The 137,452-nt window shown below is 38.2% G+C and overlaps 19 protein-coding genes, 1 long non-coding RNA gene, 1 other non-coding gene and 2 pseudogenes across 26 annotated transcripts in view; 13 read left to right on the top strand and 10 right to left on the bottom strand.

Moving 5' to 3' along the window:
• LOC114741497 (uncharacterized GPI-anchored protein At1g61900-like) overlaps window positions 1-2,794 on the bottom strand; it is a 3,921-nt gene extending 1,127 nt beyond the window's left edge. The window contains exons 1-5 of one of the 2 annotated variants that reach the window (XM_028929776.1): window positions 2,700-2,794; window positions 1,715-1,894; window positions 881-1,480; window positions 501-746; window positions 358-369 (exon numbers count right to left, since the gene is read on the bottom strand). In XM_028929776.1, the coding sequence (XP_028785609.1) occupies window positions 358-369; window positions 501-746; window positions 881-1,480; window positions 1,715-1,894; window positions 2,700-2,757 (1,096 nt within the window). In that variant the 5' untranslated portion in view covers window positions 2,758-2,794. The remainder of the gene's footprint in view (window positions 1-357; window positions 370-500; window positions 747-880; window positions 1,481-1,714; window positions 1,895-2,699) is intronic. The other variant, XM_028929777.1, reaches the window with a different exon arrangement.
• A 1,519-nt stretch (window positions 2,795-4,313) lies between these two features.
• On the bottom strand, window positions 4,314-11,601 carry LOC114741495 (aconitate hydratase, cytoplasmic-like). The gene is given in 21 exon segments (XM_028929773.1): window positions 4,314-4,708; window positions 4,884-5,126; window positions 5,222-5,320; window positions 5,784-5,920; window positions 5,923-6,262; window positions 6,353-6,451; window positions 6,973-7,094; window positions 7,202-7,320; window positions 7,435-7,502; window positions 7,629-7,814; window positions 8,284-8,359; window positions 8,452-8,531; window positions 8,647-8,703; window positions 8,805-8,947; window positions 9,055-9,199; window positions 9,340-9,501; window positions 9,599-9,784; window positions 10,149-10,241; window positions 10,337-10,497; window positions 10,730-10,834; window positions 11,136-11,601. Coding segments are annotated over 21 exon segments (2,970 nt in total). The 5' UTR covers window positions 11,416-11,601; the 3' UTR covers window positions 4,314-4,639.
• A 4,716-nt stretch (window positions 11,602-16,317) lies between these two features.
• On the bottom strand, window positions 16,318-20,582 carry LOC114741498 (uncharacterized). The gene is made up of 3 exons (XR_003739780.1): window positions 20,510-20,582; window positions 18,663-18,665; window positions 16,318-16,330 (listed from the first exon to the last, which is right to left on the bottom strand). It is a non-coding gene; the product is annotated as an uncharacterized LOC114741498 (long non-coding RNA).
• Window positions 20,088-25,793, top strand: LOC114741496 (NEDD8-activating enzyme E1 regulatory subunit AXR1-like). Of its 2 annotated transcripts, none has more exons than XM_028929774.1 (15): window positions 20,088-20,251; window positions 20,969-21,141; window positions 21,214-21,377; window positions 21,484-21,594; window positions 21,978-22,057; window positions 22,214-22,364; window positions 22,449-22,542; window positions 23,247-23,335; window positions 23,625-23,698; window positions 23,784-23,946; window positions 24,454-24,539; window positions 24,648-24,731; window positions 24,830-25,010; window positions 25,290-25,387; window positions 25,474-25,793. In XM_028929774.1, exons 1-14 carry the CDS (start codon window positions 20,214-20,216, stop codon window positions 25,371-25,373), a joined length of 1,572 nt encoding a protein of 523 aa, XP_028785607.1. In that variant the 5' UTR covers window positions 20,088-20,213; the 3' UTR covers window positions 25,374-25,387; window positions 25,474-25,793. The 2 variants fall into 2 exon arrangements, with proteins under 2 accessions (XP_028785607.1, XP_028785608.1); XM_028929775.1 differs by lacking the exon at window positions 20,088-20,251 and adding an exon at window positions 20,313-20,580.
• A 5,906-nt stretch (window positions 25,794-31,699) lies between these two features.
• On the top strand, window positions 31,700-36,329 carry LOC114741494 (probable beta-1,3-galactosyltransferase 2). Its single transcript, XM_028929772.1, has 11 exons — window positions 31,700-32,158; window positions 33,272-33,368; window positions 33,580-33,653; window positions 33,742-33,953; window positions 34,088-34,151; window positions 34,458-34,530; window positions 34,705-34,825; window positions 35,111-35,198; window positions 35,286-35,411; window positions 35,513-35,622; window positions 35,752-36,329. The coding sequence occupies exons 1-11, from the start codon at window positions 32,049-32,051 to the stop codon at window positions 35,898-35,900; spliced, it is 1,224 nt and encodes a 407-aa protein (XP_028785605.1). The 5' UTR covers window positions 31,700-32,048; the 3' UTR covers window positions 35,901-36,329.
• A 6,619-nt stretch (window positions 36,330-42,948) lies between these two features.
• Window positions 42,949-45,022, top strand: LOC114741503 (autophagy-related protein 8d). Its single transcript, XM_028929781.1, has 6 exons — window positions 42,949-43,047; window positions 43,180-43,224; window positions 43,829-43,884; window positions 43,966-44,018; window positions 44,508-44,626; window positions 44,724-45,022. Exons 2-6 carry the CDS (start codon window positions 43,188-43,190, stop codon window positions 44,819-44,821), a joined length of 363 nt encoding a protein of 120 aa, XP_028785614.1. The 5' UTR covers window positions 42,949-43,047; window positions 43,180-43,187; the 3' UTR covers window positions 44,822-45,022.
• Window positions 45,023-45,394: 372 nt separating this feature from the next.
• On the bottom strand, window positions 45,395-46,434 carry LOC114741525 (uncharacterized). Its single transcript, XM_028929809.1, has 2 exons — window positions 46,392-46,434; window positions 45,395-45,873 (listed from the first exon to the last, which is right to left on the bottom strand). The coding sequence occupies exon 2, from the start codon at window positions 45,862-45,864 to the stop codon at window positions 45,580-45,582; it is 285 nt and encodes a 94-aa protein (XP_028785642.1). The 5' UTR covers window positions 45,865-45,873; window positions 46,392-46,434; the 3' UTR covers window positions 45,395-45,579.
• A 2,061-nt stretch (window positions 46,435-48,495) lies between these two features.
• TRNAN-GUU (transfer RNA asparagine (anticodon GUU)) lies at window positions 48,496-48,569 on the top strand. Its single transcript has one exon. It is a non-coding gene; the product is annotated as a tRNA-Asn (tRNA).
• A 5,217-nt stretch (window positions 48,570-53,786) lies between these two features.
• Window positions 53,787-56,494, top strand: LOC114741526 (2-alkenal reductase (NADP(+)-dependent)-like). Its single transcript, XM_028929810.1, has 6 exons — window positions 53,787-54,081; window positions 54,205-54,385; window positions 54,529-54,695; window positions 55,778-55,860; window positions 55,956-56,082; window positions 56,171-56,494. The coding sequence occupies exons 1-6, from the start codon at window positions 53,839-53,841 to the stop codon at window positions 56,429-56,431; spliced, it is 1,062 nt and encodes a 353-aa protein (XP_028785643.1). The 5' UTR covers window positions 53,787-53,838; the 3' UTR covers window positions 56,432-56,494.
• A 1,292-nt stretch (window positions 56,495-57,786) lies between these two features.
• On the top strand, window positions 57,787-59,754 carry LOC114741524 (2-alkenal reductase (NADP(+)-dependent)-like). Its single transcript, XM_028929808.1, has 6 exons — window positions 57,787-58,142; window positions 58,246-58,426; window positions 58,514-58,680; window positions 58,870-58,952; window positions 59,047-59,173; window positions 59,295-59,754. The coding sequence occupies exons 1-6, from the start codon at window positions 57,894-57,896 to the stop codon at window positions 59,547-59,549; spliced, it is 1,062 nt and encodes a 353-aa protein (XP_028785641.1). The 5' UTR covers window positions 57,787-57,893; the 3' UTR covers window positions 59,550-59,754.
• Window positions 59,755-70,108: 10,354 nt separating this feature from the next.
• Window positions 70,109-72,080, bottom strand: LOC114741527 (membrane metalloprotease ARASP, chloroplastic-like). The gene has a single exon (XM_028929811.1). The coding sequence runs from the start codon at window positions 71,851-71,853 to the stop codon at window positions 70,480-70,482; it is 1,374 nt and encodes a 457-aa protein (XP_028785644.1). The 5' UTR covers window positions 71,854-72,080; the 3' UTR covers window positions 70,109-70,479.
• A 6,844-nt stretch (window positions 72,081-78,924) lies between these two features.
• Window positions 78,925-79,808, top strand: LOC114741533 (glycine-rich cell wall structural protein 1-like). Its single transcript, XM_028929815.1, has 2 exons — window positions 78,925-79,330; window positions 79,402-79,808. Exons 1-2 carry the CDS (start codon window positions 78,925-78,927, stop codon window positions 79,806-79,808), a joined length of 813 nt encoding a protein of 270 aa, XP_028785648.1.
• Window positions 79,809-80,462: 654 nt separating this feature from the next.
• Window positions 80,463-82,029, top strand: LOC114741504 (B-cell receptor-associated protein 31-like). The gene is made up of 2 exons (XM_028929782.1): window positions 80,463-80,748; window positions 81,689-82,029. Exons 1-2 carry the CDS (start codon window positions 80,463-80,465, stop codon window positions 82,027-82,029), a joined length of 627 nt encoding a protein of 208 aa, XP_028785615.1.
• Window positions 82,030-82,480: 451 nt separating this feature from the next.
• Window positions 82,481-83,032, top strand: LOC114741532 (dirigent protein 23-like). Its single transcript, XM_028929814.1, has one exon. The coding sequence runs from the start codon at window positions 82,481-82,483 to the stop codon at window positions 83,030-83,032; it is 552 nt and encodes a 183-aa protein (XP_028785647.1).
• Window positions 83,033-85,116: 2,084 nt separating this feature from the next.
• LOC114741529 (S-type anion channel SLAH4-like) lies at window positions 85,117-86,727 on the top strand (annotated as a pseudogene).
• A 4,540-nt stretch (window positions 86,728-91,267) lies between these two features.
• LOC114741521 (mitogen-activated protein kinase kinase kinase 18-like) lies at window positions 91,268-92,507 on the bottom strand. The gene has a single exon (XM_028929805.1). The coding sequence runs from the start codon at window positions 92,477-92,479 to the stop codon at window positions 91,292-91,294; it is 1,188 nt and encodes a 395-aa protein (XP_028785638.1). The 5' UTR covers window positions 92,480-92,507; the 3' UTR covers window positions 91,268-91,291.
• Window positions 92,508-100,658: 8,151 nt separating this feature from the next.
• Window positions 100,659-102,777, bottom strand: LOC114741531 (probable WRKY transcription factor 31; annotated as a pseudogene).
• Window positions 102,778-104,484: 1,707 nt separating this feature from the next.
• Window positions 104,485-109,453, bottom strand: LOC114741508 (protein usf-like). Of its 2 annotated transcripts, XM_028929786.1 has the most exons (6): window positions 109,449-109,453; window positions 108,370-108,482; window positions 107,411-107,553; window positions 107,174-107,303; window positions 106,525-106,716; window positions 104,485-105,114 (listed from the first exon to the last, which is right to left on the bottom strand). In XM_028929786.1, the coding sequence occupies exons 2-6, from the start codon at window positions 108,424-108,426 to the stop codon at window positions 104,905-104,907; spliced, it is 732 nt and encodes a 243-aa protein (XP_028785619.1). In that variant the 5' UTR covers window positions 108,427-108,482; window positions 109,449-109,453; the 3' UTR covers window positions 104,485-104,904. The 2 variants fall into 2 exon arrangements, with proteins under 2 accessions (XP_028785619.1, XP_028785618.1); XM_028929785.1 differs by lacking the exon at window positions 109,449-109,453 and having other exon boundaries at window positions 108,370-108,515.
• An 862-nt stretch (window positions 109,454-110,315) lies between these two features.
• LOC114741507 (uncharacterized) lies at window positions 110,316-113,255 on the bottom strand. The gene is made up of 3 exons (XM_028929784.1): window positions 112,778-113,255; window positions 111,010-112,493; window positions 110,316-110,618 (listed from the first exon to the last, which is right to left on the bottom strand). The coding sequence occupies exons 1-3, from the start codon at window positions 113,105-113,107 to the stop codon at window positions 110,468-110,470; spliced, it is 1,965 nt and encodes a 654-aa protein (XP_028785617.1). The 5' UTR covers window positions 113,108-113,255; the 3' UTR covers window positions 110,316-110,467.
• A 1,121-nt stretch (window positions 113,256-114,376) lies between these two features.
• LOC114741509 (uncharacterized membrane protein YuiD-like) lies at window positions 114,377-116,816 on the bottom strand. Of its 3 annotated transcripts, none has more exons than XM_028929787.1 (5): window positions 116,616-116,816; window positions 115,562-115,718; window positions 115,280-115,330; window positions 115,104-115,196; window positions 114,377-114,804 (listed from the first exon to the last, which is right to left on the bottom strand). In XM_028929787.1, exons 1-5 carry the CDS (start codon window positions 116,768-116,770, stop codon window positions 114,745-114,747), a joined length of 516 nt encoding a protein of 171 aa, XP_028785620.1. In that variant the 5' UTR covers window positions 116,771-116,816; the 3' UTR covers window positions 114,377-114,744. The 3 variants fall into 3 exon arrangements, with proteins under 3 accessions (XP_028785620.1, XP_028785621.1, XP_028785622.1); XM_028929788.1 differs by having other exon boundaries at window positions 115,562-115,726; window positions 116,161-116,699; XM_028929789.1 differs by having other exon boundaries at window positions 115,562-115,726; window positions 116,616-116,670.
• Window positions 116,817-118,628: 1,812 nt separating this feature from the next.
• On the top strand, window positions 118,629-127,599 carry LOC114741506 (kinesin-like protein KIN-12E). The gene is made up of 22 exons (XM_028929783.1): window positions 118,629-119,005; window positions 119,393-119,548; window positions 119,644-119,727; window positions 120,016-120,135; window positions 120,238-120,351; window positions 120,639-120,731; window positions 120,837-120,926; window positions 121,037-121,107; window positions 121,239-121,313; window positions 121,433-121,520; window positions 122,325-122,383; window positions 122,560-122,623; window positions 122,891-122,956; window positions 123,229-123,384; window positions 123,482-123,586; window positions 123,860-124,095; window positions 124,345-124,414; window positions 124,507-124,551; window positions 124,640-124,702; window positions 124,965-125,030; window positions 125,130-125,209; window positions 125,413-127,599. The coding sequence occupies exons 1-22, from the start codon at window positions 118,745-118,747 to the stop codon at window positions 127,424-127,426; spliced, it is 4,176 nt and encodes a 1,391-aa protein (XP_028785616.1). The 5' UTR covers window positions 118,629-118,744; the 3' UTR covers window positions 127,427-127,599.
• Window positions 127,600-129,399: 1,800 nt separating this feature from the next.
• On the top strand, window positions 129,400-129,810 carry LOC114741513 (uncharacterized). Its single transcript, XM_028929792.1, has one exon. The coding sequence runs from the start codon at window positions 129,400-129,402 to the stop codon at window positions 129,808-129,810; it is 411 nt and encodes a 136-aa protein (XP_028785625.1).
• A 3,798-nt stretch (window positions 129,811-133,608) lies between these two features.
• Window positions 133,609-137,452, top strand: part of LOC114741516 (E3 ubiquitin-protein ligase RHF2A) — a 4,477-nt gene continuing 633 nt past the window's right edge. The window contains exons 1-8 of the mRNA XM_028929799.1: window positions 133,609-133,771; window positions 134,380-134,520; window positions 134,610-134,656; window positions 136,085-136,147; window positions 136,243-136,351; window positions 136,435-136,817; window positions 137,030-137,137; window positions 137,244-137,452. The exon at window positions 137,244-137,452 is cut by the window's right edge and continues 152 nt beyond it. Coding sequence (XP_028785632.1) covers window positions 133,766-133,771; window positions 134,380-134,520; window positions 134,610-134,656; window positions 136,085-136,147; window positions 136,243-136,351; window positions 136,435-136,817; window positions 137,030-137,137; window positions 137,244-137,452 — 1,066 coding nt within the window. The 5' untranslated portion in view covers window positions 133,609-133,765. The remainder of the gene's footprint in view (window positions 133,772-134,379; window positions 134,521-134,609; window positions 134,657-136,084; window positions 136,148-136,242; window positions 136,352-136,434; window positions 136,818-137,029; window positions 137,138-137,243) is intronic.

Below are 137,452 nucleotides of genomic sequence, written 5' to 3'. Positions count from 1 at the left end.
AATTGATCCACATTAGACGCTACAAACACCAAGTTAAAAGAAATGTCTATAAAAACTTCATATATAAACTTAGTTCAATGCTGTATATCCACTCACAATATCTAAGCTAGAACTGAAACAAGTGTGCAGCTGTTTCATTGCAATAGATATTACAATTAGCTTACGGCATGTCACATATTTGACCCCAACGAAATGGATCTGGGATCCGTTGGTAAAATTAATAATAATAAGACGGAAATTGATCAGGAAAACATGATGAGAAGGCGGTGCTAGGATATACTAGACTTTGTTATCATTTCAGTGACATGCTGAGAAATAAAATATCTATTAACAAAAATTTCTTGCTATAAATGATACCTCGAGGTGTTACTGATCCATCCAAGAGAAAATCGAACGAGTCATTAACGGTAAATTGCAGAAAAGGACAGATATCAGTGACGGTATTTACAGAAGGGGTAGCACAACTGTCTGCATTACAATGGAAATATAAAAATGCTAACCTTGAAGAGAAAAGTCCTTTAGGCTTATATGACAAAGTTTATATATATTGGTGGAGACGCCAGCTTTCTGCAACTTCTTGCCAAGTGATGCAGCACATTTCAAGGCTTGGAGGTTGGTTATGAAACTCTGGTTTTGCATGTATGACACCTGACTCTTGACGGTTTTGCAGCAAACTGTTCGGTTCCTTATTACATTTCCACATGCCTCCCCAACCTTGGTTATGTTGGGAAAGACCAGAGGACAGACTGACCAAAATAACATTGAACATCAACAAGTCAGATGTTGTCTTTATGTCCCAATAAAATGGCCGGAGTTGTAAATAATAAACCGAAATCTATAAGGCATAATCTTTTGTTTTTCATTCCTTTTCGTTTCTCACCTTTATTAAGGTTGCAATTTGAAAGTCCTCTAAAAAGACCATTTGCAACAGCAGGGTCAAGCTTACTAGCCAGCCAATGAAGGACAATATGCTTGCAGTCATTGATCCTAGCCATCTGCTCAGGCAAGTTTTTATCCCCATCTATATTTGACATATCATTTAAGGCAATTTTTTTAGCAGCGTAATTTATGGCATTTTGGCAAACTTGGTCACAACACTCATGTAAAGGATCAATATCTCTACAAGCAGTTAGTAGTCTTGAAGTGTCTACTATACTCTCAAATTCATCAACAGCTACAATGGGACAAGATGCTTCAATGAGATTTGCTGGATGGACTGAACATGTGTTTTTCAAGTCCTCATCCGCTCCTTGACTGGCCAGAATCTTCTGAATATCTGAGAGGCAGTGGCTAGCATGAGTTATGTTCAAAGCCAGCTGCCCGGAGTATTTACCTGACAGCCCAATAAGTGTCCGCAGCATGGCATTATATTGAGGACAACATACTACATTTGCCAAATATTTAGCAAAAGAATTGAAACAATCAGTGGCAGTTGTGCTCAATATGTGTCCCGCATCTGAGAAATTTAACGAACATAGACCTGGAAAGCAAAATGGTATTTCAGGTCATCTCAGAAGTTGTTCCAGGTACAAAATGAAATAGCTTGTCCAGTGAAAATAACATGTTTTCATAATTCAAAACCAACCAAAACCCCCCTGGGGGACGCCAAAGGCCTTCTCTCTTTCTTAGTGTGTCAAAGCGTTGTTAGTAAATGTGCCAAAATTCATATCATATGGTCTCACACAAAAGTTGAAAAATAAGAAGTAAATCGCACCTGATAATTTTGGCAGAGTATAATTTGTGAATGGTTTCAGTGGGGAAGGAGCTAGAAGAGGAAGAAGGGGTTGAGACTCTATGCTTGGTGAGATATCAGGAGGCAGCACATCAACCTTAGTTGTGACAGAAGAGGAAACTTTTGCACCACTTGATGAAGAGCACTGAGACGCGTGAATACCTGTACGTAGGTAGATTTCAGTTTAATCAACTCATTTTCAGAAATATGCTCTCACTGATATCAAGTTTGTGATAATTTGCAATAAAAAAGACAACGTTATGCAGCATGTGTATCCGAATGACACAGAGAGCTGCAAATGAGTTATATAGTATTTTGATCAACATCGGAAAGTTTTGATCTATAAATTAGTAGACCCTTTTTGCACCATAATCTCTAAAGTGAACTTAAAGAATTTTCCATATCTTCGAGTTTTTGGTTATGACTGCAGGTTGCTCATGAAACTCAACAATGCGCACAAGATAGCTAAAATATCTTGGAAAATTCGGTGAAGCTCGCCGTTTTTCACCACGGTTCGTATCAAAGATGATGACACCAATCAAACTTCAATCATAAATTGTTGTACTTCGATATTTATACCTTCAAAGCTCGTTGTAAACAATGTTTTCTTGCCCAAAATAAAGAACCTGCAGTTTCAGCTTCTTTTTTCTCCAGGATAAACGCCAAGACAGCTTCCTCAGATTTGAAAAATATAGAATTTATTATACTGAATTAACCTCAAACAATAATCCTTATATTCATCACAATTCCTTGGTTCATCAGAATGCCATTGCGCTTGACTTACTCATCTAATACGAATTTCAGGAAAGCATGTGCTAGTTTTATCGGTGAACGAAACAAATCTCAAAGATGGATGCACTGTACAAATAATACCAAATTAGATTCCAAAAAGATTGAAACTTGTAGTGTTAATTTATAATTTGAATGAATCCGAAACGAAAACAAAGAGTAATGAGTGGAGACTTACACAAGAGAAGAAGCAGAGTAATGTGTAAGACATGAGTGCGAGAGAGAGCTCCCTTCATATTTGCAGCTTGACAAAGAATGCCATAAAAAGCATTTAGATAATTAGCGTACCCTTTGCAGCACTCCACTCACCTCGGACTTCAGAGTCTTCGCTCTTCTTCATTCAGACATGGGCGAGAGGAGGGAACGAGGGAGAGGGACATGCTACAATATCTCGGGGGGTGATCACGTGAAAGCCACGTGACTCATTCCATGCATGTGGAGAAGGCACGTGAGAGGTTGCTTGGTTGGTTAGTCATGTGTGAGCGCGGATGCTGGCATGGACACACCTGTGCCTTTTAACTCGTTCGATGATTTTTATAGGATGGATCAACGGCTGGGTGCTACCCGATAACGTAACGGGCAGCTTTTCTGAATATCTAAGAACACACACACACACACATATGAAACTTTGACCTCTCGAGATATTAATTATTCTATTATGTATTAACATATCGTATGACGAACGCATTATTATAAAATGTTACTCCTCCGGTCCTTAATATAAGACCCATTTAACTAATTTGATTATATTAAGGAAGTTAAGTAAATTAGTTAATTATAAGAAAAGTGACACATTTTTCCTAAAACACCATAATCATCTTTCTTAATACCCCTCTCCCTTTTCTACTTGATTATGGTTAAGGGAGTATCCATAGAGGTAATTTAGAGAAAATTAAAAAATATGAGAAATGGGTCTTATATTTAGGACCAAAACCAACTTAAGAATGGGGTCCTATATTAAGGACCAGAGGAGTATTTATTATATACTTTGAGACGATTATTTATATCTTAAATTAAATCTAACCATAGGGGGATAGATCTCTCCCAGGAAAGGTCTATTTAAAAAAATGGATAGAATAAGTTAAATGTCATAGTACAGAACTAAAGATATCCTGTAGCCCTTTTCACCACCGCTGTACGGTAAAGACTGAAGAACATAAAACTGAAAGTTGAAGTGAAGAATATTTGCGTGTAATGAATAATGATAGAGATAATTTAGTTATCCGCAAAATTTTTGGGGAAAAGGTCGTCCCCAAATTGACTTCATTAAAGGAATATGACTTACATGAAGAATATTACGACTAAGTGCTTTTAAACTCATATTATACATTGTGACAAGACTTGGCATTTCAATAGATGACTTCATACGTAAATATTTACCCTTGATTTGGATGGAAAAAACAGATAAAAAAATACTACGAGAAAAAAAAATCCTAAAATCCTAAAATTTCTATTTCTACTATTTCTTAGAGTTTTCTTTCTTCTCTATTTTCTTCTTATTTTTCTCTCCATCCAAATTAAGCCTTGAGCATGTACAATTGCAATTAATAGATTCTGTCAGCCTCTCTTTCGGATGTGGAGTCTGGATGCAGCCAAGGCGTTCGCTGAAATACATCATTCTTCACTAGTTTCGTGGCTATCTTGACACGCGTTCAAATTACAGGATGATAATGTAGTAATGAACCTTTACGAATTAGAGTTGTGGTAGGCGCGCATCCAGTCTCTCAAGTTGGTCTTTTGATGCGTCAGGATTATTCTCTGCTAGGACTAGGATATTACCGGGGAGGAGGGGTTGGCCTTGAAAATCATAGGTAGAGATTACTCTTTACCACGACATGGGAGCCCACATAATGCCACATGCGATATGCAGTTCTACAAGGGCTTATACATACAGTTCCCATTATCCAATGGGGGCACAATGGTATATCAGCAAGAATGGGTGATCTAGAATCAAGATGCCGACTGTTTACAGTCCTAAAAAACATTAAAATGTGTCCCAAAAAATGCTCTCTCCCTCAAAGGAGATATATTCATAATTATTGAAAATTTATTCTCTCACATTTTACAATTCAAGAAGTGTAGACTTGAGTAGAGCCTCTGACAATCCCATCAGTGACTTCACTGCTGAATGAGGTTCCTTATAACATAAGGAAGAATGCCTCCGTGATTGAAGTAAGCAAGTTCCACCTGAAAATATGATAATGTTAATGGCATCAAATCAAGTGGAAATTCTACGGCAACCAGCAGGCTTTTGAAACGCACATAAATAGTTCAACAAAAGGCAAATCCTGACAGGTGCTACATCTGAGTCCGAAACAATGATTCTTGGAAGAGAGAGCATGAAATGAAATCTTAAATTTACCTCAGTGTCAAAGCGTACTGTGCAGGTGAAAGATTTTCCAGAATCAGTCATGACAGTGACATCTTGGCCGGGCCTTATGTCACTAATTTTACTTGGGAGATCAATTGTGTATCGTTCATGACCAGTCAGTCCAAGTGTGTCAGCATCCTCGCCAGCTTTGAAGCAAAGAGGAATAATGCCCATTCCTACCAAATTACTACGATGAATTCTCTCGAAACTTTTAGCAATCACTGCTTTGACTCCCTGTCGGGATTATTAAAATCGTTAGTACATGTTAAGGAACCAAAAAATGTAGAAAACACAACTCCATGGTAGGTTCACAGTATATAGTGACTAACCAATAGCATCGGACCCTTGGCAGCCCAATCTCTTGAACTTCCACTACCATATTCAGCACCAGCCAGCACAATGGTGTCCTGCCCCGCAGCTTTGTATTTCTGACATAAAACAATCCTAGCAGATTAGAAAATTGACGGTGCTGTAATAACAACACAATAGTAAGATTATACCCTAGACCATGCCCTAAAAGGTTGAGACCCTGCCAATCCCGAAAGTAATGGTTCATGTGTTCTTACCAAGAAAGAGAACTTTAAATTGATAGCAACACAAAAGGTTGCTATAATCAGTTTAAATAAAAAAGGCTTGACAGTTGATAAATGCAACCCAAAAAAAAATACTAGCAAAACTAATGTAGACTGTCCATCAAGGAAAAGATTAATCTGTCATAGAATATGTCTGCTAGATAATTCGAAAAGCATAATAAGATAATTTCACACCCAAAAAAAAAAAAAACTATAGAACACGTCATGCTTTGCTCCTAGAAAATGTCAAATGCCATAATAAAACAATATTCCATATTTATCCCAGAAAAATGCCACGTTTGGGTGGACCATAACTCACCATTGCTGCATCAAATACAGAAAGTTTCTCCCCCGACGGAATGTGAATGGTTTTGGGGCCAACGTCTCCCTTCAAGAGCTTGTTAACAAGACGGATGTTAGCAAAAGTTCCCCTTGCCATTATTTCATCATTGCCCGACGACTTCCATAAGAATTGAAGTCCTTGCGGTCCACTCCACGTTCAAGCAAATATTTTGCAGCAGGACTGTCCTTATGAATGCTTCCAGCTGGAGAAATGTGATCAGTAGTGATACTGTCACCAAAATTCAGCAGGCAATACGCATCCTTCACACCATGAGCTCCAGGAGGATCCATGGTCATGCCCTTAAAGTATGGAGGTTCATGAATATATGTTGAGTTGGGGTCCCATGAGTAAAGGGTCTCCACAGGAACTTGTAGTTGATTCCACATAGGATTGCCCTTGGTAATAGCCTCATAGGTACTTCGGAACATGTTAGGCAACACGCTAGATTGGACAGCCTAGATATCAAGTCATCCAAATTAAATATGTCATGCACACCTATGAAGCTTCAGATTATTTAATACAAGGATAAGCTAGACATCATTTACCTCAACAATTTCTTCAGTGGATGGCCAAATATCCCTCAAGAAGACACTCTTACCATCCTTCCCTGTCCCAATTGGCTCCTTTTCAAAATCAATGTCAACCTGGAAAGTCAACGAAAAGATATCTAATGAAGGTCCCATCATGTAGAAACTGAAATGTTACCTTGATTAATTTCAATGTTGTATAAAATTCAAATTAACATGCACCCTATCAAATGAAATAAAGGTTTTTAATAAAGCTTGTAGATACTCTCGTTGTAACATTAGTACATAATAAGAGGTTCCAGGACAATGAAAATATAATTATTTGACTTCAAAAACGATACCTTTCATTCCATTTACTATTAATTTTGCAGAGACACCCATCACTCTAGTCTCGAGTGAATCTCACACCTTCAAATGGAAACCCCCACTAAAACGAGCCAACATATTCTGTATCTTTCTCTGGAATTGATAAGAAACGGAAAGGATCCTAACTCATTCACTCCATAGTTCCAGGTTCAAACCGAAGTCTAAGGACTTGATACCTTTCTTAAGATGACTAAGGTGATTAGATGACCTGATTTTTAATAAACACTAAAAACAATACGCACGGCCATAACAACAAAACTAGACGTGCATACCGTGCCAGCAAGAGCATATGCAACAACTAGAGGAGGTGAGGCAAGATAGTTAGCTCTGGTTAAGGGATGCACACGACCCTCAAAATTACGGTTTCCAGATAGCACAGCAGCTGCTACAATGTCTGCAAAAGACCGCATGAGGATTGCATGAGGAAGGTATATATGAAGCAGAATAGTCTATGAAATAGGAGTGTATCTGGAAGTTGTAACAATAAGATTTTAATATAACCATTTTCCGAAATGGCAGCAGAAACAGATTCATCCAAATCCCCTGAATTGCCGATACATGTTGTGCAGCCAAATCCAACGATATTGAAACCCTGCTCATTTAGAAATTTCTGCAGTCCACTGCCAAAAAAATCCAAATTTAGTGAATATTTCATTCAACTTGTGCAGATAGAAAGTAACACCATCACAATGCAGATTATGATATTATAACGACTCATGAGTAAAATATAATACCTTTGAAGCAGATACTTTGTAACCACTCCAGAGCCTGGAGCAAGACTTGTTTTTACCCAAGGTTTGACCTGGCAAAGAAAGTCAAAACAGCTGCCATTAAAATCTAAAAAAGCTATAGCATAACATTATACATAATCATCCACATCAAGTAAGGACATCAGGTAGCAAAGCATTAAAATATTGTAGAGCCCAACCTGCAAACCAAGCTCATAAGCCTTTTTCGCGACAAGTCCAGCCCCAAGCATAACACTTGGGTTTGATGTGTTAGTACAGCTTGTGATTGCAGCAATGACAACACTTCCATGCTTGAGCTCTGCTGGCTGGCCGTGAAATTGAAATTTTGCAACTTTACCTTGGGCATCTTTTGGAATAGCAAAACCCTGAATTAAAGTAAAACAACCAAGTTATTTGATATTTTCTATTTATCACGGAACATTAATTGCAACATGAATGACTTTACTACAGCAAATTAAAATAGAAGTAGGGTGAGAGAAGGATCATATGCCGATATAGAATCCCAGATGCCATTCAGTTCGCACTAAAGGATATGGAGGCATTTACTCACAAGCTAATGCCGTACATACAAGTAACAGAATAGACTCCATAGAATATACTAGAATAGGCTCAATGCATCTACATGGAGCCCAAGTTAAGCTACCTTGTTCATGACTTGTGAATAGTACAGCTTTTTAAAACTTCTACAAATCTATAATATACCAATATTGATATTGATACTATAATTGAAGACCTTAATTCTAAAGCACAAATTTGCAACAATAGGGCATAAGTGACAACGATGACAAAACTGAAGTGGTTTTTGCGCTATTACTGTAACACACCATCACTAACCTTAAACCCAACTTTGTTATCAAGACAAGCATGCCAATCAGCCTTCATTTCTCTCAAAAGCACCCGATCATGAGGCCTGAAAATGTTCAGCCAATATAAATCAATCACAGAATAATGATATTAGATAGAAATCGAGAGGGAAAAATTCAAAAAGGATGCATAAGTTACCTCTTCGGTCCCGAGATACAGGGCTCAACATCAGCAAGGTTTAGCTCAAGATAGGATGAATAAGCTCTTTCTTGTTGAGGCTGAATTGAAGAAAAGCATGTTAACATGCGATGCCTCAAATATATATGCACACTTCTAAGAAAAGATGAAGAATTTAGATGGAGACCAGAACAGAGGATATTCTAGTAACGTTACCTCATTATAGTCAACAAACATTTTGTTTGCCCTGAGATATGCCTCTATCATGGCCACCTATATTTAAGCAAAAATGAAGGTCAATAAATGTCATAAGCATTTCACATCCTATGCAAAAATAAACAAGTTGACAAAAAGTTATAGTGCTCAGTACTCACAGTCTCGTCACTTCTTCCAGTTAACTTGAGGTATTGTAAAGTAACATGATCTACAGGGAAGAAACCCATGGTGGCACCATACTCAGGAGACATGTTAGCAATAGTGGCCCTGTCAGCTAATGATAGCTCTCCCATGCCATCCCCTATGAAACAAAAATCAAGAGCGCTCTAATTAGCTGGGACAAACAAAAATACGTTAAAAAATAAAGATAATTAAAATCAACAATATGCCTTATGATAACTTAATTACCATAAAATTCAACAAATTTCCCAACAACGCCATGCTTCCTCAGCATTTGGGTAACAGTTAAAACCAAATCAGTTGCTGTAACACCATTGCGCAGTCTCCCAGATAACTTGAATCCAACAACACCAGGCAAAACCATACTCATAGGCTGTCAATATTACAAGCACATGGCATTAGTGCAATCACAATAGCTAGATTACTCCATATGTACATCTCAAGAAAAAGCAAATGGACACCCAGTTCAAAAAGGTTAAATATTCCATGCACACAAGATCAGATATTATTTACCTGACCAAGCATTGCTGCCTCTGCTTCGATGCCTCCAACACCCCAACCAGCCACCCCAAGCCCGTCTATCATAGTAGTGTGGGAATCAGTACCAACCACACTGTCAGGATAGAGTAAGCCGTCATGGTTAAAAACAACACGTCCAAGGTACTCAAGATTCACCTGGAAACCAAAGATGTTACAAGCTCACATTATCAACAAATGGAAGCAGTGTCTTAAATCCAATTGAGTCATTTAGTTTATCTGCTTCTAAATGTACCTGATGTACAATACCAGAACCAGGAGGAACAACAAGCATGTTGTGGAAAGCATTTGACCCCCATTTAAGAAATGCAAATCTTTCCTTGTTTCTTTGGAACTCAAGCTCCATATTGGCCTGCACTGCATTCTCTGACCTTGTTACATCCACTTGAACTGAGTGATCGATAACAAGATCAACAGGTACCTGCCACCAAATATTTCCAAAAATTACTAGTAGTTATAAGAAACACAATACATAGAAAATTTATGCGGAAAATCAAAACATGAAACCAGAGCAGGCAAATATATTTGCAAATTATGATCCTACACATCATGTATGACCATCTTACTCTATATAAGTCTCGAAACTCTTTGCTGTTACGAGTAAACAAGGTGAAAAAGATTACATGATTGACATCTCTATCAAAGAAAACTGCAGAAGCAGAGCTAACTTTACCAAATATAGCATAAGACGCTCCAAGATGTACGTTTAGAAATTTGAAACCTTTTGCGTACCATCAGTAAATAATAGATGAAAAGCACATGCATGTGATAACTAAAATGTTTACCAGAGGATTTATCTTGTTAGAATCGCTGCCAAGCTTGTTCATTGCATCACGCATACAAGCCAGGTCAACAACGGCCGGCACTCCTGTAAAGTCCTGGGGAAGAGAGGTTACAAGGAGGATTACTCACTACTTGCAATCACCCAGATAGAAATAATAAATCACACTCTGTACAAAAGTCGATGCAGAACCTGCAGGAGAACACGAGCAGGCTTGAAAGGAATTTCAACTTGCTTAGCAGAACTATTTTCCCAGTCAATTATCTTCTCAATATCTTCTTTCTTCACTTGGAAATTGTCGCAATTACGAATGGCAGATTCGAGGAGAATTCGGATGGAATAAGGTAACCTATCTGCAATGCACACATTAAGATGATAGCATTAGTAATTGAACTAGCTGAAGGTGAAAGAAAAATCTGCTACACTGGAGATGAAGAGAACAGTACTTCGTTAGACAAGTAACGTACTGAAATGAGAGGATCAATTTTTTTATATTCCAACCGATATTCTGGTGCATTGAGAAAATTTGCATTTAAAAAATCAAATGGCGAGAAGGAATCGCGGCAAGTGAAAATAGTGAATTACCAATTCTAGGATCGTTCAGAGAAGGAAGGCTGTAGAACTTTCCGAACTCGCCACCCCCGGCCTTAGGGAGACTCGTCAAGTTCCCCTTGAAAGGATTTTCACCAGCTGGAATGCCATAAGAACAATCAATACAAAAACTTCAACGGCCGATACTTGACAATTAGTAAGTTGATATCAAGTCAAAGGAAAACGTAAAATTTATGTTTAAAAGCATGCAAGGTTCCAGGTTTCAAGATACCAAAGTAGGATTTATGTTATTACCAAAAAATGGTAAGATTTATGTTTAGCAAGGTGAAAATCATAGTGGAGATATAGCATCTCCGCTGCCCCAGTAGAACAAGAAAAATATCCACCGGATTACAGAATGAAAGAAAAGTCCAAAATTCTCGGAGTGAAGGGAACGCACCCATGGAAGCGATCTTGCGCTGAAACTGTTCAATCATAGGAGCAACGGCTCTGATCTGAGCCCTTAGACTGACCGGAGACCTCCAGTCGACGCCGTGGCTCCACCGGGGAGCGAAGCTGCGAAATGATCGGGGCGTGGAAAAGAAGCTGAGAGATCGGTGGCCAGCCAAAGGAGGTCTGGCAGGAGGATGTGCGAGGGTTCTAGGAAGAGAGGGGTACAAAAGCTTAGTTCTGGCAGCTCTGAGGAGTGAAGAAGCTGAGGAAGAGGACGGCACATACATGGTGACGATCACGCATCCAAAGACAGGATGAGCTTAGTCAGGATCAGGATGGATGCAGCGAGGGAAGGGGATTGGTGTGGAAAGGAGGAATGGAGCAACTCTAATGGCTTGTGGCCTCTTCTGCAACTATAAAAGGGGAAGCCAAGTTTAGGGGCGTGTGGCGAGCAGCTGTGAACTAGGGCTCCGTGCCTTGTTCGACAATTCCACTGTGGTTTCGGCATATATTATTATTTTTATTTTTTATTAAAAAAAGCCTAAAATTATAAAATTTAAAGTAAATAAAGAAAAACAAACGAGGAAGAAGGACATCAATTCTCCGTGCTTTGTCTTGGACTCCGCAAATGCTCCTGGCCAATCAGCTTTTACTTAGTGTTTTTACTGAGTTTTTATTATTTTGGACAGGTTGCAGTATTGAATTTCTAATTCTAATTCAAGTCAAACCTCCCACTTTTTGGACTGAATCATTGGCAATGACAAAGAATAACGAGAACATGACTTGTTTGGAATTGCAAGGCGTGAGGAAAAGGAAAATTGAGTATGAAGGTATGATTATAGTTGAGGATGCTGAGAGGTTTACAACCCCTGAATTTGGTTTTCTCCCTCTGGATAATACATTTATTGCTCTTAGTATGCCAGTAATGTGGCTTTAAAGGGTTAAAAAAAGATATGGCTTTAAAGGGGGCACACAATAATGGGGATGAAGTAGCGTAGCAGGAGATCTGATGCCCCCTTGCAAGTGGCAGATTTTCCGAAGTTGTCGGCCTGTGGCGTGGGGTCAAGTTGTTTCGTTCAACCATCCCTTCAATGCTGCGGGAAGCTATTCTGTGATGGAGCTACAATTGCTCCCTCTCTCACTCCCATCTCATCCAATGTGTATTGGTAATTGATTATTTTTAATATAAATTTAATATTCCTAATCGGTAATTAGTCAGTAATCAATCACTCAGTGGGGGAAAAAAACTCAAGCTCCTATTTTCATTACTCGTATTTTACTGTTTTTCATCAAATTCCAGTGACAATTTTATTTGATCGATCCATTTATTGATTGCCATGTGGCTACAAACTGTGATGGAGTTTTTTTTTTTCCCATCTCCTTTTTTGAAAAACCATCCACTGCTCTCCGGTCCCAGAATGTGAGAGTGATCGATGATTGGAATTTCAATATTCAGATCAGATCAGTCATGAACAGTATGTGCTTCAGATACTTTTCCCCGCACGTTTAATAAATTACTGCCTCGTATTTTTAATATAAAAGCTTTTTTAATTTTTATTTTTAATCTTAAATATAAGATCCCAATTCATTTTGTCTCTCGTGTTTATTTTTTTCAAGATAATCCTTATAATGATAGTAATTCTAACCAATACATTTGATTACCAAAGATATTTTAAGAAAGACAATACCTATTTATTACAAATAACTAGCTTAATTGGTTTTGCTAATCTAGTTAAATTAGTCAATTGGGTTGCCAATTGACTAATTTGGAGAGATTAAGAAAATTAGTTTAAGATTTAGGGTTTAGGGTTTAGGTAATTTTAGTTACTGCCTCCGCTCGTTAGTATAAGGATTAGTTGACTAATTTAACTATATTAAGAAACTAGTTAAGTTAGTTATTTGTAATAAATAGGTGTTGTCTTTCATATAATATCCTTATTAACCGTGTGTATTAGTTAAGATTACCATTTGATGAAATATTTAAAATGAGATAACTACTGTAAAGATTATTTTAGAAAAAACAAATAAATATAAAAGATAATGAACTTAGATTTTATGGTTATGACCAAATTAAAAGTCAGACTGACTATTATATTAATAGGAGAATTACAATAAGGATCCAAGAAAGAAAAATAATTACTAAAAAATTCTAATAACAACTTAAACAACTTTTAATAACAAATTTATAAAAAAAATAATATTTATTATAAATAATTAATTTAACTAAGTAGTTATTTTCTCTTCTTAAAATCTCATTATAATTCTCTCTGCAAAATTTGGGGGACTCGAAGCACCGTAACAGTGGGAGGTGCAGGAGGGGTGATATAGTCATATAGGTGCGATACAGGGGATGAGAATCACCCACACGTTGACGATTCCCTGCATACGATTCTTCTTTTTCTCTCTCCTTGTGGCCTGTTCGAAACTTGTTGGAACTTTCCGACCTAGAATTCAATTTAGGGTGTGTTTGGATGAAACCAAACCGTGGTTTGGAAAAGTGATTCTGGAGAATAGATTCTGGGGAGAATAGATTCTGTGAAGAATAGATTTTGTAAAAAAATGATTCTGAGAAGTGATAGTGTTTGGATAGTTGTTATCAGAAGCACTTTTTATATATACAAATTACTAAAAAAAAGACATAAGTTATTATGATAATTACAGAAAAAATAGATTTTATGATATATTTTAATTTGAAGGAATAAAATTATTAATAATATATTTTTTACCAACATAATTAATAATACATAAGATAATATAATTAATAAATAATTAATGTGTATATATTTATAAAATATAAGATTAATGTGTATATATATTTATAAAATATAAGATTAAATATGTTTATCAAAAAATATGTTTATAAAAAAAATAACAAGATACATATCATATAGGCTCTCACACTCTCCCTTTTTTCTCCAAAAGCAAAAAAATTTTGCTTTTCCAAAACCATGGTTTTGGAGTCAAAACCATGGTTTTGACCCAAAACCATGGTTTTGGTTTTTAGAGGGGGTGTTTGGGTGATTGACACCCCAAACCATGGTTTGGGTCCCCAAACCATGGTTTGGGGTGTCACCCAAACACACCCTTATTCTTTGCTTCGTCTTTTGACGATATGCACTGCATATAAATAAAAGTCAGTCTATCCATCCAGATTTTTAATAAAATATCTTCACTTAATTAACTCTCTTGATCATCACATCCTGACGTTGCCATGTAAAAATGACACTATTATTATCACAATGACACGTCAACGGTTCTACGCAACAGGTTTAAAAATTTTACCCGGCACGGCGAACGCTTTTGAATTTTCAGAATTACTTTCAAAAGAGTAAACACGATGTTGTTTCTACCTGAGATTGTTTCTTATTATAATAATGAGCCCATTTAAAACAGTTTATAAGCAGCTTATAAATAGTTTTTTAATAATAATTTGTAGAATACGAGACAAATATGTGATAAGAGTTTTGTTCTGACTTATGTGAAACGTGTTTATAGAGAATTTCCTAAGCCCTCCCAGACAGGTCTAATGTTTGTCTAGTTAAACTTGTCTGCGTCAAAGTAAACGTGGGAGTATTTGGATGGAATCAAAATCATAGTTTTAAAAGTATTTTTACAATATATGAAGTAAATATGTGAAGAAGGCTGTTTGGCTTTATGGAAGAAGCATATTTGAGTGCTTCCAAACACTCCCCCTAAGAGAAGCAGTGTATTGGTGTTTTAAATAACTCACACAATGCGATTATTAAATGACTTGTAAAGAGAACCAAGAAAAAATAATCTCATGATAGTTGAAGAAGCGATTAATAAGTAACACTTTGTCAGGAGAGAGGCACTAAAAAATACTACCTTTGGTGCTTATTATAAAAATCGGTTTGACTTTTAATTTGATCCTGAATATGAAATCTCAATCTATTTTGTCTTTCGTATTTATTTATTTTTTTCTAAGTAGTCATTATAGTAGTTACATGTGTTAAATGTTTCATCAAATGATAGTTACTGCTAATATACATAATTAGTAAGTGTATTATAGAGAAGGCAACACCTATTTATGACAAATAACTAACTTAACTAATTTTTTTAATTTTTCAAATTAATCAACTAGATTTCATATTAAGAATCAGAAGTAGTATTTGGCACATACTCCTGACAAGTGAAGGAGACTGGGGCTAGTTCAAGGGTCTTCAATTAGTCGCGTAAAGCCATGCGTATTCAGTATAGTTGGAAGTAAATTTCTAATTGAGGGGTTCAAAAGAAAGAAGACTGCGTCATAAACCTCACGAGCGAGCCCAAGCCAAGCGCCCCCGTTAAAGTTTTTTTTTTTTTAGGCACAAAGACGTGAGTTTGAACTATGTTATAGGGTGTGTTTAGATGAAACTAAATCATGGTTTGGAGAATAGATCATGGAAAGAATAGATTTTGTAAAAAAATGATTCTGAGAAGTAAGAGTGTTTGGATAGTTGTTATCAGAAGTACTTTTTATATATACAAATTACTAAAAAAACATAAATTAATATGATAATTATATAAAAGATAAATTTTATGATATATTTTAATGTGAAAGAATAAAATTGTTAATAATATATTTTTTACCAATATAAATAATAATACATAAGATAATGTAATTAATAAATAATTAATATGTGTATATATGTTTATAAGATATAATGTTAAATATGTTTATAAAAAATATTTGAGAAATTTTAAAGTCATATTATTGTTGAGATCTACTCTGACAGGCACAATCATCTCTCCAATTTGGGCCAAAAGCAGAATGAATTCACTTCTCCTGAAACCATGGTTTTGGATTTCAAAACTATGGTTTTGACCCAAACTATGATTTCATATTATTGACCTAAAATTAATGCTGTTTGGGTGACATCTCACCAAAGCCATGATTTTGCCTCCCAAACCATAGTTTTGAGGGTCACCCAAACAGGCCCATAGGTAGAAATGGCATGGGGTGACTAAAGACGGAGAAGAACACGCTACATAATGCAACTATTGCATGGCAGGGTATGCAACACATCATATAAACGACTGTGATTATGTTGGGAGAGATGGTTAGATCAATTTATTAGGAGAAAATCTAGATAACATGAGATATGTAGAGAAAATTAATCGAAGCCCACTAAGTGCTTGGTAACTGGAGAGTAGCATATTTCTCCATGAAATTTTATACTACTGCTTTACATGTTAAATTTCCTTAACAAGGGAAATGCTATAAAATTATTTATTGCAAAATTTATTACTTAAAAGCTACCTAAAATCTATTTATTAAAGATCCAAATATAGCCTGTCTTTAGCAGATGCAGCTCTTTAAATGTCTGTAATTTATCTTATGCCATGTGCAAAACCAAGACATTTAGATATAATTGTGAATATATCACATACAGTTGAATAAGAGTTCCAGTACATCTGTTAAAATAATATTGGATAATAAACTTTGCCGCAGAAATTTTTTTTAACAATTTTTAGTGACGGACAATAATATAAAAATATATAGCCATGATGATGCTGCAGCACAAGTCGCATCATCCTGTCTTCAAATGTTAGGTGCAGAAAAAATTATGCAAACTTTCATTTTAAATATTCACGAGCATATATTTTTTTGTTTTGATTTTTATACGCATTCATATGGCGCTTTTTTTTTTTTTTTTGCGCCAACGCGGTAGTAGTACTATAAGGCTATAAGCAAACCGGCCGATGCTGTAATGCCGTGACACGCGTCGGCTGCAGGTGAAAGCCGGGCTGGGAGCCCAAAAGGTCTCAAATGTCAACTCAGGAAGTCACCAGTCAGTATGTTTTTTGAAAATTTCCCCCAACCCGCTCTTTATTTCTCATCCTTCCCTCCTCCTTCCTTCCCGCCTCTTTTTGTCACCACTCTCGCAATCCCTAATTTCTATCCCGCTCAATCCACATCTCCATTATCGATCCCCAATATCTCTCTCTCAGCTTGACCCTCGCTTCACCATGAACCGTAGAACCAGAGCCCTCACCAAGTCGCCCTCAGCCAGAGCTGAGCAGTTTCACAAGTACCTTAAACCCGGTGCGCTGGCCCGAATCAGAGATTCGCGGATTAGCGCTAAATCGCACCGGCTCAACTCGCAGTGCCAGATCTCTCCACACCGCGCCACACCTCCGCCTTCTCCTCACTCAACCGATGGTCAACCTCAGATTGTCGTCGGTGATGGTTTTCCTTGCTTCGTCGGGAGGATCTTTGGTCCTCGGTGTCCGCAAAGGAAGAAACTCTTGGCGGTCAAGTCCGTCTTGTATATAAGTACTAGCCCTTCGAATCCGGCTCCGGACTCACCTGATCTGATTATTGATTCATTTGGCAATGACATTCTTGTCGCTAATTGAATGTAGTTTACATTCTGTTGAAAATTCTGGGATTATTCTGTTGTAGAATGTAAAGCAGTTTAGATGTGCAGATGGCCATACCCTTTTTGGCACTTTGTTCATTGACGCGAGTAAAATTTCCCTGATGAAACTTCAATTAATAAAAAGAACCTTCAATTTCATGTCAAGTATTGCTTTTTGAGTTGTGGCATTATTCATAGTTCATTTACGAGTATTGGCGTTTGGAATTAAATTCTCATATGGTTGGGTGATTATACTCCAGATGGGAAAGGAAAGAACTTGGGTATGGTTTTCAGTTTAGATCCTTGTAGAGTTCTTGAAAATTATAAATGCAACGATGATATTGTTTATTAACCTTTTCACTACTTTAATTGCACGCCCAAAATTTGGCCTGAATGTCCAATTTAGAGCATTTACATGTTATATACCAGCTACTTATCGTTGTTATGTGTTGAAACGGGTGATCTCTCGAAGTTGTAAAGCGTGTGCCCTGTGCTTGTAATGCTGACAACGAAATCCTTTGCTTGACTTTGTTTTTGCCTCATTTTTCATCGTATAATTGGTTTTGCTCAGGCTGGTGATAAGAAGAGAGGCTGAAATAAAATTAAGCCTTATTTTGATGTAGTCGCATCAAGGTTGCCGGGGAGTCACAGCTGACATGTTTAAAATAGCTTCGCTCAATGAACTAACTCCAGACCCATCTGGGGCTCATTCGGTTCTTTATTGGGGAGGTCTCAACTGTTTACTTTTGAAAGCGCAGGGAAGTTAATTCTTGTTCGGATGGTTTAACATGGCACTCTGATGTCTAAGAATCAGGAATTTAGTAAACGCATAACTTGATAAATGAAAGGATCTTTGTGCTTCATTGACACACTAGAGGTTCAAAATTGCATCTTATTCTTTCAGCATGTCTCGTTTAGTTTTCTTCTTCATAAATAATTTTTATCAGGACCACATCTTACCATATTTTGCAACTGTGTTAGTTGTGGCATGCAAATAATTTTGTTTTGCAAAATCTTCTGTGGTCAATGTTTACTCTGAACATACACAGTAACAAGTTAGCTGGTTTTGCTTCTAAATTATTATGTTATGTTCTTGGCATGTTTTAGACTAATATGAAATAGCTTTTTTTTTTTTTTTTTTTTGTGGTGGCTCATGCACGTATCATTTGAACTTCCTGTTTTACTGGTTTACAAGGTAAACAATGGCTACTAGTGTTAGATGTGACCTGAGTGACATTTTGTTGGGATCATTCTCATAGCAACAGATACTTATGACCAAAGATTTGTTTCAAGGGTTGTTTTTAATCAGTTTACCTTGTGGAAGAAGTTTTGGTAAACATGTACGGTTTTGCCTGGCATCTTGCTTGAAAGTTTTAAACCTATAAATATTTTACGCAACCATACACTAGCATGCATTCTCTTGCAGGACGAACAACAGTAACTTGGTAGCCTGCTTGTGCTCGGTATTCAGTCCTTTCGCACATATTTCATGTCAGCTGTAGCAGTGTTCCTCTCCTGATCTTGGTATTGGCTAATTTGTTTCATAAGCATGAAGTTCTTAATATAATTGATTTCATGATCCGTTTGGAAAGCGGCTATAAGGAGCGTTTTGACCAGATTTAAGCATCATGCCGCAACCAATAAACCATAGTTTATTTTAGGCTTACTATAGGCTGTAGTGTTTCTAGTGCATGCTAAATGCTTGATAGAACTTGCCAGGACGAGCGCAAGACTGCAAGAGGAATGAGAAGGAAGAGACCCTATTGCACTCATCGGGTCTCAAGGTTGACGTGCCTTGTACTTCTAAGTAACAAGAGAAAAAGAACAAAATTTTTCTAAACAAATAATCAAAATATCAATATATCTATATATAACAAAATTTATATGAGGTCATATAAATCATGAACATTGATTATTTGTTTGACTCAATTCAATATTAAGAAATGTGTATATGGATAAGTGATTAAAGATTTTAATTTTTAAGCCATGCGTTCTTTTTAATTGCTAAACAGTAAACATGATTCAGTAGAGATTACATGGATAAAATTTTTGAAGTATTCTTTTTCTTTTATGAAAAATTAATGTGCTAAAGTCTGAAAATTTAGCATCACATTAATTTTTCATAAATTAATGAGTTGGACTTAAGAGAAATAGATAAATAGTGTTATAATAATTTAATAAAAGGATATATAAAAATAAAATAAAAATAAGAAAAAAAATTTCAGATCTCCTTCTCTATTTTTCCAACCAATTAAAATATCTCCTCAAACCCATCATCAGTTTTTCGGATCTTCATACCATGACCTGGAATCTTGGATTTTCCATGAAAGTTTCTCTCTTCCCTTAGAAAAAAGATGATTTACATAAAAAATTGAGAGGCCAGTCCACAGTCCCACAGCCACAGCCCTTCAGCCCAACGTGTCCGCGTGTCGCCTTCTCTCGTGCTGTGTTTCACAGAGGACTGGATCCACGCGGTTAGTGGTCTGTAAAAACCGCAAAAGCATCGTCGATCCAAACCAAAAAAAAAAAAAATGTCGAAAGTGTGACTGTGATACTACAACGACGTCGTTAGATAGTGAACCGGACGTCCGGCTTAATTTTACCGTACGGGGAGAATTCTTGCTCCCTTTCAGTCGCGGAGGGCAGGTCCTCCTCCAATCCAATCACGCACAGCGTTGTAAGTAAGCCAAGTAGTGTTTGCCGGCGAAAATAAGCTCCCAACAATGGCCGAACCCAAGGTTAAATACGATCGCCAGCTCAGGTGCTGCCTCTCACTTTCTCTCTGGCCCTCCGACGTTTTGTTAGCTTTCCACTTCGCCCTAACTTCTTATGCTTGAACCTACTCAATGCTATCAACTCCTCGTCTCCTGTCTTCCCTCGCTCTTTAGAAACACTACACGTGAAACTTTTCCAATCTCCTTTTTCTTTGTAAACCTAAGCCTTTTTAGGCTTCTATGTTTGGATACGTTTATCGTTTGTTCTTGTTGAGGAAGAAACAGTGAAGAAATTTATCATGAACACTGTAACGGTTTTGTAGAATGTTTCTGGCTGGAAGTCAGTTCAGTATTAGTTGCTGTCTCGTTAAATTAGGTAAGATATCAGTTATTTGATAAGTTGATGATATGATCAAGCTGAGATGAGGTGACTGTAATGGATCTTTGCTTGTAAAATTTATGTCCTGATCCTTAATGGTTGCGACAATAGCTGTCCTTCGTACCCATTACCGGAGAAGGCTGAATACTTGATTTTCCATATCTCTGTTTTAGTGCTTTCTTTTATCTACACTTGCACAATTGATTTCCCTCATTAATTTCCAGCTCGTTGCGTCGGTAGGATGAAATAGTTTCGAGTTTTAATTTTTTGTGGAACTATTATCTTCAAACTTTGAAATTAAATTTTCTATCTGCTCATCATCCTGTATTTTTGTGCTCTGTTGAAATATCTCAACATTCTTTCTATTCTACCTTGTTAAATGCAGAATATGGGGTGAGCAGGGACAAGCAGCCCTAGAGAAATCTAGTATCTGCTTGCTTAATTGTGGTCCTACGGGTTCTGAAACTCTAAAAAATCTTGTACTTGGTGGGATTGGGAGCATCACTGTAGTTGATGGATCTAAAGTCGAAGAGGGTGATCTTGGAAACAATTTTATGGGTACAGTAACATCTTATTACTTCGTTTTGTTCTTTATCTCTACTTCTCCTCATCGTCTCTTTTCACTTGTAGTGGATGAATCAAGCATCGGGCAGTCAAAAGCAAAATGCGTATGTTCTTTTCTTCAGGAGCTGAATGACGCAGTTAAAGCAAAATTTATTGAGGAGTATCCTGAGGAATTAATTGAGACAAATCCATCATTCTTTTCTCAGTTTACTTTGGTAGTTGCTACACAGGTATGCTCATATGATTTTTACAATCTATGGCTTATGTGAGTATTTTGCTATGGTCATTGATGTCAAGTGTAATATATTAAATGGAACTCTTCAATCAACATTTCAGCTTGTGGAAGACTCAATGGTAAAGCTTGATCGAATTTGTAGGGGGGCAAATGTTATGTTGATCTTTGCTCGTTCTTATGGGCTTACAGGGTTTGTTCGAATCAGTTTGAAGGTATTATGTTGTAGGTGAATAGAAAACACTTCGTTTTCTTTGTTATCTTCACAACATTAAATGCATCATGTTCTAGTTTGGGGAATGGTCAGATACTCAGCTGCATGAGGAAATATGCAATAATTCTTATCATATTGACAGTTGACATGTAAAGGACAGAGCAAACAGAAACAATGTGGCCAATATGCAATTGATTTTATTTATAATAAGGGAAATAAAAACTGGGATAGCAATACAGGTGCTGTCAAGTCGGGTAACTTGCTTTTCCAGTTAAAGGTCAAAACTAGAAAACTGAAAATATTTGTACCACAAAGAGACATTTACTTGTGTGTGTGTGTGTGTTACTAAGGTTTTTTTTTTTTTTTAATAATAAAAAAAACTAGGAACATCCGGTGATTGAATCAAAGCCTGAGCATTTTCTGGATGACCTCCGATTAAATAATCCATGGCCTGAGCTCAAGAGGTAGAGTTCTTTGTTTCATGATGTAGATTTCCTCTTTTACTGTATCATCTGGTTTTAGCCTTTAAAACTTTTACCCACCTAGTTCTATGGGTTTTCTGAGAGCATAGATATGGTCCTTTCTCTTGATATTCTCATTGCATGATTTGCCCACTGTAGCCTTGCAGATAGCATTGACTTAAATGTTAAAGATCCTGTGGCCCATAAGCACATACCATATGTTATTATTCTTGTCAAGATGGCTGATGAGTGGGCCAAAAGCCATGGAGGTGCACTTTCATCAACCAGAGAAGAGAAAAGGGAGTTTAAGGTTCACTGCTTGCTTCTGTTTTTTTAGCCATTTGTTATGCTGTTGTTCTAGTTATATGATTAGCTTTCAATGTGATCGACTTAGGAGCTTATCAAAGCTAGAATGCTTGGGCAAGATGAAGATAATTATAAAGAAGCTATTGAGGCCTCTTTCAAAGTCTTTGCTCCTCAAGGAATCAGTAAGTATTAGCTGCAGTAACATCCTCATATTGCCTTACGATATATTCTGACACTTTTCTTTTAAGAAGGAGCATAAGATCTATTGACACGATCAAACATTACTTGAGTAATCTTTCATATTTATGGTGGTCCTTGGAATGTTGAGACTTAAGAGGCTAACTTTTTAACTTCTTTTATATTCCTGAAAAACGTTCTAGTTTCAGTCAGATGCATTTTAATAGTTTGTCCACAATTCCATTTCCTTCAATTTATTGTCAAAGAATGCAAAACAGTTTCAGATGGCACGACAATATTGTTTCTGTGAACTCTCAGGTTCGAGTCTTATAGAGTCCTTGAGTAGTGTGGGCAGGAGGTGAACTAAATAAGGAACAGTTGGACTATTTAAAATGACAAATCTCTTATATGCAGGTTTTGAGTTCCTAATTTTTAAGCTTTCTTATGAACTGGGCTTTTTCATGAAGAAAATTGTTTCTCTATCTTAAAAACTTTAACAATGTTAAACTTTGAATGTTTGTTAAGGAAGCATGTACCGTCATTTGTTGGAGGTGAGGGTCATCATGATGAACTCTTTTAAAGTTCCAAATTTTTTTCCTTGAAAAAAATTGATTTTGACTCAGAACTTTTGACTAGTTTTGAACATTTACTGCCTTGTTTCCAATTGAATTTATATTAGACTAAAATTCAATGACCATATACTTTTCAGGTTCAGATTTGCAGCAGATAATCAATGATAACTCTGCGGAAGTGGACTCTAATTCATCAGATTTTTGGGTGTTGGTGGCAGCTCTGAAGGTTGGTGCTTCTGGAATTGCTTGTTTGACCCCCCCGGGGGGGTCTTGACAAGGCCACATTTTATGACTTGTTTAATACCGTAATAAGTTGCAGTGCCAGGTGTTATTTATTTAAAGCCTGGGAAACTGTTAGGAGGATGAATAAAATTGGTTACAAGAGCTTGTCACAATTTGTTGAACATGCCAAGCTGGAAATATATTTTTCTCTTTATTTCATGGAATTCATATCCCTGACTGTTTGGTTTCTTAAGATTCAGTTGCATAATGGAATGCTTTTCATCGTTCTGCAGGAATTCATTGCAAATGAAGGTGGTGGGGGGACACCCCTTGAAGGATCTATACCAGATATGACATCTTCTACCGAGTTAGTAGCGAAATCTCTTGTCAGATAACTTTTATTTTCTCTCGAAGATGAATTATTTACCAGAATTATACCTACCCTTCTGTAGGCAGTATGTGAATTTGCAGAATATCTATCAAGCCAAGGCTGAAGCTGATTTTGTTGCAATTGAACGACGGGTGAGAAGTATTTTGAAAAAAATTGGAAGAGATTCAAATAGCATACCAAGGGCAACAATCAAAAGCTTCTGCAAAAACGCCAGAAAGCTCAAAGTAAGTGCATATAGTCAAATTGTTTATAGATGGCAAATGATGAAAGTATTGGAAAACTGAGATGCTTAAATTTGTTCTATGACCAATTTCCATGTTTTCTCGGGCTCTTTATTGTACAAGTATGTAAAATCTCAGTGTTCCATATGGTGTTTGGCAATTGCACCTGTATGTTGCAATAACCTTATTTGAACATATAATGTTCAATTTGAAAAAGAAAAATTTATCACCACTCTCTTTTCTCAGTTTATGTGACAAACATTTATAAGGAGTGGACTGTTTGGGACAAAACAATATGAATGCAAGATGCTCTAGGCTTTCCTTGTGTTAGTTATTGGCAGAGATTTTTATTGTTTTTGTTACTGATTTTGGCCAGTGCATGTTGAGTATGTTATAACTGGACATGTTCTTTTATCTAATATTAACCGAAGTTAGAGAATTTTGTGGGAGCAACTGCGGGCACAGGAATGTTTGAGAGTCTTCATGTGGACACTAATCTTTATTTTGCAGATCTGCAGGTTTCGCCTGATTGAAGATGAGTTTAATTCTCCAAACCTACCTGGGTTGCAAAAGTATCTAACTGATGAGGATTACAGGTTATATTTTGTTTTATTATTGATGCTTCTGGATAGGGGAAGGGGAAAAAAAAAAAAGAATCAGTCTGTGATGCTGAAAAATTAGTTTCCTGTTTTATATGTGTGCAGCACTGCCGCCGGAATTTATATTTTGCTGCGAGCTGTTGACCGTTTTGCTGCTAATTATAACAGTTTTCCTGGGCAATATGACAGGTAAGACGTGCTTCTGAATTTCTAAATATGTTTCTGCTATATTATGTTGGGATTCTTCATCAAAGTTCTTTCTTGCTTTTGTGGCTGATGTTCTTCAGTGCTATGGATGAGGACATACCTCGACTGAAGAGTACAGCTAGTGGCCTGCTTAATGACTTGGGATGCAATGGTGCCACTTTGGCGGAAGACCTTATAAATGAGATGTGCCGATTTGGTGCTGCAGAGCTCCATGCTGTTGCTGCTTTGGTTGGAGGAATTGCATCGCAAGAAGTAATCAAGGTTTGCAATTCTACGTCTGGCCTGTGATAGTGCTACTTTTATGTTCATGGTGTCGAAAGTAATGTGATCTGGGATAACTAATCTAAGCGAACACTGAAAGCTTGGTCCTTTCAGGAAAGATTGCTCTCTCTCTCTTTTTTTTTGGGGGGGGGGGGGGAGCCTTGTCCTTTCAGGAAAGATTGCCGCGCGCGCGTGTGTGTGAGCGTGTTATTCACTCAGCCAAAAATAGAAAAAAGAAAAATCTTGGATGTGGAACTTAAATTGCGTTTTCCTTTGCAGCTAATAACAAGGCAATTTGTTCCTATGTCTGGTACCTTCATCTTCAATGGCATTGATCACAAGTCACAGCTACTGTCACTGTAATTTTTTATTCAATGGTAATGCTTTACAATTATTCAATAGCCTCTGGGATGCTTCTAGCCTTACAATATCAAATGGGGCTGATGTTGATTTCGATTGGCAGATTTCCGGGGTCCAATGGAGTGGCATTCGCCTGTAACTGTGGTCTCCTTGCATCCGATATAGTGGTGCCCCTTTGAGGCATTTGTGGGTTTGTTAGGTGGAACGGATTTGTTCTTGTTCGATACGGGAGTTTTGTAACTTGTTACGGACGTGGATCTCAGATATAAACAAGAATAGAGAAGATTGATTTTTGGACATGATCTATTTTTTTAGGCCACTGCGTATGAAATTGAGGTATTCGCCTTATTCTGTTAAATGACGCCTTTCTTCTCCAAGGAGATATCAATCAATCGAAGAAGATTGAATGTCATCTCAGATAAATTTCCTTGTCCTGCTATGAACAAGCATATTAGGTCCCGTTTGATATGAGGTACTGAATTTTGGGGCACTGGGCATGGGATTGGAAATGGCATTGGGCATGGGATTGGGAATGAGATTTATTTTTAAAATCGTGTTTGGTGTGACGTGGGATTAAAAAAAACCCAACAAGGCCGATATCTAACAAAAATTAGTTAAAAGGCAAAATTGCCCACATATTCTATTGTTGTTGCGACTGCGGCCTTGATCGAACATGAAGATGGAAAATCGAATACCAAGAATGAAACACATATTAAATATCACATTGAAATCCATCTTTAATCCAAAGAAGCAATCAAGATTAAGAAGAAATATCCAGATTCAAGCACAAAGGAAATAAGGAAATCAAATTGAACTTGAATTCATGCTTTTTCGAACAGATCAACGATCTTGCAGGAGGAGAGTGTCGCTTGCAGATTTGGACATCTTCATGCTCGCCAAATCTAGTTTTAACATCGGGAATAGAGATGACGGAATCGCAAGGAAGGGAGGGAGATGACGGAGAGACGACTTGCCGAGGAAGAAGGTTGCTGACAAAATGCGGCAGAGGACAGAGTTAATGGAATCGCGATGAAGGGTGGTGATGACAGGGGAGGATGTTGCTGGAGAACAAGGTTGCTGATGGAATCTCACAGGAGGATAAAGATGATAAGGGGAGGACGTCGCCGAACTTTAATGGTTGCTGAGGGAGAAGAAGGGCATCAGGACTAAGTAGTTGATGGGGTGTAATTAAGCAAATTTTAGGAGGCTATTTTAGTAAGTAAACTTTCAATCCCAGGATTAAAATTGCAATACCAGGGGGGAGGGTGGTACTGGTCAATCCCATGAGCGTGGCATTGTGCAATCCTAAGTATTGACAAGTACTTTGTACCAAACATATCAAATTGAGTCATTCCCTGTCCCAATCCCAATCCCAGCCTCTCATTCCCACGTACCAAACAGGGCCTTAGGGTGCGCGGTGGTAAATTTACACATGGACACCTCTCCGGGATTATGGGCCTCAGAATCAAAAGCCCAATGTTGGTCCTTTGAACTAGGCCCACTGGGAGCAACGGTTGCTCTATTAGCAAAAGTTAGATGTTGATCCGAAAAAAATGGTAGAAGGAAAGTTAGAAATGGAACAGGGGAAAAGCTCACAAGGCTTGAGGAACGATAGCGAATCAAAGCCAACTTGAAATAGAATCACGAGATCCACGGCCTCATCCGGGAAAGTGAAAGAAGGTAGTTAGAATGAACCTTTGAAAGTTGTGACAACGAAATAAAATGAAGAGAGATATGCTTACGGCCTACCAAGTTGGACCTGGAAAAAGTGAACAACTTTGCATTCCTTCCCTTTCAATTTGGGGCAGGTTTCAATGGCCCTGATGAGTTACATTGAGGGTGGTTTTCATGCAGATCTTCTAATGTGTGGTCCCGATTTCCCAAGGCATTAATGTCGCCAATTATTTATGTGGCTCTTTCTCAAGTTATCATCGCATCACTCTGCGCCTGCTCCTTCCTCCCCTGCGATCTACACATTCATCATTGGTCACCGACTCACCGTAACCCATGCCACCGTTCACTTATCAGATTTCATATTCTGGTCTTTCTGTGTTTCAGGAAAATAATGGTCTTTTAAGAAATGGACCATATATCAGAAATTGAACTTGACACTAATTAAGGATTTTGGCATATAATAACAGGTTGAAGTCCCCTCGCCAGTCCGGCAATTCCCCGTGATGCAGGCTTTTGTCAACTTGATTCTGGTTAGTGCAGTGGACCCAATAATTATTTCTACGAGATAATGGGGATAAGATTAGAAGTAAGAAAAAGACGATCAATGAATGTTGGGGTCGAAATGAAATTAAAGTATAGTCGAATTAGTCAAATGTTTCGGCCATCCAGACGCGACATTACCATTGTGCAATCCAAGACGATCATATTGAGAGATTCGACCACCACAGCCATTTGTTGGTCAATTTATAGCCGATTTATTACAATTCTCCGCATGATAATATGCCTATTTCCCTCCTTAATTAACTTATAATTTTTTTGGTTCCCACATATTAACCTTCTCTTGCTGGCGAGTGATCGAAAAATGGTGAATAGCCATTATGTTTGACTGCTTCTCTTGCTATATCTATCACGTGTATTTGATAGCGATAAAAAGGAGAGTCTGAGTTTGACGCACCTTGTCTATAATGATGAAAAGCCCAGAGTGGGGAAAAAGAAAAGCCAGTGGCTTAAAATTATTTTACTTTTCTTCTCTTGCAGAAGCCTTATTCTGTAGAAACCATTACCATAATGGAATTTGAAGTAATTTCAGAGAGGCATTGTTCTCCGTCGAGAGTTGATTCTGAGAGCACAAGTAAACATCAGGACCACGTCTGGAAGTCACCGAAACGATGACTTCTTAGTAAGCTGGGAACATTGATAGAGATGTTCATGGTTCCATTCTTTTTATTATTTTAATTAAAATGTCACTTTCGTCCTGTTTAGAGAATATGACTCTTCGGGTTACGCACCACTGCAAAGTTAGTGACCAGAAAGCCCTTCTTTGTATTTTGTCGGCACATGCCTCCTTCTCCAAATGAAAGATTTTGCTTTGACCACTCTTGCACAGAAATAGCAGCCTTCACTCCTCATTAAACTACCTGCCCACGTCTCAAACACCCTTGTGAATGAAGAAAGTGTTATGCCTCAACTATTTTCCATTAGTACCATCTAAATCTCATTAATTACTACTCCTCCTACCCTAAGTATAGAAGTTAACTGGCTAGCGTATAAATATTAAAAAAAGTTAAGTTAGTTATTTATAATAATTGTATTTTAGTTTTCTTAAATGACCTCTTCTAATCATTATCTCATTAATAAAAACTCTGTTTAGTATATGCAATCAATATGGAGAATTTAAAAAAAAGTTTATAAATTTGAAAAACAAAATAAATTAAAATATTATATCTATCATCCAAGATAACTCTTGGCTAACTATTATATTTAGAATAAAAGTTATTCATGTTCGAAGGTTTGATTAGTGGTTCGAGTAATCAGACACTGCAGTCTACATGGTCACCAAGTGTTGTTTTATACTCGAAAATTGGAAGTCCAGGACATGCAAAGGAAACTGAAGTGAATCACCCAAAAAAGAAAGTAAGAAAGAGAAATTCCTCTCGCATTTATAAAATATTTCGTGGTCCTGTTTTTCATACTTGAGAGAAGTCAAGAACAGAGAGGAAGGGGACAATATATTGAGCATGACAAGGAACGTAATGATAGAGAACTGAGAAATGATTATCGATATTAGAGAAAGAAGGCTATACAGAGACCTTAAAACTTAACTCCCATGATTGGGTGACGGTAAGAACTAAGAAAGGTGCTTTATTTCCCATGCTATGCAAGAGAAATGCGTGGTTGCGAGAGACTGAGAGTTCATTCCTGAAAATTACTCAAACACTTGGGTGCCAGTGACTGATAATGACATCACTTTTCACTCACTTCTTCATTTATTATTCCCAAACTGAGTAAATGTCCATGCTGCCCCCCTAATCAGGATCCTCCAAACTAGGACACTGCCTCAAAAAATTAAATGTGTGGGGAATCATTGAAAATTGAAATGGAAGGGTCGTCCCATATGGTGTTAATGGCAGAAGGACATGGCGTCGTTGATAAGGGCATTCATTTCTGTCATTTATGAAAGGCCCAAATTCAATAACGACTGTGGGTCACACTGCCCTTAGTGTCTGGACCTGTCACCATATTGTAATATTGGCTTGGCGGGCAATAAATATTTCCCACGGAAAAAAAAAAGAAAAGTCCAACCAAATGAGGAAATAAAAGAAGAAATTTGTAGCGAGAAGTAACACAATAAAGAGGATTCTGTTTGTTTTTTCTTTTTGTTATTTTCTGGGGTGGCTTGATTAGTTGATTTAAATAATTAAATCCAGGAAAGTAGAGAGGGAATTGTGTGCAAGTTAGGTTAGATCTTGCAGATGAAAGTGAAGATGCGAAAGCAGTGGAGGTTGGTTTTCTTCATGGGATTAGAGTAATGAGCAAATCTTAGGAAAAGGAAGGGATGGAAAGGAAGTTGAGTGGGGCCTAAGATCCAACATTCCAACTCATGCAAGTGGAGGAAGCTATCATTAACAGTGTAATCTGTCGTGTTCTTAAAAAGGTTAAAAAAATCTGATTAAAGCCATGAGGGGGTCAATCATGCTCTAATGATAACCCCCAATTAGTATTTGCTTTAAAAAGCGTCATTATGTTACTGGAAGAGAGGAACAATGGTGGCCCCCGAAATTTCAGAGAGGCATTTTTTTTTTTTAAACACAAATGAACAAGATCCTTTTTTGACTGTACGATTTCTGTGCGAAGGAGGAGAAAAGCAGGGGCGGAGTGTGAGAAGGAAGCCATTGAAGAGTGTATGGGCAAAGCAATGAAGTGCATAGTGGTTATAGAAGATCTGTTAAAATGGCAGCCTTGTGTTGCTTCAAGACAGAATGAATCTCTAACATCACCAGCAATATCCTCTGTTTCAAGCAACCAACCCACTCTCAGTTTCTCTCTCTCTCTCTCTTCAATCTTTGTTTTTCACCCTGTTGGGGAAACTTGGATTATTTACTGAGCAGTAAAGCGTATGGGTTGGATTTTTGTATGAAATCATTTGTCTCTTGGATGGGAATATAGCTTTTAAATGTGCAACAATTTGACCCCACTCTATTATCAGCGTTGGTAAGTAGCAAGTCTCCTCTGATTTTGGGACATGGTTCGGGTAGCTCGCACGCATCTACATCCACACTACTGAATAGGAAAAACAGAATTGTAATTACTGTAAACGACAATATAAATTCTTGCATCGTTGGATTGAGTGATAAAGTTTTGTTTTTTGGAGGGAAAAAAAAACGAACTTGAAAAGAGTGAAACCTCAATTACATGCAAGTTCTGACGACAAAAGAACAGAACCCTGTTACGAATTACCTTCAATGGCGGACTACGTGGCTGAAGAAGAATAAATGGGCCTATTTAATTAGGGAACTTACTAATTAATTACAATTAGTGGGGTGGTGAGATTCCTTTCTGTCACTCCCAAGCAATGAGAATAAGTGAATTATAGTATCTTACACGTTGCCGACTCTGTTTTCACGCAGTGCTTGTCTGTCGCTGATTCCATTCCTGTTTTGCACTCCAATTTAGTTCTCAACATTTATTTATCTTCATTTCATTTCTTCAACGAATTTTTAATCCTGAACTTATGTAAACAAATCGAATTGGAAGGCGCCTGACTTAACGACAAAAGAGGAATTAAAAAAAAAAAAACACAGAGAGGGAGAAAGAAAGGGAGGTGATCTTGACTTGGCTACCCTCAAGTGGAGCAAGGAACCTTTCTAGATGTGTCACTCTCCATCTTTTACTGTTCTGTATTCTCATTTTATTCCATTCTCATGCAAAAGATCCACAAATTCCACTATGGATATCTTCTTTTTTCTTTTAGGAATCCATGATTTTTTCACTTGCAGAGAGCTTTCATGTGCTGCTAAGCATAAAGCCACTGGCTCCACCATAGATATCTACATACATATGCTTGTCAGGGATGGTTTTACTTATTTATGCTTGTTGGGTTTCTGATTACAAATTCAAAAGATGTATTGATTGAGATGAAAGAGAAGCCGGGTTGTTGAGTTGAACGCTACAAATAAAATAGCAGAGGGGAACGTGGACACGTGGTTGGAAGACTGAGTATGGAATAATGACAAGGGAGGAGGGTATAAATGTAATCACAATAAACTGTTACGGTGGGGGGGGGGGGATCATTTAAGCGATTGGTGGTGGCGATAACGACAGTTTGGTAAAATGAGAAAATACAAAACGAGGGAGGGCGGTTAGTCAGTCTCCTCCCTTCTGTTCAACGTCCCTTACCTGCAAAGTGTGTGAGAGAGAGAGAGGAAGAGAGGGAGAGAGAGACCAGAAAGTGTTGGAACATAAGGATAAAGAGAGGAACGAACATCAACTCACAACTTCTTCTCTCTGGTTTCTAGGCCTTTCTGTCCCTCTCTCTTCATCGTTCTGACGGTTTCGTTTTCGTATTTGCTTTCTCCCCTGCGTTCTTTGATTGCTTGTGCTTCTTATCCTCCCCTTCCTTCGATTTGACTTCCTCTGATTTTGATTCGGTCGCTGCACCTTTCACATGGCTTTTCTCTATTGAGTCCGAAGTTGGAACGTAATTTCAGCCTCCCGGAAGAAACAATGACTTGGAAAAGCAGAGGTGAGCAACCTTCCAGGAGCCTTGTGTCGAAGAAAGGGGCTCTTTTTCTTTGTCTGGCAAGTTTCTGTGCTGGGATGCTCTTCACCAACAGGTCTCGAACTTCTCTATACTTTGTTTTGTTCAATTTTTCCAAACGTAATCTCTTCTGGTCTTTTCACAATTTTATTAACTGTTTCTGAAAATGTATTCCAGCAATTCTTTCATGGGAAGCCTACTGAGGGCAGTCTCTTATATAATTCGTGTTCTCAGATCATAATACTTCATTCATTCTTATAACTTGTATGATACTGGGTTTTCAAGCGTTTCATTGATTGTCTTGCAAGAATTCCGAGTTCTGGATGCTTCTCAATTTGGAGGATTTTTTTTTTTTGGGCCGACCTCAGCTTGAGAAGTTTGATTTTGAGTCCTTCCAACTTATATGTATTCAGTTCCCCTACCTCTTTTAATATCTGAAACTTCTTATTTCGGAGTCAGCTCTGTTTTATAACTTGTCATTATAGGTGCATCTCAATTCATAGCAGAAGTGAGGATAGATCTGATATGGATTGGCATGTATTATTCATACACACGTAAATTCTTGGGCTTGAGATGCATTCCTTTGCTAATTCGGTAGTTGACTTTAAAACCAGTCGACTCTGGTCAGCTCCGCTTAATTTCGTGATAATTGAAGTCTTCGTTCAGTTGTCACTAGTGATATTTAGGGAGCCATGTGCAAGCTCAAATACCGCTCATTAATTAAAATGAAATAAATTAATTGAATAAGTATAAAGATTGGAAAAAAAAAAAAGGAAAGAAATTGTTGAATTACTTCACTTATCTGATAACCCTCCATTATTCTCCATTCCCTCATCTCCTTCATGAGGAAGGCACCTCAATATCAATTTATTAATTTTCATTTTCAGTTAGTCTTCAGCTGTTTGCAACTTAAGCCGTTAATTTCGATTTTATTAGTTTAAAAGATGAACTTCAAATTTTTGGACCATGGTAGTTAGTTATTAATTAATCACAGTCCAACGTCTTTGGAGGTGTATTAATTTTCTTTTTCAACACACCGAACAGTTTTAAAACAAAGTCGTAAATATTGGTGAGGAGGTGTTAAAAACTTGTACTATACTTCATTGTATCAGATTAAACGTTAACATGGCGACTGATTTATAAGTCGGTTTTTCTGGTACTTGTCTGATGAAAAATGTAAATGTGTCAGGATGTGGACTATTCCCGAACCTAGAGGGCTTGCAAGAACAACAGCTACGGAAGCAGAAACATTGAATGTGGTCTCTGAGGGTTGTAATTCAAGAATTGTAAGCAATTAAGCATCACTTTCGTTTACTTCTCTTGATTACACTCAAGTTATGCTTACTAGGAGGGAAAATGGGATTTATTTCCCACCTGCCTGTATGGCCATTTCCACTCCTAAGCAGCATAGCCTTAATCAGTATGTAGTACCTTTAAATCTAGCACTTTATGTTCATCCTTCTAAAATTTATGTATTATCTGTTGGCCTCCCTTCAGTTGCAAGAGAAGGAAGTGAAGCGTGACGCTAAAAACACATATAAGGAAGTTTCCAAGACTAATAATGCCATACAGTAAGTTGAATAACATGATGTTGTTCCAAGTCCAAAAATTTTTGTTACTTGGTCCGCTAGACTTATTCGGCTGTATTATTAAATGCAGAACTTTGGATAAAACAATTTCAAACCTAGAGATGGAATTAGCTGCTGCAAGAGCAGCTCAAGAGTCTATTAGAAATGGTACTCCTGTATCAGAAGATCTTAAGAGAGCTGAATCACCTGGTAAGAGAAGGTACCTGATGGTCATAGGAGTAAATACTGCTTTTAGCAGCAGGAAAAGAAGAGATTCAGTTCGTGCCACATGGATGCCGCAAGGTTTGTAATTTGAAGCCTGTTTTCTGATCTTCTCTTCATGCTTTTTTTAATTGGGGCAAAGCTCCTCAGATCGGTCTGTACGCAGTATTGGGTGTGTTTTCTGATGATTATTCTTGTGCCAACCTGGAGGATAGGTGATAAAAGAAGGAAGCTAGAGAAAGAGAAGGGCATTGTTGTCCGCTTTGTGATTGGTCACAGGTAGCTACTATATCTTTATGTCTAGGATGTTGCGGCATGATTGAATTACTTCGTGTTTTTGTTTCAATTTCAGTTAACATCAGCATAAAAGACATTAGCTGGATCACTATTCCTTCCAGCTACATCTTTAGTATTCAGATTTCCAGTTTGCTAATCATGCTCATCTGTATCTGTCGATTGCGACTTGTGCAATTCCGGTGTCTTTGTGATGTCTTCAAATGGATGAAATAAGCCATCATTACATCATTCGTAAAGTATGCTGAATGAATAATAAATTTAACCTGGTTTTTGCCCTTCTTTATGTAGTGCTACTTCGGGGGGTATCCTAGACAGAGCCATTGAAGCAGAGGACAACAAGCATGGAGATTTCTTGAGACTGGTATTTATTATGCCCCCCCTTTTGACTCATTGCTACTTCCCATCCAGATTCTACTCCTCTCCCCTTTGTTACTTGCATAATCTCTTGCCAAGCTAGTACTAGTATCATCTATGTCATTTTCAAGAGAAGACAGACAGCCACAGATTTACAAATCTGTGTACTTTGTCCCCGCAGGACCATGTTGAGGGATACCTAGAATTGTCCGCAAAGACGAAGACATACTTTGCGACTGCTGTTAAGTTATGGGATGCTGATTTCTATGTCAAAGTCGATGATGATGTTCATGTAAATATAGGTATATAAACTTTTACAAGCTTCAATAACCTGGATTTATGTTCCCTTGTTTTTCTTAGTTTGTGAGTCGTGAGCCGTGATTCATAACAAATTGAAGCTCTTGGCTTATTGAACATATCCACCAACGAAGCTTATTGAACATATCTACCAACTAAGCAAATAAATACACTTCCATAAATCTACAAGATCCGTTCCTGATTCCCGTGGGTTTATGCTTCCCTTGTATGCATGCATCATTTGTGCTTGATGAGATCTTTATCTTAAAGCTGTATTTAATCTGTTTCAGGAACACTAGGAGAAACTCTAGTTAGACACCGTCCAAAACCACGGATATACATTGGTTGCATGAAATCTGGCCCCGTCCTTTCTCAAAAGTGAGAACAACTTGCCTTTTATCTTTTGCTATTTGTGGAAGGATAGATTCAATTTCTAAGTTCTTACCTGCCTTGTCTGTTGCACAGAGGTGTGAGGTACCATGAGCCCGAATATTGGAAATTTGGTGAGAACGGAAACAAATACTTCCGTCATGCCACGGGACAGTTGTATGCCATTTCAAAAGATTTGGCTACATATATATCAAATAACCAGTAAGTCCTACTCCACCAAGCTTGTGAGATGTGAAAATGAAGAAAATGTAAGTGGAATCAAAATTTTGAGCTGAAGGGGTTTGAAATTATGATTGTCTCAGGCAAGTTCTTCACAAGTATGCTAATGAGGATGTCTCACTGGGAGCTTGGTTTATTGGACTTGACGTGGAGCATATAGATGATCGAAGACTTTGCTGTGGCACACCTCCAGGTGAATATTTTTGTTGACTGTACACTTTTCTGTGATCAGTAAATAATTGGATCGCATCAGTCTTTATCTGGTTCGAGGTTCTTACGAGAAGAATGGAGTTTTGAATTACTGAGTTGGTTCCTTTTGCAGATTGTGAGTGGAAGGCCCAAGCAGGCAATGCATGTGTTGCTTCATTTGATTGGACCTGCAGTGGAATTTGCAGGTCTGCCGAGAGGATCAAAGAGATTCATAGGCGATGTGGAGAAGGTGAGAAGGCGCTGTGGAAAGCCTCTTTCTAGGAGGCAACTTGCAGTTCTTCCTAACTCAGGAAGATTATCACCACGGTCCACGGCTATGAATCGTGGCTGCAAGATTTTTCTTTTTTTCTTTTTCCCCCTCTATTTTTTGTCAGTGAAATTAAAATATCATCTTACGAGAGAGAGAGAGAGAGAGAGAGAGGGCGCGTCCCATGGACATTCTGCATTTTAATACGAGAGATTGACCATGGTAGCGGCCAGAAAAGGGTATTGATGTAGTCAACACTCACACCAACAATTCTTTGATGCTTGAGGGGCCACCTCCTATGTTAATAGTTGCAAGGCTAATCAAGCTCCTAATAAATGCAGAGATATATTTGGCTGGGAGTGGCTGCCTCTCCTTCTGCCTTAATCTGATCTTTCTGTCTACCTACAAACTCTTCCAAGTTAATCTTAACGATCTTTCCGTTACATTTGCGTGTCAGTCTTCTTCCATTACTTGGATTTACCCTCCCAGCGTACTGAACCACTAAAAGGATAATTCCACTGCAGAACATATATTGCTTGAGCTTTCATGTTCGGTACACTCTTCAGTAAGCATTGCAAGTCCTTCATAGAATCTCAGGACGATTATGGCAACGCAAGGCTAAGATCTTTGGACAGATACAATGTGCCCGTCCGCTTTTTCTGACACCGAGTTAATGCAAGCCTAAAATTCTTCGAACCTCCCTCCGGAGTTAGGACATATGATACAATCCCCTTTTTTCTTTGGACCTTTTCTATGTTAGGGCATGATAACAGGTCAACAAAGACAGCCTAATGAGTGAATCTGAAAGTTGCTGAAAAATGCACGCCTAAGACCGGACGATCTTTTTTTTTAAAAAAAAAAAAAGGAAATTTGGAATACTATAACATAACGTAAGATGAAATTTGGAATTACGATGTTGGGTATGGTGAGAAAGGTCCGATCTCAGTTTAATATGAAACATTAAAAATAAAAGATAAAGATTATGATTGGGTTTGAGAAAAGTTATGAAAAAATGTTTAGTATGAGTAACTTTTGATTATATAAGATTAGATAATTTTATATAGATAGGATTGGAGAATACTACCTCTCTTTGTAATGTTTTCTAATCTCATGTACATGGATATGTTTAATACCACGAGCACTAGTACTAAACGCCTTTTTAACATAATTTTATAGTTACAATCCCAAGTCTTATTTATCTTTTTTAATGTTTCATACTACCTCCGGTTTTCAGTTGATTAATTTGAAAAGATTAAAAAAATAAGTTAAACTAATTATTTGTAATAAATAAATGTTATCTTTTCTAAAATACCTTTACTAATCAAGTGTATTGGTTAGAACAACTATTGTTAAAAAGATTATCTTAGAAAAAAATACTTAAATATAAAAAATAAAATAGATTAAAGTCTTATATTTATATTTAGGAACAAAATAAAAATCAAACAAGATTTTATATTAAGAAGCAGAAGTAATACTAAACGTGATATTAATATCCCTTTGGTCAAGGGATTAAGCACTGTCATAATGTAAGCTATGCCAAGTTACAGGAAACAAAGACGACGAAGGTACAAAAAGGAAAAATAGGTTGAGATGGTTTTCCATTGGGGGGGGGGGGATGGTACATATTTATTGCCGTAAATAGCAGGGCATGCACCGTCGGGAATATTTAACAAGGGCACATCTCCATGGCATGCGTTTGAGGAATCATCAACTGCTTATGTCCCACAAATCGTACTCAAAGCACTGTTCTAGAAAAATAAAATTACAGACTAAAATAATGTACACCGTCCTTAATATAAGCTAAAAGATTAATATTAATCATATATATAAATCTTATTTAATAATTAAGTATAGGAGTGAGGGAGAAAATTAAAAATAATATTTAAGATGTTTTGAAAAAATATATTATATTAAAAGTTTAATATTAAAGATTGAAAGAGTAATATTTAAGAAACTTCACTTTTTGTTCTTCAGTAACTCCAAGAAAGCTCAACAACTCATCAAACGTCATCAGGTGAGAGGTCAGCCCATATGAATTGGGAAAACTTGGCTCAAGATGACCTGACGTGACTCACCCAACCCGAAAACAACCTGGTTAAAAAACCAATTTAGTGGGTTAGCCTAGTTGATAATTATAACTTAGCGATTGAAAAATTGTATGAAGAATATTTTGTTATCGTACATCTATTCTAATATTTTACTAAGATGAATATTTAGTAATTTTGTTGCATAATATTATGATTTTAATTTGCCAAAAGAGTTGTATGGAAGATTGGAAAAATATTGTTAGTATATAATTGTTTTATTAGTGATTCAAGTTAATAAACTAATATTTAATCCATATGATATGAAAATTTAAATTATTTTTTATTTTTTATTTTTTTCATCAGTTTGACGGTTGACTCCGATCTAAAACCTAACCCTGCCTCAACCGATCATCCCTAACCCTACCTCAACTGGTCTGATTTTTAGCATGATATATTTTTATAAATTTAATTTAGAAATAAATTTAAATAAATTTAATTATTTTTTCATTCTTTTATTTTTTCCATATTAAAATTTTATAACCTTACTTTTTCAGTATTTTACTCGTTAAAATTTTATCTTTCCTCCATTATCTTCATATCTGACATTCCCTATTTGCGAGGCAAGTTAACTCAATGAAAACGCACATCACAATTGCGTTGCATTCAATAGTTTTCCTCCTTAATCGGACAAACATGAAAAAGTTATCTTATTTATATCTTGAGATTCAACTAGTTCATCAAATTTTAGTTTTTGCCCACAATAAACAACAGAATGTTCAAGTGGCCTCAGCTATCGAGTCATTCAAAATTCAAAACAAATCACAGCCAAAATATGGGATATCGCTTAATCAATTTCTTTTCTACACGGGTCAATCTAGCCATAACATGTGAAACATATAGACACCACAAAAAAAAATACATACTTAGAACTGACTATAAGTTAAGTACAAATATAAAAGAAAAAAAAATCACAGATTTAAAAATGGCTTCTGTGAGTTCAGTATTCAAGGTTGTCATTACGAAAGCATCCTCAATTCTTGAAGTGTTGGTCTATATAGAGAAGAAGGCAACACTACCCATAAGATAAAATAAAATGTGTGAATACTATATGCAGAGGAAGGGAGAAGAGAGTGCCAATGGATAAAGAACCGCACAAGGCACTTAGCCAAGATGTTGATTGGACTCAACATGAAACTTGAACAGAACTTTGGTGTTACTTTCATTTAACTTCCACCAGTTTCTTTCCAGAAAGGTGATTCATCGCTTGAAAAGAATTCGTTTATTGCCAGGAAATCGCAGTGAAGTAATGACATTAACATGAAACCAAACAGACAACGTAAAACAAGAAAAAGAATACCAGAAGAACAGGCGCCAAGGTGGCCGGGGGAGCAGTGGCACGTGATATTGGCACGGCTCAATCAAAAAGCAGAGCCCCCTCACCATCTAGAGCATTGCTTTCTTATTGAACCGCACCAATATCCCGTGAAGCCTATCCTTCACCCCCCCTCCTCTCCTCCTCGCCATGCAAGTTTTCACTGTTCCAGATAGATAATCACAGACTCATTTCAAGCATCAATCTTTTGATGAAAAGCTCATAAAAGGCCTTCTCTGAGAAGTGGGAATTCACGTACCATCGTAAGGGTGGGGATGGGAATGACAGCGAAGTATGAATGGAGAAGAATCACAGCATGGAGGTTAAGGAGTTTGATGTACAGAACAGAACAGAGAGGTAGCGAGAGAGAGAGAGAGAGAGAGGGAGGGAGCAGGAATGAATGAAGGTTTCAAAGGAAGAGGGTAGGGGCCAACATAAGAGAGCACGAAACATGGCAGGTGATGGGGGCATTGAAGGAGATGCATTAAATTCCCAACCACCTCACAACTAAGGAAGTTGGAATATTAATTTAAGGAGTACAGGAATCGTGATATGGGTTAGAGCAGACGAATCTGGAGCTTTTAATGCCTGCATTTATGGGTCCTGGGAGAGAGTGAGAGGGATGTTGGTTCGGTTCATCACTTCATCACCATGCCCTCTATATGGAATTATGGATCAAACTCTCCAATTTCAAATTCAAAATGAAAATACCATAACGCAACAAACAACCTTTTGCTTTATGGGTTTTGGTTTTTGCAACTCAATTGTCATCAATCACCCTGATCGCCTCCTCTCTGACAAGGCATTTGGTAGGTTCCATTAGAGCTTTCGATATTGGTTGACTAATTGATCGTTTTCTCAAGCTTGGCCTTAATTGAACAGGCACAGGAACGGGTCGGAAAGCTTGCACAACATTTACTATATCTCTGATTTAATTTCTTCACATGTTTCTGAAAGACCATAAATAATTGTCCCAAGCAGTAAATTAAGATATAAAGTAAAGGACTGATGAGCTTACATCCGTGTAAGTTTTCCGAAATGCCTCTCCGTTGCCCGTAATTGTTTTCTTGTAAAAAGTGTGGAATAATAAGAACTAGCTAGGCATGTCCACGAGTTCTGCTAAAACTAGCTGAGTTATAATTTCTTTCGGCTTACTGTATTTTATATTTTGTTGGTTTTGGAATTGGATATCAATGACCTGACCGAATCTTCCTGCTCCAGAGAAAAGCCTCCGGCTTGTTGTCAATTTAAGTAATCTTTGACAAATTTTTTTTAAAAAAATCATGCTATAAAACTTCTATTTAACAGAAATATGACCTAATCAAATAAAAATTGGTCAATATATTAAATAATTTGTCACAAACATTGGAAAAAAGGAAAGATTTGAAGTAAAAACCTTCAAATTGCGCATACGATATCTTCTATAAAAAATAATTATCTTTTAGGATATTACTCTACCATTGACCAGGTTCCATTGACCAGCTGTTCGGGGTGGGGCATATCAGCTATACTTACTTGCAGATTGCTTTTTTTTTTTTTTTTAAAAAAAAGACCTTGACTATATAATATCTATAAATCTGAACATGATTTATGTACACTGTATAGCTATGTACAAATAAATAAGTTTTGTAAAGAAAAATAAAATATGCAGATAGTTATCAGCAAAACCTATTTAGGTTCCAATTAATGTCGTGGTTTGGGATTAACCGATGAAGAAAGTATCAGTTGTGGAAGGGGGCAAGTGAGCAGCCACCATCGTCTATTATGGAGTTTCATGATTAGACGGATGCGCATAAAACGCACAAGTTTCTCTTTGAGCGCTACAACCTTTTCAAGATACTAAATTAGGCAATTCTTACTCTCAGGGTAGATAAACATTTCTTGCTTCTTGTTTGCCCACATGGAGTTGGTTTCATTTTCTACCTTGACTTGGTTTTAATTTGCTTGTACGAGTTTTTTTTAAAAACTTAGATCCTGAGGGAATAGCAAGGCCTAGTTTCTGCCAATCATATGTGCAGATGCGTAAATTTCACCTCCTCATTGGCAGAGCACCATTACTAAAATGGAAATGGTAACCTCGATCATAGAAGAAGATTCAGAAAAGTATAGTCGGAGATGAAAATAGAAAACGATGACTTGGCAGTAAATTAGCATTCCATTAGGGAGCAGAATGAGGGTTTAGTTAAAAAAAAGAGGAGCATGGGGGGTTCACCCACTAAAACTACCAGCAAGAGAAAGCCAGACATTTATTACTAAACCGCGTCAAAACTCAGGACTAAAGAAGGCTTTGATGTATGTGTGTGTCCATTTGTAGCAAGGTCCCAGCAGCCTGAACAAATCAGGACTGTCCACCTATAATAGCTACGTTTCTTCTGTTTTTCTTTTTTCAGGGGGAGGGGCGATTAAAGACTAGGAAGCTAAACGTTTTTACTTGCATGAAATCGAAGTAAGTTGAGAGATGCTATATATATATATATATAGAGAGAGAGAGAGAGAGGTAGTATAATACTATCAACGGGGGGCATACTTGTGGGAGCAGAGTAAGAAAAGGAGGCATCTACGGATTATGTAAAAGCGGCCCCTATACTCCTTTAGGGTTCTCATCAAACATGTCTCCCCGCAGGATCCTCTGCTGTAATATTGCTGCTCATCACCTTCTCGTCTCTGGGCGCACAAACACCTTCCCATGTTACTACGAGATGGAGGCCTCGTCCAGCCCAGGCTTCTATATATAAAGAGAGAAATGGGAAGATTGTGAAAAGCGTGGCGTGAGATTAAAACAAGCCATGCCAACATGAAGCTAAGTACGGTAAAGCGTGAAGGAGCAAAGGGCGGTGAAGGGTCGGTTTAGAAGGGGCGACCCAACCTCACGACCCGTCACCACAAGGCCCACACTCGCAGACTCTCTGTCTGTTTTTGGGCCCACCTCTTATGACTAGTCACATGAAGATCACCAGTTTGATCTTTCTTGTATTTTTAGGTAGTTAATGTCTATTCTTCTAATTAAAAATATTTTTAGTTTTTTTTCCTCCTAATTTTTTAATACCATATCGTATTTCCACAACTCTTGGATTACATTCCATTATTCTTAGATCCAATCAAAGTAGATTTGCTCAAGGCTTTTTTACATTCACATGAAATTTAACCTAAAAGTTTATGCTTAAAGATCTACTAATATAGAGTCACTCGTTCCAATAGAATCAATACCTATTTGTCTCATTCCTACAAAATTTATTTTTAAATTCAACACCGAATTATTTGCTTAAAAATAACGCGCTGTATTGTTACTGTTTTAATAAAAAAACACTATATTTAAAAGATAAAGAATCAATAACTGAACTAAAAATTATAAAAAGTATACGCATGTTTTATTATTATTATTATTATAAATTATACATATATTTAGTAGGGTATTTCAATTCTGTAATTTAAATATATATAATGCATATAAGTTTATTTTCTTACATTTTGCAGTACAATTTAATGATTTATAGTCCCCCCACTCCCCCAGAAAGCACCCCGGGAATGATGGATTAAAATGGACCTCCAATAACCACAGGCCACAGCGGCTCAGGCCCAAAAAGAAAAAGGCGCTCGCGCGCACACAGGCAGCGTATGCAAGACGGAAGTCGGAACGTAATTAACAAGCTTTTCCTTAACTTGCAGTCGAATTCGTCCTCTGGGCGTTCGCTCGATGTGATTATTCTGGAGTTCCTCCAGCTCTACTCGTTTTCTCGCTCGTTGCCGTTCTTTTTTCGTCTGGTTAGCATTACTGGTTCACCCTTGTGTTTTAAGTTAATTTGCTCTTCCTTCCTTTGTTTGATTGATCAATCGCTCCATTCATAGAAAACCCTAACTCTGTTATAAGGTATTTACCTGTTTTCATTCTCGCAGACATTGCCATGGCAAAGAGTTCGTTCAAGATGGAGCATCCCCTTGGTTTGTTTTTATCTTTTTTTTCTTTTGTTCCCGTTTCTTTAATTTTGGTTATGTTTTTTAGATTGTTGGATAGGATTTCGTATATGAGAAATCTGTATTTTGTTCGAGCCAGTTTGTAGACATCGGCCTTTTTATTTCCTTGTTGGAATTTGTTAAAATATGAAATTTTGTTTCTATCTCATAATTATCCAAAATCTATGTATTAAAGTGCGAAATTTCATTTGCGAGACTTAGTATTTTGGAATCCCAGTGCTCGTCCTTTTCTGGGGAAAAAAAAAGATACAAAGTTTTAATCAATCGAGGGTTTCTTTCCCCGCGCTGGTTCCATCTACCTTGGGCAGAAATGTTGAGTTTGTGCATTGAAATATATATACTTGGTGCCCGAAATAGTTTTGAATGGGGTCGGTTGTTAAGGTGTGGGTTATACCATTTTATTGCTTACTGGTGTTTTGACATATATGTCATCTTGTTTTTATCCATATGAAGCTTTCTAAAAGTCTGTATCGAATAAACGTCATCCCTAGCTTCGTTAAGGCTTTCAAGCCCCCCCTCTCTGTTTGTCCAACTTCTGTTCAGTATTAAATATACAAATATTATGTGGCAGAAAGGAGACAGGCTGAAGCGGCTCGAATTAGAGAGAAGTATCCAGATAGAATACCAGTGAGATTTCATTTCAGTTGTGTGAATTTGTCATTGTATTCTTACTTATTGCTTATTAAATTGGTTGATATTTTGGCATAGGTGATTGTTGAAAGGGCTGAAAAGAGCGATGTTCCTGAGATTGACAAGAAAAAGTTAGTTTCTGCCTCTGTTTTACTCTTTAACATGGCCTATTGCATGATCTGATGTTTTGTAAGCGTGCACTGATTTGACAGCGTTCTCATGGTGTTCAATGCAAGGAGCTTTGCTCTCAGCAGTTTGGTCAGAATGTCCAAATCTGGTCTTACTAGTTTTCGCCTGCACTGATCTTAACTCTTAATGGATCTTCCCTCTAATTGTTAGACCTCTTAACATAGCGTCCTTCCTAGAAATGAATGAAGCATCGCAATTGATCTTTGACTTAATCCAACCAAATGTTCTACAGCCTTTTTTAAGCATGGAAGAAATAGTATTCTTTTAGTATTATCTCTCATAGATGCTTTGAATTCTCTTGGCAATCAATCCTGAGTGTTCTATGTTCTGTTATGGATGTTAGGATCAGGATGACCTACGTTCACCTTTTATATATCTTGTTTCACTCCCTTTTCAATTTTATTTATTGTATAAAACTTTTTCCCCTGTAGGTATCTGGTTCCGGCTGATTTGACTGTTGGCCAGTTTGTGTATGTAGTTCGGAAGAGAATCAAGTTGAGTCCTGAGAAAGCCATCTTCATTTTTGTCAAGAACATTTTACCTCCAACTGGTAAATTAAGCAGGACTTTTCTGTATTCATTTTGTTTGAGTGGTGGGTATTTTTGTTGGTAATTTGTGATCTGATAAAGTGGTTTCTGTCCATGTAGCTGCTATTATGTCTGCGGTTTACGAGGAAAATAAGGATGAAGATGGATTCCTGTATATGACTTACAGCGGGGAAAACACATTTGGGACTTTGATCTGAATTATGGCGTGCAGCAATCCATGTAAATACGTCTTCCCAAAAAGAAAATAAATAAGCTGTGGGAAGAAGCTAGTATGGTTGTAAATTCTTCTGTATTTTTAACCTTGTTTTTCTTTATGAATACTGCGGCTTTTTCTGAAACGACTGTAACAGGATATTGAATATAGGCTTGCAATTGCATTCAGATGTAAGATTATGCCGGAGGGGTACTATTCGCATCAAGTCCTGTGCGACAATTTATGAATTTATTTAATTTTAATATGTTAAAAACATGTCATTGCTCATCATGTTCATTATTGAGAAAGTTGCGTAAGCCCTTAACAGAAATTAGTAAATTACATCTGAATACCTACCAAAAAGAGAAAAATAAATTAGATGCGAATAAATGATACTTAGTTGAAACACGCTATGGTTTGTATTTAATTTGATTGGGAAAGTAGTGCACGAAAGCGAGTTCTGCCGGCGTTGAAAGCCGTTAAAAAATCAAGGGATGGCAAAGTGGAGAAGTGCTACCGATGCAACTTGAATTAAAAGATTAATTAATCAAGGATATGACATTCGAAATGCGAAGTATTCAGGTAAAATAAGAAAAAATACGTTCATGTTCAAGTAAAGTCTGAAGCAAAATTAGATCTCTAGTGCATATGGAAAGGCCAGTAAAAGCTATAAGAAAGAACAAAAGACAGTCGGAGGAGGATGAAATTATAGGCATGGTGGAATCACAGTGTCGGAAGGTGGAGGGAGAGAATGGGGAAGGTTCACTTGGAGGAAGAAGCCCTCTTTTGATATTGATTCTTGACCCATTTGAGACCAGCGGAGGTGCCGCTCTTGAGTTTCATGGCTCCCACTACTGCCGCCTCCTTGGCTTTGTCAGCGCCCACCACTGCCGCCGCTTTGGCTTTGTCCATTCCCGCCGATGCTTTTGCTTTCGCATCGGCCATCTTGCTGCTGCCGCTTCGCTTCTTCACCTGCTCATTCTCGTCCTCACTCCCGAACCCACCCGCTCCCCACTGGTCTGCCCAATTCGGAGCTTTGCTTCCCATTAGGTTCTTCTTCGATTCCAAAAAATAAAAAGCTAATCAATAATTATGCATGCTAATTGAAGACTATGGACAACTAACAATAGAATATCAAAGGAAATTGAGTAAATAATCATTCATTAGCTTATTTGGAGTGCAGGTAGCAATAAATTCAGTCAAAAACACCTAGTCCAAGCCTGGGGGAGTGGATTGTGACATCCGATATGAGAAATCAACGAGATTTGTTTATAAAAGCTTGGCCACAGCCAACAGAGAAATCGAGGGTTTATGTTGGGGAAGATTTCTTGGGTTTTCAAAGTGGGATCTATTCACCCAAAGGCCAATATACCATTCGGCGGATTGCATGATGGATTCGTGCTTGAAAACATTGGCGAGGGTGAAGGGAAAAAGGAATTACGACGTGGTTAGAAAAGAGGGAACAAGTGAGACGGAGGAGTCCAGAATCCAGAAAAATCAAGAGCGGGGAATGAACAGAAGAGAGAGGGGTAAATAAGGAGAGAGAAGAGATAAAACAAACGGTGAATATATACCTTTGGTGGGGATGATCTGGAGGAACGAGGAGGGTGGCGGAGGGCCCAAAGAAGCTCCGACAGCAAATGAAGGAACTGGGAAGATTGATTGATTTGAGAGGATGGGTGCAGGTAGATTTGGAGTTTGGCGCGTGCGAGGGAAAAAGACTTGCGCTGGTAAATATATAGATAATAATAAATGGGCACAGGTCAGCACGCGGTGGGATCACTTTCACAGTTTCACTGCCTTACGTGTGCGAGCGGAAAAGAGGATTCCTCTTCCACCACGCCATCTCTCTCTTTCTCTGATTTTGTCTATTTCATAATAATTCATATCGCCAGTTTTTTGACCAGTAATGTAATTCAAATCGCCATTTACTCCCTTTGTATTTAGATATTATTTCATCTAAAAAAATTATCTATAGATGAATAAATCCCAAAAAGATAATGAATACATTCAATTAACCCTTTTCCAGTAAATATTAAAAATCGATAAATATCACTATCAGATAGAATTTTTTGGCTGATAAAAAATATTGCTTATATAGTTTTTTTTTTTTAAATGCAGATCTTTGATTTCCCCTGATTCTCTTCTAATTAATCTTCTAGATGCAAATCTTTGGTCCTCGCAGAGACAGAGAGAGTCAGATATATATATATATATATATATATATAATATACACGCCTGTCACGTCAATATGATTATTCTTAGTAATGGTTTCTTTTTTCTTCCCAAAAAAATAAAATCCTCTCATTTTAATTTACCTGTTCCCTCAACTCCTCAGTGTAACACTAATAAGAATTGGTGTGGTTAATAAGAAATCAGTTCATATCTTATAAAGAGACATTCTCTGATTCTGATAAGTCTCCGAGACCAACTTATCTAAACTTTTATTTACCAAAAAAGGAAGGAAAACAAACCTCATCATGGTAACACTTTTTTCGTTTTCAATTTTCATTTTAGTTTGATTTCTCAGTATAAGAGTTAGTTTGATATTTAATTTAGTTTTAAATAAGACTACAATCTATTTTGTGTCTTATATTTTTTTAAGGTAGTCCTTAATTTTTTATAGTTGTTGTATATGTTAAAATTTTATCCATTTGTAGTTCTAACTAATACGTGTAATTAATAGAGATATCTTAGAAAAAATAGTACCTATTTATTACAAATAACTAATTTAATTAATTTTTTAAATTTATTTTAATTAATTAACTAATTCTTATATTAAATACCGTGTATATAGATTTTATCTCTTATCTAATTTCAAGGGGAGAATAAGATAATAACATTGTTAGTCCAAAAAATATGGCCGAAACGAAAATTAGTATGAAGCCTTAGCTGTTGGAATTGAACGTCCAGTTTTATACGTCAAATTTGGCCCCGAAAAAAAGTCTGAGACGTCAAATTTCTTATTTTTAAAAGAAATCACTCATAATATTTCCGATATATTCCCCTTTTGTTATCGCCTCAATCATCGATAATATTTAAGGTGATATTTCAACCAACATGATCGGAAAAACAATATGATTCACATTTCAAATCCTAAAAAAATAATCACAGAGATTTATACTTTCACAATTAAAAAATATGTATCCATAACTTGAAAATGCAAAATGCTTATCCTCTTGTTGGTTTTTTTTCAAATTGAATTTATAATAAGCTTATAATATAAACGAATTAAATATATTGGAATTAAAATCACATTTAATTACTCCCTCCGGTCCGTTTTATAATATACAATTAACTAAATCACATTATTTAAAAAATTAGTTAAAATTAGTTAGGTGCAATAAATATGTAAAGAGTGTAACGTTTTTGCCAACAATACCCTCATTTATGTGGAAGAGAGATAATGTGTGGGGGAGAGAATGAATAGGAATTAAATACAATTATATGAGTAATATGAGTAATTAAATAGGGATAAAATAGGAAATTAACACATAAAATTTGAGACAACCTATAAGTGTCTCTTATAATAAGGAACATGATATACTTTACAATTGCCTCTCATAATAAGGAATAGAGGGAGTAATATTTAATTTCTTAGTTGTGTTAAGTGGGGCCAGGAAAAAAAAATCCCAACTTACTATTTATGTATAGAACTGATGATTCCGAGTACCAGCTGCTGGAATAGCTCAGTTGGTTAGAGCGTGTGGCTGTTAACCACAAGGTCGGAGGTTCAAGCCCTCCTTCTAGCGATTTATTAATGTATTTTTCGCATCTTCATTTTTCAACCAGGGACCCGCAGTTAAGGATGAAAAAATGCCTGCTTCATAATGACCTTCTCCGCAACGGACAAAGTGCCAAGTCTCAGACAGGGGTCCTTCTCTCGTAGCTGCCTGTCAAATTTTACTGGGCAGACTGGCAAGGTCGCCTGCTCACATGATATCTTCTTTTGGGGCAAGCCGCAATGCACCTGCGCTCCTGTGTAGTTCACGCCATTCGGCAACTAACTTGCGATAATTCCCATTACCAGTTTTCTGATCTTGGCTATTAATTGATACAGGGGTATCCCTATATGTATAGTTCATCTTTTTCTCTCACCAATGCGTCCCCTTCAATTTTTTAATTTTACCAGACTGATTAAATGAATTGGAAATTATAATGACTTCAATTTGCAGGTACTTCCCAAGCGTATCTGAACAGTGTTGGTGGGAAGATGCTTGAAGCTGTACTTAATCATGCCAACAATTACGCACGCACGCACTCCTCTTTGCGGAATGATATCTCAATATGACAAGGTAACAATATTCATGAATCTCCATTCATATCTGCTGTATCACCAACCTGCGTTTCTTTCCTTTTCCTGCAATAGTTTCAAGTAACACTAATTTACAGTGTGAAAACGAATGTGCGGACAGAAAGAGAGGGAATGATCGGGGAATCTGGCGGACATGGTGTAGAAGGTGGTAAGGATACGATTTACTGATGAGCACCCAATGCTCATCAGATCTGGACCGTCCAGATTAGATCTGAACGGTCCAGATTTATTTTTTATTTTTTAAAAAATAATTATTTTAATAGGTATAGGATAAAAAATAAAAATAATCTCTTAACTATCATTATTTAAAAATATAATTTTTTTATTTTAAAATAATTATTTAATAATATTAAATCTGGACCGTTCAGATTAATCTGGAGATCTGGACAGTCCAGATTGCTCATCAGGTCATCACCTGATGAGCACCGAATGGGGACCCGGTGAGGATATGGAGGGCCTTATGCTTGCTTCTTGTTTGCATCGCTCTGGGGACTCGGCTGCCGCAATGGAAGGACGCGTCGAAGAAGGGAAAGTGTGGTCCAACAATATAGTAGAGTCAACTAACTGGGAATTGAAAGAAAGTTGGCAAAGTGATTGTTCAGGTTAAGCCCGGCATTTGATTAATACATGCTTTTTATTCATATAATGTTCGAACCTTATTTCTTCTGTACCTTTGTATGAAACTTGGTTGTTTCACGCCTACGAAGTATGAACTACGTACGACGGGTTGGCGTACGCAAAAAGAGTTTACTCTCGTGATATCCACTGTCTACCTCTTAACATCTGGATAATCAGACGTCTCCCGCCATTTAGCTGGAAAGGAAATTATCAAAAATAATGTGTGGGGGCTCCAACCCTGAACTTCGTGGAGTCCCGTTTTGAAAGGAAAAAAAAAACGAAAATCACTGTCTTCGCTGCGTTCACTGTTCCGCATGGTGGGCATACTAGGAAACAGAATATCGCACTCCAGAAAAAGTCATAAATATTATTGTGCAGTAGAAATTAGAAAGATGAACATAAAATGTCTCTATCATATTAGTTTTTAAGACCAGGTACGTAATAGCTTAGGTTAACTCCGCCTATGTTGTATAGCCGGTCCCAAGCCCGGATAAAGGAGGAGGGTTGTGTTAGGCCCTCGACAGCCAACGTAAAAACCCGTCGAATCTCATGAACATGGATCAACGAAGTAATTATGCTAATGCTAGGTCGTTGCCCAGATGTGACGCGCTGTATGGCTCGAGTACAGTGAGAAATGAGCTAGAGCCACTGCATCGTCGCCCGGATATAGTGTTAAATGAGCAAGGGCTACCGCACTCTCTTGGACGGAGGCGGCTAAAGAAGTTAGTTCATGAAACTGAAATTAGATTTGGCACTTGGAATATTGGGACGTTAAATGAGAAATCTATGGAAGTAGCAGGAGTTATGAGGGACAGAAGGATTAATATCTTATGCCTCCAAGAAACCAAATGGACTGGAGAAGCTGCCAAGGAACTTGGAGAGTATAAACTTTGGTACACAGGAAAGGTGAGCACAAGGAATGGGGTTGGTATCATCGCTGATGGGACATGGAAAAAAAACGTGGTAGAGGTTAAAAGGTTTGAGGACAGAATAATATCGTTAAGAGTAATTGTTGGAAAGGATACTATCAATATCATTAGTGCCTATGCACCTCAGGTTGGGGCAGAGACACACCTTAAAGATAAGTTTTGGGAAGATATGGAGGGCTTGATTCAAAGCATACCACTCGAAGAAAAAAATTTTATTGGTGGGGACTTTAATGGACATGTTGGTAAAGAAGTAGGACAATTCAGTGGGGCCCATGGTGGTTTTGGTTTTGGGGAGCTTAATAGTGGAGGACAATCTATTCTCGATTTTTTTCTTGCATACGATCTTAAGATTGTCAACACTTGTTTTAAGAAGCGAGAGGAGCATTTAATCACGTATAAAAGTGGTGTCTCAAAATCACAGATTGATTTCTTTTTGTTAAGAATCCGGACAGAAGATTGTGTACTAATTGCAAAGTGATTCCAGGAGACGGGGTGAGTGCCCAACATAGAGTACTTATCCTTGATGTATGTTTTAAGAGTACCAGGCAAAAGTACCATCAAGTGGCAAAACCCAGGATTAAGTGGTGGCAGTTAAAAGGAGAGAAGCAGGAGTTATTCAAAAGGACTCTTTTGAAGGAAGGGAATTGGGAGTTGCAGGGAAATGCAAACATGATGTGGGAAGAAATAGCTTCAAGGGTTCGTTTGGTAGCTAAAGCAATTTTGGGAGAATCCAAAGGTCCTGGTCAAAGAGATAAGGAGACTTGGTGGTGGAATAAGAGTGTGCAAAAGAAAGTCAAACAAAAAAAAAGATTGTTTTAAGGCCATACACTTGTGCAATAGTGTAGAGAACCAGGAAAAGTATCAGTTGGCTAAAAAAGAGACAAAGAGAGCAATGAGCGAAGCACGTACTAAAGCTTATGAAGGGTTTTATCAGGAGTTAGGAACAAAGACGAGAGAAAGAAATATTTACAAGATCGCGAAGCAAAGGGAGAGGAAAAAGAGAGATCTGGACCAAGTAAAGTGTATAAAGGATGAAGATGGTAAAGTGTTAGTTACTGATGGTGATATTAAGGACAGATGGGAGGCTTACTTTTACAAGTTGTTTAATGAGGGAAGCAATTATGCGACTCAGGACTTGCAGGACTTGCTAATTAACGAAGATGATCGGAATTTGGCTTTCTACCGCAGGATACGTATCGGAGAGGTTAAGGCGGCTCTCAAGAAAATGGACAATGGAAAAGCCGTTGGGCCTGATGGTATCCCTATTGAAGTTTGGAAATGTTTGGGCGATGAGGGGGAGGCGTGGCTAACCAAGCTTTTTAATGAAATTCTACGCTCTAAAAATATGCCGGATGAGTGGAGGAAAAGCATTTTAGTTCCTATTTACAAGAATAAAGGAGACATTCAAAACTGTGCAAGCTACAGGGGGATAAAACTTATGAGTCATACAATGAAGTTGTGGGAAAAAGTGATGGAATATAGATTGAGGTTGGAGACTTCTATTTCGGAAAACCAATTTGGATTTATGCCAGGGAGATCCACATCGGAAGCAATCTATTTACTAAGAGGGTTAATGGAGAGATATAGAAGTAAAAGAAGAGATTTACATATGGTTTTTATTGACCTGGAAAAGGCTTATGATCGTGTGCCAAGAGAAGTATTGTGGAAGGCTTTGGAAAAGAAAGGTGTACGGGTTGCGTATATCAAAGTCATACAAGATATGTATAAGGCGGTAACTACCAGTGTAAGGACGCCTGGGGGGGAGACAAAGGACTTCCCTATTAAGATTGGCCTACATCAGGGATCCTCTCTGAGTCCGTACTTGTTCAACATTGTTCTGGATGTTCTAACTAAACCTGTTCAAGAAAGAATCCCTAAGTCCATGCTCTTCGCGGATGATATAGTTCTTATGGCGGAATCAAAAGAAGAGATTAACACTAGTTTGGAGTTATGGAGAAGGACTTTGGAGTCGAAAGGTTTCCGTTTGAGTAGGAACAAAACAGAATATATGCATTGTGATTTTGGAGGGAGGCAAGGTAATAGGGATTTGGAGGTGAGGATGGGAGAGCAAATTATTCCTCAAGTATCAAAGTTTAAATACCTAGGATCCATTATACAGGAGGATGGGGAAATTGATGGAGACATTTCTCATAGAATACAAGCTGGCTGGTTAAAGTGGAGGAAAGCTACCGGAGTTATTTGCGATAAGAAGGTACCTGAGAAACTTAAAGGAAAATTTTATCGGACTGCTATAAGACCAGCTATGATGTATGGTAGTGAATGTTGGGCAATAAAGGGAAAACAAGAGCACAAAGTCGGAGTAGCAGAAATGAGGATGTTGAGATGGATGTGTGGTCATACAAGAAAAGATAGGATTCGAAATGAAAAGATCAGGACAAGAGTCGGTGTGGCACCTATCCAAGAGAAAATGGTTGAAAATCGCTTAAGATGGTTTGGACATGTGCAGAGAAGGCCTTTGGAGGCCCCGGTGAGGAGGGTGGATCAAACAAGATGGAGTCCCATAAAAAGAGGCAGGGGAAGACCGAGAAGAACGCTGAATGAGGTCATTGAACGAGACCTCCTAATCAACAACATATCTAAGGATTGGGTTGTTGACAGAGCACGATGGCGTCGTGTGATTCATGTAGCCGACCCCACCTAGTGGGATAAGGCTTGTTGTTTGTTTGTTTGTTTGTACGTAATAGCTTAGGTTCATATCTTTAAATTATTTTCCAATTTTGTTTTACCAAAATAATAAAAAAAAATCGTATCCTCATTTGCATACATATTATTTATATATTTTAAAATTGATTACTGCCAGTCTTTATCTATGTGAATGCATTATCTTCTGTCTAACAGGGAAGGGACCTGACGGTGGAAATAAGGGATGCGAGCATAGGCTTGTAATCTCAGTCTCACTCGTGCTCAAAGATGGCGGTAGTATCATTTTATAGTTTTTATATGTTGCCTTGTATTTTTTTTTCCCTATAAATTAGTGTCTCGTGTGTGTTGCGGTGATTACTTTTTGATACCACTCTCTCTTTTCTTTTTTATACGATATAATTATAAAAAAATAGGCCATGTGAGTACCTCTGCTTTGCGAGAGAGTATTAAAGTGGAAGAAGCGTCTGGTGGCCAAAGAAGGAAAAAAGTGGAAGAATGGGAGAGATATGTGATGAGGTTGAGAGCAGAGAATGGTACTTGGCATCGTATGCATCGGAGGGTGTTCCCACCTCCGATCATCTCAAGCTCCGAACAGTCCGGCTATCGCTAGCCGCCGACGCCATCCCGGACGGCCACCTCGCCCTCGAGCTCCTCTTCGTTTCCATCGACCCATATCTTCGCTCCAGAATGACCGGCCTCCTCGACGGCCTCCACTCTGACCCGTACCAACTCAACCAGGTACGCTCTGGCAATTCTTTACCGGATACTTAAAATAAACAAGAACCCTTGCTGGTCCAAAAAAAAAAAAAAAAAAGAACCCTGCAGATTTTGATTTATATATACATGTGCGTATGTATGCAGGTGATCACGGCTTTTGGGATTGGGAAGGTGGTACGATCCAAGAACAGTGAGTTTGAGGAGGGCGACATTGTGCTTCATCCATTTATACCCGTAGCAGAGTACTGCGTGGTGAAGTCCCACATGTTCAAAAAAATTGATCCCAACACTGCCATTTCATTGCCTGATTTCCTAAGCTGCTTGGGTAGGTTTCAGGATGATAATATTTATTGCTGGTTTGGATACAACCTAAAAAAAAAAAATTATTGTTGCACTTTACCATATAACGCAAAATTACTTAAACATGTTGGGAAATAAGTTGAGCATGAAAGCTATGGTTGGACGCAGGAGTGCCAGGGTTTGCAGCGTGGGTGGGTATAGAGGTGCTGGCGGAACCAAAGCCAGGATCCAATGTCTTCATCTCTGCTGCGTCCGGTGGTGTGGGAATGTTTGCCGGCCAACTCGCCAAGCTCCGCGGCTGCCGGGTTATTGGCAGCACTGGCTCCGATGACAAGGTACTTACACAGACACTCGTATATTTTTGGGAGAATTACAATACGTTTTTTTTTTAAAAGATAATTACAAAATAAGTCTAAAAAATTATTATTTTCTATTTTAAAAGTTTTCATCATAAGTTTTTTAGATTGTTATGAAGAATTTTTAATAATTATATTTTTTTAGGACTTGATTGTAATTATCTCTATATTTTAATACGCACTCATGGTATCACGAAAAAAAAAATAATAATACGCCTCATGAGCTGCGCTTTTTGATCATACATCGTAATGATGGTTTTTGTGAGGTAGTTTGTGCTATTCTCCTGATACATGAGTCAGATGGTTTTTCATGCACAGTTCACCAAACACGCGGACAATTCTCGCACAATAATGATGGTTTAAATTGGATTATTAGTGGCATACCAAGTCATGGGACAGATATTTTACAAAAGTCAGTAGGAAAATGAGAAAATAAGCTGGTGGAGATTTGTTGGGGTGTCACATCTCAAGGAGACGTGCAATGAAAATCCAGATATGTGCGCAAAAGTTGGCCCCTGTGTCGGAAATCTTAATGCGTGGCCAAGAACATGAGTTCTCAAATCATAATATCATATTAACAGCTTTTGAACCACAAAAAAAAAAAAAATCATAAAATAACAACGCCTCTCGATCTATGTACGGAGAGTTAGCATGATGTGAGTTTTAGCCTCTTCATAATATACGAAGACTATAATTTTGTCACAGATCATTATTCTTTTAAATATATAGCTGCCGATTAAAAGGTCATGTTTACTATATATTCAGCATCTTTTAAAATTGAAACATATCAAAATGTACTAAGTGTATAATATACACGAACGATTCACACACACATTTAAACGCATTGTGTCAGGGCAGGATTCAAGAGCCAACTTAGCTAAGAGAGAAAAAGGAGGGCTACTTCTTTCATTCTTCGATTATTTGCTTCGTTAATTTTAGTCTTCAATAAAATTAAACTGCTATGGTTATATATGGCTAAAATATAAAAATTACTCCTAAAATCATAGTTGAAAATAAAACAAGTAGCAGTTGATGAGTATAATAATGGAACGAATTGGCAGGTGAAGCTGATAAAAGAGGAGTTTGGTTACGACGACGGATTCAACTACCACAAGGAAACAGATTACGATGCTGCTTTAAGCAGGTGTATATATGCCTGCTTCATCTTTTTCTCTCTGTGTTTTGATTAGTAGGCGTACATGATTAACTAGGTTGGGAATTAAAATGAGATATTTGCAGGTATTTCCCAAACGGTATAGATGTTTACGTGGACAATGTGGGAGGCAAGATGCTGGAAGCTGTACTTAACCACGTCAACAAGTTTGCACGCATACCGCTTTGCGGAATGATATCCCAATACAATAAGGTAATCCCTTTCAATTAATCAATAAAACTGCAGTACATGTGTGTGTGTGTGTGTAATTATCGAATAATCCTGTTCATATTTAATGCAGGTCTGGAGGGAAAGAGAAGGGGTGAGGAATTTGTTGAACATGGTGGGGAAGGAAGTGAGGATGGAGGGTTTTATGGTTCGCTCCCATTTGCATCGTTTTGGAGAGTTCGCTGCGGCAATGGAAGGTTACATGAAACAAGGGAAAGTGAAGTCCAGGAATAAAATCAATCTGGGCATTCACAGCTTTTTAGACAGCCTAGCCTCTGTCTTCTCAAGCTCCAATGATGGCAAAGTGATTATTCAGGTTAAGCCACGTGTTTAGTTAATCCCATTTCTGTTTAATTAATCACGCCTCCTGTTTATGTATGAAACTTAATTATCTGACTTTTGTATTTGTGGTTGACTTTTGTAGTTTTCAATAATATCAAAATATGTGGTTAATTACAAAACTATGAAAACAAACAGCATTATGCATTTTACTTGTTCAAAGTCGATCGAGGAGCACGGACAGAAGATATATGTTAAGCCTTTCAACTTAATTTTTTTTTTTTAGCCAGATAATATGCTTACGTGCTGATCGTAGTTTTACTAAATATGTATTTTGTATTGAGCAATCTTTTAATTCACTTCCTTTTTATATCAAATCACGAAAAATGAAAAACGATAAAGATTAAAAGTACACGCTTGTATATTTATATAAAACAAACATTTCCCGCATTTTTTTCGGCGTTTTGAAATTGCATGCTCCAATAGATGATGAAATTCATATTTATATAAATATTTATTATTAACTATACATTAGATAATTACCAGATTGGATAAAAAGCAGTTCATTATTTCGTTGTGATTGGATCTTTTCGAAATATGCGTACGTGTTTATGCATGTATGGTACAACATTTTATGATTAAATCATTGTCATTAATATATGTATGAAATTAAGACTGTAACAAATTACATTGTTGATGAGTGGAAGGAGCATTGGTCATCCTAATCTTTATACAAATATATGCAGCTCACTCAAGTCAATTGAAATGCTTTGTTCAACGCATTCGTGTTAAATAATTAGATAAAATCCACTGAATATACTACTGCGATGTTTAAATAAATTAAGTGAAAAAAACAAATACTAATTAATGTTATATCAGAATTGTAATAATAGACCATTGCATTATTTGTAAACCATCGTGGGACCCACAGCATAGCCATTTAAGATGTCATATTCTGCTGGACAATGGCGCATAAAGGTTTCTTTTTCTTTTTAATTTTTAATTTTTGATTAGCCCCCCCCCAAAAAAAAAAACCACCCAAAAAAATCAAAACACAGCACCAGGCCAGCTGCATAACCTTCCCAAAGTATGGGCCCGTTTGGAATGTCCAATTCACAGTTTTGTCTTTTTCATGCATCCTTCTGTTTTTGAAATTCCCCCTTTTGTAAAATTAATAAATATAACGATGATTCTACAGTGTTTTTTTTTTTTGTGGGGGGGTTAAAGTATCAGTATCTTCTAATCTTCGGAAAACGGCATGCAAAATTTTTAAATTAAAAAAATATGTGATTTATTTAGATGTGAAGCGTGAATCACATCAGCACTTGTCAAAAAAGAACCAAACAATTATTGCTCTTGAACATATCCACAGGTAAAGCAGCGGGAAGAATAATGATAATAATAATTAATGAAATGAAAATGGAGATTAGAAGTTAGAACGAATGGATGATAATGGCCGATTATGATCATTAGGAAAAGGAGATACATCCCAAGCAAGGGGCGAAGTAAATAATAGAATGGGAGGTGGTGGTGGAAATGAAGCGAAAACGGAGGTGGAAAGCAGAGAATGGTACATGGCAGCTTATGCAGCGGAGGGGGTTCCGCCCTCCGATCATCTGAAACTCCGAACGGTGAAGCTATCTCTGGTCGCCGATTCAATCCCTGATGGCCATGTTGCCCTGGAGCTCCTCTTTGTTTCGGTGGATCCATACCTTCGCACCAGAATGAGTGGCTCTCGCGACCCCGTCCAATTTGAACTTAACCACGTACACTTGTTTCTTCCACTCCACTCTTTAATTGACAAATGAATTAAGATGAACCCAGATTCTTCAACTGAAGATATATCTCTGTGTGTGTGTGTTTGTGCAGGTGATATCAGCTTTTGGGATTGGAAGGGTGATCCGATCCAAGGACAGTAAGTATGAAGAGGGTGATATTGTGGTTCATCCGAATTGTCCCATTGCTGAGTACTGCGTCACGTCCTCTTTGATGCTCAGAAAGTTCGATCCAAACTCTGGAATATCGTTGCCTGACTACATAAGCTCCATGGGTTGGTTTTTAATGTCAATTTTTCTTCCTTTTGAGAAGAGAATACAGTAAAATAAACATCGGAATGGGTTGGCTTGTTTGGATTCAGGAGTACCAGGGTTTGCGGCATGGGTGGGCATAGAGGTGCTGGGAGATCCAAAGCCAGGATCAAATGTGTTCGTCTCTGCCGCTTCTGGAGCTGTGGGAATGTATGCTGGCCAGCTTGCTAAGCTTCGAGGTTGCAGGGTCATTGGAAGTACTGGCTCTGATGATAAGGTACTCTGCTCCACCCAACATCAACATCATCCATTGCTTCCATTTCGTTCGCTAATTTCCTTTTCAGCCACTTTAATTTAAGGGATAAAAATAATTGGGCATCCCTACCCAAAAATAGACACTGTACTTCTGTTCATTGCGATTATCCTACCATAAAAAATTTCATTACCCAATGAGCGAGTTTCACAGATAAAGCTTATGAAAGAGGAATTTGGGTATGATGACGGATTCAATTACCACAAGGAAACAGATTATGACGCTGCTTTAAGCAGGTGTCCCTCATTAATCTTATGCCTTCGTTCAACTTCAGTCTTTTACCCTTCGCCTCATTACTCCATCATTTGAGTTGGACGTTGAATTATGCAGGTATTTCCCAAACGGTATAGATGTTTACCTTGATAATGTTGGGGGCAGGATGCTTGAAGCTGTGCTTAATCATGTCAACAAGTACGCACGCATACCACTTTGCGGAATGATATCCCAGTACAACAAGGTAATCAATCAACCAATAAAGCTCCAGTATTATATAATCTGTGACTGTTTTTTTTTGGCTTGCTATAATTCTAAATACAGTGCAATGTCAAGTATGAATGTGAATGTATGTGAAAATGCAGGTTTGGACAGAAAGGGAAGGGGTGAGGAATCTGCTGAACATGGTGGGGAAGGAAGTGAGGATGGAGGGTTTTATGCTGGCTTCATATTCTCATCGATTTGGAGAATTCGCTGAAGTAATGGAGAGATACATCAAGGAAGGAAAAGTCAAGACCAAGACTAAAATCAACATGGGGATCGAGAGCTTTTTAGAGAGCTTAGCCTCCTTATTCACAAGCTCCAATGTTGGCAAAGTTGTTGTTCAGGTGAAGCCATAATTCGAGATATGATTCATGTCGTGTTTGTGACGGTCTAAATGCTTCAGATTCAGCTTGTAAAGTGTTTTGAACCCTTCTTATTTATGTCCTTCTATGAAACTTACCTGATTTGGAAGCAATTAACGATGGTGTGTTTTTCCCTGCTGAATCTCATCTTATATGGGTCTCTTTCAGAAAGAGTCCGTTCATAGGGATTATTTCCGCCATTTTTGTTTTCCCAACGTGAATTCTATGGGGCTAGCGCCTAGCGGTCTGTTTTGATTTCTGTTCTCATTCTTCGCTTTACCAATACACACGTAGGAATTTTTAGGCCAAAATAAATAAAAATTTATGCAAAGACAAATCGTGTTGACCAAATAAGCATCGGTGTTTTCTTTGCTTCTAACTTCGTCTCACATTTAGCAGCCTTCTATAATTAACGTGGGCTTATGTGTGTGCTGGCGAAGCTAATTTTGTGGTAGGGCCTACCGCCTTTGGTAAAGGACCCATGTACGACCATCAAGGTTTAATTTTTTTTTTTTGGTTACAAGAGAGAAGGCTAAGCCCAACTAAAACAAAAGACTAACCAAAAGGGGATTCTAATCCCATCTGCTCAGCTTCCACTAAATTCCTTAAGGTTTAATTTATTTTTCTTTCCCTCTTTCTTCAATTTTTTTTTAGAGCTTAGCAAACAACGTGTGGTTAGAAAAAAATTAATAGTGAAACGGTGAGATGACGACATACGACCGTCAAAGCCAGTTTTGAAATGAGAGGGAGATGGTGCGAGGTTAGTTTTCATTGGAATGTTTAATGCAAAACGTCTAGAGACTTCGGAGTTTTTGGAAGATTTTATTTAGAATTGTTTTTTGATTTTATGTGTTAATTTACATTTTGGGACGTATTTTTATTTGGGATTTTTTAAAAATTTATTCAGTGAGCTAAATAAACGATATGAGCAAGTGATAATAAGGGCATAGTAAGGACATATGAAATCGTGGAAGCAAAGGGATCATATTGGATCCACATGAAAGTAATATGTGTAACATGGCTCTCAAATTGTCTGAATTGGGTCGTCTCCATTATGCTAAGGTGTGTGCACACAGCGCGTCTTACTATTATGTTCTTTTAGTTTGTTATGTTTTATTTTTTTTTTCCCAAAAGATATCTTTTATACTTATTTTATGAATTAGTACTAAATATTGACGAAATAGATACGACGATCCTCTTTCAAAATACAACGATCCTTTTCCCTGATCATCATGTAAATACATAATAAAATATTTAAAATTTTTACATTTTGTTTCTTGACACGTGTTGTTATGGTTTGTGTAACAGTATAAAGATTTGATTTCATAACTAATATGCGACAAAGACATTTAATGAAGACTTCTGAATTTATTACCAGCGATATGCAATTAAAACGCTTGACTTCAATCAATGACATGGGACAAAAATAAATTAACTTTAATATACTTTGAAATCAATTAATGCTAAGTGTTGATTGCACCTTGGAAAAAAATAGAGTTCGGAAATTTTCAGCTTTGATAGTGAAGTTTTTGAATCAATTTCGAGGGGGAAAAAATCTCTCGCCCACTACTTTTTCCGGTTTAGTCACTGTTCCCCTGTTAACTCTTTAAGAAGTAAGAACTTTGAAATCAAGAACTCAACATAACATCCATGATATTTCAAACAGCAGGAAAGACAGTTGGCCACCCTTGCTCTTACTGTAAGTATATTTCCCTCTCCCTGCTTCTCCCCTCACTCCTTGGTCCCACACCTCTCTGTCTCTACCATGAATCAAAGCTTCTAAAATGTTCCTTTCTGTTGCAGTCTCTGTCTTGGCCTGAAAAGACAAAATCTTCACAAATTTTCCCTCCATCTCTCTTCTCATTTTCTGGGCGATCGTCTCGAGAGAGACGAACAAAACTCTATATATATAACCAGCTTGTTCTTGATGAATCGCATTCCCAGAAACACCCTCAAAGAAAAAAATTGTGCTGTGAGGCGCAAAGAAGATGAAGAAGGGACCCTGGAAGAGGATAGAAGATGCGATGTTGATAGAATACGTGAAGAAGCATGGCGAAGGAAACTGGAACAAGGTGCACAACAACACTGGGCTGGCTCGTAGCGGCAAAAGTTGCAGGCTCCGATGGACAAATCATCTTCGGCCTAACCTCAAGAAAGGCTCTTTTTCTCCAGACGAGCAAGATCTGATCATCTACATGCACTCCAAGAACGGTAACAAATGGTCTCGCATTGCCTCTCTGGTAACTGCTTCATTCATCGACTGGTTTTATGTTTGGTCCTGTCCATGATTTCATTGTCCCTCCCAATCTGCTGTAATTGTCTTCTTCTTTTTGGCATAATCTGACACCAACTGTTCTGACGATGGTGAATGGTGATGTTTCGTGGGCCTATCAGTTTTCCAGATGTTGGTTTTTAATATGAATCTGGCATATAGTTCATGAATATTCTCTCTCTTCCTGTAATGGACTCAAGCCGTGAAATTGGACCAATAGGCCCACAACCAGAGCATATGTCGACCCATATCCGGAAGAGCCAGCGAGTCAGGAAGAAAACGTGGAAACTGAGGGAATTGGAAGGCGACGCGTGAGTATAAAGGACAAAGTTTGTTAGAAGCAGGGTGTAGGTGGACGGACTCTCCCTTCTGACATTCTCTCTCTCTCTCCCCTTGAATATTCTGTGATTATTTTCTGTTACGTGCTCTTGCGTGCTGCTATGACAGTTATGAGTGTAATCTGTGAATTCCATCGATGAATGATATATGAATACAGATTCTGGTTTTGAATAGAATATATCGTAGAATATAATTTGCTCTGCAGGTTAACATTACATTTGGTGTTCTCGTTGAGAGACGGAAAATGGCCGAGAACACATGGTTGAAAGAACTGCAAGCGGAGGTGCGGAGAACCAACGAATTTGTTGATGAAGCCAAAGATCGGTTTGATCGCATGGATGAACGATTTGACAAGCTGGAGAACTTGATACAAATGATGGCAAAGAAGATGGACGGGTTGAGTGCTCAAGGCGAACAAGCCTCATCCTCGGTGATGAAGGAGACCTTCCAATCGAGCTTATCTAGGGGTCAACCCCTTAACCAGATCCCGTATACTGGTAAGACGATGAAGGTTGACTTCCCTCGATTCGATGGGACGAATGCGTTGGATTGGATATTTAAGGCCGAACAATATTTCCGATATTACGAAGCGAGCGACGCGCAAAAGATCCTTATTGCTTCAGTTCATTTCGATGGAGATGTGCTGTCATGGTTCCAAATGCTGGAGAAGGCAGGGCGGATCCCAAACTGGTTCTCCTTGACTCATGCGATTGAAATGCAGTATGGGCCCTCTAAGTTCGACTGTGCTAGAGCACAACTTTTTAAACTCACCCAGCAAGGAGTGGGAGGGGCTCTTGATGATTATAACAACAAATTCATATCCCTCGCCAACCGCACGGAAGAGGTGCCTGAACCGGCATTATTAGATTGTTATTTGGGGGGCTTGCTACCGGAGCTTAAGAGGAGTGTATTAGTACAGCGTCCCACCTCTGTTCTAAGTGCTATGGCACTGGCGCGACTGTTTGCAGAAAACCCAGTAGGGGGAGCGGGAAGTTACAAACCTCGCACTACGACCATGGTCCTTCACAAACCTAATTCAACAGTGATGGGGGGCAACACTGTGACTCCATGAAACTCTTTGAGTGGGGGAAAGGCTAACTTACCACCATTATTACCCACGCCCAAGGCAGCACAGATAAAGAGAATGACATCGGCCGAAATGCAGATTCGGAGAGAGAAAGGATTATGCTATACGTGTGACGCCAAGTTCAGTCTGACACACCGGTGCCCTAATAAACAACTTATGATGCTTATAGGGGAAGGGGAGAACAATGACGAAGTCGTGGTAGAGGATGAGGGGGAAATATTAGTTGAGGCCGAGATTCCAACGCATCACTTATCATTGCACGCGTTGCGAGGTACCCAAGGAGCTGCTACCATTCGGTTCAATGGTGAAATATATGGCACGAAGGTCCAGATATTGCTAGACGGAGGAACCTCGGATACTTTCCTACACCCCCGAATGGTAGACCACATCGGACTACCCGTCGTGCAAGCAGAGGAGTTGAGGGTGTTGGTTGGATTCGGTCGAATCATGAAGAGTGATAAGCAGGTCGTAGACGTTCCCGTACAGATCTGCGGTCAAACCATCCCCATCACAATGTATGTACTACCGGTGGCTGGAGTAGATATGGTAATGGGTGCTGATTGGTTAGAGACATTGGGGCCCCATGTGTCTGATTACAGCACTTCTACCATCAAAATATTCCAAGATGGACAGGTCGCGACTTTGAAGGGGTACAGAGGGTCACCCGTGTTAAGGGCCCAATGCCACCAGTTACAGCGGATCACTCATGTGGACGGTATAGCTGAGTTATATGTATTAACTGCTGATGAAAACACTGGGAAGAACAGTGTTTGGCCAGAAGATTTACCCGCAGACTTGTTACACATGCTACAGCAACATAAAGTAGTATTTGATAGACCCCACGGATTACCTCCATCGCGGGACCATGAGCATGCCATAACACTTTTGCCGAACACAGGACCTGTGAAGGTTCGGCCATACCGATATCCGGTGAGTCAGAAGGCAGAAATTGAACGAATGGTGACCGAACTATTAGAGGAAGGATTAATTCAACCAAGTGCAAGCCCATTTTCAGCTCCAGTAATCCTTGTCAAAAAGAAGGATGGAACGTGGTGGTTTTGTATTGATTACAGAGCCTTGAACGCAGTGACTGTGAGGGATGCGTTCCCGATGCCTACGGTAGATGAACTACTAGATGAACTACATGGCTCTGTTTTTTATTCAAAGCTGGACCTACGTTCTGGTTATCACCAGATATTAATGAAGGAATTAGACAGAGAGAAGACCGCATTCCGAACGCATCAAGGTCTGTATGAGTGGCTCGTAATGCCATTCGGGCTTACTAACGCGCCAGCTACGTTCCAGGCATTGATGAACGCTATCTTTCGACCATTCTTGCGGCGATTTGTGTTGATTTTTTTCGATGATATACTGATCTACAGTGCCACTTGGGAACTTCATATGCAGCATGTGGAAACGGTCCTAGAATGCTTGGAGAAACATCATTTATTTGCCAAAATGGCAAAATGCTCATTTGGTCGTCAGAAAATTGAGTATCTGGGGCATGTCGTATCACAGAATGGGGTAGAGATGGATGGAGCCAAAATCCGAGCAGTGCAAGACTGGCCAACGCCTGAAAACGTCAAGCAGCTGAAAGGGTTCCTGGGCCTTAGTGGATACTACCGGCGGTTTATAAGAAATTATGCAAAAATAGCAGGGCCTTTGACCAACTTACTGCGTAAGGACGCCTTTGTGTGGACAAGTGAAGCCCGACTTGCATTTGAGGAATTGAAACGAGCTCTAATAACTGCACCTGTGTTGGCTCTCCCGGATTTTTCCAAACCGTTTGTGCTAGAAACAGATGCTTCAGGGGAGGGGATTGGAGCAGTGTTGAGCCAAGCCAATCATCCAATTGCTTTTTTTTCGAAGAAACTATCTTCCAGGTTGCAGAAACAATCCGCCTATGTTCGGGAACTGTATGCTATAACAGAGGCTGTCTCGAAGTTTCGTCACTACTTGCTTGGGCATCCGTTCATTATTCGTACCGATCACGCAAGCCTAAAACACCTCAATGAGCAATCGATACAGACACCGGAGCAGGAATCTTGCTTACCCAAACTACTGGGCTACAAATTTACCATAGAATATAAACCAGGCAAATGTAATCAAGCAGCAGATGCATTATCTAAAGCCTCTTACATGGCGATCTCAGCAGTAGAAAATACCTTCATGGACTGGGTTTATGGGGAAGTACGAGCATCAGCATGGGTCCAACAAATGAAAGATAAGTTGCTCCAAGGCCCTAGTGCTCTGCCTCATTATTGCATTATACGTAGTGATCTAATGTGGAAAAGTCGTTTGGTGATACCACCTGACCATGCGGAGTTGATCAACCGTATATTACTGTAGTTTCATGCTTCGAAACTAGGAGGTCATTCTGGATTCTTGCGCACTTTCCACCGCATCGCTACTCTGTTTTTCTGGCCCAAAATGCGACGTGATATACGCGACTTCATTCGGCATTGTTCTGTTTGTCAACAGGCAAAAGTATCTCAGTTGCACCCTGCAGGATTATTAAACCCATTACCGGTACCCCAGCGAATCTGGGAAGATATAGCTATGGACTTCGTTACCGGTTTACCAGTGGTCAAGGGGTACTCTGTTGTTCTTGTGGTTATTGACCGCCTCTCCAAATATGCCCACTTCATGCCTTTACCGAGCACTTATACCAGTCAGATGGTTGCCGATGCTTTCTTGATGAATGTTGTGAAATTACACGGACTTCCTCGAACCATTGTTTCAGACCGAGACAAAGCATTTACGAGCGCTTTTTGGCGTGCATTAATGAAATTACAGGGCGCCCAACTATGTATGAGCTCCGCATACCATCCTCAAACGGATGGACAATCTGAGGTACTCAATAAATGTTTAGAAATGTATCTTCGTTGCTACGTATCTGCTTACCCACGACAGTGGCTTGCTTTCCTTCCCTGGGCGGAGTTTTGGTATAACTCATCATTTCATTCGGCTATTGGTATGAGCCCATTCAAGGTTGTCTATGGGCGAGACCCCCCGCCTGTATTGCGTCACACAACTTTAGAGGACACCCCTTTCGACGTTCACCGGCAGTTAGAAGAACGTGATACCGTTCTAGACACCCTCAAGACCAATTTGTGCAAAGCACAAAGTCGGATGAAATATTATGCCGATAAAAAGCGAACAGATGTCGAATTCCAACCAGGTGATTGGGTACTGGTCAAACTACAACCATACCGTCAACATTCCGTTCAGCTACGGAAGTTTCACAAGCTGGCTATGCAGTACTTCGGGCCCTTTCAGATTGTCGCGAAGGTGGGAAGGGTGGCGTACCGGTTGGCTCTACCCGATCATGCCAAGGTTCATCCGGTATTTCATGTCTCGGTGCTAAAAAAATTCGTGGGGACTGATCCTTCCCCACCCTACCTGCCGTTACCACTGTAGACAGTTCCGGAAGGCCCCATCAGTAGGCCTTTGGAGGTGCTACAGTACCGTCTGGTTCAACAACAGGGTACGTGGACGAAGCAATATTTGATCCGTTGGGATGGGTCCGCTGAAGACACGTGGGAATGGGAGTCAAATCTACTTTCTCTGTACCCCAACTTGAACCTTGAGGACAAGGTTCTTTCTAATGGGGAGGGTATTGTAATGGACTCAAGCCGTGAAATTGGACCAATAGGCCCACAACCAGAGCATATGTCGACCCATATCCGGAAGAGCCAGCGAGTCAGGAAGAAAACGTGGAAACTGAGGGAATTGGAAGGCGACGCGTGAGTATAAAGGACAATGTTTGTTAGAAGCAGGGTGTAGGTGGACGGACTCTCCCTTCTGACATTCTCTCTCTCTCTCCCCTTGAATATTCTGTGATTATTTTCTGTTACGTGCTCTTGCGTGCTGCTATGACAGTTATGAGTGTAATCTGTGAATTCCATCGATGAATGATATATGAATACAGATTCTGGTTTTGAATAGAATATATCGTAGAATATAATTTGCTCTGCAGGTTAACATTACACTTCCCCCCTTTCCCCCTCCCCACTTTGTCCATTATTCTGTGTTATTCGCATTGCTTGCCCTTCATTAATTCCTTCATTTTTCCCTACCCTATTCCCTCCTCCTTTGGGAGTCAATGTTTTGCCAACTATTTGAACCTTCATCATGCGTCCATCAAATTAATGTTGCCGTTCTTTGTTTAATATTTATCCACCATAGCTCCTAACCTCGCACAGAATCAAACGCTGTCAGTTACTTGTCCCATATTTTAATATTTCCTTTCTATTGCACTTGTATGTTCCCTGGAGTTGCAGTTACGTGGAAGAACCGACAACGAGATAATGAATTTCTGGAATACGAGGACGAAAAGATGCCTGAAAGATGGCGCGCCTCTTTATCCTCCTCCACTTCAACCCATCAACGTCCCTCCTTCTTCCTCCTCTCCCTCTTCTCCTGATCCCTTCCTCAACCTTCCTCTCCATAACACCACCAGTTTTTCTCATCTCAGCACCGCTCAGCTTGCTGCAAATCTGGAGGGTCTTATCTATCAACTCTTGGTTCTCCAATGCCCTCCCTGCCCAGTCTTAGCATCATTGGTTGTCCTCTTAAATCCCTTCCTTGTTCGAATGCCTGCAATACTGACATGTGTCCCTCCCAAATTCCCCCACCGGCGCCCCCATCTCCTGCTTCAACCATCGCTCTGAATGATTACTATCAAGCGGCGCCATTATTACCACCTCAACCAGACAACGGCCTGCGGGAGGATCTTCTTGGTCAGGCTCTTGCACTTCCTCACAACGACGACTCAACCATACCAAGTGACTTATCTAACCACAGGCATGATTCTCTCTCTTTCCCATCATCCACGGGTACGCCGGCGTTCTTTTTTTATGCGTTACACATGTATTTGGCTCCTTTCTTTCACTCATTAATTAATTGATCACAACTCGTGTTAACGTTAAGTTAAACTGGTGCACCATGTTGTTGTATGTGAATTCACAGGGATGAATAGACAGAGTGCCGATGAGGATGCAGTGGGGGAGGACCATGACTTGTCAAGCTTGCTTGGCAGTTTTTCATCAGAAATGCCAATGCTTGATTGGTGTGGAGGGGAAGGCCAATCAAGCGCTTTTCCTGGCCCTGCTGCTCAGGAATTTCCTTGGGATCTTGGAAATCTCCTGAGCAACCTGCCTCCAGTGTGCTAAATTGCTTGCTCAGCATCTGCAACAAGAGAGTACAAGCTACTATATATATACATATATATAATATGTATGTATGTATGTATATGTATGTATAGGGTAAGCTTCATCGTACAGGATCAAAGATTAGAGCGCATACATAGCTCTTTCTAAAAAACCAAAGACAGAGAAAGAAATCAGCCTGATTGTAATGTAGGTTGGGACTTGGGATTAAAGTCATATCTGTCTTAGAGGTTCTATTAGACAGCTAGGGTGATGTCAAATACTGGTTGGGGGGGGGGGGGAAGAAACAAAGAAAAAATATTAAAAAAAAAAAAAGGTTTCCCTCGATCCTCCGCAATTTTTTTTTTTTAAAAGGATAAGAACTGATTTTAGGGTGGTCTGGTGAGTGGTGAACCGGTGATCCAGATAGAGTAAGCTTGAATGTCTCTTCGGATGCTATGTGCAAATCCTCCTGTAAGGATCGTATTTAATTTTTGGACCTGCAGAACTTTTTTTTTTTGGGGGCCAACCTGAAGATTTTCTGTTTATAAAAAGACAAGCGAGACAATAAATTTATTCTTTCAATGAAAACCGGTTGAGTAAAATGCAACACATTCTCTTTCAGGCTAATTTAGTAACGGTTCTCTGTTTGGGCCTCCCAAGTCCACAAGTCATCTTGTTCCTCGACCTAGAGTTCCATTAGTGAAATAAACATCAGTTTTTCCCCCCCTATATTTCGGCGCTAGAAAATGAACAGAATCTGAATAATTGTCTAATTGATTGGTATCCTGCGTTATACATATGAGAATTAGTCAAAAATCAAATGAAACTAATCGTGGGTTCATGGTCTCGATTTCTACCCAAGCTATTTGCAATTTTACATCAAACAAAGAAAAGCGCAGAGAGAATTTTATCAAAGAATTATTCTATTACGTAGTGACGGGCCCGGGCTTAAGATTGATAACGTAATTTCAAAGGGAAAACGCAATCTCACCAAAAGAAAAGCACAACATTGAATGTACAGTTAAATTGAAAATGGCAATATTTGGAAGCCAGCAAGGTGATGGCAGCTGTATGAGAGGCAGCTAGGCATTTCAGCAGCCAAACCCATAAAAGAAAAATGCGAATATGAGCGCAAAGGAAAAGAGACAAGATAATGCTCGACATAGAAATTTGTGATGCACATCTCCAGATTTTGCCACGAAGCAAATTACGAATAATCCTCTGTTTCAATATTCTTGTGAACTTAGATAAATATTAATACTTCCCAGTTTCGCTCTCAGTTGAGATAGCAGCAGCAATAGCGTCATCCCGCCTCTCAATTTTCTTTTCTTTCGATTTTTCCATAGCTTTAACAAATGAAGGGAACTGTGAAGAAGGTCCCGTCTTTAAGACGACAACTCATCACTTCGTTGTTGGTTGACGAAATGGCACGTTATGCCACAGCCGACAGCTCTTTTGAAGAGAAGAATACTTCAGACATAATTAAATCATGTCCCCAAAAATTCATAGCTGAAATATGCTAGATAGGGTACGGGCAATGATTCTTCTCCTCTCCTTTTTTCTTTTTTTTTTAAAGCTCCAAAAATATCACTAAGCACACTATCAAACAGATATGAGATGAGGGGTTTTATTAAAGATGAGGCCTTCTTCACAGTTCCCTTCATTTGTTATCGCAAATTTGCCAAGTATTTAGAATGTTACAAAGAAGCATAACTAAATCAGATCATATTTGCAAAGACAGGATTTCCATCACACTGCAACTAACAAAAACGTACGGGACTAAGACTGAATAATAAATGGCTAATCAGTAACTTCATGAATTGTATAGAAGTGCAGGCAGGGAAGAATCTAATATCGTAAACGAAACCAGTATTCGTAACTTGTGAACTTATATATGGTATCACAGGGACGATCTTGATTAGACCAATGAATAAGAAACACAGACAACCCACTATGGCCTCCCGAATAGATCATTCCTCCTCTTTCGATAAATCACAGGCTACCAAACCAGTCCAATAGCATCTTCAGATGAAACATTTTTGGAAGTCCACTGACCATTAAACTCCCAACCAGTCACAACATGTCTTTGATGATATCAAGATTTAACGTGTCACGAACTATAAGAAATAGACCCAGAAGAATGACAAGCATAATTCCTGATGACATGATCCGTTGCTCCACTTCCAGAGGGAGCTTCCTCCCGCCCCTGGCTGCCTCAATCAGTATCAAAGCCAATGTACCGCCATCTAAAGCAGGTAAAGGCAGCAGGTTTATAACAGCTAGGTTAAGATTGAGTATGGCAGCAAATTGGTAGAGACCATCAATGTTGGATCTTGCAACTTCTGCCCCAACAGCAATAATAGCCACAGGACCAGAAACCTTACCAGCTGTCTGTGAGAAGTTTAAAAATGTCTGCTTTAACCCATCTAGAACATTAGAAGCCAGACCCCAAAATTCTTTTCCTGAAAAGTTTATAGCTTCCAACAGATTTTTCGGTATAATCTTTTCTATCTTTACATTTGGGGATAACTGCACTCCAATCTTACCAGTGCCATCATAATTTTCATCTGGCGTGACTCCAATATCAAGGTTTTGTCCTCCCCTCTTAACCTTGAGCAACACGTATTTTTTCGGGTGCTTCTTGATGACGTCAACAACCTCAGTAACAGAATTGGGGCCAGGTTTAGGCAAATCGTTTCCATTAACCTCGAGGATGACATCACCAGGAAGCAAGCCGTCTCGAGAAGCAGCCGAAAAGGGTCGAACCTCAGGTACAGAGACACCAGGAAAGACCTCTTGCACAGGCAAACCAACGGACAGGACTTGAGCAAAAATAATAAGGAAGGCGAAAATTGTATTAGCAATCACACCAGCTGAAACTACAATTACTCTGTCCAATATTGGCCTGTTCTTCAGCAAATTTTCATCATCAACCGGAATGTTGCTGTCTGGATCATTATCAGGAAACCCCACAAAACCACCAAGAGGAAAAGCTCTAATAGAGTATTCTACATTTTTTGAATTGAATTTAGCTAAAATAGGACCAAACCCAATTGCAAATTTACTTACATGGATGCCTTGAAGACAGGCAGCAAGGAAGTGACCGCTCTCGTGAACAATAATAATCGCTGTTAAAACAGCAGCAGCCTCCAGTACAGACTGAGGGCCTTCGAAATTCCCATAATCAAACCCAGGGATGGCCCAAGTTCTGAAATCCACCCTATTTCCATGTGTACACCTACTCTTCTCAAACAAAAACCGCTTCTTGCAAGTGAAATTAATGTGTGGGGAAGCAAATGAGCAGCATATAGAAGAGCGGGAAGAATGAGGTTTTGGAAAGTGGAAATTGAGGTTCAAAGAACGTTCTGAGATAGGGGACTTACAATTGGCTAATCTAATGATGGAACTGGAATAAGAGGGAGGAGAGGGGGAAAGGTTTATAACCATGGCTTCTGAGATAGTAAAGGAGTGACGAGGGAAGAAGGAAAGGCATGGACAGCGGGATCGGATAATACAGCACCTTTTTCATTTCTTGGGACCTGTGGAGGAGAAGCGAGAGAGATGTCTCCCTCTAATTTTCCACAAGTTGGATTGCATGAATCCGTATTTGTTATCCACAAAAGGCAGCCCAAAGCCGTGAGCTCGTGTGAAACTAGCGGCTCATCTCGCTCAAACTACTGGATCCTGTCTGATTCCGTTGGGCATCTTATGAGAAAAAACCAAAAGACCAAAATGTATACGCGGCTCTTCTTGAGCCGTCCAATCATGCGCGCATGTGTTATTTTGCAAGATACTTTCCAATAATTTTTAATTAATTTTGCATTTATATTATTATTTTTCATTAAATCCTGTAATTTTATTGTTTCAACATTATCAGCCTTATGATGCTGTTTTGTGAATACCGTTAACCCTTATACAGGAATAACGGTATTAATAAAGTAAATGCTTTAACTAAAAAAAATGTATAAATACTAAATTAAAAATTAAAAGAAACTATATGTACTTATAAAATATACAGTTTTCACTAATTTTGCCTTCATATTTTACATTTTACAAATGTTAATAGGGCTTTCATATTTTTATTTTTGCATGGTATATAGGCAAGAGAGAGTTTAATGGTGATTGATATATATCATATTAATTACGTTAATTTTTAAAAAAAACACTTTAAATTATATATATGATATTGATAAATATTACTGTTACGTCGGCGCAGTTGAATTCGAGCGCGTGCGAGGGGAAGGATATGGGCTAGTCTTTAAATATAATTAGATGGGGATCCCTTATAAAAACATGCAGAAAGATTATATCATTGACTTCTCATCACATTTGTATCACCCCCTTTAGCATTATTATTACTTGATATTATGCAACTAAATAATAGAGTTACTGTGACTGGGTAAACGATTACATTTTTTATATGTGTGTGTGTGTGTGTTATATGAAGTTTGAGGAATAAAATTATACTGTTCATTATTTTTCATACTGTCCCTTTTTATAATGGGGAGAAATAAAGAAGTCGTATGTTAAATGGTATGAGACTAAAATAAGTATATAAATGAAATAACTCATAAATTTAATACCTTCAACTTTTGAAGGTGACATGGAAATTAAAGTTGAACCAGTTTTCTTATGCATTATTATTGCAAGTTCCAAGCCTTAAAAAGAGCCAACCAAAAGGGGTTGTGATTACTACAAATTAAAAACGGGATATTAGGGAGAGGCTATATATTGATTTTTTATTATATGTAGATGTCAAGACAAAAAGGTCTGAGTTTGCGTGGTGGAACATCAATGGGAATCATCGACTTAGAAAAAGGCTTTTCTTGAAATAAAACGCATGCGATCACCGCATTTGAATTGACAGATTCCAAAAAAATAAAGTTTCAACTTTTAACTATTTTGGTATGAATCTACGGGGTTAAAAGTTTGTGTGTCCATTATGTGATAAGGGTTTCTCCATGTACCTTCTCTCGTGCTGGTCACTTGCTAACTCTTCCTGAATGCTGAAATCACACCCCTCCTCTGCAATTTTCTGTGCAAATAATTTACAAAAATAAAATCATACATGGAAGAAGATATATTACTAGTAACTGGTAATGAAACATAATTAAATAACATACCTGCTTGTACCTGTATGTATTACATGTACACGAGATCATGAATCTGATGGAAGTAGTTAAAGCAAATCAATACAGAAAGCACACGCCTGAATTATTGGAGCTTCGAGTGGTCTTAATACTAGCAAGCTCCTGAAGGATTCCCTTCATTACCTTGCAAATGAAATGACTCTCATCACCATCATTTTTCTTCTGAGTCCCACGCGGCTTCCATATCAAGCGTATGGAATGAGGATAGCATTTTAAGCATACAAACACATGGGCCAGTCATTTGGAAATTAATTAATCCAACAATAATTCTGATGAACTGGCTAGTGCGGAGACTCTATTTTCTCTCAGTATATATCTCAAACTGCTTTAGGACAATCAAATCAGAATCTCAATCGCGTCAATTCCACCATATTTAAAGGCGGAGCTCTATTTCTTTGTCTTTCCACATCTTTTCTTTTGACATCCATATCTCTTGTTGACAATAAAAAAAGATAAACTGTTGGTGCAAGCTGTGATGGCCAACATGATAAGCCATTTTTTACCCACTCCAACTGAGAGGCTGATCCAATTATATATATCTTATCTTGGTTTTTGTGGTTTTCTCATCGTTTGTATGCATGATTGTTAGGCTACGCAATATATAGCGCTCCTTATCTCTAGCTAGATAGCTCAGGCCGTACCTCAAGCTCAAGGATATGTAAATGCAATTATTAATGATTTGATGTATTGACATTTCTTTTTTTTTTTTTCCCTCTGAAAAAACAATATGCAGGAGATGAAAGAGAGACGACAAGTCTATACAAGACAGATCTATCTAGACAGGAATTGAAGAAAAAATAAGAAAACTTGGTAGCTAGTCAGAGATCAAATAGACCACACACACACTTCCTATCTGACAGAAGCACCGATAAGCATGTTCACTCTTGACATCTTTTTTTTTTTTTTGGTGAAACACTCTTGACATCCTTTTATGCTTAAATATTACGAAATCCTGTATTAATATATACGTCTTTTGCTTAATTTAATGTCTTCAGTACTCACTTTTACACCATGGCTTATTCCAATAACTGCAAGCTTTGGGTTTGATATATATTATATTTATTGCTTTTGCTGGAGTTCAAAATACTACTTTCAGTTCTTAATATAGGATCTCGTTTGACTCTTATTTTGGTCCTAAATATAAGACCCTAATTCACTTTGTGTCTAATATTTATGCATTCTTTTTCAAGATAGTCCTTTTAACAATGGTAGTTCTAGCCAATAAACTTGATTAGTAAGGATATTTTAGGAAAGATAACACTTCTTTATGACAAATAACTAACTTAACTTCTTTTCTTAATCTCCTCAAATTAGTCAATTAACTCTTATAATTAGGACCGGAGCTAGTAGCACAGTTACTAAACCAGTAACTGAACTAATTAAATCTAATATGACTGTAAATGCGATCTGCAAGCTTTCTATCTGTTATCTACACATAACACAAATGAACTCGGCGGATATATTGGCAAGCGGAAGAAAAGTAACATTCTTTGCATAGGAATCAAAAGAAAAAGAGAAAAGAGAAAAGAGAAAATAAAGGACAAGAAACAGAGGAATGAATGAGAAGGGAAAGAAGGAAAAGAAAAGAAATATGACTTAGCAGAGAATAAATGAACATACCTGCAGAAGTAGTCGACATGTGATATTTATATATGTAGTTGGAGGGAAGAGAAGTGCAAAATGAGATATTGACGCGGCTCAATTAAACTACATGGCTTCTTCTTCACATATAACCATGTCTTCAAATTGAGGCGCGCCAATACCTTTTATTCATGCTTCCCCCTTCCCCATCACCTCTCGGAATCCAAAAGCACCGTGCACAGTACACACAGACATATTCTTCAGCCAAGAAAAGATAGAAAGCAATAATGGGAGATAGATGCTCATGATATGGAAGCTTTACAGAAGAGTCGAGTGGCTTTTAATGGGTACAGCAGCGATTCTCTTGGTGAGATCCGCGCCAAAAAGCCGAAAGAATAATCAAACACTGCTTATGTGTGGTTATGTACGTTTGCACTATTTGACTGACCTTTTTTCTCCCCCATCTCCACGTAGGGACCAGTTTTCCTTTTGCTTTCATTGGTCTGTTCTGGTTTTTTTGGCTCCTTATTTTCAGTGCATTACCACTTCTTTTCCTCATTCTACACTGTTTCCTATTTACTATATACATAGCTAGGTCACCTAGTGGTATGGCATCCACCATGATTTATGATTGATGCCTCTCCCCGCATCAAGTTTGGCTTCTGTTCGAATCAAATTAACTAGAAGCCTCTTTTCAATTAAAACTCAAGATTCCAGGATAAATAATATAATGAATTCTCCAAATATATCGACATATTGTGCCTAGTATGCTAGTCTTCACCTTTCCAGGAGAGACAACACTTCTTATTTTGACGTGTAAAATAATTTAAACAATATCATTACTGTATAACTGGACATAGATGCCTATGGTATTGGGAAGTAGAGCTGATGTCCATAGTTCCTCCTCTTTATTTTTTTATTTAAATTGTCATAAAATTTACCCAACATTGTGGACCACTAAAATTGATATACATCGTTTTCTAACTGTTAGAGAATATACATATGTAGTATGCCATCATCAAGTTTTCCGAACTTATGATTCTCTTACACATACCATATATATCAATTATGATATCCCTTCCTCCTATCTTATTAGGTTAGCCATGAGTTCCAAGAAAAAACCACTTTATTCGTTTTAAGAAATCCAGCGTATTTAACTATCTGTAAATTAAAAGAGCATGTATAATTTGTACTGTGAGAATGGACTCTCTCCCTCTCTGTGTCTGTTTTTTTCCCTTGGGGCAGTGGGGTAGTCACGGACCAGCCAAGAATGGGGAGACCCGCAAATTGCTCAATTTTCATACTGTCACAAATCTCTTGGGGAAACACCTACTCACCTAACTCTTGGAAATTAAAGCCCTATTCTCTCTTTGTATATTGCATTGTGGATTTAGATATGTCCCATTCATAAACACCTTGCAGATTCTTGATAGGTCAATCACTATCCGTCTCTTTCTGCTTTGACTTCCTCTGCGACTGTTTTCATTATTGTTAATCGCAGATCCTCCGTCTTGTTGCTTTTCATCTTAGGATTCCATTTAGTGGCTGCTACATACTGCTTAGTTTTTATTTTGGAAGGCCAAAAGTGGTACTGCCTCTTGTGATATTCTTTTTATAGGGATCAGAGAGGTATAAATTACATGCTAGTTATGCTGATTTTCTCTTTATAGTGAATCTAGCTCCTAATATAAGTCATCATTATTTCTCGGCTTAGAAACTAACAATTTATGGATGATAACAAGTGCAAATTGAGCTAACTCGACCAAACATAATAATGCAAATTAAAGCGAAAATTATATTTATTGTTATTCCAACCGAGTACTTGCGCAGGAATAAACTGAAAGGACGTTTAGGAAATCCATGTCTGATCTATATTTTCCTCTTTTAAACCTTGATCCCCTTTCCTGGATTCTCGTCCTCCACAATTTTCCCAGTTCGAGTTCTTTTTGTATTCTTTTTCTTTTATATTTTTTTTCTTCCAGCTCTGACTTTGAAGAATACGTGTGATGTTCAAGTCATTTTTATTCACGTACCTCAATGTTGAACTCGATTCCTGATACCACCATGGTACATATTCCTTTTACATCTAACAAAGGAAGCAGCAACTCAAGTACCATGTTTTTAAATACTTTAAAAAGTGAAAATCATAAATAATGATATATTAACAAAATCCCTATAGCGGACTCGTGAGCTGTGCTCCGTTCTTGCGCACTTTATGTAATGTATACATGAAAAATGTGTCCTAGTTATTATGAATGCATGAATAAGTTCAATATAGTCCAAAACATTTTTGGGTGAAAAAAAAATGCTATATTGTAATTTAATTTTATGGGTTTGAGCATAAAGCTATTTGAGAAGTGCGAAGCGTGATTTTTTTTTTCCTTTGAAAAATGACAAATTAAAGTCCGCCGAAAGATAATGACATTTAAAGACCTTACATCCTAAAAACGACATTAAAAGAAAACACTCAAGTCCTTGGCTGATAGGAAATCAGTTGCACCAAAATACCTCTATAGTTTGCAACTGTATTGTCTACAATTTTCAACTAAATTTTTTTAATTTTAGAACTAAAACAATATACGAACCTAAAACTGATTATTGGAATAATTTATAATTGTACGAATGGGGAGGAGAAATATCGTATGAGGGGAAGGAGTTCGGGCCGAAGCAATGATACCCAATTAAGGGTCTACTGTATGCTGGGCTGAGTCTTGTCCTTGCTTCCCATCTCTGGGCCCACTTTTCATGGACCTCGTCAACTTCTCCAAATGGATCGATCATCGATAATAGGCATGCCCACTTGTTAGCCGTTTGAGTCACTTAACTCAGTATTGTGCCCAGATCAGCCATAACGTCGTAATTAGCTGGTTTGTACTTTGGACGGTAATGGAATTTATTCTGTTCTGTTTAGTTTTTGTTCAAACATGGTGCCTTCCTATATTGATTGAAATGATTATCAAAATAGTACCGCTTTACAAGCCTCCGCTGAAAAAGAAAATAGGTCGACGGGATGGTGATATATATATATATAAGGTGAATTGAAAGTCCAATATCGGCAAAGAATGATCATTGAAACCTACCACTTTGCTCTGAGTTAATTTTCTGATATGCCCATTCAGAACCGTCCGCAATTTAATTCCACACAGAGCGTTAGCAAATGAAGGCGCGTTGGCAGAGTTGACCAGCTCAAATTAACTCAACAACATCCATCTACTTCATGCAGAAGTAAGGGTGCTGCCCTTCCATACATACTGCTTTGTCTAAATTAGTAATTACTCCGCGTTTGACTTCTTATCCACTTGTTCCTCAACTTGCAAAATATTTCTGAGTTCAGGACGACATGCAGTTTAACAAAGGCTGAGACGACGAAAAATTGAGCAGCTTCTTAAAGGTTAACACCCACACACAGAAGTTCGAGAAACTTTAAAATGTCTTTGATGATCGATCAGAGCATGCGTCCTCTTGGGATGATCTTAGCACTGCGTCTGCTAAACTATATAGTCATTTTCTGATGTGCCGCTAATGCACCATGGAAGTTATTCGTAGTGGATTGAAGTGCATTATATCTACCATTGCATGTATATTTGAATTTCCTTGTTTCGTCACAACATTAAATGTTAGGGCCACTCCCCAACGGTTCAGAACATGCACCAATTAATGGTTGCCCAATGGAACAGTCATGGAGGCTAGCGGACGAAGCCTATAAAAGGCATAGACTGATAGCAAGGAACTGCAAGCTCATACACATTGCTTTGCCTTCCTTTAGACACTTTCGTGAGAAGAAGCAATGGCAGGTTTCTGTCGAAAATCGCTCTTGACGGCTGTTCTCGTTCTCTGCATTGTTCTTCAATTAAGTTGGATTACTGTTGGAGATAATAGCAGGCTTGAGGAGGCTAGGTTCAGAGACGGTGGCTGCCGATTTGGACCTGGACCACGCTGCAGAGGTTGGTTTGGTCCTCGTGGGCCTCGCGGCCCTCGCGGTGGAGGAGGTGGATTTGGTGGTGGTCCTCGGGGAGAAGTCGGAGGAGGAGGAGGGGGTTTTGGTGGCGGAGGAGGCATTGGTGCTGGTGGAGGTGGGGGTAGAGGAGGTGGCGGTGGATTGGGTGGGGCTTCAGGACACGGTGGAGGCTTTGGAGCTGGAGGTGGTGTCGGGGGAGGTTCTGGAGGCATAGGTGGTGGCGGTGGGGGAGGAGGTGGAGGCGGCGGGGAGGATTGGGTGGCAGTTCAGGACATGGTGGAGGCTTTGGAGCTGGAGGTGGTATAGGTGGAGGTTCTGGAGGCACGGGTGGTGGGGGTGGAGGTGGGGGAGGGGGAGGAGGTGGTGGCGGTGGTTTGGGTGGCGGTTGGGGACATGGTGGAGGCTTTGGAGCTGGAGGTGGTATAGGTGGAGGTTCTGAAGGCACAGGAGGTGGTGGGGGAGGGGGAGGTGGCGGTGGTGGTTTGGGTGGCGGTTCAGGACATGGAGGAGGCTTTGGAGCTGGGGGTGGTGTTGGTGGAGGCGCAGGGGGCTTAGGTGGCGGTGGTGGGAGAGGAGTAGGGGATGGTAGGGGCAGAGGAATAGGAGGAGGGGGAGGATTTGGAATAGGAATCGGGATTGGAATAGGAGTAGGAGCTGGCAATGGCCATGGATCTGGCACGGGCTCTGGCAGTGGCGGCGGCGGTCGACATTAAGCTTAATGTTGTTATTCCCTTGTTGCAGTTCACGTATTTTTTCCATATCGCTGGTTTGGCCCGACTTCTATTTAGCCACTGCTCGTTTTGGGGGCTGAAGACAGGTCATGTTGTTATTATCATTAATAAATATTATAAAATTCCAATCAAAATATCTAACCCTTGATATTTGCATACGGACATTACATGCAGTCTAAGAGTGCAGATTATATTGCATGGGAGATTAACGATAGTTTTCAAAGGCAAATTTATTCTAGAAAGGCGGACAGTTTAAAGGAGTTGAGAAAGTCAAATGCATTTTGGAGCCTTTGGAAAAAGAATGTTGCATACCAAAAATAGGAAACCGGAAAATGAGTGGAGAGGCGCATCTGCAGCTAAACTAAATGGCCAGGAAAAATGCTGGAGAAATAAATTAACTAACATGCTGCGGACATCAAAAATAAGATGGGAATGACTAACTGCGGTCTTTATCAAGTTTCACATTTGAACGTCGTAGAAGCAAGAGTTTCTTTGTTCATTAACCAACCAACCATCTATTTGGCACGTACAAGGCATAGGCACAGCACAGTCTGCAACTCCGGCCGATTCAAAAACAAGCCGCTCACTCGCGTCCTTCATTCTTAGGGTTTCGTATATTGTTATTTGCAGAAGAAGATGTTGGTGCCGGTGTTTTCGGTGATAGCTGGGGAGTTGACTGTGATACTGCTTCTGCTATTCAAGACGCCGCTGAGGCAGGTGGTGATCATGAGCTTGGATCGGCTGAAGCAGGGTCGGGGCCCCGTCGTCGTTAAGACTGTGGACGGCACACTCTTCGTGCTCTTTGCTTCCAGCCTCTATAACGTCGTCTCCATCCACCAGCGCAGCGTTAGCGACTCTACCGCCGTCAACCCCACCGATCAGTTCCTTATGTATAAGCATTTGCTCGAAGCTTCTGCCATCGGTGATTTTCCCATCTCCCTCCCTCTTCTAACTTCTTTTTACCATCCTCTCAATCTGACCATCCTACCCTGATCGACAATTTCATCCCCGCCAAACTGAGCATGACAATGGCCATATCGTAGTTATCTTATTGGGCTTCTGGCCCATCTTAAAAGAATGAACCAACAAGTTTAAGCCCATATAGGAGAGCATTGGGCCTTGCTCTCTTCATATCTGAACTAATGAAAGCAGCGTCATGCCCCATGTGAACGTTCGCAGTTGTATAACGTCTCTCAGCCAAGTCAAATTCCAATTTTGATAAACGAATTTTAAAACGCAACATTTATCTCTGGAAAAATGATGACGCTAAACGAAAACACTGCGAAAGGTAAATTGTTTTGACTAGGAATTGAACATTTTGAAGGAATTGGAAAAGTCGACAAAGATATAATTATGATGTGACAATTAGTTCATTCTGGCTTTTTGGACATTAGATCATTCAGCTTCTAAGTGTTAGTTCATCATTTGAACTGCGGAATGTGAGGAGGTGCATAATTGGAAAAGAATGAGCAGAGAAAAGTGATACAAGTTTCTTACGCATATGTATCACAGTAATGCCTTGCCTTGGTTAAGTATCTAGTTCAAATCACTGTAATATAGGATTTCTTGTTTGGGATGCTGGAAGGGATTATTAAAATATTCTTTGATTATAGATTTACCCTTCTCATGGCAGATTTTGGTATTGCATATTATTCATTGTTTACAGGCAGTTTGCTGTAAACCCCTATAGTTTTCTTTATACTGGATAAGATTATATTTCATGCAACAAAATTGGTTCTGTGTCAATATCTTGTTTCTCCTTGCATAAGCAATTTGTTCTTCTGTTAGTATATATCAGATCGAATACCGTACATATATATGTGTGTTGTGTATGTTATACATGGCGAATTTGATATTTTCAGGGTTTGCACTGTGCCTCTCTCTGATGATTGATAGATTCCACAATTACATAAGAGAGCTTCGGACGCTGAGGAACAGCATGGAGGCGGCTAAGAAGCAAATTCGAAGTGTCCAGGATGGTAAAAACGTGAGTACTGAAGAGGAAAAACCATTGGTTGAAGAGGTAGCCGTATTGAGGCCCAAAGTTAAGCAGCTGGAATCTGAATGTGAGGTGAAAGATGGCAAGGCTAAGGCTTTGGAAGTTGAAGTAGAGTCTCTTAAGAAGCAATCTGAGGGATTACTCGTGGAATACAATAAACTCTTGGCAGACAATCAGAATCTCCGGTCTCAGCTGGAGGCCTGATAAGTGATAACAACAAACAAATACATTGCAAACCAGTTAATTTTTCCTTTCAGTTTTATCAGATTTCGTCCTGTTGAAACGTTCAGGTTTCCAAACCCAGAATGGGGAGGTCATCGATGGAGTTATATTTTATGTGTATAAAGATTTTAGACTGATTCTCTTCGTGATCTCAGTAAACTAAAACTGGCCTTTTCTTTCTTTGATAAAAGTGCAGTAGTCACACTGACCTTCCCCTTGAAGCTTATCAGTTACCAGTTGCAAGCGTTCGTGTTTTTTTAAACTGTCAAATTCACGTGATAACTACATTGATACTTGTAAAACTGAAGTACTTAACGACTAAAAGATCATTATAATGTCTTGCTTTAACCGTCGACCCTGCCACTCGAACAGCTATAAATAGAGAAGCCATTTACAGACCAAATTCATCTCCTTTCATTGTTGGTAATTCATAATGGCTCTTACATTTCCAAAACCATCCAAGCTCATTTCCTTCTCATTGCTCCTCCTCATAAACTTAGCTCTGAACCCTTGGGAAGGCAGTGGAGAACAACAGAACCTGGTGTTCTTCCTGCAAGATGTGTCAATAGGACCTAACGCAACAGTGGCCCCAGTGGCCGGCGTAAAAGGTAAGGAATGGTCCTATAACACATTTGGAACCATTTATGCGGTTGATGATCTCGTAACAGCGGGTCCTAATAGGAACTCAGCCCCAGTTGGGAGGGCTCAGGGTCTGCTTGCAACAGGTGCTTTGGATGGGTCTAATGTGAACATCTTTCTCTCAATTGTGTTCACCAATTTGCAGTATAATGGGAGCACTTTGCAGATTCAAGGCGTTAGCCGTCAAAGTGAGAATTACAGAGAGGTTTCTGTGGTTTCAGGGACTGGCAGGTTTCGCTTTGCCAGGGGATACGCTGCGTTGGAGACTTATTACTATGATCCCAATACTACTTACTCTATCGTCCGCTTGTCTATTACTTTGCTCAATTCTTCTGATGGTCATTAAATTTCAATGCCTTTTGAATATCATCTTAGTCTTTATATAGTAATGTGAAACGTGGACGTGCGTATGACTAAATCCTTCATCATTTACTGTTTTGAGGGTTCGAGTCCCAATATATGAATATGATCATGGTATTTGTCATTTTAATAGGTTGATCTTCTGTAGTTTCAAGTTTGGCATCTGCTACTGCACTTACCATGTCACTCTTTTTTCTTTTCTTCAACCTCAAAAGGTAAAGAAGACAAATATAAATCAATAATCTTTCACCATCCACTAGTTGTCTTTGATAATGTTTAACCCAAAATTAGAGCGAACTTAAAACAAGTTGCTGAATTCAAATACCAACTCTTTTGCATACCATAATCCAATTGAGAGAATTTTACCATTTGCGACATTATATTGACATGGGTGTCTTTAAGTAGTAAGAACAAGTTCACTATTTAAATTTTCATAGACTAACTGATTGCTTTTGGGGATTTGTACTAACAACACACTTGGTGTTTCTTTCACGTGACACATGATATACATTTTTAGACGTACACTTCATGATTGATGCTAAGACCTGAGATTTATTTGCCGTTTCTGACAGCTTAATACACCAGTAAAGTGTGTTTCTAACAAAACTAGTCTTGAGTGCAGTATATGGTATATTTTAGAGCTGATCATGTGGAAATGGAATTCAATAAAATACAAGATTAAACTAGAATGTTCAAGAGCTAACAGGTTTCTAGATCAATTTCTCCGTTGTTCACTTGAATGGGTTAAAACTAAAAAATTTAAAGACAAATCATGCCGGAAAGATTTTGTTTTGTCAAACATGATAATTACGAATTTAGAGATGTTATTTAACAGAAGTTCAAACCCATTTTCGTGCATCCAACGTAACAGAGGACACCAAGGTAGGCAAGAACGATCTAACAATCAGTGAGACCATAAAATGGTAAACAGAAGTGTGATGTAGGAAACTCTGTCTTATATGAGGACAAGTTATGATATAGACCCCTACTATCTGAGTCAGAAACAAAATTCTGCCTTGATCAACAGCCTCACCTTCTTCCACTTGTTAACAGCAGTAAATCTTGTCCTCCCCAATCAGTGGCTTCCACATCTTCTGTTGCAACTTTCTAGTTTCTACCCCTTTTAAGTGGTAATTTCTACCTTCCTTCCTGATCACACCTCAGACCCAAATTCCAACACTAATTGGCCACGGTACGGTAATTATATTATACACAGACATGTGCATCGTTCACCTACTTGAAAAGTCACCCACATGTGGCACCTACCCTTCTTCATCAGCTACGTAGAAGATGATAAAGATGTGTGCGTGGAAGTGGCTGATGTTATGTGGGGGCACAAGTTAATGGAATTGGACACCCCTAATAAATTGTTTTTATTAGCCCATTTGATCTGTATATTCAATGATGGTCGTGTTATTATCAGTGTTGGCCCACTTTACTTAAGGCCATTTGCCTTCTTCTCTTCCGAACCACTCATGAAGCTGATTAAATATATCTCTTGGACCTCAGTTTGCTGCGTATGCAAGTCCCTGCCGCATGAAATCAAATATGAATTAAATAAATTTCATGCGACAAATATTCATTGTATTTCCCACGCGTCTCCAATTATTTTATTTCTCCACACAAGATGGTAGGTCCTCCACCGAACATGGAGGCTATTCTCTGTAACCAGCCTGCCCTGCAATAGAATGTGACCAAGAAGCTTCCTTTTATTATCGATAGGAACCCTTCGGTATATTTCTTGGTGAAAGAAAATGGATAATTTAATGTGGGTACGAATTATAAATTCCCATCGTCAGTTGGCAGGTTTAGGATCTGATTCCCTTCCATTACGAATCCAAAGGTCTTATTCATGACAATGAAAGGAAAACACCAGTTTCAAAGTAGTTGACAAAGACACGTCTATGAGGTCTTCAATGCTCGATAAGACACAACCTGAGTTTGGTAATTTTCATTCAGATTTTTCAAACAGGGCTCAAATTAAGTGGCTCTTAGTTGTCAAGTACAGAGAACAAACTATAAATAATTTTCTCAGTTAATGCATGAACTATTCATGAAACAGAAAAACAATAGAGCAATCGTCTCAGCCGCGTATATTGTTGCTTCTGATCAAGAACTAGTTTTTTTAAGTAGACATTCTTTTCCTTTCGTTCTCCTCAGTCCTTTGTCTATAAATACATCGACCTGTTTTCAGAAACTGAACTGGGAATTTGTACTAGTCTGCCATCCTAAAACACGGCGAAAATGAGCGAGGGAGAGAAACAATCACAACCACAGATAGTATTACAAATTGATGATCCAATCACAGAAACTGAATCAAATCCCAAGTCTATAATCCATGTCCTATCTTCTTTATCCCGCATCTTATCAAAGATCCATGCAGGGTACTTCAGGATTGCTCTGGCTCTCGCCAGTCAAGCTTTACTGTGGAAGATCCTCATAGAGCCCATCCAAGACGCTCATGCTCTTAGACGCTTGTTCACAATAGTACCCTCCACGGTTTTAATTCTCCTATGGTCAGTAGCATTAGCCACACTGGCCATACTCTCTTTTCTCTACATCCTAAGATGTTTCTTCCACTATGACAAGGTGAAGGAAGAATTCTTAAACCCCGTGGGAGTAAATTACCTCTTTGTCCCCTGGATCTCCGGGCTGTTATTGCTACAAGCGTCACCCCATATTCCTCCAAACACGGTACATTACCAAGTGTTTTGGTTGCTGCTAGTGGTTCCTGTGGTGGTGCTTGATGTAAAGATCTACGGGCAATGGTTCACCAAAGGGAGGCGACTTCTGTCGATTGCGGCTAACCCAACGAGTCAGTTATCAGTGATAGGGAACTTGGTGGGTGCGCAGGCGGCTGCGAGAATGGGTTGGGAGAGAGAGCGGCCTGTGCTTATTTTCTCTGGGGATGGCTCATTATTTGGTGCTGTTTGTGACGCTGTACCAGAGGCTACCAGGAGATAATAGCCTGCCTCCAATGCTGCGTCCTGTTTTCTTCTTGTTCTTCGCTGCACCCAGCGTGGCTAGCCTATCGTGGCATGCTATCTCTGGCAAGTTTGATGATTTCTCCAAGTTGCTCTTCTTCCTCTCGCTTTTCCTCTTCACGTCCCTGGTAAGATATCATTGTTTGGAGATCAACATACATGAATGTTTTAATTAGTTGAAAGGCTAACTTGGTGGGCTTTTGTTTGTTTGGTATATTAGGTTTCAAGGCCTCTGCTATTTAAGAGGGCGATGAAGAAGTTCAGTGTGGCGTGGTGGGCTTATTCTTTCCCTTTGACGGCTTTGGCGCTGGCTTCAGCACAGTACGCGCACGAAGTGAGAGGGATCATAGCCCATGCGCTTATGTTGCTGTTATCCGCAGTCTCTGTGTTGGTCTCTCTCTTCTTGATGGTCGTTACTGTTTTTCACTCTCACAGGCCGCCGCCTCATTCTTCTGGCACAGCCCCAAGCGACGACTGCGCAACGACGTCGTCAGGTATTGACTTAAGTTAATCCCTCAGTTTTTAAGGCTGCATCTTTTGTAAGTAGGACGTTAATATAGTTAATGCTAAACACATTCAACTTGTTCGACTAGATCATCATAGCTGTAAATTAATTAATTAGCCTTGTATTTCCCTTGCCAAACTTTACTGTAATAGCTTAAAGATGCTGATTTATGCAACAGAGATTGTCTTATTCCTTTCCTTTTCTCATTATCTTCTGATTGTTTTGTACGTGAACAAAAATTTTGGCCGAGGCGGGTTTGACTCATTACTTAAGTGATTATTTTATTTTAATATGAAAAAACGCACATAATTATTAGCATGTTATCTAGTGCTAGCTCAAATCACGAGAGCATATGAAAAAACGCACATAATTTTTATACTTCATCGTCACGTGATTAAATTAAATAATTGCTTCCCACTTACTTCCCCCGTCCTTAATTATGAAGGGCTATTAATAACTATATATATTCTATATCTGGAACTAATTATAAAAGCAAGTTAACTAATTTGAGAAGATTTAAAAATTTAAGTTAATTATTTGTAATAACAAGTTTGTCTTTCCTAAAATATCTTTACTAATCAAATGTGTTAGTTAAAATTATCATTATTAGAAAGGTTACCTTGAAAAAAATACATAAATATTAGAGACAAAATAGATTGGAATCCTATTTAGACCAAAATAAAAGTTAAATAAAATTTTTACTAACCAAATGTGTTAGTTAAAAAGTTAAGGTTATTATAATAAAGTAAGTTAATCCTTGTTATTTAAAAAATAAAAATATTATTAAGATTAAACATAATTGGATTATTCTTAAAATAATTAGAGAAAAATATTAAATTCAAATTGGGTCTTATAATAAGGACCGGAGGAGTAATATATAGAAATTCAATTAACATCAATGAGTGCTTTAATCTTTTAAAACTGTCCTCAATAAATTTGTTTGTCAGCGTACCCTCAATAAAATTTAGTGATCAGAAGCAATTGTTTGGTCAGTTGAATATTATTTATTTAGTCGATGAATATCAAAACAAATAATAAAATGCCTTATAACTATAAGAACCATAATGGTTCATCAAATAATTTAATGATAAACACGTCAGCTTTTTTTTTTTTTTTAAATACATACACGGCGAGCCACCGGCTAAAACGGAGTCCTACAGCATCCCGGGTTCGACCTCATGAGATGTTCTCCTTGTCCATTCTCAAGAGGTCTCTACACGGCGCTGGTGCCTGAGGCAAAAAGATATCCTCCGCGTCAAGCGAGTGAGCTATTCGGCCACAAAATCTGCACAAAGCTGACTTTCCCTATAGGTAGGGGTAATGCCGTAATGACAAGGTTCCAGTCAGAGAAAATCAAAGCTCTGGTCTCTTGATCAACATCAAATAGCGGGTGGGAAGAACCACCCTCCACAAATAACAAACACGTCACTTTTCTTTTCAATTATTGGTGGGAAGGAAAATCCGAGAAAAGTGCCCTGAACCTGAAGCCTCAGACTTGGTCCAAAAGTAACGAGAAACATTTTCAATTGACTCAACCAGCCAGGGGCGGACTAAAGTGTATCTAGGGACTCAAAGTGTTTTTTTTATTGTATTTTAAAATATTTTGTGATACAATAAATATTTTAAAATATTTTTTTAAATACATTCAGCATCTTAAAATATTTTTTGTAGTATATTCAGTGTGGTAAAATATTTTTTAAATGCATCTAACATTCAAAAAATATTTCTGGTATATCCAGTACCATGACAAAAAATTATTTTAGAATGCCAAACACATTTAAAAAATATTTTAAAGTGTTAAATACATCACAAGATATTCTAAGTATTAGATGTAGCAAAGAAAAATACTTTAGAACCCACGTTAACCCAGCTATATATATATATATATATGCCCTCACGGCCCTTGGTTGCCGCAACCCTTGAAGGATGCTTTCGCAAGTTCTCACTTCGTTCGACTCCGGGGGTGTTTGGATAGAAACCAAACCATGGTTTCAGAAGTGTTTTTACGGATTACGAAGTAAATATGTGGAGGAGGTTACCTCGTTTTGCGGAAAAGTGATTCTGAAACCGCGGTTTTGGTTTTGCCAAACACCCCCTCCATCAATATTCTTCTGATGGTTTTATTTTGAGTTTCTCATTTTTTGGGCCGGCGAAGATTTGAGACCCAGATAATTACCTTTCGGTCAAAAAGAACCCAAACATGGAGCCTTTCTCTGTGGATGATACGAACGCTGGCGGCCCTGAAAAACCAAAAAGCTACATCCTCGTCCTGACTCGGTCCTGGGAATGGAGCTTAATTAGTTTGATGACGTTACCACACATCCTCTTGCCTGTGGATTCTTTTTCTCAAGATAGAGTTACGTTATCCTTTTCTTTGTCTAAAGGATCCATTTTTATCGAACCAGATTTCAAACTGATGTGATGATGCGGATGCTTTGACGGAAAGTAAAGAAATCGCGATGCCAATACAAAAGACGAGTAAAGGTTATGCCAACTTACATGCGTATGATTTCCTTCATCAGAACTTTGGATCCTCCATTTTTGAGATTTGTTCTGCATACTTAATATCAATTTATTTGTTCATATTTAAAATGCTTTATCATTTAAATTTAGAGTTAATATAATTTTTAGTTCTTCAAATTTATTCTCAATTTAGTTTTAATCCCTCAAATTTTAAATAATAAGTTTCAGTCCTCAAAATTTTTTTAATTTAAAACATTGGTCCTTACAATACAATAAAGATCTGGACCATTTTGTTCTTATAAGGATCAAAACCTATGATTTGAAATTTGAGAGATTAAAATCAAAATAAAAGTACATTTAAGGATTTAAAGATTATATTAACCCCTAAATTTAATACTAACCTGAAAAAGTATGGGGAACCCTTCAAATTTCTTACGAAGTATTACAAAGGGTGAACTTGCGAAGTCCAATTTAGAAACCTTAGGAGGATTCAAAAGGGTTATCTTGAGTCGAAAGTAAAAACACGTCAAGCGCGACCCACATGTCCTGAAATTTTCCCACAAAGTTATATTTGATTCTCTTGAAAATATGACGCTGGAGAAAGCTTTAGCCGCAGTCACCGACGCTTTATCTCCACACTAAATACTCCTCCGGTCTTTAATATAAGACCCATTTAACTAATTTGATTAGATTAAGGAAGTTAGTTAATTATAAAAAATGTGACACGTTTTTCCTAAAACACCATAATCATCTTTCTTAATATCCCCTCTCCCTCTTCTACACTTGATTATGATTGAGGGAGTATCTATAGGGGTAATTTAGAGAAAATTGATAAATATGAGAAATGGGTCTTATATTTAGGACCAAAACCAACTCACCAATTGGATCTTATATTAAAGATCGGAGGAATATATAATATGATAACGTGATATGGAACTCCACTTCATCGACAACAAACGCAAAAAACAAAAACAAAAAAAAAACCTACGGCTGGTTGACTGTCTTTTATAACTTCAAGGATTCAACCAGACTCGTAAAAGTGGATTCCAACCGTTCTTCTCCAGTCCGCTCTTATCTCCTCATGGTTCAAAGCTCTTCTTTTTACTTTTCTTTTTTCCTCTATTGCGCGACCTTTCTAAGTAGGCAGGCATTTATTTGTCAAATTGGATTCCACTGAACTAAAAGTTCATTTCCCATATTGATGATATTGGAGTATTTATGTTCTCAGAATTACCAATAAGGGCGAATTCAAACATAAACTTGAGATCTTTTTTGTGGATGTGCTTAAAAGAGGACAGACAAGACAGCAGTTTTGTCTTGTGAGGCCCAGGAAGTGCAGATGCTTCTGAAGAAGCGCATCACAATAATGCCTTAATAAAGGCTTTTGAAAAAGACTGTGGAGATAGGCTTCGTCTCAGTGAGTGGAAGCTTTGTAATGAATTAACCAATTGGAATTTTGAGGTGTAAGTACCTTCTTTGACCAAGTTTCTTCATAGTTTTCAAGAGGGCTAACTAATATATCTCTTCCTTAACCGTGCATGATTAAACTATGTGTAATATTTGGGCCGATTAAGATCTTAAATGTTCCCATTTGGTACCCTAACATTGCGGGGGTTGACCAAATATTGCCAATACCGGCTGTGCTTGGCCTAATAAATTGGCAGAAACCCACCAAACGTATATCTGCTGCATATTCCCTTGGCTTCCAAAACTACCACGCTTTTATTTTCTCATTTAGTTCAATTTGAAGTTGGTAACATGATGGTAGAAAATTCATGAGTAGATTTTACCTTATAGCTTAACGGATTTTGGGAATTTAATTATAAAACCTACCATAGGCAGGTAGATTGAGTCCTCACAAAGGAAAGAGACAAGCAGAGCCACCAGCAGAGGAAAGTGAGGGACATTGCACTGGAAGGCCCCACCTTTGGTTCCCTTTTGGTTCATAGGAATTAGGATCAACCAATGCGAATAAAGAAGAGAGGTTGGGGGGGTTAAATTTTGTGGTAACCACTCGAAACCTGCACACCTGGTTCTAAGGCTTTTTGTTGTATTCTGATTCTACTTTTACAACCAACTAAAAAGTTTACATTTTGAAGGAGCTCAATGCATTAAAAGTTCTAACCCAACAAACCCATCAAAACATAATGGAGTTTGGCCTGCGGTTGAGAAAGATCGCACCCCATTAATAACTATGGAACTTCTAACCAAACGGTGTTGGTTCTTCTAGATCAGAATTAACTTAAATTGCATAGACAGAGAGGTAAATAGAGTATTGAATCGTTGAATTGAATTATAAAAAGTTTGATACTACATGGAGTGGCACTTTATCTATGCCTCTCGCGAAAATGGTACTACTTGTTACAATACTAACATCCCTACGTCCGTAATCATCCCAAAAACAATCACTAATTCTACTGCTAACATTGCTTTTCTCTGACTCTTCCAAATTATTGCTAGTTGATGCTTCAACTCCTCCTTCATTCCCTATCGTTGTGATCCAATTCTCGTCGTCTTCCATCCAATCGGGTTCCCCTGACCTCGTAGCTAACCGTCTGATTCTAACGGCTGGCGAATTTTCCAAACTTGTATGACTATGGACTAGATTGCCCACACTCTCTGATTCTTCCACTGAACTCCAAAAGCCTTGCTCCAGAATACTTGTTGGCGAACTTGAATTAGATTCGTGGATTTGCTTAGAATTGGAATTCAATTCCGCAACAAATGGATGCTTCAGTAGTTGACTTGCCGTCCATCTCTCTTTTGGATTCCTCCTTAAGCACTTCCCCAAGAAATCCTTTGCTTCCTCTGATAGAAAACACGGAATCTCCGGCACCTCGCCGGAATATGCTATGCGGTAAAGAATCGAAACAGGGTCTCCTACATTAGGCCATGGGGAATGCCCTGAAGCCACTTCAATCATAGTGCACCCGAGTGCCCATATGTCGCAAGGATACCCCTGTTCTTCGCCACGAGCCACCTCCGGCGCCATAAACATCGGCGTCCCACTTATCGGGGCCGCCGCCGCCGCCGCCAGCTTAGCACATCCAAAGTCTGCAATTTTGGCTCCGTCTTGGCCGACTAAGATATTGGTACCCTTAATGTCACAATGTACCAACCCATTTGAATGTAGATACTCCATCCCCTGCAAAACTTGCCTAATGTAGTACGCGATCATTCGCTCGTCGAGGCGGGCACCCTGCCCGCGAGTTGCTTGAATGAGCGTGCCAAGAGGCATATACTCCATGAAAAGATTGTAGAAGACCTTGCTGTTCTCCTTTGTGATGTCACACCCTTTATAGCCAACTATATAAGGAGAGGACAGAGAAGAGAGAATTCGCTGCTCTTTCTGTAACAACCCTGAGCGAGAAAGCTCCGAAGACTTGACGGCGAAGAAGGCTTCTCCACAGTGGGGAGAGGCAGCCAGGGAGACGGTGGCCGATGAGCCATGGCCAAGGATGCTGCCCCTACTCCAGTTCATATTGTAAAAGCGGAAAAGACTCCGCTTCGAAGCGCAGAGTCCGACTTCGTTATGGAGGGCTTTATATAATACGGAGCCACTCTGGGGGTAGTTTTAAAAAGGTTCATTTTATTCAGGCCAAAAAAAAAAAAAGTTTTGTTTTATTGGTTGGTAACTTCATTGGCGCTCTCTCTCTCTCTCTCTAGCGTTGACAATTCCTTCAACGAAGAGTCCTCAAGCATCAAGGTGTCAAAATTTGGATGGAATCACGTTAGTGCGGGCAGTGGCATGTGGGAAAATTAAGTACGCCATCATACGGAGAATTGAATTCAAGTTTATCGTTTTGTACACATATTTTAAGAGTCAAGTCCAAGAAAGTGCAAAAAGTGGATAAACTGGCATTAGATTAATAGGTTTGGTGGGCTGTGAAGGGAGAGGTTGGAGTTTAGATGAGGTTTGATCAGATGGATAATCAAAACCATAGATTCCATATTTTGTATCATAGTTAGCTAGAGTTTGAAAATCCATTCGTGGGTTTTTAAAAGTAAAGGTGAATGGGGTGGGTTGAACCACCGAAACGGTTGAATTTGAGTATCATTTTTCAGATACTATGGAGGAAGTCTCAATTTTATAACGCTATTTAAAAAAAACCAGTATGTGTTTAAGAATAGTTGAAGTCAAACGGCGCTAGTAATTGATCAGAAGTCAAAAACCAGAATGAATAAAATCTGATTGAGTCGCCATGTTCTATTTTGTATTTGGGTTCTGATCTACCTTACCTTCCATTTTCCTGTTGTTTTTTGTCCCAATTATCCATTGACCCGGACTTAATTGATGAAGCTTCACCAATTTGTGCTGACACGCAGCCGTTGGTAAACGGTAAAATATACTGCTAAATAATACTCTTCCGGTTCTAAATATAAGATCCATATAAATATTAGTATAAGAGTTTTATATTTAGGATCAGAAGAGATAGTAATAATAGTAGTAGTAATAATAATAATCATCATCATCCTAGTGTTACTGTTGGGATGGTGATGTTTTCTGGCAAGGAATGAGATATTAAGCAGGCTTCAAAAAGTCAATAACAATGGGAGAAGAGAGACATAATGAGAAGTGCATGTGGGGGTCCTTCAAAATCTTGCATCGGTCAATTTAGACACAAGGCAATAAAGACCTGCAAAATTGTGAGATTTGCACCATCCATGTGTGGCCACGCACTTCCAGCTCGGGGGAACACTGTTGACACTTAACCAGGATTCTGAATACAAAAGCGAGTAGTTTTTTTTTTTTTTTTGAAGGAGGAAGAAAGGTAGATTGAGAGTGCAATAAGAAAACAAAATTTATTATGAGAATATGTCTCTAAATAATACAATATAAACACATTTGGTTAAAATTTGAAAATACGGTAAAATGCGTGTGGGTGGGTGGGTAATTTTTTTCATATAGTAATTAGTTGGTCTAAATAAATATTGATTCCCAAATCATTAAACATTGTTTAATGTTTACTTCATAATGTCCCCTTCTAGAAAAAGTAGCAAAGGCAGGTTGAATTTGAATTATTTTAGAGAGAGAGAGAGAGAGAGGGAGGCAAAAAACGAAGCCCGTTCAATCCGGGAGTATTATCTAGCAAGTAATGATGATAATATTAGAAGTGGGGGCGTTATTAGGCCATCAAGAATTAGAACTCAGAAGTAGGCCTCACTATTTGTCTTAACGAGGGCATCTTTTGCAGGCCAAAACATGCTCAATTCATGTTTGAAACTACGCACCACCACATCTAGAGTAGTGATTGATTGTTTGATTGATTGTGAATCACTGAATGTGACATACTCAGTTTCGCTACGTCATATGAAGCCATCCTAATGAGAAAAAAAGTGTTATTTCCAAAACAAAAACATGATTACTATTATCTATGTTCTAATTATAAGACCGTTTGTGATTATAAACAAAGTCTTATAATTAGGACCGAAAGATCTTATAATTAGGATCAGAGATAATAATTACTAACAGTCTTATAGTCTGGTGGTGTGAGAGTTTTTTCATGAGAACGAAAAAAAAAAAAAACGTCAATCATTATATGGTGGGTATTGTTTGACGGTTGACGTTCTTTTCTCTTAACACAAAATGTTGCTTGCGAGGGTTGGGAATAACTTGTGGGTGTCTAAAATATGAATCGTGAGATGAACGTTATTCTGCAAATGACCAACAAACAAACCAAAATCATATAAATATATTAGCATGTTAATTAACAAGCACACCCCAGCTAATCAGATCTACAAATAGCTATCAGATCTACAAATATTCCTTCGTACCCCCCTATACAACTAACACCTAATTAAGCACCTCATAGAGGGAGGTTGGCTGGTGTGATGCTGAAGCTAAGCTATAAGAAAAAAGAGCATATCAAAAGGGTGGCGTACAATACAAGATTGGTAGAAAATTTCTGCCCTATGTATATTTAACCACGCTAGACAATTATTTTTTTTAAAAAAAGAAAAGAGTAAAAACAGGTAAGGGTTAAAATGGGAGGGGGCAAATTGGCATAGTGAAGTAATCATAAAAAGTGATGGTCTTTATTTATCTGATTTGTAAAGGGATACAGGGAGCAAATTGTCGATTGAACAGGGGTGAGGTTTGTTGGAACCGGTAACAATGTGACGAGATTTGCACTGCTACAATTTTTTTTTTTTGGTTGCTCACCCAGTTCACCGAAATTTTGCTCTGACTACATCTGGATCTGACTCGCGTCGCGCATCTAATTGTGGTGGGTGAGTCCCCAACAGGGATTACACTGCTGTGGGTAATTTTTTTCATATAGTAATTAGTTGGTCTAAATAAATATTGATTCCCAAATCATTAAACATTGTTTAATGTTTACTTCATAATGTCCCCTTCCAGAAAAAGTAGCAAAGGCAGGTTGAATTTGAATTATTTTAGAGAGAGAGAGAGAGAGGGAGGCAAAAACGAAGCCCGTTCAATCCGGGAGTATTATCTAGCTAGTGAAGTAATGATGATAACATTAGAAGTGGGGGCACTTATTAGGCCATCAAGAATTAGAACTCAGAAGTAGGCCTCACTATTTGTCTTAACGAGGGCATCTTTTACAGGCCAAAACATGCTCAATTCATGTTTGAAACTACGCACACCACCATCTAGAGTAGTGATTGATTGTTTGATTGATTGTGAATCACTGAATGTGACATACTCAGTTTCGCTACGTTCATATGAAGCCATCCAAATGAGAAAAAAAGTGTTATTTCCAGAACAAAAACATGATTACTATTATCTCCGGCTGTAATTATAAGACCTCGTTTATAGATTATAAACAAAGTCTTATAATTAGGATCAGAGATAATAATTACTAGCAGTCTTATAGTCTGGTGGTGTGAGAGTTTTTTCATGAGAACGGAAAAAAAAAAAACGTCAATCATTATATGGTGGGTATTGTTTGACGGTTGACGTTCTTTTCTCTTAACCAAAATGTTGCTTGCGAGGGTTGGGAATAACTTGTGGGTGTCTAAAATATGAATCGTGAGATGAACGTTATTCTGCAAATGACCACACACGTGAAAACAAACCAAAATCATATAAATATATTAGCATGTTTAATTAACAAGCACACCCCAGCTAATCAGATCTACAAATATTCCTTCGTACCCCCCTATACAACTAACACCTAATTAAGCACCTCATAGAGGGAGGTTGGCTGGTGTGATGCTGAAGCTAAGCTATAAGAAAAAAGAGCATATCAAAAGGGTGGCGTACAATACAAGATTGGTAGAAAATTCTGCCCTATGTATATTTAACCACGCTAGACAATTATTTTTTTTTAAAAAAGAAAAGAGTACAAATAGGTAAGGGTTAAAATGGGAGGGGGCAAATTGGCATAGTGATGTAATCATAAAAAGTGATGGTCTTTATTTATCTGATTTGTAAAGGGATACAGGGAGCAAATTGTCGATTGAACAGGGGTGAGGTTTGTTGGAAACGGTAACAATGTGACGAGATTTGCACTGCTACAATTTTTTTTATTTGGTTGCTCACCCAGTTCACCGAAATTTTGCTCTGACTATATCTGGATCTGACTCGCGTCGCGCATCTAGTTGTGGTGGGTGAGTCTTCCAACAGGGATTATACTGCTACAATTTTAATGATTTATGTTTAAAATTTTTTTAGAAAAATAAAAAAATAAAAAATAAATCTAAACAACCTATATTGGATCTTATTGAGATTTTGTGAAACTGGTTTGAAAACTTGTTTGTGTTATAGCCCGTTTGGATTTTTTTTATAACTGATTATGAATACGAAATAAAACTCTTTTTTTATGTATTTATTTTGTATTTTAAAATTATGATACAAATACACTTATAAGTGATTTATTTATGTTAGCTGAGGGAAAGGTTTATACGTGATGAGAGTGGCGTGGCTTGAAAGGTATGGTACGCATAGTGGCTCTAATGATAAAGAATGAGGGGGTTCGAAGCCTTTAATTTGATCACACGCAAGTCACGTGGTCCTGGGTCGAAGCATAGGCCATACGTACGTTTACGCGGAAATTATGAGAGGTGAGGGCTAACACGTGTGAAATGGGAGAGTATAAAGAGCACGTTTATTATGCGTGCCCATCATTTCGTTGTCGCCAACAACCCCCCCAAAAAAAAAAAAAAAGGTTTGTGTGGACATGAGAGCCTCTACGTTCTCACGTTCCATGCGTTTGGTGCCTATTAAATTACCATCTTCCTTCGGCTCTCCTGTTCCCACGCCCACTCTAAACAACTCATCATATTTACAGCTGCACATCCTCAAGCTGCTTTTATCTCTTTTCTTTTTCAGAAAAAAAATTACTTTAATTTTTCACATGTGATTTAAAGTTTAAAATTAATTTTCCCTGTACGATAATTGAACTCATAGAATTAATTAATTTCGCAACTTTTGCTTTAGTTTTCTTTTTTTCCTTTTGTGTCCATTTGTTTCCTTTAATTGCAGCTTTGGTTCAAACATTTAATCATTCTCTCGGTTAAAATTTGATATGTTTTCCATCGTGATATATGAAATGTGCGTGTGATATGATTTGCATTTCGAAACATTAGTTTACGCAATTTTACATGAGGTCCAAAAAAGTAAAGAAAAGTTAAGCGATCTTCAATATCGCTCAATCACGTGTTTTATGACGTTGATCTGATGATGCTTCAGACTAAATAAGATTCGGAAAATATATATGTGTGTGTGTGTGTTACTTGTGTGGAATAATTCTTCTTTGTGAGAATAACACAAAAAACTATTGACAGTTAGGCTGCGATTTGAAGTTGTGAGCCTGATGAGTCAATGATTAAATTATTTAACAAAGAAAAATTAATAATAAATCTCCGATCGTCTTTTTTTTTTGACGTTATGTAAGTGGTTAAAATTATCACGTGGCATTTCCCCCCTCCTAAGAAATAAAAAAATATGGGGTATTTTCGACACGTTTGTGGGCTGTGCAGCGTCACATGTTGGGGGGTGTTTGGATAGAAACCAAACTATGGTTTCAGAAGTACTTTTACGGTTTACAAAGCAAATATATGGAGGAGTTTGTCTCATTTTGCGGAAAAGTGCTTCTGAAACCATGGTTTGGAGATTGCCAAACACTCTCTTGGTTCGAACACTGAACTGGAAATTGGTCGAGACATTTGCGTTAGAATTGACAAGGTTATGACCATAACAGAATAAATAAAATAACTTTCACATGAGGAAACAAAAAGATTTTAAATATGTGAATTTTAAATGTGAAATCTAAATAATCCAAATTCATCCATCCAAACACCGCCTTCATTCAAATAATTTATTATTTAATTTGCCTTGCTTTGCATTTTGGTTTCTAAATATCATTCACCAATACCAAAAATTTGATTAGTTAGAACAAGAAACCAAATATGAGGGAAAAATTATCTTCTGGTTCAAACTAAAGAAACAAAGCAGAGATTGCCGTTGGATCATCACAATGTCGTCTTTTTAAAAAAAATTAATTTTTTAAATTATCAACGTCGTCATCATTTTTGTTTGATAGTGACGGTTGCTTTTAATGTAAAGAAAAGGGTAAAGAGTGGTACTTTGCTTTGATTGGGGGTGGCCCAAAATAGGATGGGCTTCGTTAGCCGACAAATTTTGAATTAGTAGTTACACGTTACGTTGTTATGATTGGACATGAAACCCTAGAAAAGACGTAGACGCTGAAATATCTCTTTTGAAAAAATAATAAATTATTATGATTATAATTGCTCAGGAGAAGCAAAAGCAAATTTCATCCTTTTGTGTCACTACAATGGCCATCAGGACACAAAGTCAACCAGGAGAAAAAGTTATCTATTTCTCTCCCAACGTTCCGGTGCGTACTAGAAGGGCCATTTGCTTCAGGAGTGAATTTAAGGAGGTTGCTGAGTCGTAAGATATCTAGGGGCTAAATCACCCATCCAAGGAAAAGACGGAACCGTTATTCAAGCATCCTGTTATAAACTAAGATAGAAATTGAGTGGATGGAATCCTCTAGTCTCTCTATGGCAGGAAAGACTCACCTGGTTAAAGCAGTACCAACTCCATGGCAATTTTATCCAATGTAGCATGATAAATTGCCAAAGGGAGTGTTAGATGAAATGGAAACAGCACAGAAGAGATTTATATGGGGGAAGAAGGAAACAATCACACATGGCATGCAATTGGATGGGAGACGCTGTGCAAGGAGAAAACTCAAGGGGGGTGGAATTAAATCACTGATAGGAATGAACGATGCCTTCATCATAAGCTGCTATGGCGATATAACACCGAACCTACGCTTGTGGGTAGGTGTTAAAAGGAAATATGGAGAGGGTCAATCTTTAGGGAAAGGCTGTCTTCAAAGAACACAGATTCTAGGCTCTGGAGGATGACCAGAGCGTGGGATGGCTTGAAAGAAATGTCCTTAGACAAGAAGTCCGAATCAGCAAGGAATAAAGATCTGAAATGGAGGTTAACAAGCAATGGTGCTTTTTTCCTTTTTTTCCACTTCGAGTGGCGTATCAATCTCCAAGGTAATCAACACTCGGCTTATGGAAGACATTGGAAGATGATATGGAAGTTGAGAGTACCTGAGAGGGCCCGAGTCTTCATCTGGAGAGTCCTTCACAAAAGCTCCCCACGAAAGGCCTCACAAATATGGGACGGTAGCCAAGGATGGTGTGAGATATGTAACCAGGCAAAGGAGGACCACCAGCATGCCCTCAGAGACTGCAGCTACGCCGCTTCAATCTGAGGAACTTAATACCGTGGCAGGCAAGACGAAGTTCTTCAACAAGGTTGGAGAGACTGGGTAACAGGGAATATCCTGGAAAGGAGACAGGTCTCAGAATTACAACTGGAACGAGTTTATTTGTAATGAGCGTATGGCAAATATGGAACTGGAGGAATCTACTGCTACACGACGAGGAGTTTTTTGAGCTCCCCTGACCAAGAAAGGGTTATACAACACAATTTACTGCAAAACTATCTCACAAGTGGGGGGAGGCAACTGATAGAGAGTCCTGAAAGAGAAAGATAGGAATATCAAATGGAAGTAACCTGGAAGGGGTGTGTAAGTTAAACACAGATGCAACTGGACCAGAGCAGGGCATGAACGTATGTGGTGGAGTATAAGAGGGATTCTGGAGAATGGCTGGGGGGATTCACGATGAAATCAGACAAACAAGCATCACCAACGCTGAAGCTAAAAGTTTATTGGTAGGACTGCAGAATGTGGAAGACTGGGATTTAAGAAAGTAGAAGTGGAATGTGATGCCCCTCGGTAGTAGAGGCTGTAAATTATATAAAACCTTGCAACGGAAATATACGCATATTTGATGGACCGAGTATGATCCAAATTGGCAGGTGAAAATCGAACATGTCTATAGAGAAGGGAACAGTTGTGCGGACCGATTGGCAACGCTTAGTCTCGAACAAGATGAACAGTGGATCCGATGGTCTTCCCCCCCAAGTACGCTGGAGAGAATTCTCAGAGAAGAAGCTACTGGGTCCACGTAGCTTTCGCCTTTTGTTAGTTTTATTTTATTAGTCTTGGGCTTAGGCCCCTTCTTTCACCCAAAAAAAAAAAAAATTCCACCGCAAGGAAGAATGCCAATCAAGATGAATCTCTACTTCTCTAGTTCCTACAAAACTGGGGAGCGGGGATAAATAAAAAAATACTCTTAGCTTAGCTTTCTGAGCCTAGTACAGTCAAGAGAGAACCTATGTTCCCGGATGAACTCGAGTTGCTAATTCTGTTGCTTCAGTTGGGACTATTATTGTTACCAGTCGTATTATTGCCATTGCTATTATTAGCCGTAAGACTACCACCATTGCTTTGTTGAGCACCACCGAGAATGGAAGTGATTGCTGAGGCCAGCGCCGCCGTGAAGTTGGGGTCAGCCGCAATGGCAGCGGTGGCGGCACTCACCGAGTCAGCCAGTTGCGGCGGCGCCTGAGAGGAGTGGGAAGCGTTAACATCTCGAGACATCTGAAGCCCCGAAAACTGGGACTGATTATAAAGTGCCGGAGCAAATAGCTGATGAGGAAGTAATGAAGTAGGAGAATTGGCCAAGTTGTGAGGTGCGAATGGAATTTGAAATTGGCCGGGAGGTCTCGGGAAGTGGAAGGGGGTAGGATTCTGGGTTAGGTCCAATGTAACAGTGGGAAACGGAGCTGAGGCTGAGATAGTAGCCATGCCAGCGGAGTAAGGAAGCAAAGTCCGTGTGAGAAAATTTGGATTCATTAAGCCATCTGCACTTGATGATGATCCTGACAGCAACATTCTTGCAGCTGCCGAGGTTGCCCGTACCATTCCCATTGCTGCTGGAGGCAAAAGATGATTATGGTTCCCTTCGTAGGTCGTGATTAAGATGGTTCTGTCCTCAGCACACCTTTGTACCTGTTTGTTTAACATATTAGAAATCCAATATATTAGAGCCAAAGTTGGCTATAACATTCTTAACCTATAAATGTTACAAGAAGCAAGGGCATAGTAGGAAAGAAATACTTGTTTTCTCACTGGACAACCAGCCGCCATGGTGCATCGATAATAAGCACGAGGACACGGATTTCCTTTAGCCATCTTTTGTCCATATTTTCGCCATTGACATCCATCCGTAATCTAAATGATATTAATTAATAATAATATTGGTTTAATTAACTAATAAATTATTATGTTTCAAAAGAGGGAGGTAAATTCAGGGTAATCTAGCTACCATGGCGGCCTCTGATCGGGTTCGAACAGAAACTCTGGCCTTTCTGATAGTAGTCTCTGCTTGATCAACACTTTCGGAAGGACTGATTTTTTGGATCTTATTGGTGGAGAAAGCATGAGCTGGTGGGCTATCGTCTCTTCTAATATCCTCACCGAGTTCTTTCTTTTCTTGTTCAAGCACAAGTTTAGAATCAGTACTGGCTTGATTCTTTCTAGAGTCAAAATCTTTGGAAGCCGCCGCCTGTTGTGGCGGTGGGGGTGACCCACCTCTTCCCATGGAGGGAGACATAAAACATTTATCAACATTAACATTAGAGGCAAGTCCAAGATCCATAAAAGGTCTAGGTATTAATGCTCCTTCCATTTGTTTCGTTCTTGCTCCTTTCTCGTCAAATATATCTTCACCATAGTTGGTCTGCTTCTGCACCATATTGATATATCGCGTATGCAGGCCGCTGTAATTGTTAGTCGCTTCGTTAAGCATTTCTCTCAAGCGATCGTTTTCATCCTTCATTTGCTTAAACTGTGTTCTAAGAGCATCATACTGAACCAAAACACACACACACATATATCCATTAACAAAATAAATAATTTAATCCAATTTGTATTGCTAAACTTAATTTTTCTCACCTCCTCTTGAGGCGTTTTATGTACCGAGACTGATAAACCAGCTTCTACTGCAGGATGATTACTACCAATATCGGCAGTAAAGAGATTTAAACCAGTCTATAAATAAGTAGAAGAAATTCATAAGCATATTACCCAGAGTGATATGGAGAATGTAGTGATGAAAAATATATACCAAATGCTTACTTACGTCGACATTAAAGGGAAAGAGCGGCGGAGCGGATAGGAAATCAAGTCTGGGAAGGGCGGAGGAGGACGGGGAGGAGGCGAGCTTGTCGTCCTTGCTGGAGAAGAAATCCATTTCGTCGATGTGGACTCTAAGGTCGTCACGATGATCAGAGGGTTCAGTTTCATGATCAGTACTGGGAGATTCTTGCTGGGAATAATTAAGGTTCACCTGCAAGAGCGGCCTCTTGCCGCACTCCATGGGAGCTCTGGTGGTGAGCTTCGACTTTCTGGTGTGGTTGGTGGAATCTTCAGGAAAAGAATATAACCGGAAGGGCTAGAGGAGCTTCTTAAGCGGATCTAAATCGATGCATCCCCTCTGGATCTATACGGCTGGGGAGGGAAGGGGAGAGAGAGAGAGAGATACTAAGATTGTTGTAAAAATTTTTTTTTTTTTGGGTATACAAGATTGTTGTAAATGATGCAACAGATTCGGCAATAAAAGAGGAATGAGCTCAGTCGACTCGGGAAGAAGACCACAATTCCAGTATGTATACTTGTAGGACTATTCTTTATGTTTGCCTTGCATGAAAAGATTACATGGGGACGATTGTACTCAGGTTTTGACCTCTCTTATTTTTCAATTTTATAATTCCTATTGGAATCAATAAATCGTCAATACAAATTATAAATTTTTTACAGAGTCAAATAAGTATAACTTCTTGATAAAAAAAATTGATGATTTTTAAACTGTTAATATACCCCTTACATCTTACTAGGAAATTACCCAGTTATTATCTTCTATATACACACGTGGACACGTGTTTTGTCCCCTTCAAATCTTAGAAATGCAAGTGTGATCGACCAAGATGTGTGATTTTTTAATTTTAGTATGAAAAAAGTTAAATTATTCATCCTTTAATTATTTTGCCACCATAAAAGATATACGAATCAAAAATTTCTTTCTTTTTTAAATATGCATTGCTAGCTCAGGCACATAAAGAAGGAGCGGAAATAGGCTGTTGATTTAGTTGAGAAGAGCGAGGAAAAAAAATCAATTAATTAAACTAAAGAAATATATTCGGGAAATTTTAGAAAATCAATGAATAATATTGACCAGATGGGATCCAAAAAGACGGGAGGGCGGGGGAAGGCTCTGGGGCGAAAAGGTCGAATAGTCAGCGGTCAAGACCTTTTTATGGGAGTGGGGCCCCACGCGTCCCTGTGCAGCTACTGAGCTCCGGATCTTTCCCCCTCCTCCTCCCTCTCTTTCGGCCTTAATTTTACCTCACCCCTGCTTCCTCAAATCCTCATATTTAGTATGTCTAGTTATTTATTACACGCGCGCGCGCATATTTTATTGCCTTCTCTTTCGGGCATAAAGTTGATGTTATATCTTTCGCTTCATAACCTTCTAGAACTAACCAAATTGATCAGCCCGAATTAAAAAGACTTTTTTGTTGAAACAAATGCATATGAAAATGCAGTCTTTTTTTGTTGACCCATAACAAAAGAGTTGTGTGGGTTTGAGTAAATGTTGTTCAAGAGTCAAGAGAAGGATTATGCAGCAAACAGCACAAAAGACACAAGTCTCACATGCGCCTCTTTTTGATTCTATCAAGGATGGACGGGAAGATCCAGCTGAGCTGCACGCGTTTAATTCCAATTCCTTGACCTCGAATGTGCGCGCGCGCGCGCGCGTGTTCGTCATCGATCACCTTCCACGCTATCATATCAACCAATTACTTGTAATATAATATAAGCCATGCCATTTCAACACCCGGTGTGTTTCAGTAAGAAAGGTCCCAAGTTTAAACCTGCTCGTATCTATTCAATTATCAAGTCTAAAGCATTTGATTTAAGTAGTTTTACGCCGTATAAAATAAATATATAAAAATAGTTTCATGTCATAAAGCACAAAAATGATTCTTCAGGTATTTTCAAACATTAAAAACAGGCCGAAATGGGCAAATACTAAACAGACTCTATGGGCACAAGAGGGATATAAATAGCAGCAGAGAAGCATCGAACAATTTATCGGCCGCAGTAGCGTTAACCAAAGTACCAAACACCATATTTACGTAGTTACAGGAACAATACAACCTTTCCAGATTATTCTCGAGAGAATTTTTCTCGAAGATGTACTTAAAGTCTCAAACATCAAAAAGCAACCCACAAATTAAAACTACAGTGCTCCCAAGTCCGAGCTTCAATTTTGTTGCATACCACTAGGCACCAGCCAAACACCATAATTACGTAACTACAGGAAAACCACAAGCTTTCTCGATTTCCATACAAAGAAACAACCCAAGAGTGCGAACAAGCGTATGCTCACGAGTCAAAGCTTTAAGTTTGTGGGCTGATAAACCCTATATCACTCTTGATAGATCCAGTAGGTGACAACTCTAGCCAGCTAGAAAATTAATCAGTCAGACAAGTAACGAGTCATCCAGGATTGGAAGCGTGACCAAGCCAGTTGGACCGCAGCTTCATCTTCATCAGGCATTCCCATGCTCTTCCTCCTCTTAATTCCTTCAGGAGACGTGTTCATGAATGCATGTCCATTTCCGGGATATATGTGTACCTCATAAGGCACTCCAGATGACTTCAGCTTCTCCTCCAAGGTCTTGGCAGCCTGAGTCATCAAATAATTTAACAGACGGCGCCAGTGGATAAGAATTTTGTGTGTATCATCCTCAGTCAAAAAATTTCACATTGATCAAATTCTCATGGTTGAACCAATGGATTTATAAACTACTATCATCCTAAATAGCATGATGTTACTGCTTGAATTAAAGGGTTCTGAGTCTAGAATATCAACAAGTCCCCTTTCTTCCATTCTCCATATAGTGAGCAAAACAATGGAGCTCTAGTAGCAATTATGATGGAAAACACTTAAGAGATATACTTGACAAAGGGACTTTGTTAGAAAATGAGAAACTACAGGCAGATATCAAATTTCAAATATACAACTCAGGATCAACAAAGCAAAGAATAAAAATGGAACAACTAAAATCCCGCGTGCAAATGCAATAAAGGAGCAATTGAAAGGCCAAAGTTGAAACTTCACAAAGGAGGTTGTGTTGTTCATGAGGTGAGGCCTACTTCGAAAGTTTGGCCCATAAATCCTCACCGTTTTCCCTCTCACAAGACTCTTGTGGATGATTTGGAATCTGGACTGTGAAAGCTTTAATATTTACTTGAAACCGTCGAAGACGGAATGCAGATAGTGGCCCCACTTCCTTTTCGACCAGTCACCCTTAGCTTAGCTTAGGATGACAGTATTTTCCAAACATTAGAACGCAAATAGTAACTATTCATGTGAAATTTTGGACTTACCGCATACATTCCCTTTTTTGCCAAATGTTTATCCTCTTGAGGCAGGTGGGATGGGAAGAAGATCGTTAAACTTGGCCCAAACCCTTTAGTGATGCTACACATTTAAAGGTAACCAGAAGAGACGCTTAGCGTTGTTTTTTGTTCAATAACATTTCCGGAAATTTTGTACAGTAATTCCCCTTGTTTCAGCAACTCCGCTATATCATGTTTTGAGTCTACAGTATGTTTTATTTTGTATTTTTTAGAAGTTTAAATATCCCCTTCCAATTCTGGGGACGAGTTATTTTAGTTTGTAATTATAATTATTATATTTCTTTAGAGGCAGGATCTTCCAATCCGTGATCTGATCCTATAACTCAATCTTTTTAGGCCCTTGATCAGTAAAATACCGACCTCCACTACCTTGACTCTTAAGTTATTAAACCCGCATATTAAGCAAAAATGCAATGACTTTCAGAGTTTCTGTTCTCTTATTCAACACCCCAACCCTTTGTTCCCCCATCAAGCACACCCTAAGTGTGGAAGAGAGTCCCTCTTTAGTACCAATGCTCGCCAGTGAACATTAAATACAGGCTTTAGAAGCTAGGTAACTCCCCTGCCCCCAAAAACTGATGTCATATCTTGTTGAACTACCCAGTTAGAAATGAACAAGCAGACAATAGTGATCAGCAATACTTCTATAGAAATTGTAAGAATTAATCAATACCGTAACATCTGAGAAGCCAACAATATTATCTAGCTCTCCGAAGTGGGCCTGAACTGGAGCCTTGGCTTGACTAGGGTCTGCAAGCTCTGAAGAAGGAACTCCATAGAAAGATACAACAGCATCAACCTCTGGAATCAACACAGAACTCGCAATGGAGAGTGCACCCCCCATGCAATATCCTGTCACGCCAGCCTGTTGCAACAATCCACATTTTGTTTAATAAATTCAACTTTATGATACCCAAATTCCCCAAATAAAAAAAAAGAAAGTGACATGGCTCCAAAAGATCACACATGTTTATCAGTTGATCATTCTGAAATATATATTTAAATATAAGAACAAATCAATTTTAAGAATAGCCAACAATAAAAACTGCGTCCAACAAAACAATCCTGCAAGCAAAATACAATTTAAGCAACTTTCTATGACCTGAATAAGCTATTACCCAATGCCTCACATCTTAAGAAATCCTCCAACTAATTTTCTTTGAACCTAAGACTAGTTTTTGAGCTGATGAACACCAAAAGAAACTTCTGCCACTAATGCAGGACAATAAAAACATAATGAAGTCTTCAGAATGGATAGTAAGAAAGATGATTAGGGCATGATAGCATCATTAATCCGATCAAAGCATAAAATTGTGCCAAACCTTCTTTGAACCATGTGCTTTAAGCCAGTTAACTGAAGCATGGATATCCTTTACAGCTCCCTGCCAGTCGAGACCATCCATCAAATGCTGTGCTTCTGCCGCATCAAGACCAACCTTTCCTCTATACAGACTAGTAAAATAGGCAAAGCCACTTAGCCATTTGAATACTGAAAATGATATTATATAACAAATAAATGACGATGATCTAGATATCTTTAGGAATCACCAATATCTTACTCTGGGATAAGAGCTTTGAATCCAGAACCAAGTTGAGAAATCTTCAAAGCATGATTCTTGATTTCAAAATCCACGCCCCACCATTCCTGAAGCACAACAATTCCAGGAGCATCTTCTTTCCCAACAACATATGCATCAAATGTCTGGTCATTCAAAGAAATTGAATAATTAAATTCAAAATGAAGTTCCACGACAGGTAGAAAACAAAGGATGATGGCTTATGGCATAGGAAAATTAAGGTTCCAACCATAACAAGGAATGATACTTCATAAAAATGATTTCAGTCTGAAAAACAAAATTTGTTTCCACGGACTGTATTAGAGCTAGAAGAACATAAGCTTTTGGGAGTGATGGTCAGTAGAATAGCATAAAACAATTGCTATGTTACAAGTTGTTGAGAAGCCACTGTTAGCATGTCTGGCAGTTCGCAAGCAGTAAGCGCGAGATCCACGCTTGCTAGAGAGCACGGCGTGGCCTTCTGAATAGGTTTAGAAAATAGAAAGTAATGTCATGGCTTCTTCTCACTAAAACAGCTCCGAAGAATAATCATTATCATAGCTAAGTGATCGAAAAAGTTTAAAACCTTTTTCACAACAGAGGTTCGTTTGCACAAAAAATATTTCGGACGGCAAAGTCATGTACCATTAAAATCCCAGAGGACAGTGTCTGTGTCACCAAGTTAACATTTCTTTCAATGGCGATTCTCCAAGAGCAACTCTAGCAGGGGGAGAACAGTTGAAATCACCCGGTAGAGCCCGGATAGAAAATTTTGGCTTAGATTCGCTAAAACCGGAACCATTACGCTGAATAGATAAATCGGGTAATCTATGGGCCAAAACCAGGGAAAATGAGTTTATCGTACAAGTGTAAGACTGACTTTGCAAATCAGCATAGAGAGCAACCGAAATCAGCGATAATGCAAAATATACTATAAGAATGCAGAAAGGAGGCTCGCTTACAGTGTCATCCCTTTGAATCTGGACTTTCTTGAAAGGAGATGAAGCAGAGTCAGCCATCGAACGGAGTGACAAGCGAGAGAACTGCAAGGGGTTGACAATAGAGGAATATGCTCGCAGCAAGTAGGTGATCCGTGAACGTCCGCAGAATTTATACTATGTACAGTTGACCTGGACTCAATGGGGAAATTACAAAGTGGGCTCATGCACCACATAATAAGTAATTCAATAGTATAATCAATTCGTTCTATATAACTGAGGAATAATAATAGGAACTTCCTACGCTCACTTGATATAAAGTTTTTTTATAAATTTCTGTTTTTTTGGTAAAAATTGTTCTCCACATTTTACTTCAGTAGATTAGGAGATTCCACAAATTTTTTGTATTTTAAGAATATTTTTATCCATTTCAAGAAGCTAATACTAAATAAATATAATTTGCAAAAATTTGCAAGATACTAGTCATTAATATCAATCATCAATATTAAACTATAATGAATTTTTATGGTTTGTAGAGGTCTTTTCATTTTTTTTGCTTGATGGTAGAGGCATTTGACCCAATAACACTATGGTTGTGTTTGGTAGAAGGTATTGAAAACAAGGGATTGAGATTAATATTACAATTAAGAAAATCTATTAAAAGAGTGTTTAGTATAAGAGATTACTTGTTATATATGATTAACCAAACTTATGTATGTGAGATTGGAGAATGCCATGGGAGAAGTAGTATTCTCTAATCCTACCTTTATGAGTTTACTTAATCCCATATAATAAGTAATTACTCATACTAAATACTATTTTAATGATTTTTTTAATTGCAATCCCAATCTCAATTCTTTATTTTCAATGCTTCGTACCAAATGAGACCTATTATGTTTGGTTAAATCAAAAATCACTTTTAAAAATTATTTTTATGTAAATTGAGATAAAATTCTTCTTATATACTTCATATACCATAAAATTATGTTTAAAATTATGATTTGATTTCCATTCAAGTACCTCTTAAGTGTTTTTTTTTAATATAATGTTATTAGTTTCATCCTTCATAGATATAGATGCAGTAAGAGTATGAGTTTATTCAGTTGGGTGAAAAATAATTTGAATAGTACCATTTTTTATGTGTTTGTTCTTTTACTAGACTTAGCTTATAAAATTAAAAAATGATTAATAAAGCATTCAGTAAAAACCAAAATAAGAAACAAGAAATGAAAATATTTAATAAATTAAAAAAAAATCATAGCATGGCATTTAGCAAAGGGGAAATAAGAAATGAGAAAAACTTAGTATATGAAAAAACTATTTTTTTTAATTTACATTTTTAATTTCTTTTTGGTTTTGTTATCTTGAGAAATGAGAATAAAATACTCTTTCGGTCTTTAATATAGGACCTAATTGTTGAGTTGATTTTAGTTCTAAATATAAACCCTATTTCTTATATTTATCAATTTTTTTTAAATTACCCTTATGGATACTCCTTCAACCATAATCAAATTAAAAAGAGAGAGAAGATGATTATGGTGTTTTAGTAAAAATATATCATATTTTTTATAATTAATTAACTTACCTAACTTTTTTAATTTAATCAAATTAGTTAAATAAATCTTATATTAAGAGCCGGAAGAGTAAGAAATAAGAAACGAGAAAAAGGACTTGATTTAATACGGGGAATAAAACATTTAGTATAAAAATGGAAATTCATTTTATTTTTAGAAATTGTTAAAACTAATAAAGCACAATGATTTGTAGATTAGTACATTTCCTAACTCGCGATGCAAAGACTGTTTCCCATTGAGGCCGCGGTGAGCTGAAAGTTCGGACATTTCACAAGAGGCGTTAACCCCAGCCTCCATATTAAATTGAACGATCTCTTCTGAAGAAATTACGAGGGAGAGGACGACTAGCAAACAATTTCATCCTCACAGCACCTCAAAATTACCACACGCAATCCATGACCGAGACATTCAACTGTCTTCTCTATTCATTATATAACACAGATACTAGAGAACAGGAAGGATAAAGGCTGTGTTACAAATTAAAAAAATGAATCTTAACATATGTAAACAACAACTGCGCATGAATATGAAGATAATGTACTTCAATATTACTTGCGGGGAACTGAAAGCTCGCTCTCAAGCATAAACGACAGATCATGCATTTGAGACAACAACATCTCTACATCATCAACATTTGACCCTAATTTTGCACTGGAAACATCTCCCGAGTTTCCTCCGGCCGCATCCCCAGAAGCCACCCTGAACACGCAACATATAGTATGAGATGCGTTTATTTGTTTAAAGAGAGAAATGTCAATCATAAGGCATGGATCAATAAGTTATTTTGAATCGTAGATTAAAAACCCACATCAGCCATTGCACTGATATGGATCTTGTGAAAATAGCATAGTTCTACTTTGGGGAAAGGGACATGCAGTTACTCGCAACAGATGCCCTTTGCCCGCCCTTCATTTAATCTTCTGTCAGCTAAATCTCTAAATGCATCAATCATTTCAGCACTTCCTCTGGAGTTTCAAGAATTTTATTATTGTAAACTAAATGACTGCACTTGTGAACTCAATCTCTTGAAGATGTGAGAAACCCCCGGGGGGGGGGGGGGGAGATGCAGCCAACATAACATTAAACCCACCTGCCGGAGGAAGCCCCAGTCTGCATGTTTGCTCCAGCAGAACTCAATGGATCACTAAATTGTTCTGAAAATAAATCATGTTGTTTGAAGCCGCCAAAATTATTAACATTTGAATTGCCTGATAAACTGATTATATCTATTTCAGATGTCTGCTGAGCAGAAGATGTCTGATTTATAGTTTGTTTCCAAATATTACTGGAAGGATCTTGTGTAGTGGCTGAGCCAGTAAAGACACTCCAATCATCCAAGGAATCGGGAACTTCTTCAGTAGTCACAGCGTCCGTTGTCTTGTTATGATTCCCTCGCCATAAGTCATCTCCCATCCAGTCAAAACTGTTACTGCTCTCCACAACTTTTCTATCATTAAGATCAGCAGTAGTTTCAGATCTCTCAGTCTGACTAGCCATCACTGAGTTAGGAAAACTGCTGGAAGGATTTTGTGAGCCAGTAGAGCCTATAAAGTCATCCCAAGCATTAATTGAATCAGTAACTTCATCAGTAGAGACGGTATTTGTTGTCTTGTTATTACTTCCTGGCCACAGGTTATCTTGCATCCAATCAAAATTCTTTGTAGATGAACTATGATTACCCTCCGTTGTTTTCGTATCATTAAGATTAGCAGTCACTTTAGCTTCCCCAGTCGGGCTGGTAGTTATCTTTGAGTTTGAAACACTACTGGAGGGATCTTGTGTACTGACCGAGCCAGTAAAGTCATCCCAAACATCCAATGTGTCAGCTGCTTCGTCAGTAATCCCATTATCTGTCGTCTTGTTTTGGCTTTCTTGCACCTGGTCAGCTTGCATCCAGTCTGAATTTCTAGTAGAGCTGCTAGTGCTCTCCGCCATTTTTGCATAATTTAGATCAAACATAAATTCAGGTTTCCCGGTCTGACTGGTTACCTCGGAAGTTCCTCGCATATCAGCCTGAAACCCATCATCTTCCATAGACGCCGAAGGGTTCAAACTGTCATTCTTCTTTGCAACAAGAGAAGCACTCCCAGATCCAAACACCCCATCCAGATCAACATCAGAATGATCAAATGATTTGGACTCTTTATGAACGGACTCAGAACTTGCAGACTGGAAGTCTGCCTCCCAACCAGAAAAGGAATTGCCACTCTGACCTTCTGAAGGCCCTGTGGTTTTTTCAGGAAACCGGGCATTCTGAAACAAACTAAGGTCTTCGTTGGTTTGGAGAGGCTTATCTGTGGCGCTATCCACTGGCTTCTTTGAAGCCAATTGATCTTCAAATGCATCAGAAGCAGATTTCCTCCGAGCGAAAAAACTATCAAGGTCAACTGCAGCCAAATTTAATGAACCTTTGCCCTGGAATGCTGCCTCATCTGAGTAACTGGTTTGAGGTCCATCTAACTCAGAAGGCCGTAAAATTTCCAAATCTAACAGTTCAAATAAGGGAATCTCTTCTTTTGATGCATTCCTCGCTCTGCTTGAATCATTCCGTTTATTAATTGGTCCCACCATTTCCTGCAACAAAATGTGTCAAGTACACACGGCAATTTTTACAATCAAAATTGATCAGAATTAAAAAGCTGGATAACAGGTCCACATGAAAATTGCAAATCTCTCACTAGGGAAAGGGAATTTATCATATATCAACAAGCTAACCATCACCAACATTAACGTAAGCAGTTAATGATAGGTTGGACAGAAGAACTGAATTCAGAACAGAGCTTACCAAGTAAGAAACAAGGTAAAAGTCATGTTAGAGGGGGGAAAAAAAGACAAGAGGAAGATAACATTAAGTTTACCGATCCATCTAATTGAAGGGAGTCTAGTAAGAAGCGATATCCAACAGTATCCTTGAACTTGATAGGATCAGGAGGCAAATCCTTCTGGGGATTTGTGCCGCAGAAAACGCAGATAGATGACTGCACCCCTCGGAGGAGTTTGCCCTTGCAGTGCTTGCAGCGAAGATAGGGAGGCGAGGGATCGAGCCCTGCTATTGTTTCTGCAACTGATGGTAGCTTAGGAAGCGTAAAAGGGTCCTCTTTCTCGGGCTCGTACCAAGGTAAATTGACCTCTTTGCGAAGCAGCAATTGTAACTCTTTAATCTGATCTAGTGGAATCTCAAACGCCATTGTTAAGGCTTTGGATTTCGATTTTGCTCTCGCTCGCTCTCCCTCACTGTTGAACAACGAATTAGATTCACTTGTCAGCACATCGCCCTAGAGCTCAGAGGAAAATGCATCAGGCGATCTCAAACGACGCCGGACGTCTCAGAGGGAAGGGCATCCGTAAACGGCAACAAAAGCTGCGGCGTTTTTGGCTGGGAAAAACTTTTTTTTTTTTGGGTGTCTTGGGGAGGGATTGGTGGGCAGAGCTGGCGAAGATGGCTGATCGAAACTTAACACCTGAGGCCCAAAATCTCCTTGATCTCCTTTATTGTTTGTTTGGTCAACATGGTTATTTATCCACATTTTGCACTCAAAACCTCTGGGAAGCTAATATGATCAAATTTGCAAACTCTGGCAAGCGCTAACCCAAACAATTTTTAATCTTAGTTTTAATTTCAACATTTTTTATGGTTAATTTTTTATCATATGTAATTAATGCGGTCAACATATATGCAATGTAACATTAAATTTATAACAATTTTTTGTCTGAAGACTGACATTTTAAACATCACACAAAACAAATGAAGTACATGTAATCTAATTATAACTAAATATTTCATCTTGTTCATATGATAAATAAAAATTTTTGTCAGCACACTACTCACCATGTTCGGAGGATGGATAAAAGAGAAGCAGAAGGCTTAGGATATTCATCAACGCGCTGGTATATCTGGCAGAGGCTAGGAAGGTGTAATTCAGGGATGAAGATGTGTGAGGAAAGCCAAGAATTAGTAAGAAGCAAGGTATTTATAAAAAGCGAATGGGTTGGTTGGCTCTATTTTTTTTTTTTTCAGCGCCCCCCGGGGGGAGGGAGGATTTTGCAATGGCTCCTTTTTTTTTTTTTAATATTTATTCCATATTTATGACTTGACTTTTGGATACTTCTTTTTTTATTCATGAATTTATAGTTCAAGAAATATGTTTTTTTATTTCCTCTGTGTTCATCCCCAAAGCATTTTCCCATCTCTGTTCCGAGGAAGTTCCTCTCTCTTGCTATCCCAAAGCAGAGAGCATTAGTAAGACTACCATGTGAATGTTTATGCATAAAATTTGTTCTTAGTCAACTTGGAGAGCTCACTTTTAATCACATACCAGGGCATGCTTTATAAACTAATCGGGATATTATGAGGAGAGTGTTTCGTGAAATTTATAAATTGCCCTGGCATTCCTGTCAATTAATCACTGATGATGCTTGCATACAAATTTATCCATAAGGTTAAAATATTATCAATAAATCGAACTTGATCAAGAAATTGACTGATTGGTATAAAATGTCACAGAATTCCACAGTAGAAGGTTAGATAGGTTCGTGGGTTTCACATACGCATAAAATATGGCTTGCAACGTCATCAATATAATAAAAATAGTCGTGCCCAATCGAAATGTCTCAATTCTCAGTATCAGTTAATTAACTCGTGTGCTTATGAGCTTTGAGGAAAGGGACTCTTGACAAGGCTGGCCAGGAAGCGGGAAATCCCGGCACTAAGGTGAACCGTCGTCAACTCTAGGCTTTTGTGCCCTTTCCATGGTTGTCTCCCTTGGCAGGCCATGCAGAGAGGTTAGTGATGAAATACAAGGGAAGATATGGATCACATGACATCCTAATTGGAGTTCCTCATCAAGAAAGCCACAATGTATCCCAATAAACCACCGGCCACAACCTGTACAGAAGGATATTTAAGTCACTGAAACCAAGATACTAAATTAAAATACTGCAGCTTATTTCAGTTTTGATTTGTGAAAATGCAAGGCTGGGTTTATCATTCATTTTCCTTCTATATCAAAGGACGACAACACCAAAACTCATGAGATAAAAATAGGTTCAGGTGGGTACTCTCATTGAGTATAACTTGTGCAGCTGTATTTTAAATGCCTCAACAGCTATAACATGATAAATCCTTAAGAAAAGTAAAGGTAAGGAATCAATGAAATAATAACAAAAGGAACAAGAACAACGGACCTGAAACGGAGTGTGACCGAGTGAATCACGCAGAGGTCTGGCGTTGGACAAAGGATGTTCGGGGGGTAGTTCACACACAATTTGATTTAGCAACTGCAGTGAACATAGACGTTACCATGATCAAAAGCAACTTATAAAGTCTAGCTCTGCATCAAGTAACCTATAAGAGGACTTACTTCAGCCTGCCTGCCAGCATGAAGTCTAACTCCTGAAGCATCGTACATAACCTATAAACATTAACAAAAGTGAGTTATCCCACTTCCCTGAAGTGAGCACACAACAAATCAACGAATGCAATGGAGCAAAATCTGCGAAATTACTTGCCCAGTTATGGAAAGAGGTTAAGAAAATATGAATAGAAGAGAATACATATGAATACAATCATGGTGAAGTACTGACATTATATCTTTGATCACAACTGATGATCAGGAAAAAAAAAAAATAATTGAAGTACTTACAATACATGCCAAGACAACGGCAATAGCAAAAACGGGTGACCCTGTTCCTTCTTGGATGCCTATTGTCGCTGCTAGAGCTGATACAGTAGCAGAATGTGATGAAGGCATCCCACCAGAATCAAGCATCCTTTTAGAATCCCATTTCCGTTCCTTGTACCTGAGTACCTAAGAGCAAGATTTCAGTGGTTTGAGTTCATACTATATTTCTAGTCTTAAGGGGTCAGCACGACAAATTTGCTCTTGTTTAGAAAGCATGATGCGATAATAGGTACTTAATATCACACCCATGAAACTCAACTTCCTATGCCAGAAACCGCTTATATACACCTATCTGTATGAAAATAAACACACATCACAAACACACATAAACAATTTGTACTGCACATTTACAGTTCTTGAAGCATGCAATAGCTTTTATGGCTATAGACGTCAGATTTTCGCTCAAAACCAAAAGCCAAAATGAAGTTTGAAGATGTTAACAAGAATTGAGGTAAGGTCTCGTCATAACTTAAAAGCAATTCATTCATTAAATGTCAAAAGGCCTTTTTCTTTCCTTTCTAAGAATTAAACTATATAACTGCATATCAATTCAGAGTCACATCATTTCTACAGGCATACAAAATGGGACGGCCTCGTACTCTCATTTGCCAGTACATATCGGACACAAATTGCTAGAAGCAGCCTCCCTTCTCTCCCTATTGTTCCTTCAAGGCAAGAACCATAAAAGATAACACATGCCATGCATGGTATTTGAGAGGAAATGAACGCTTGTTAGTACTTCCGCTCACCGAGAAAGACAGGTAATCGCTCAAGCCACCTTTACAAACGCTTTGATCCAACTGACGAGAGAATTAATAACTTTCCGTTGGGGTAGGAAGAATATTAAGCTCCAGTTAAAAGTCACTTTTGTAAGATTCAGCATTATAAATTCATCAGTCAATAAGGCAATCAAACAAAGAGATCAAAACTAAACTGGGCAAGGTACGCAAAATGGCAGCATCTTCGCAAATCACGAGAAAAAAGATGAAAAGAAAGAAGCATATATAAGACGCACCAGGTGGTGAAGATCTTGAGAAACTGGGCGAGAGCGAACGCCATAAATGCCGACAAAATTGGAAGGTTGAATGGAAGAAAAAATGCGGGGGTTGAGGAAGATGGCGTTGTCCCTGCGACGGCTGTGACGTCCGCCATAATGATCACTTTGTTCATGTACCGATGGAATTAGCCGCGGAACCAACCTCCGTTTTCCTAGAAATTTTCTCTCCTGCACTAAAACTAACAGTGCTGAGCAATAGAGATGACCCAGTCTTGAGCAGGGACAAAGCCGATACATGCAGTGGTCAGCAAAGAACAAAATTTATGGGTCATCCCTTGGAAAATCTGTATGCTTCACGACGTCCACGTCACTATCCCAATTCTCCCTCAAATACACTTTTTAACATTTATTGAAGATGAACAGTCGAAGGAACCATTATAGACCGTCCGCCCATGCACAAAGGGAAGTCATTCGCCAATTGGATATTAGTGAAAACTATAATGAGATAACAAATTTAAATTTTTTGTAATATTATAAAGAATTAATTTTTCTTTGCCATGAATTAGTGGAAACACGCTTTTTTTAAATAATGTTATCACATAGTTTTCTTGAATTGCAAATAGTAATCTTTAAGGTTGTTATTTGTTTTTTTTTTCAATCACCCTTCAGAAAAGACAAATTTATTTACTAGTGAGTAACGCCACTTGCTAGTCGGAGATAGTTTTTCTCCCCCTTTTGTGAAGTGGTAGATTAGTTTGTTTGTGTGTGTTTTTTAAGTAAAGGCAGATTAGTTTGTTTCTCAGTAAAGCCAGTGAAGCGGTGCATTAAAAGGATAAATATTAGAAGCTAATGTTTGAATAACCACAGACGAATTATTAGCCCAAGCAGTTTGTTGAATACTCTCTAATTTTTTTTTTTATAAGATACAACTGAAAGAAATTTTTTAGCATAAATATTAGAGGTAATTATTCATTTTTTTATTATTATCAACAAAACAAACAACCACCTTTATTTATTAAATGCGCAACCACTACATCAGACAACAAATACGAACATTTTAGGAAAAAAAGGAAATACTATGTCGAAAATAAGGTTCAATAAACTAAAGCAAGGGAATATAGCTTAACAGAACCTGCTGGGCTTTAAATAGATTCCAATAGTAATACATGCTTGGTCAAAAACAAAAGGATAGCGCAGCCCAAAAATAATAAAAAACTGTTTCCTGACTTCACGAGTTTTTTTTCCCCCCAGAAACAATGAAATTTTTTGTTTATTAATGTGTTTATTATGCTCTTTTTTTGCATATCAGGGGTGAAAGCCCAAAAACAATGGCACTGAATCAACTTTAAGAGGATTAATTCCCATACACTCTCTATCAAGCAAAACCTCTGAAGACAATTGAATATGAATCAAAAAGGAAAAAAAATACAAATAGTTCCTTTTTTCCTAAAGCATCAAGGTGATTTTGCTTTTTTTAAATAACTTGTAGGTCTATCTCTCAGACTAGCCTCGTTAAACTCCAGATCTTTAAAAAAAAAAAAAATCAGACCACCAAAATTAACTAATTAACTAATGCCTGGTTCCTAAAGCTTAATTTTTATAATTATATATAATCAGTCCTTCTAATTTGATAATATACAATCATAAATACATGTGACCTAATCATTAATGGAACAATGACAATATTTTTATAAATTATTTAAAAAATTGCCAGTTGATGAAATTTAATAAAAATGCAAGTGTGCATAAAATTTTAGGGACTTGATGAATCTAAATTACATTTGAGAGGTCAAAGTAATAATTGAGACAAAGTTGAGGGCAAAAATTTTATTTATCTCTGATTCCCGTAAAGAAAACGTGCCCCCCCCCATCGAAAATTTGAAATTCTGACTTAAACGGTCCGAAATTTTGAACTAAAAGGCGTATAGACCGTTTATCTTAACAATTCTCCACCGTGCGATCAAAGAATCTTGCCCTCTGCTACTCTACTTCACCCCGATTGTCTCTCACATTCCTATTTCTCAGTAGATCTGTGCATTTCGATAAAGTTTAGCGTTCGCTCTGAATATTGTCTTACCCTCCCTTTCGCGTTGCTTCAGCAGATTTCGATTGGTAGGTTTTCTCTGAACTAATTGGAGTATTTCACAATGCCATTCATATCGGAGGCTGCTAGCGCCATTAAGAGCAGGTTCGGGTTCCAGGATCATTCCTTCGACTCTATTTCGCTGGTTCAAAGAACTCCAGATCTTCTGAAATCTACTGCAAAAGAGAGTATTGTACACAGCTCTGCAGTTCGAAGTTTTAACGACTTGGATGAAGATGGAAGTGGGGCCTGTAGCGCCGTATCGTCAAGTCAAAGCTTCGAATTCTGCGAGGATCCTTCTTTCTGGAAGGATCACAACGTGCAGGTGGAGAGAGGATTTGTTGTTTGCATTTTAAGTCCCTGCTCCATTTACGATTATAGAACTAAAGTATTTGGGATTATTCATATCAAGTAACCACGTCACTTTTGAACTGTTCGTTTATGTAGAGTTCTGCATCCATGTTATATTTATTTGGCGGCGTATAAATAGTTAACTCAAAGTTTTATAATGTTCAGGGGTAATTTTTTTTTTTTCACTGATTGTCAGCAAGAATTTCTCTCTTGTTATAGAAACCCTTGAACTAGGCAGGACATTTGCTTATTAAAATTTATAGAAGTCGATGGACTGCGTTATGTCTTATACTGATCGTGGTTTATTTGTAACTTGATGTAAGATAATCAACTTCACATCGGTTCACTTCTGTGTGCTTAGGTTATTATCAGAATCCGCCCCCTTAGCAATACCGAACTCTCATTGCAAGGGTACAACAAATGCATTAGGCAAGAGAGTTCTCAGGCAATTACTTGGACTGGGCATCCTGAGTCTCGATTTACCTTTGATCTTGTTGCAGATGAGAACGTTAGCCAGGTACGTTGTTGATTGATTCCTTTTATCACAGTTCAGCCTTTTTCTTTTTCTTCTCTAGTTTCAAAACTCGTAATCCTACACCATTATTGTAACAGGAGAAGCTTTTTAAAGTTGCTGGTTTGCCGATGGTGGAAAATTGTATGGGAGGCTACAACAGCTGCATGTTTGCTTATGGCCAAGTGAGTCTTTGTTTAACTATTCTATTTGCTATCTCTGTCATATTAAACAAATTAACATTTTTTTTTCCTCCAGGAATACTTTCTTGTTCAATCAAGTGCAAGTCTGCACAGAAAATGATAGGAAACTTTATTATTTGTCTTATATTCTGAACTTCTAGAGTTTACTATTTATAATCCCCAATCATGAAAGGGACTAAGACTTCCGTGATTTGATTTGTTGATCATTTGACATGATTTTGGTTATATTATTGTGAATTAGATTTAGATGATTACCTTTTCTTTTCCTAGACTGGAAGTGGGAAGACTCACACCATGCTTGGAGACATTGAGGGTGGTACTCGAAGACACAGTGTTAACTGCGGGATGACACCACGAGTTTTTGAGCACTTATTTTCTAGCATTCAGAAGGTATTCTTCTAAAATGCAGATGCCCCAGGCATTCCGGAATTGTTTTTGATCTAATTTTCAAACATAACCCGCATAAGTAAGCTAATCACTCTGATGCAATAGGAGAAAGAGGCGAGGAGAGATGAGAAGTTAAAATTTACATGCAAATGTTCCTTCTTGGAGATATACAATGAACAGATCCTTGATCTTCTGGAACCATCATCGAACAATTTGCAGGTATGGGAAGCTATTTTGATACTTAATTTAGTTATTTCTTCCAATTTATGATCACCTCACTTTGTTGATATCCATCCTCCTTTCCGAATACTATATATCAGCAATAAGATTGCTTCATCTGCCTTTGAAAGTTCCCTTATTAATCTGACATTGAAAATTCTCGTTCTAAATTATGGGAATGATCTGTATAAATTACTTCGCGTTTCTAAGGAGGAGGAATTTATAATGTATCTCTTGAACTTCTTTTTAAAGAACTTTCTGTTTTATTTTGGCTGATCATATTGCAGATGAGAGAAGACAGTAAGAAAGGAGTTTATGTTGAAAATCTCAAGGAAGTGGAGGTTGCAAGTGCTCGAGATGTTATTCAACAACTTATCCAGGTATGTGATACCTTCGTCTTCATTTTCGCTTTTGAGATTTTTCTTTCTTTCTAGATGGCTTAAACGTCAACAGCATTGATGTTGTCGTTTCAATAATTTTTATAGGGTTCTGCAAACAGAAAGGTTGCTGCCACTAATATGAATCGTGCTAGCAGTCGTTCTCATAGTGTGTTTACTTGCATCATTGAAAGTAAGGTGAGAGATGTTAATGCTTCCTTAGTCATTTTGTGTAAATTTAATGACGTTTTCTTCTGCTTTCCAAGTTCTATTTTTGATAAGCAACTAATATAACTACTTGATACTAGTGGGAATCTCAAGGTGTGAATCACCACCGGTTTGCTCGACTCAATCTTGTAGATTTGGCTGGATCAGAGAGGTAAATGGATTTCCATAGTGTGTATATGCGTTTGTACATGTTAGGTGGGCGAACAATTTAGATGTATCTTTACCTCAAAATTGAAAATATGCCATCAGACTAACATGTACCATTTAATAATTTAATAATAGGCAAAAGAGCTCTGGTGCAGAAGGCGAACGTCTCAAGGAAGCTACTAATATCAATAAGTCTCTTTCAACACTGGGGTTGGTAACCTAGCAATGATCTTGAATTCCTGTTTACCAATATAAGAATGTTTACTAGGCATTTCAGCTGTGGGGTTACCTCCCAATAAAATTAACCTGACGGTGATATATCTTTGCAGCCTTGTAATTATGAACCTAGTAAGTATATCCAATGGGAAGTCACTCCATGTTCCTTACCGTGATTCAAAGCTCACGTTTCTGCTTCAGGTATGTTTGTGATTTAGAACCAAGTTGATTATTAGGTTGTCGAAATTGAAGTTCAAACTTCAAAACCATATTGCAGTCTCCAATATTGGCGGGTCATAATTGAATAGATAGAATTATAAAGGTCAAAAGCACAATATTTGTTTTCAAATGGATTACCAAATCCTTTAACAAGTGCACTTCTTAATTCTTTCCCAGTATAGAAAGAAAATTCAGTAATTAAAGAATGACCACATCTGTAATGTAATTACTAGTTCTTTGGAAGACTTTGTAATTGGAATTTTCTTTTGCAATGGCGTGGCATTGTTTAAAAAACAAACAAACCCCTGTATTGTCAGCAAAGGAACTGTTATTTCAACTATATGAAAGCAAAGACTTTGTAATGCATGCAAATTAAGAAGCACATGAAGACAGAGGTGGGGGTTTCTTTGGTTGATCACTTTGCCAAGCTAGCAATTGTTGATTGAATTTCAAAAGTTAGCTTGAAAGTTGAAACACCAAAAGGTTGAAGCACTTTAAATTGCAATCTATGGGACATTTCCAGTATCTAATTTTTTGTGAGCCTACATCTCTAAGTGGATTTGTCTTGGAATCTTGGACGATATGAGCAAGGCAGTATATGGAGATGTTCGTGGTTCAAGCCCTAATAATATTTTGAAACCTCTTGATAAGGTTTAGCATTAGAAAGATGGATTTCTTATGCTGATTTTTTAACACCATTTGAGTTACTTCATCCTAGTTATATAGATAAATAAGGCGAAGCAAATTATCAAGTTGCTTAATCAGTTTTATGCCTCTTCCTTTCAGGATTCTCTCGGAGGGAATTCCAAAACTACAATAATAGCAAATATTAGCCCCTCCAGTTGGTTAGTGAACTTCTACTCTTGTTCAAAATATTTTTACTCAAGAATTTTCATTTTTTTCTCCTTCAGTAAAGTAGCTTCCAGTAGCAAAAAATACGTGAATGTCGACCTTGATTTAGATCCTTTTCTTTATCATTCAATTTTACAAGTTCCCTTGACATATATGGCTTTTCTTGCAGTTGTTCGTTGGAAACATTAAGCACACTAAAGTTTGCTCAGCGCGCTAAATTTATTAAGAATAATGTATGTCTTAAAATTATCTTCTTACTTCTTCATTTATGGCAGCCACAATTAACAGGCTGTTATTAGCTGATTACGATATGCTAGTACTAAGAACTAGACCCTGTTATACTTAATTGTTTTAATTATATGCTATTGTGGGAAAAGCTGATATACTAAGAGGTTACTAGCTATGGTAGAGTAATCCTGACACCTGGGTCCTTTTAATGACAGTAAGATTCTCATGCTATTGCAATAGTTTCTGCCTAACTATTCTTATTTTTCCTTCAGGCCATTGTAAATGAGGATGCATCTGGAGATGTTATTGCCATGAGAATGCAAATTCAACAACTAAAGGTACCTGGACAAATTCTTTTGCTGCATGCGAAATGAGTTCTGTTCCTTCTGCTTTTGAGTGTTGGTTGTGTATGTGTAAGTAATTTGGTTCAAAGAAGAGCTTACTAAACATATATTAATGCATTGTGTGCACAAGAGGGACAATGTTATAGAATTGGCAATAAACATTCTGACCATAAATATAGAGCAATGTTGATTTATTTGATGAAATGTGTTATTGCATGGAGAATCTATCAAATCAATTATCTTTACACATTTTTAATGGGTTTCAGAAAGAAGTATCCCGTTTACGAGGTCTGGTTGGTGGAGGAGAAGCTCAGGATAATGACATTTCGGTCATTAACTTTCCAGGATCTCCAGGATCCTTCAAATGGGAGGGAAACCATGGATTATTTAGCCCATTAACCTCCAGTAAAAAGATATCTCAGGTAGATTCTTATTTCTGTGCTATCTAAGAAATCATCCGGTTTATCATTCTTTTCTTTACTCTGATGAGATTCTTTTTTTTTTTTTTGTCTCTTTCAGAAAAAAGACTATGAAGTTGCACTCGTTGGGGCCTTTAGGAGGGAGAAGGACAAAGAGATGGCATTGCAGGCACTAAGAGCTGAAAATCAAGCAGCCATGCAACTTGTATGTGCAAAAAAGCAGTATATTAAGGGTTTGCTATATCAGTTTTCTGTCTGATTAGGATGGAAGTGGAAAAACAAATAGATCAGCTTCTGCACTGCATGAAGCAATGATCTTGGAAAGTTTTTTATATTTATTATCAGTTTATGTTGCTCTATGGTAATGCTTTTGTATGGTTTTTGAGTGAGCAACATGTTTAGTTGCAATACTCATGGTTCTTGTTCATCGATGGTGTAATTCTATGGAAATTACATGGTTGTGAATTTGATGAATTAGGCCAAACAAAGGGAAGATGAGATTCAAGGTCTCAAGATGAGGCTTCGTTTTCGAGAAGCTGGAATAAAGAGACTAGAAGCGATTGCTTCTGGAAAGATCTCTGCTGAGGCACACTTGCTGAAAGAGAAAGAGGAGCACTTGAAAGAAATTGAGGTCTTGCGAGCACAGGTGGATCGAAACCAAGAAGTGACTAGATTTGCAATGGAAAATTTGCGATTAAAAGAAGAAATTAGAAGGCATGTCTTTATTTTGGACATTATGAATCCTCTATTTCGTTATTTTTTTCTTGTGAAACAAAGTAAGTTCTTATTAATTATTGTACCAAAATCGATCTTAAATAAAGAATATAGTTGCTATGCGTACATTGCTTGTTATCTATGCCATGGTGCAAAATGTGAAGAGATCAATTATTGATAACTTTTTCTGATCTGAAGTTGTTCTCTGTATGTTTTTCTGCTAAGTGTCTACATGTCTCTGCTGCATAGGTTGAAATCATTTTATGAAGAGGGTGAAAGGGAAGTAATGAATGAACAGATCATGGTACTGGAAAACAAGGTGTGGATAAATTTATTTGTAGTCCTCAAATTTCACTTGAAGTTCTCATTCAAGCTCTCCTCGGTGCTGATTCTGTTTGCCACTCTGTGCAGTTGCTAGAAGCACTAGATTGGAAACTAATGCACGAAGCTGACATGGTAGTGGTTCATATTTTCATCTCTTTTACATGTCTAGAAGTGGTTGGTACTCTCTTTTTGACCTGCTCGAATATTGCCAATGCTGTAGAAAACAAATTCTGACTCGGTGATGGAAGAGGCACATGGTGATGAGAATCTTACTTCCAAAGAGGTAAAGATAGAGTCTTCCTTAGTTGTGTTGTCAGCATGTATGGGTCATTAATTAAAATTGATTTAGATTATCTGAGCTAGAATTAGATCTGGGTTAGTCCATTTTTTAGCTGAATCAATTTCTTGTATAACCTGCATATTTTTGGTGGCATTGTAACCTACTCTTTTAAGTTCAGTATCTTCTACCCTTCAGTTTTTTAACTGCCTTTTCGAAATCATTTTTATGTCTGACTAATTTATTTCTTGCTAATATTTGACCAAAGGAGTTAGGACCAAAATCACCTTTGCAGTCTTCTACTCGTGAGGAAAATGAGTTTCTCAAAATGCAGGTCTAGATAAATTTCATTTATGATTTATTTTGAATTTCATTTTCTTTATTGGTCAAACTGTTACTGAAGTCTAACGTTATATCAATTTATCAATGGCAGGCTATCCAAAGGCAAGAAGAAATGGACTCAGTGTGCAAGAAGTTAGAAGTTTGCCTTGAAGAGAAAGCAAAGTTGGAAAGGTGCTTACGCTCTTTCCCAGTCCCCCTTTCCCCTCGCACTCTATTTCTCATTTTTACTTTCCTTATGCGGCGACCCGACAATGGCTTTGGTTTTGACTGAGAGTTACTCTTGAAATAATACTTTCTTGACGTTGCTCTTTTTCTTGATTGTTTGCCTTGAAGATCCAATGTTTCTAATTTCTGCATTAATTATTATCTTGTAGGCAAGTGGATGATTTGGCAACAAAACTTGAACAAGAGAAACTCCAAACCATGGAAGAGGGAAACCGGGAAATGGACCTTCCCCCATCACCAAGCAATATGTCCATCATTAGCATCAATGATCAATTGGAATTGAAAGCAATGGTAGATGCTATTGCTGCTGCTAGTCAAAGAGAGGCAGAGGCTCATGAGACAGCAATTATTTTATCAAAGGAGAATGATGAGCTCAAGATGAAGCTTAAAATTTTGATCGAGGATAACAGCAAGCTAATTGAATTGTATGAACAGGCTGCTGCTGAAAATAATAACATAATTGTTAATAAAGCTGAGGATGCTCAAGAAGATGCTGCCCAGGTTAATGGCGGCTGTTCTCCTGAAGGAGCAAGAGAAGAGGACACTGAGCCTGAGATGAAAAGAGCAATTGAGAATCTGCAGCACCAAGTACTCGAAATGAATGAAGAAAATGAAAAGTTGATGAGCTTGTACGAAAGAGCCATGCAAGAGAGGGACGATCTTAAAAGAATCCTTTCATCTTGTGTCCATGAAAGAGATGAATCCAGAAGGGAAATGGAATGCCCAGAAAAGCTGGTTGAAGTCGATGAGGGAGAAAAAGAATCGGGTATGGAAACTGGTTTCCGGGGAATGCAGGGTGGGATTGACTGTAAAGGCTTGGTTACTTTGTCTGGTTCTAATTTGTGTATAGAGCGTGATGACCACAAGGGGCAAAGTCAGATCAGTGCCCAGCAAAATAACTATCGCGAATCAGATGAACTTCCTGGCCACGTCAAAGAAAGAGTTTTACTGGAGGAGAGTGCTTTAATGAAGGAATCTCGAGTGAATCATGAGGCCGATGTTCCTGTCTGCTCTGACATGGATATCGAAGTACTGACTGCGGAAGAGCTATCACAGGAATTAAATTATGCTAGAAAGAAACTTGAAAGAGTGGAAGAACAGATTTCAGATGTTGTCAGAACTCTGGCAGCGCTAGGCAGTGCTGAAAAGGCCACGATCGAGGTGGATAAGCTCTTCAAAGAAATTGAAGTTATAGAAAACGACATCCATATTAAACATCAGCAGATAGAATCCTTAAAACTCTTGCTATCAGAAGCACAAGAAAGACGGACTCTAGTTGATAAGAAGTTTTCTGCAGTTAAATATTCATTGTCAAACTTTGTCTCATCGTTTTCTTATTTTGAGCAACGAGAAGTACAAGCAAGGGCCGTTGTATGTGAATTGACGAGATGTCTTGACGAAAAGAGAGAGGAATTGGCTTCTCTTCAGGCATGCAAGCTTGGGGTAGAGAATGCCAAAAAGAAAAACCAAGAATCTGAAGCTGAACTGGTGGCAAACCTTGCATTTACCAAATCCCAATTGGAGGAAGAGAACCGCAAGCGGGAGAGTGAAAAGGTTCTCTTTGCGATTGATAACATTCAGAACATGGACTCTTCACAGAAAAACTGGCATCTGATTGGTAAAGCTACTGACTTACTGAGGTCAGAGGAAGAAACAACCAAGCTGCAAGCAGCGACGAAGCTGTCTCAGGAAAAGCTTGGCATCACAAGAAAGGAACTAGGAAATCTAAATAAAAAGCACGCAACCTTGGAGGGGCAGATACAAGCTGTTCAAATGGAAATACAGGAAGTTTTGAGGAAAGCAGAGGAAAAGGAGCTAGCACTTCAGCGAGTGATGAATGAAAAGGAGATGCTCTTGGAATTTAGAAACAATGGGATGACGGAAATAGAGTCCATGATCATTGAGTTGCAGGAATATGTGTTTAAATCAGATTTGAAGCAGGCTGAGATAAAGATCCTGGAGGAAGAATTACAGATGGGGTCCAGAAGAATCGAGGAGTTACAGACAGCTAGAGTCATGGCTGCTAGTGAGAAAGCCAATTTGCTGGCCTCAACATCTAATTCATGCTTGTTTGAAAAGCTAGAGGAAGAAATGCAAAATGTAAGGGCGTCTGTCCTGGAGACAAAGTTGTTGCTGGAAGAAGGCAGTTCACATGCTGCCTAATGCGTCTAACTGTATGACTGTTCCTTATCCTCCACTTAATTCACAACATGTTCTGATGTACCTCCGGTATTATGCCTAGGGTCGCATTGACCCTTTCATTAATTTATGCAACTGTAAACTAACCAAACTGCTGTTGGTTCAATGTAATTAATCCCTTCTACGTTTTTTTGAGTTGAAAGAATATATCGATCAAAGTATTTACAGACAGTAATTACAAACTTCTAAGCAGAGTCAGCAATAGAATCTAAGACACCTCTCGCATTGTAGGTGTGGTTAACAAAAGAAATAACGGTAATGATCATATCCTCAGGAGACATAGCGTAACTAGCAAAAATGCCTTTGTTCCTATTGTCCCAAAGCTTCCAACAGAGGGTGCCGAAGATCAGTCTCCTGTGGGGGCCCATGCATCTAGGATTGAGATTCCAGAGCAACCAATCCTTGAGGGGTTTAGCAAAAAATTCTTGTATCTTACAGAGAGGGATGAACTTTATCCAGCAGTTATAGGCCGAGGGGCAAAATCGGAGGATGTGATCAAGGTCTTCAACAGATGCATGACAGATCTCACAAACTGCTGTCTCAGCAATGCCTCTTCTAACTCTTTCAGCATTTGTGAGGAGTCTGTTTTTTGTGGCTAGCCAGAGAGAAGTGCGAACTCTTTGGATCCCAGGCCACTTCCAAATCCATTGCCAACTTTTGTCCTGCATTTCCTTGTCAAATTGCTGAATATCATGATAGGCTGAAGCGACGGAAAAAAGCGCCATTAGAAGTAAGGTTCCAGCAGCATGAATCTGTGTTCGTTGACTCATTGGGGGGCGGTATCATAGCAATTTGCAATTGAGTCATTCTACGTTTTGTGCAACGAGATGTATAGAGTACTGAGGTTCATTTCAGATTTTCAGGCCCCCACTCTGCCCTTTCAATGTGGCACTCGCTGGCTGAGTTTGAGAGAACAGAAGTGAAAACCAGATAGAGGAGACAATGAGATCTAACATGAAGATCTCATTGCTGGGGCCAGGGCTCTCAGAGATGGGGTTAGCTAATCGGTTCCTAATGTTTGGAAAAGGTTTACGATCACGCTCAAAAGTTATCACATCGTGCGTTTTCTTCTTATTCTCTAAAAACAAAAAAAAAAAAGGAAAAAAAAATTCACGTGCGAGCGCACACAGAGGAAAGGAGAGATAGCCTTGTTAACTTCATTTTTTTTTTAACCATGGTTGTTGACTTCATCATTGGATGAACGAGTGAAGAAAGAAATTATTGAATTCTGAACCGAAAATGAAAAAAAATTGCGTGGAGACAAACGTCACTAGAGGGAAAACCTTTTATCAATTAAATATTCAACAACAATAAATTGAAATAAATTTAAACTTTTAATATTGTTTAGAAATTATTTACTTTTTTGGTCAAATTATTATTTACTTTTTAAGCCTTGTATATCTGGCTCCTTCAGCGAATAATGTTTTTATAAATAGCAATAAAAAGGTCTACATAGCTTCTGGCAAAGAGGGGAACCAAAAAAGCCAGGAAGGCGTTTAGGACTTTAGTAATCCTTGTCGAATATACGAGGATTTTGTCACGCTCTCACCGTATTTTCCTCCATAACATTGCAACCTCCACCTCTCATAAAACCAGTTATTTTCTTTGTCGTTCCCTTTCCCTTACCTCCTTAATCCTAAATTAACTAAATCCATACCCTCTAAATACTTGATTTTCAATGCTACCTCCTTCGCATTTTCTTGCTAATGGTATTTCTCGGGAAAATTCTCGGTTTCAAGCCGAGCGGAGAAATGAATCACCAAAATTCCCGAATTTTACCATTCATCATAAAAACACAACCTCTCCTCCAATTCCTTCTCTAGTTTTCCGTCCTTCGTATTTGCTTTTCCGACTATCATTTGGATTTGGATAGGGATTATAATCAAAAGTTGATGAATCCCCCGCATTCCCTGCCGGGTAAAACCCACGGGCCGGTCATGAACAATGAGCTGCGAGGAAGGCGTGGGGCCGGCGAGGTTGCCGGGGGTACGGCGGCGGAATGCACGGCGATATTTTGCTGCTTGCCATGCACGGTGATGAATATCGTGGCGTTAGTGGTGTACAAGGTGCCGGTAGGACTCTGCCGGAAGGCAATCCACACGTACAAAGGGAAAACGCAACCGCAGAAGCTGAAGAAGGACAAGGACGTGTTGTTGAATGAGAGGAGTGGGGCCAAGTGTAGGCCCATTTACTACGTGGAGACCACGCTGGAGGAGCACCTGGCATCGGAGATGGCGAAGGAAAAGCTGAAGGAGGGGTCAGAAATCAGGGAGATGGATGCCGAAACGTGGTCACCGTTCGACGGAACGGGGTTTTGGAGGAGTCACTCCCAAAAGGTTCAGTCCTGAAACCGTTAGGGAGCAAAACGGGACTCGAGCCGATTGGATCTGAGCCGAGTCTTTGATCAAGCTCAGCTCCTTCTTTAGTAGTTTTATGTATATTTTGTTTTTCATAAAACCGTGTTTGACTATAAATCGATTTCCTAAATTGTGCTCTTTATTCTACTTTCAAGAATGATAACCAGTGCATGCTAAAATACCACATTATATTTGACAAAAAAATTCATAATAAAATCAAATGACATATTCGCGTGAAGATATATTGCCTGCGTTTTTCAATTTGACAAGTAAAAATAGAAGTGGGACGCAGTCATATTCCAAGAATCAATTAAATTACGGCGGTACTAGTAGATTTTAATAAGCTGAGGTGGCCTTACCTGAATTACTGAAATGGTAATTTAATGATGAGATATTTCTCAGAAACGAGAATTTTAACTAGCCATTTGTTTTTAGTTGGACATTTTCTTTGACGGTACTTTTGGCTTGGTCGTGACTGGTGAGAATCTCATCCCAGTGTTGCTCAAAAGCAAAAAAGTTCAACAGTTGAGGAGGGCCCACGTCCACATTCGAGGAATTTATAAAATTCCAATTTAATTAATATCCTTTTTTTATAAAGCAATTGTAATTATTAATTAATATTATATTGAGTCTTTAATATAAAAACTAGTTTAATATTCAATTTAGTCATAAATATAAGATTTTAATTTATTTTATTTTTCTTATTTAATCTATTTTTCTCAAAGTAGTTCTTACAGCAGTTACATATATTAAAAATTTTATCAAATAGTAATTTTAGTTAATACATATAATTAGCAAAAGTATTGTAAAAAAATAACACTTATTAATTATAAACAACTAACTTAATAAATTTTTTAATCTCTTTAAATTATTTAATTATCTCTTACACTATTAACATCACAGTATCTAAAATGTGTGGAAAAGGTTGGGCGAGGGGGCCGCCCGCCTTATTAATTATGGGAAGAAAAGCTTGGTTAACACAAACACGGGCTTGAAAATGGGAGCGACGACTTCGGTTGTTTGCTTTCATACCATGTTTGGCTTAGCATTGGGTGATTAATTAAGTGAGTCGGTTATTGCAGATATACTATCCCATCCCTTATTATATAGCCTTTTTAACTAAATTAGATGGTCTAAAAAAACAGTTAAAATTAGTTAAAAATAATTAATGTGTAACGAATATAGTTTTTTTCTTTAAATATACCTTTATATATAAATAGATAAATATAATAAAGTAATAGTGAGATAAATAAAAAAGAAAATATATTTAATATATTAAATTAGAGGTAAAACAGATAATATTACATTAAATGTTCAGAAAAATTTAAAAATAATCTTATAAAAAAAGACAAACCTATTTAAAAAATTAAATCTTAAAATAAAAAAACGAGAGTATAATAGATGGAAAGGAAACTTGATTTTAGTCCATACGGCTATGAGCGTGGATCCGCGAGCTCATTTGATTTTTCTAAAATTGTTTTTTTTTTTTCAGAGAATTGGATTGAAAGTTTCAAACGGGTCATCCGTCATTGGATGAGCCAAGGCTTGGGAAACCAAACATGAATTGATTGATTGGTCAAAGCTAAATTTATTATCGCATCCATTTTCTCCGGGAACTGAGAAAAGAAGTATAGGGGTCAGTATTATCTAATTACAACACCCGGCGAGTCAATTTCATTAAGGGCATGTTTGTGCGGAATGCTTCCAAGCACTCCGCATAAATTGGAATCACGTTCACTTATTTTACCCTCCTCTAAACTTATTTATAAAACATTTTAAACATATTTTGTATAAATAAAAAAATCTTAAAATATAAGATTTTTTTTTAACTTTCCACCTGTTTATATATATACTTTTCAGAAAAATAACTATTTAAAAACTGCTTAAAAATTTAATGAGGTAATTTATAAAAAGAATTAAGAAATTTTTTTCTGCCTTATAAATAAGAGGGAATTATAATCAAGTGTCACATAAGAGAAATAATTACCAAAAGGTTCTAATAACAACCTCAACAATATATAATGACAACTCCTATAATAAGAATGACAACTTCTAAAACTTATTTTTTTAATTGTTTTTTTTGTTTGGGATCTCATTATAATTTTTCTTATAAATAAAATCAAAAGAGTGTTTGGTAAATTACATCCAAAAGCTGTTTTAAAGTCTCCAATCTCTATAATGACTCTGCATCGTGGCGCCCTCAGTAAATGTGTATGTAATTGGTCTTATATTAGATGATCACCTTTCATTTCTGCACTGGTTTTGGCCATCACCACCACAATGGTTCCCTCTCACGTGTTTCAGACATCCATTTATTTTTCCAGTGGTTGGTTGGTTGGTTGGTTCATGAATTTAACAAGTTAATCCTTGATCTGGTCGAATCTTCTTCACGCACAGCAATTTAAATTTAAAATGTACCCAATTGATGTCCACGCGTTTGAAACAGTTGTCAACATTTTCATGGCATGAGCATGATCGCAGATCATAAATTAAACAAATTAAAATGCTGCCGACTTTGATGTTCAACACTGGGGGGCTGTGTGGCTGATGAAACATGAGCCTGTAAATTTAAGAGTGCTAGCCTTCTTCTTCATTTTATTCCCTCTTCCTCCTGCGCCCTATTTTTATTTCCTGGTTCTTCTTCTCTTTCAACCTTATTCATGTTTTTATATCTCTGGATCCATATTTTCGTGGCAAAGATGAAGGTCATATATGATCGCCATTTATTGAACCAGCCAACCCAGTTTGCTTTATCAGGCTTGTCCAGTTCAACCTCCGCTGACTACTATCCCAACAATTTACTTTATTTACTGGTTTTGGCACGGGTTTCAATTAAATCGCAAGCTTGTTCAATTGGTCGAATTAGCTCATTTGGTCTAATTATGGCAACATTGACGATTAGATATATTTTCCATTTATAAATAATGTGATTGCCTGTAAATTTATATTTTGTACCCTTCCGGTTTTTAATATAGAACCCAATTATTGAGTTGGTTTTGGTCATAAATATAATATTTATTTATCATATTTATCAGTTTTTTCTAAATTACCCCTATAGATACTCCCTCAACTATAATCAAGTAGAAAAGAGAGATGATGTATTAAAAAAGATGATTATGGTATTTTAGGAAAAATGTGTCACTTTTCTTATAATTAACTAACTTACCTAACTTTTTTAATTTAATCAAATTAGTTAAATTGGTCTTATATTAAGGATCGGAGAAGTATCAAGGAATTTTTTTTGCCCATGTGTTGGTGATCATCTACTCCTTATATTATCATAGACGATAATAAATTAATAAAAAAACACATGAAAAGAGTTTGAAGTAACGCATAATATGAAAGATCTTTGTTAAATGTTGATCACAACAAGAAGCAGATTCAGCTTAGATTATAGATGGTTTATTTTTAAAAATTATTTTTATATTAATTTCTACAGGGAAAAATCCTGTATTTTTTCCATTAAAAAAGATATCCTTTTTGTCTTACCTGAACCGGTATTTATTACCATAGAAACTATTTAAAATATAAAAATTAAATTAGATTAAATCTAAATGATTCAAAATCAATTTAAATATAGTAAATAGTTGAGAATGATGACGATGAGGATCGCACTTCATGCTCAGAGCGTGGAATGTGATTCCGAGGAGTGACTCGTCAAAGGATGTCACCAGATAATGTCACGTGTCAGTACAGTAGTGGGTAGACGACCTAGCTAAGGTTCGGCTGCTCCGTGGACGAGGGGGTTCAAGTGCCAAAAAAGTAAAACTCCCAAGTCTTTAAGGCCAAAAAAAAAAAAGGGGCAGAACGCCAGAGACAAAGGATAGCCATCTCGCTCCAATCAGTTCAGACTCGCTAGGGTTTCTTCTATTCCGAGCTCGATTCTCTCCCGGCTTTCGCCCGATCGTTTTGTTTTCTGACTAGATTAAGTCTTGCGCAATTCTTCATGGAGGTAAAAATTTCGAGACCCCCCCCCCCCAATCCGTTTGCCATGGTTTGTTTGTTTGGTTGCTGGGAAAAACCTTCACCAAACGGAAGGATTTTTGGGCACCTGTGATGGCTGCCACCACTATTAGCCCTTTGTATGCTGGGTTACTGGTTGTCATCCGACCATCATATTCTACTGATTGACCTTGCTGAGGATATATGTTACGCTGATCAATTTCTCTTACTTTTCTATCCTTTTCACGGTTTTTTACTATGCTATTTCACTGATCGTAGATGCTCTCTATTTGTGAATATATAATTCTTCATGTTAGTGAAAACAATTATTTGTGCTTCACTGTGTTCATTTTAGGCTTTATAATGTAGTTGATTTTGTTACTTTCAGTAGTTGGAAGATTGACTTGTTCGTTCCTGACTCAATCGGGTCCCGTTGAAGTGATAATTTGATTTTGTGTTATTTTCGTTTGGTTTGAATTCTATATGTTATAGACTAGTCTGCTGCTTCTTTCATAATTCTTATTTAATCAATCCATTCGACGGCATGTCTTGATTTATTGCAACTTGCTTGGATATCAAACTTGCCTCTATATATCTCTCAAAGCTGATATATTTCAGGGTCCGGGATTGGAAGAGAATAAGAAGTCTGAAGCGCATTTGACTTCTGCTGCAGCCTTCGTGGAGGGTGGAATCCAGGATGCTTGTGATGATGCTTGTAGTATATGTCTCGAAGCATTTCATGACAGCGATCCTTCAACAGTATGCTTATTTAGAGTTTTATGCTTTAGTTTTCTTGGCCGTTAGTATATTCCAACCTTTTGAACAAGCTGCTCTCCCTCTTCCTGCAGGTGACAAGTTGCAAACATGAGTTTCATCTTCAGTGCATTCTAGAATGGTAGCGCTATGTGGCTTTATCTTTGTTCGGCTTTGAGCCAGTTTTAGCGATTATTAATTATTAGTTGTAGTGCAGTATTGGACAGTATTAATTTTGGCGGAAGATTCATTCGCGGTTATTGCAGTTGAGTGTAGCCTTCATAGCTGCTGCAATATAACTTGGAGACCAATTTGATCTCCTTAAGTTACAATTTTGTATGGAGTTTTACTTTCTTCTGCACTTCGTTATACGGTAAAGGCTACCTGATAAAGTTTTGTTTGATCAAGTTACTGACTGGACTGAGGGAAATGGGTTTCTATGAGTATCTACTGAAAAGTGAATGAGGCTTATTTTCTAGAACATTAGGACACAAATAGTTAAAACATAAAAACTGGTCATCGCTAGTCAAAACATGCACTTCTTAAAGAACTAGCGCTAACAAATTACAGGGCTATAATGTGTTTCCGTAAGGCATTAGTGGCCCCTATTAATGCCCTGAGCTTGTAACTCAAAGTTCTTGTAGTTTGACTGAGGTACCATGCTGGGGAAAAAAAAAACTATTTTAGTCATAACTGACCACGACCTAGATCTTCAATAAATTAAGTTCACATCCCCTTTGTTTATGGTTCAATATATGTACATTTTCTCAATACTCAGTTACTGTTTCCAAAGTATATGAGGGATAATAGGATCTTGTACATTGCATTTCTAAATTGAAAAATATCTTCAAATCCAATAGACATAGTTGGACAACTCCCCTTGGCACTTTCAAATTCAACCTGGATAGTGCCTTTTCTAACTGCACGAGTGAGGCTGGTGTAGGTATCTCTGTTGGTGACTGGTTGTGTGGTTCTGGATAGCTGTACTTGTGTAGCTTGTATGGATTTTGTTCTTTTTTGGCTGAAGCTGCCACACTTTAAAAGGAATCAGAATTGGTTAAATCCGTGAGTTTTGATCCAGTGGCTTTTGAATCTGATAATTTAGATCCGATTTCTTCTTTCAATCGCATGAGTACTGTGAAGAGTGGGATTTTGCTGCCATCATTCAGGACAGATGCTTTCTTCTTAATCCCCTGGAGGCTAGGAAGAGATTATAACTTGGACTAACAGGCATTAAAACTTGCTGCAGAAGATTAGTTAAAGCTGCCATCAGGAAGATGTTCTCCTTTGTTTTGGTGTCTTTACCCCTCACCTGGCTACTATTTTAACCCTGATAATCCTTTTACAAGCGAGGGGCAGGATGTGTCGGAGTACAGCTATTGACTACAGCACTTATGTCTATGAGTTCCTTTTGTTTTATAAGTACTATTCAGGCCAATATAACTAATAATAATTACTGTTAATTAAACATCTTCGAGGAAGAGTCTCATTGTAGGAACGATTGTGTTCTGAAATATTTGGCTATATTGAGGAGATATGATCTGAACTTACGTTTATGCTTATCTTCTAGGTGTCAACGAAGCTCTCAGTGCCCCATGTGCTGGCAACCTATCAGTCTCAAAGATCCTACAAGGTTTTCTTTATGCCCATTGTATTCTTCGCTCTGTTTTGATATTCTTGCCATTATTTCTTTTCATTGTTAATGTGCCTTTTCTTCTGTGTTCGCAGTCAGGAATTACTTGAAGCGGTGGAAAGAGAGAGGAACATTAGGTTGAATCCGCCTAGAAATGCCACAATATTTCATCATCCAGCTCTGGGTGATTTCGAGTTGCAACATGTTTGTAGTCTGCTTATGCTAGTTTGAAACCATCACTTTAGGTTTTTTTATTATGGGTTATTTAAGATTTATTTCTCATGCAGCTGCCCGTTGGTGCAAATGATGCTGATCTTGAAGAGCGTATCATACAGCACTTAGCTGCTGCTGCTGCAATGGGACGGGCTCGTCATATTGCTAGAAGGGAAGGTCAGAGAAACAGGTCATCAGCTCAAGGTCGGCCACATTTTTTGGTATTTTCAGCCCATCCCAATTCACCTCCCATGGCTCCTGCCTCTCCAACCCATGGGGCAGATGGTGAACCAGCTTCAGCGATCACTGTTGCTACTTTATCTCCAACTCCTGCCACTGGGGAAGAGTCTTCACGGTCAACTTCTGTTCCTCTTGTTCAAGCAGACCATATCTCTGCTTCAGGATCAGGATCTACTGTTCTTGCTGCTGATAACCAGGGATCTTCTTACAACAGTAGGTAATTATCATTCTTCATTTGTTTCTGGATAATTTTCATGTTGATGAGTTCAAAACCAGAAGTAAGCCTAGTTTATTGCACAGAATCTGAATGAACCACACTATTTTTATGTTGTGAATAGTATGGTTTGTTTTAGATTTTATATTTGTTATTTATCAGACAATAATGCAGCTATAATAATCTTGACTGTTTTATCCCAAAACTATTTATAGGAGATCACCTAGCCAGTCTTCTCCTAGCAGTCAGGACAGAGCAGGGCCATCAGAATTCCAATCATTTTCGGAATCTTTGAAGTCTAGACTAAATGCAGTTTCAACGAGGTAGTATAGAAGTGATTAGTCTATGTTGCATGCATGTGTAATGGAAATGAAGAGTTGTCCCTTGGTTTCTTAGGTTTGGATATTACTTATCACCCTTTATTTGCAGATACAAAGAGTCGATATCCAGGAGCACCAGAGGATGGAAGGAGAGATGGTTCTCTCGCAACAGCTCTATGCCTGATGCGGGATCTGAAGGTAGACAAGAGGCTAATGCAGGGATTGCAACTGTGTCACGCCTGATGGAACGACTTGATACCAGAGACAGCAATAGAAATGATAGCAATCCTGCCCAAAGTCATTTAGAAGGTGGTTCGG

Source organism: Neltuma alba, unplaced genomic scaffold (genome assembly GCF_004799145.2).
Source record: "Neltuma alba isolate B1F8T4 unplaced genomic scaffold, ASM479914v2 tig00003408_pilon, whole genome shotgun sequence".
In the NCBI taxonomy this organism is placed as follows: Eukaryota; Viridiplantae; Streptophyta; class Magnoliopsida; order Fabales; family Fabaceae; genus Neltuma; species Neltuma alba.
This window is presented reverse-complemented; position numbering and strand designations above follow the sequence as displayed.

Bases quoted from the DNA above. Each gene is read 5' to 3' on its own strand.
- LOC114741525 (XM_028929809.1), bottom strand. From the start codon at position 45,864: ATGGGAAGCAAAGCTCCGAATTGGGCAGACCAGTGGGGAGCGGGTGGG.
- LOC114741526 (XM_028929810.1), top strand. From the start codon at position 53,839: ATGGGAGAGATATGTGATGAGGTTGAGAGCAGAGAATGGTACTTGGCA. The intron at 54,696-55,777 runs GTACTTACACAG...ACGAATTGGCAG, and splicing joins GCACTGGCTCCGATGACAAG to GTGAAGCTGATAAAAGAGGA. The intron at 56,083-56,170 runs GTAATCCCTTTC...TATTTAATGCAG, and splicing joins TGATATCCCAATACAATAAG to GTCTGGAGGGAAAGAGAAGG.
- LOC114741494 (XM_028929772.1), top strand. From the start codon at position 32,049: ATGACTTGGAAAAGCAGAGGTGAGCAACCTTCCAGGAGCCTTGTGTCG. The intron at 33,654-33,741 runs GTAAGTTGAATA...TATTAAATGCAG, and splicing joins AAGACTAATAATGCCATACA to AACTTTGGATAAAACAATTT. The intron at 35,623-35,751 runs GTGAATATTTTT...TTCCTTTTGCAG, and splicing joins TTGCTGTGGCACACCTCCAG to ATTGTGAGTGGAAGGCCCAA.
- LOC114741527 (XM_028929811.1), bottom strand. From the start codon at position 71,853: ATGGTTATAAACCTTTCCCCCTCTCCTCCCTCTTATTCCAGTTCCATC.
- LOC114741524 (XM_028929808.1), top strand. From the start codon at position 57,894: ATGGGAGGTGGTGGTGGAAATGAAGCGAAAACGGAGGTGGAAAGCAGA. The intron at 58,143-58,245 runs GTACACTTGTTT...GTGTTTGTGCAG, and splicing joins TCCAATTTGAACTTAACCAC to GTGATATCAGCTTTTGGGAT. The intron at 58,953-59,046 runs GTGTCCCTCATT...TGAATTATGCAG, and splicing joins TATGACGCTGCTTTAAGCAG to GTATTTCCCAAACGGTATAG.
- LOC114741521 (XM_028929805.1), bottom strand. From the start codon at position 92,479: ATGAACTGGAGTAGGGGCAGCATCCTTGGCCATGGCTCATCGGCCACC.
- LOC114741532 (XM_028929814.1), top strand. From the start codon at position 82,481: ATGGCTCTTACATTTCCAAAACCATCCAAGCTCATTTCCTTCTCATTG.
- LOC114741533 (XM_028929815.1), top strand. From the start codon at position 78,925: ATGGCAGGTTTCTGTCGAAAATCGCTCTTGACGGCTGTTCTCGTTCTC. The intron at 79,331-79,401 runs GTGGAGGCGGCG...GAGGTGGTATAG, and splicing joins TGGTGGCGGTGGGGGAGGAG to GTGGAGGTTCTGGAGGCACG.
- LOC114741508 (XM_028929786.1), bottom strand. From the start codon at position 108,426: ATGGCTGACTCTGCTTCATCTCCTTTCAAGAAAGTCCAGATTCAAAGG. The intron at 106,717-107,173 runs GTTTGGCACAAT...TTGTTGCAACAG, and splicing joins AAGCACATGGTTCAAAGAAG to GCTGGCGTGACAGGATATTG. The intron at 105,115-106,524 runs GTATTGATTAAT...TTGATGACTCAG, and splicing joins TTGGCTTCTCAGATGTTACG to GCTGCCAAGACCTTGGAGGA.
- LOC114741506 (XM_028929783.1), top strand. From the start codon at position 118,745: ATGCCATTCATATCGGAGGCTGCTAGCGCCATTAAGAGCAGGTTCGGG. The intron at 122,957-123,228 runs GTACCTGGACAA...AATGGGTTTCAG, and splicing joins TGCAAATTCAACAACTAAAG to AAAGAAGTATCCCGTTTACG. The intron at 123,385-123,481 runs GTAGATTCTTAT...TGTCTCTTTCAG, and splicing joins CCAGTAAAAAGATATCTCAG to AAAAAAGACTATGAAGTTGC.
- LOC114741503 (XM_028929781.1), top strand. From the start codon at position 43,188: ATGGCAAAGAGTTCGTTCAAGATGGAGCATCCCCTTG. The intron at 44,019-44,507 runs GTTAGTTTCTGC...TTTCCCCTGTAG, and splicing joins CCTGAGATTGACAAGAAAAA to GTATCTGGTTCCGGCTGATT. The intron at 44,627-44,723 runs GTAAATTAAGCA...CTGTCCATGTAG, and splicing joins GAACATTTTACCTCCAACTG to CTGCTATTATGTCTGCGGTT.
- LOC114741513 (XM_028929792.1), top strand. From the start codon at position 129,400: ATGAACAATGAGCTGCGAGGAAGGCGTGGGGCCGGCGAGGTTGCCGGG.
- LOC114741507 (XM_028929784.1), bottom strand. From the start codon at position 113,107: ATGGCGTTTGAGATTCCACTAGATCAGATTAAAGAGTTACAATTGCTG. The intron at 112,494-112,777 runs GTAAACTTAATG...ATTTTGTTGCAG, and splicing joins CCCTTCAATTAGATGGATCG to GAAATGGTGGGACCAATTAA. The intron at 110,619-111,009 runs GTGGGTTTAATG...TTGCGTGTTCAG, and splicing joins ACTGGGGCTTCCTCCGGCAG to GGTGGCTTCTGGGGATGCGG.
- LOC114741504 (XM_028929782.1), top strand. From the start codon at position 80,463: ATGTTGGTGCCGGTGTTTTCGGTGATAGCTGGGGAGTTGACTGTGATA. The intron at 80,749-81,688 runs GTGATTTTCCCA...TGATATTTTCAG, and splicing joins GCTCGAAGCTTCTGCCATCG to GGTTTGCACTGTGCCTCTCT.
- LOC114741496 (XM_028929774.1), top strand. From the start codon at position 20,214: ATGGCCGAACCCAAGGTTAAATACGATCGCCAGCTCAG. The intron at 22,365-22,448 runs GTTCACTGCTTG...TGATCGACTTAG, and splicing joins AAGAGAAAAGGGAGTTTAAG to GAGCTTATCAAAGCTAGAAT. The intron at 23,336-23,624 runs GTTGGTGCTTCT...ATCGTTCTGCAG, and splicing joins TGTTGGTGGCAGCTCTGAAG to GAATTCATTGCAAATGAAGG.
- LOC114741509 (XM_028929787.1), bottom strand. From the start codon at position 116,770: ATGAACAAAGTGATCATTATGGCGGACGTCACAGCCGTCGCAGGGACA. The intron at 115,719-116,615 runs GTGCGTCTTATA...TTAGGTACTCAG, and splicing joins CTCAAGATCTTCACCACCTG to GTACAAGGAACGGAAATGGG. The intron at 115,331-115,561 runs GTAAGTACTTCA...TAATGTTTATAG, and splicing joins CCGTTGTCTTGGCATGTATT to GTTATGTACGATGCTTCAGG.